Source organism: Amphibalanus amphitrite, unplaced genomic scaffold (assembly GCF_019059575.1).
Source record: "Amphibalanus amphitrite isolate SeventyFive unplaced genomic scaffold, NRLGWU_Aamphi_draft 000616F_arrow, whole genome shotgun sequence".
Taxonomy (NCBI): domain Eukaryota; kingdom Metazoa; phylum Arthropoda; class Thecostraca; order Balanomorpha; family Balanidae; genus Amphibalanus; species Amphibalanus amphitrite.
In genome coordinates, this window is record NW_024882110.1 from 1 (window position 1) to 117,471 (window position 117,471).

The following is a 117,471-nucleotide window of genomic DNA, read 5'->3' on the forward strand; positions in this document are numbered from 1 at the left end:
TCGGCGACCACTGCGGTTTCTTAGTTACGTAGTATGGGATGACTTGTGGACTGTGGTCAGGTGGCTAAGCACAACCAGTGCACTATTACTCCGTCCTATATTTCGTAGTAATATCTTCTCTAAGCAGCAAACAATGCTTTCTGGGGTTGAATGATATTTGTATGCACAACTCTTTAAAGTTTAACTCGCGCCCCATTGGGGTCTGCGTATAACGCGCCCTACGGGGGGGGGGGGCTCTTCATAGCCCCCCTCCTAACTACGGAACCACTTGGCCGATCGTCAAAATTCAAACGGCGTCTGATAGCCCCGGAAAAAAAAACTTTTCAAGAAACCTAATTTCATTGACCTTGAGGTCACTGATGGCGTCACAGGTCAGGTCAATGTACAAATTATCGATGCCTGGCTTGTTCACATTTTGGGCTCTGGTTGCAGCCGAAGGTACTGAAAGTTTGGCCTCGATACGTCAAGCAGTTTGGAAGTTATTGCAGAAAAACGAGAGGGGGGCTATGAATAGCCCCCCCCCCAGTGGGGCGCGGATTAACCCTCGCCGGCACAGGCCATTTTGCGTCCTTCGACGGCACAAGGGAGGGGATTGGTACGACCCCCCCCCCCTCGCGTTTGGCCCCTGATCGAGCTAGAGCTTCGGGGAAAAAAACGAGCGTGTTGCCCGTCACGAGAGGAAGCCGATGATACCAATTTTAAGGTCCTAGGTCATCGGGTGACCTTCAGGTTCCTGGACCTGACCAGGTCCAGGTCAGGTCAATGACCCGAAAACCGGGAAAATCGAGACCTGTTAGAAAGTCGTAAAGTGTGGCTGCTATGTGGTTTTCCGGGGTGCTGATCACGAATATCGTGTTAGTTTTGATCAGAGATGATGTTTTTAAGCATTTAGACCAGGTCGGGTCAGGTTAGGTCAGGTCAACCGGTAGGGGTTGTGACGGGTATTCGTAATACGTGTCAACCGCCTCTGGCAGCTTCGTAACATGTTACGAAGGCACCAAAACTACTTCGTAAATGTTCAAATGGTTTCTAAATTCGAATTCAGCTCCAAAAACTAGCCTAGAAACATGTAAAACTCGAAAAAGTGAACCAAGGTCACCCGAGGTCACCAAAGGTCAATGACCTGACCTGACCTTCAGGTGACCTTGACACCCACCCTAATGTATGGGAGTAACATCAAATCACATGTTTGAGCGTTTGGAACCACGAAAAGCTTGCAAACGCGCGGCTAATGCGAGCCGACATACGCCGAATCGCGATTTCGGCCAAACATGGTCACGGAAAAGAGGTCACAGGTCAAAGGTCATTGGAGTCAGGGTCATGAAATTTTCAGGGAATGTGTAAAATTGATCAATGCGAGGGTACTAAAAGTTTCGTCGCGATCGGCCGTTTTTTACGCGAGTTATTCGCGAAAACCCTTAGGGGGGGTTGCATCAACCCCCCCCCTGTGCCGGCGAGGGTTAAGCAGCAAGATTTTCGCAAATAATCGTGGCATTATTTATTGATCATGAATACCCATTATTCTTGTGGCCTCTTACTGGCAGATTTTGAGCTCGATCAATTATTCAAAAGGAAAGTTGGTATCCAAATTTCATTAGGCATGCGGTATTTATGGTGACCAGAAGCTTTATATTTCTGGTCATTTGGGTCATGACATGGCCTTAAAAACAAGGTCATATCTCCGAAATCAAAAGCCACAGAAATTTGAAATTTTCAGTGGACGCTGAGAAAGAATATAGAAGCACCTATACGAAACATCAGGCATCTACATAGCTTTAAAAATGTTTAGTGCAGAGCAGAACAACTACCTGGGGGTGGCAACACCCCCCCCCCCCATGTGCGGGCGAGAATGTTTTTTTATTTTTCAGTAACTTTTTTACTTTTTGAAAAACCCGAATACCTATTCATAAGGATAGTACATCCACCGATGAACTACTATAGAAAGTTGTAGCCTAATATCTTCAAAAATTGCTGAGCTATACGCATTGCATTCAAAATTTGAAACAAAAATATTTTTTATTCAAATTCATTTTTTCATTACGTTTTTGACTTCGTGCAGTAACTTAAATGGCCACATCGTGTTCCTGAGCTCAAACTACATTTGATAGACACCTGTTGCCTTGGAAAAAAAAATCATTTTCAAATTTTGACCTTTTTTGACCTAGGATGACCTGGCCTTGGCCTGAAAAGATCGAAGTACAAGTTTGGTACCCTCAGAGTATCTAAGTCATATATCAAGAAGAGCGTAAACCAAAAATGAGCCTGATCGGACTTGTTAGCCGGCGGCGTGAGCCTAAGTTGTGAACAACCAAAATGCTGATAGTTTTTACTTTAACCTGACCTGTGACGTCATTAGTGACCTCGAGGTTAATGAAATCAGGTTTCATTCGACAGTGTTCCAGGGCTATCAGACGCCGTTTGAATTTTGACGCTCGGCCCAGTAGTTTCGGAGATAGGGGGGGCTCTGAAGACCCTCCCCCCTCAGTCACTCGCGTTATTGAAGGTACCCCAGTCATGAGTGGGCTAAAAAGCTGTCAGCGGTGGTTGACACCTATACTAGTATACATAGCCGACGGGACGCCTGCTGTTGAGTGTTGACTAGGCCTGACCTGACCCCACCTACCTCAAAAGCAAATTTCCGACTTTGTTCTGACCGGATGGTGAAACAATGATCTGCAGGAATTTCCAATTGGGTATCATCGGCCTCCTTTCGGCTACCGGCAGCACGCTCTTTTTTCGCGAAGCTCTGGCTCGATTAGGGGCCGAACGGCTGGGGGTCCAATGCCACGGACCCTCAACCCCGTTACGTTAACTTCTGGCAAAACACCAGTACGGCCTATAGGGTTAGGTATTTTTGGATAAAAAAACGGTCATCTCTGGTCATACATAGTGTCAGCCTTGAATTAAATGAAGTCTACATGTTTTACCTTTTTCATTACACATAAAAGAAATCCAGCACATCCATTACCCTACCACTGACGGCTGATGAAAATATCATTCCCATATTTTTCGGGGGCAAAACAGGAAAGCTTCACATGCCATTCACATGCGGTTACAGAAACCTAATGTTACAAGTAGTGCCATCTATGAAGCACGCCATGTAGACTGCCTCTGGCATAAGCTCGCTGCCTCACGATGTCGCTGTCGCTGCTGTCTGGGAGTCTGTCGACCATAGAGCTGCCGAGCCGACGATGGTCGTCACTCAATTGAGCCGTTCTCAATGCGGTTATCTGGGTCACATTTGATACGATTTGGACAAATTAGGTCCATGACTCATTCTCAGTCATTTTCAGCATGAGCTGTACTAGCAGCTTATATAGTGCCTATATATTGTCGATGATGATGTCTTTGAACGAATGTATGTGGCTTATAATCACCCGCGCCCTGCTGGGGAGGGGGGATATTCTGCCGCATCCCCCCTCCTTGTCTAACTTCCAAATCGATGGCCGTAGAAAACGGGGAAGGCGACGAAAGTGATTCAGGCGCTTTAACTCCGTTCTTGCTTAGGTTTGCCAGACTATAGTCACTGCTTCTCGCAACGGCGCACGTGCTCGTTTTTCCGCAAGATTTATAATTCCACATTAAAGACATGCTTATGCCGTCACGCCGTGTCATATGGAGCGCTCTCTGTGGTCAGGAGTGTGCAAAGAAGGTGATGGATAAACATGTAATCATGCTGACACATTTAACCCTCGCCGGCCGAGAGGGGGGGGGGGGCGGGTGCCGCCCCCCCCCCATAGGTTTTTTCGCGATAGCTCCAAACACACTGGGATAGAGAGCTAAAACTTGGCATACCTGACCTTTGATTCAAGCCAGATCTTTTAACACCAACCGCATTTTCGGGTCAGGTCAGGTCACTGACCTATGACGTCATAAGTGAACCTCTGCACGGTCTTCAGATGTCACAACTTCGCAACGCCCTCACTGCCAGAGGAGATGTCACAGGGAAATGAAACTTGCAGGATCTAGTATCCATTATAAGTCTCACAACTTGTATATCTCGGATTTTTCCTAAAGGTCATATGAGGTCAGGTCATTTTCGTGACCTCACCATTATAAGTCAATGGGGAAAAATAAAACTGCCATTCTGGCGCCGGGAACGATGTCCAACTATCTCAAGCACACAGAATCGTGATTTGATGCAATCCTTGCAAGGTAAGATGCGTCACTTTTGTAATGTTGACCTTGCGTGACGTCATTTATGACGTCATCAAGGTCATATTAGTTTTTCGTCAATAGCTCTTAAGCAAATTAAGCTAGCGAGTCGGGAAAGCCACCAATGGACTCAGGAAGACCTGCCGAATCGAATGATATGCGACATGACCTCTTTCGACCAACTTCGTGACCTGGGGGTGCTGACCTGACCTTGACCTGAAGTCAACACCCTAAGTTGACCTGACCCGAACAAAAAGTACATCATTCGACGCGCCTGAGCGAGGCGAACGCGATGCTGCCAAAATCGCGGCTCTGAGACCGTTTTTTGCGAAGTTATTCACCAAAAACTGAACCGTACCTTAGAGCACTTACCTGACCTCAGAGGTCACCGGTTGACCTAGGACCTTAACCCGCGCACCGACGGGGGTCTGCGCCAACTTCGTACCGACGGGGGGTGGATGACCGCCCCCCCCCCCTGAGATCTCGAGAACGAAGCAAGATAGCGACAAGCGGTAAACGGCATCGGATACGCACGGACAAGGTCTACAATTTTTACAAAGGTAATTTTCAGGTCAGGTCAAAGATGACGTCACAGGGGTAAAAAAGTCAAAACGGCGGCGCTAGATATGGAGAGTTTTTCTCGAATAACTTTCGAACTAGTCAAGATAGGAACAAACTAAGGGCATCATCGTGATCCTCTTGTCAATCCGCATCGAATGATATATATGTTGAACTCGAAAGGTCAATGTCAAAGGTTGACCTCAGGTCACGTGACCTCGAGGTCATCATGTATATCATTCGATGCGCCTTGACGAGCTGAACACAATGAGACCATCTGCGTGGCTGTATCTTGTTCCTGTACGGAGTTATTGGCAAAAAAACCTTTGGTGACCTTTGATGACGTCACATGACCTTACAGCTGCCCAACAGCAAAACAGACCTCAAGGTAGTGAAGGTTGATCGTATATGAAGTCATGTTTGGTTTATGGGGCCATTCCGACCCGTTTTAGTGGTAAAACAGTGAGTTGATTTTTCCCCCTTTGACTTATAATGGGGAGGTCGAGATATTGACCTGACCTTAGGTCATCGATATCAAAATTCCGAGATATAGGCAAATTGTAGCTACTAATGACCTTATAACATCCTGCGACTTTCAAAGGCCTCCGACATCTACTGTAGCTCTGGCACGGTGACAAAGTTGCAAAAAAGTGACTTGAGGCTGGGTCATTCAAAGTGACCTGGTGACCTGACCTTAAAAGTTAGGAGATTCAAACCTGCACACCATGTGTAAAATTGATAAGAGAATAGCCGTACCAAATTTCGCGGCGCTAGCGCCGCGGTTTTCCCGCTATTCGCGAAAAAAACCTCAGAGGGGGCGGATATCCGCCCCCCCCGTCGGTGCGCGGGTTAAAATCGGGTATCAATCTCTGCGTCTCGTAATGGCGCACATGCTCGTTTTTTCCGCGACGCGCTAGCTCCACCAGGGGCGAAACGGCGAGGGGGGTCGTACCCCGCCCCCCCCCCTCGGCCGGCGCGTGTGTAGAAAACCAATAGGTCCGGCGAGGGTTAAGCTGTTAGAGCAGACGGTGTAATTGTAATTTCATTTGGAGCCATTTTTGCCTTAGTTGGTCAGAGGTCAGGTCAAGGGCAGGTCCAAGGTACAAAATGCAAGTTTCTATATTATCGGCTTCGAAGTGTACTGGGCGAAGAATGAACTAAGAATGATAATCCGAAGCATCCCGTAGCTCAGACGGTAGAGCGTTGGACTCCGCGTGGTGAGAGCACGCGTTCTCGGTTATAACAGTCCGGGTTCGAAGCGCGACGGGCGCTTGACGTTTATGGGCCTCCTGACAGGTATGGTTGCGGTTGGTGGCAGGCCATATACAGGCGAAGTCAGTGAGCGGACCGGCCGTGCGCGGCTATGTGCGCACGTTAAACTTTGGACTCTAAATTCTGTCATAGAACAGGAATTGCGCGATCGGAGGGTAGAGGGTAGGGTCAACGCAACAAGCTTCGCTTAGCGGGGCTCTGTCCATGTGAATCCTTCCAATCAAAAGGTTCGAACTAAAATTATAAAAAGTGTTTTTAGGCTACCAAGGCAAGATACGCCGCATAAAATGTTGTTCAAATGTCAAGGTCAAGGTCAGGTCACCAAAAACGAATTATAGAAAAGGGCATGTGCGGCACATGTTTTGTAGGTTATTTTATTCACAGAGCTCAATGGAACACACTCAGCGATATTGACCAAATTTAGATGAATTTTAGGTCGAGGTCAGGTCAAGGTCAGGTCAAGGTCAGGTTAAGAGAGTTCAAATTTTGAAGTTGATTGTTTAGACCTAAAAGGTCTAATCCGAAAAAAGGTCTGATGCAGTTTTTCACGACGAATCGAATGGTGCATTATTTGTCCAGTACTAGAACCAGTACTTCAAAAAAAGAAGAAAAAATAACATTTGATGTGTCTTGACGTCAAATAGATTTGAATAAATCCTATATTTTAACCGATTCTTTTAACCCGCGCCCCGTTGGGGTCTGCCAAGCAACGCGCCCCGCTGGGGGGCCAATTTGCCCCCCCCCCCCCCCTAAGATCTCGAGAACCACGCAACATAGCGAAAAACGGCAAACGGTGTTGGATAGCCCCAACAGGGAACTACCTTGTGACCAAATTTCATTGACCTAGGACAAACGGATGACGTCACAGGTCAGGTCAAGTGTCGAATTTTCACCGTTTACAGGCATTTCAAGAAATGCGTTGTAAAATCGAGTAAAATGCATTTCATTGAAAAATATTCGACGGGGAAATGTTCGTCAAACACATATTTTGCTATTTGAGGTCGTTGATACCAGGTTAGGTCACACAGGTCAGGTCACTGAGGGTCACAATATGAAAATATCATGTGATGCATGTTTTATGGTCCATTTTATATGCCAAATGCGATTATGTGGGTCAGGCAGCCTTTGGGGTCAGTTTTGATTATGTTCGGCTGAAGGTCAGGTCAAGGTCAGGTCAAGGTCAGGTCAAGGGCAGGTCAAGGACAGGTCAAATTAGGTCAAATTTCAAATTTGATATTTTTGCATAAAATGGGTTCGATTCGATGCAGCTCGTCACGGGGAGTTCAATGGTGGTCTTTGCTTTGCCCTACGTGGTCTAGAATTGCAAAAAAATGAGTTTAAAAAATTGACGTCATCAATATTCAACAGTTTTTTCGCTATAACTTAGCCAAAAAAGGAGGCATCGATCTAAAATTTGGTATGCATATAGAAGAGCGCAGGGACTATCAATTTATTCCGGTTTTTCGAAATTTGAAATTTTTTGGTGGATTTTTTGCGTTTTTCTAAAAAAAATGAATTTTCGGGGGTCAAAATCCCAGAATTGTGAAAATCCGAGATGTAAGTTTTGTAGCGCCGCCTTTTGTCTACATGACCATCTAAAGAACTTTGAAATTGCTTGGTAACTGTAGCTTTTGTGAGCTTTTCAAGATTTCATGTTTTTTACTCATTTTTTGCTGGAATAGGGTAAGGTGCCTAATTAGCGACCCCTTTAATTTGAACCGTCATTGCTCACGCTCTGTAGGTGCCACTGTGTTTCTGGCTTGATTTTCGGAGAGATCGTTCATTCTTCTATTAAAATATAGTCATTTTCTGCCCCAATATTCACTAACTTATTTGTAGTGAGCATTTTGGCAAACCATTGCAAAAAACGCTAATAGGGAACTCTTCCCGATTAGCGACCGGGGAGGGTCGCTAATAAGTCTATAGGTTTCCCCATATTAAATATGGCAAAAAATGCGACGCCTGAAAAAATGAAATATGATCTCAAAAAAGGTAACCTATACGCAAAGCACTCAATCACTCGAACAGGAACGTTTATCCAACACATTTACGTAAGTAAAAACTGATCACGTGATGCACCGAAGGCGAAAAGAAGGCGGAAACCCAAATTTTGCGGGCTATCTTGTATGATATTCGAGGTCCGCGCTGAATTCGGCACCCCTGCAGTCGGTGACGACATTTGGCATCCCCTGCCACACATTGCAAGCCTCAGCAACACCTCATTTTCATTTCTCTCTTTTCCCCTTTCTTTCCCTTCTTGAGCTATTTGCGACCATGTCAGGCGCAAATAGGAAATATGAGTTGCGACACATTTTTAACCGCCATGCTGTGCACAGTTGAGCGATTCACTATGGGAAAACGGCAATCAATTAACCCGCGCCGTGCTGGTGGCCTGAACTTTCCGCCGAGTGCTGGGGGGGGGGGGGGCGTTTTCACGCCCCCCCGTCTAACTCGGCTCCTGGGCCACGTAGCGACACGCGGTAAGCGGCAATCGAAAGAGCGTCAAAAATAAGGACGAAAACACTTCGGTCATTTTTTGGGTCAGGTCAAAGGTCAGGTCACCAGAGGTCACCAAAGGTAAAATGTTGACTATTTCAACATTTTGGAAACTGCCAACGGCTATCTCGGGAACCGATAGAGCTACAGCGCCGCGGAAAAGCGCATTCGATAGCCCTTTTACAGACCTTTCTGAGTAATGTTCTCAGATTTGACCTCAGGTCAACGGTTTAGCCTCCAGAGGGCAAAAACTCCAAAAATAGCCGTTTTTACGAAAAACGTTTTTTCGTCAATAACTTTTGACTCATAAGCGCCATGACATTACTTTTGCCAGCATCGTGTTCCTCTCGTCGAGACGCGTCGAATGAACTATTTGTTGACCTTGAAAGGTCATTTTGAAAATTTGACCTCAGGTCAAGGTCATGACCTGACCGAAAAGGGTCATGTTGCATATCAGTCGATCCGTATCGTCGAGCTGAACACATCTGACGTGTTTTCACCGCTCTAGCACGTCTCTATCAAAAGTTATAGCCAAAAAACTGCTGGCGACCGTTCATGACCTGAGATGACCTCAGGGGCACACAGAGGGGTCACAGGTGCATTTTTCCTATTCAGTGTGTCATGTTTACCTATGAACCGATGTTTGAGAGCGTTTTGAACGATATTCGTCCAAAAGAGGCGCATTTCAATTTTCTCCCATTGACTTATAATGGAGAGGTCGCAAAATTGACCTGACCTTAGGTCACAGATATCAAAAATCCGAGATATACATTTTATACATACTGTTACTCATATCAATCGCTGAAAGTTTCAAAGTGATCGTTCAGTCGGTGTAGCTATAGCGAGCCTTTGAACTTTTTCTGAGGTACGGTCACTTGACGTGACCTGGTGACCTGACCTTGAACGGCCTAGGTCTGAAATTTTCACAACATGTGCGGAAATGATGTAGGAACACGTGTACCAAAAACGGCGGCGCTGCGCGCCGCCGTTTTTGAGATATTCGCGAAAAACCTGAGGGGGGGGGGCGTAAAAACGCCCCCCCCCAGCACGGCGCGGGTTAAAAAAGGAATGTCGATTCAGAATAAAAAAGGTGCATCATCCTAATGTGCATCACTTTTCGTCAGAGAGGGCCCAAACACAGAAATTTTGGATAAGAAACTCGTCATTTTTATTTAAACTCGCCTGAAACGTCCCACTAGAAACATCGACGACCGGAAAATAATTTAATTTGATAACCAAAGTATGGCAGACCTTTTGACGATGTTTTTACCCCGTTTTCTCCTGCCAGTTTTTCTGTAGGGAGGTAGGTCGCAAATCGGAAAGGGTCGCTAATTAGGCACCTTACCCTATGACCTCAGTCTGACCTCAATAACTCCTGACGTTAGGTGAGCTAAGACTTAAAATTTTGAAAATTTTGTGTGAAAGTGTCAAATTAATGCCTGGGAAGGTACTGAAAATTTGGCGGCGCTGCCCGCCACCGTTTTCTTGCTATTCAGGAAAAACCACAGGGGGGGGGGCAAATTGCCCCCCCCCCCCCCCCCAGCGGGACGAGGGTTAAAAATTGGAAGGTTGGTGCACACAGAACAAGTCGTCGTTTGTGGGGTTAGATCGACTAGGCAGACTATACGAACGTTCCAGCCCACACAAAAGATGCTTGATGTGCCTTCGCTTTAGTTTTCTTTTTCACTTCGAACGTCTGTCACTTGTCACCACCAGCCAATGGACCGGGTGAAAACGTGTGTGAACGTGGAATTGTCCGGCTCATCTTGTATCGATGTGCTACGATCGGACCACTGCCGTCGCCCGGGTTCCACGTCTGCGATACAGTCACGGAACATGGTTGCTGTGCATTCTCGACATGCTGAATGCGACATTGATACCGCAATCAGCGCTACACCTCACATATTTTCTCAGGAAATGACATCGTGGAGCCAAGGATAAATGCGGACGTGTACTTGACATATTGAACGCAGCAAGCTAACGTATTCAAAGCGATATTCTAAATACTTTCTTGCGAAGCAGGATGGCTAGACTCAAGTGCTTTTCTTGATAAAACACTTAGCAAGTTTTCTATTCTTTAAGTGCGTCGTTTGAATGGACAGGACAGCATAAGCTCAACACTTAGGTACATGACGTGAGGAAGTTGTCAAAGTATCGCTTATTCACTATTCACGATCATTCCAGTCTGTCAGCAGTCGTCTACGGACGATACAACAGCGCGCCAACGCCTCCTTCCAATAGACAAAGTCAGGTCAAATGCACAGCGGTTCGTTTCAAGCCAGCTGCGCCTCCAGACGCTCCAGGTCCTGCAGTGTGTCTAGCCGCTGCTGCTGCCCAGTCTGCCGGTCACGCTGCTCCTGGTCCTGTCGCAGCCGGTCGAAGTAGTTGTAGCTCGTGAAGAAGTCCACAGAGGCGTAGTGCTGCTCCGACTGGTCGCAGGGCATGGCGGCCGGCGTCACGCGGCAGCTCAGAGTTCGCTGGTCGAACACCGTGCCGTTGTTGCAGAAAAAGCTGTTGGTAGGGAAAGACAAGCCGATTAGACTGAGCGTGGCCGACTCGGGCGGTGCTCGATGGTATGACCGCCTGCCGTGAACGAACGTCGAATAGCCACCAGGGTTTAACATCGGAACGGGGTTTAATGGCAATCTGGTAACTCTATTTGCTACACCATGACAGAATTATATGCACTATGCCATCAATGTTTTTGTGAATCATTTGTTGTGCCAGGTTCAAACGCATAACACTAGGGCTAGAGACAAATACACTTCACAACTCATTAATATACGAATAAGAATCGTACAAGAGCCGATAGGAAGACACGGCAGCTATTTTTAGTCAAGGACCAAAGCCGCTTATGTTCTCAACTCCACGCCTATCCACGGTTCTCCCGTGTTTGAAGGTCGCTCAACTGTGCTACAACTGTGTTATAACGGTTTAGACAGGAGTGTTTGGGGGGGGGGGCTCGGTTTGTTTAGGCCATCCTCCCACTTGCGTTTGATGGAGCCCACCTTTTTTTCTTTGTCTCACCTTTTGAGTGCATCGATCATCTCTGATCCTTGTCAACGGACATCCTGTGTTTGAGCATCAGCCTCATGCATTTGAGTGCTTCTCGCTCTGAGCATGAATCTCCAGTCACGTAAGTGTTTCCCACCATTGTTAGAGTGCTGTTCACCAGTACCCGAGTATCGACCTCAGTGTATTTATGGGTGCCGCTCACCTGTGTTTGAGCATCTGCTGGGCTCCGTTGGTCTGCAGAACCGGGGTGCAGATGTGGAACACCTGACAGCCAGTCTCCATGTCGGCGTAGTAGCCGTACGGCCGGCCGTCACAGCTGCAACACCGCAAACACGAGATCATGTCAGAGAAACTGACCAAAAGGGTGCGTAGAGCATTAGCTGACGTAATACCCGTAGTTGCCGTGTATTCAACCGCAAGAGCTGTGCTGTACTTGTGAAGTGAGGTCTGAATAGCCATCAATCAATTCAGTGAAACTTTGCAGGCTGCTATGCTACTAGCTCAGGGAGCCAACAATCGTTCCTCGTATTTCCTCTTGAGAATTCATGCCTATTTTAAAATAACCTGGCAAACTATTGCACATCTCTATGGCATTTATCTTTGAATATTTCATACACCTAAGATAAAACATCAATAAATGTCAATACACATATAGAGAACAAAATGGTTTATCGCTGGTCCGTTTGGGACTGCGCTACACCTAAATTTACCCTAGCGGATGCTATGTTTGAAGTGGTGTCCTACGATGAACCTGCCGAGCCAATGCCACAAGCCGATTCCAAGAAGTGTGGCGAGCGGGTGTCGTCGGTTGACACGCAGCCCCCCCCCCCCCCGAGTGTTATTTGATCACCGGCGGACGTACCGGTGACATAACTAGATCGACCTATAGCGGACGATTATACCGGGTGGCCCAGAAAAAACGTTCCGAACTTTGGAGGCCTATATATCAAATTCGAGTACAAATATCGAACCAAAATTTTCATCAAGTTTGCGTCATTTCTTTGCGCATTGGTATGCCAACTTATAACACTATACCATCATTTTCAAGCTGGCAATCTTGAGTTGAATTAAGCAAGACGTTTTTGCTTTTTTTTTGCCGATGTCAAACGATAGTGATGATTGGGTTAGACGTCCCATGGTATAAAAAAGAATAAAAAATAGAGCACGTGAATGAAACCAACACGTATGTTCTTATTTTAAATATTTTTGTCTCACTCATGTGCCAAATATTTAAATACTGAGCCAAAATGGTGTTCATGGATGCCATTGAACACCAAATCATGTTTCGAGCAGGAGTGGCACGGTGCATGGATTACTGCTGATTACCCTCCTTTCAGTAGATCAAACAGTAAATCGACCGGATAAGCAAAACAAACTAAAGCAGACTGGTTCCTGTGCCAGAAGACCACAGAATAGCTTATGAAAAGCAACATTGCCAGCAGATGACAAAAAAAAAAACTGGTTGAAAAACTACTTTTTCTGAGGAATGTCAGCCAGGAAAGCATTTGAGCCATAAGATGGTTGAAAACTGGAAACTTCTTCCGATGCCGCTGGCACAGAGCCATCGTGGTTGCCTGAGGGAATGTGTCATCCTGAGACCCGAACCATCCATGAGACTAGCTGCCAGTAGAAGTCATGGCTCTAGGCCGCGGTGCCGCGGGGTGAAAGTGACCCGTTCACTCACATTTTTTTTAGTAAACATCGGAGCAAAAAAGTATTTTTTACATGGCATGCTTGAAACACGAACCGTTTAAAAAGTAATTTACCGAACACCATGAAATTCACACCATTTACTGAAAATGTGTGCCGCATTGACTATTCGAAGTTTCAATGCTGTATCTTTATCACTTTCTGAGAAATACTGATTTAAAGTTGGGAACGTTTTTTCTGGGCCACCCGGTATAGTAGGCGTCGTCAGTCTGGCACGTTCCCCGCCCTCGGGTAGTTCCGCTTATTGGTGGGACTTGAGATGCTAATTGGATGCTAACTTCTTGGAATGTGATCACCAAGCCAATGCCGCTTAAAAAATGTAGCGAACACGCAGTGAGTAGTGCAATATCTGTGTGCATAAATGTTTTTAAATTAATTCGGGCACTGACCTGAACTGGGTGACGGACCGGTCGCCCACGACGGTCCCTCCTCCTGCCGGGAGGGTGCTCTGGAGGTCGCCGACGGTGTCCGAGCCAGCACCGCCTTCCAGGGGCTGCTGGAAGCTGTTGGTCGCTGGCTGTAGGTGCTGCCCCGAAGACTGCCGGTTCGATTTGTCGACCTGCGACGGTGGAGGACGGGGGATGTATGATTTCGTGGCAGTTTTCCTCGTGCGTAGCTCAGGGCGGAACGCGTCGCGACTGGGAGTGACAGGAGAGGGCGTCGAAGTGGTGGGTGAAGGAGAGGATTGGCGGCTGATGGCTTGATATCGTCGCCCTCGAATTTGCTCCGGACTTGGCTGAATAGCTTGGATGCGAGAGAAGCCTGGAGCGAGGATATCTTGTACTGCTGCACTTGGAACTTCAGCACTTGGCTGCTGTGAGACTGTATCTGGCTCGCTACCTGGCTTTGGCTTCCTGGGGAATGCTGCAGGCGCCTCAACCGTTCTTTGCAAATCGTCGCGAGGAAGATTATCGTCTGTTGTGCGCTCAGCGACTCCAAAAGGCTTTTGCGTAGTGGCCACAACTTTTGGCTCCTTTCTGGACACAGCAAACGCATCGGGAGAAACCTTTGTTATGGACGGAATGGTAACGGCCTTATCTGCAATTACAGATGGCAGCCTTTTTCGGATTACTTTACGAGAAAGCTTTGCTGGTCTTCGTCCTCGGCCGTTGCGATTCCTTTCCTTGGTAGCTGGCTGGGGTGTGGCTACTGCAACAGCTGGCCAAGAAGTGATGCTATCTTCTGGCTGAGCCTCTGCGGTAACTGCGGGACTCTCCGAGGTGGCAGCGGTCTGCAGTGACGCAGGCTTGGTATCTGGCGATGGTGATGGCGTAGCGCTAGCTGACGGCAGGGGCGCATCTGTAGTAGATGATACCTCGAATGGTGTCGTGGTGGTAGGCTGTTGGAACTCAGTGGAAGTCTCTGCTGGATCGGGGGCGACAGTTGCAGAGGTGATTTGGCGGGAGGTAATTGGCGTAACGACCTTGACAGCCTTCTGGCCTCCGCGACGCTTGATAACCCTTCTTCGAGTGACCTGCCGGAATGGAGACTTGTCGGACGAAGAGCCGATAGTATTAATTCCTCCGGGACCACCGCTTGCACCGCGAGCGCGAGCTATACGGGGTCTAACGTCCAGGGGCCTGACAGGTGAAGCACCATCCGAGCTGAAATCCACTAGTGTTGTTGCCTCTTCTGTCGGTCGTCTGCAAGCCTTTCCTCTCGCTTTACCGTTCGTTCTGGGGGAAGGAGGGCCCCCTGTTGACGAGCTGGTCACAACTTTCCTAGAAATACCAGGTGTGGACGATTTGTCCGGGTTTCTAACACGAACGCGTCTTCGGATAACTGTTGGGGAAGCTGCGGCTGCACCATTGTTCTGCTTGCTACCGGAACTGCCAGTCCGAGAATCGGCATCGCTCAAGACACGCCCTCGTCGACGAATTACTTTTCGCTTAAGGGGGATAACTGACGATGCGCCAGTGGATCCATCAGCACGTGCAACGCGAGGCCGTACGAGCAGCGGCTGCACAGAGGGCACTTCCGGTGAGGAGGCCACCAATGCTGAAACACTTCCCAGCGGACGCCTACCTCGCCGCTTTTGTGAAGGGGATGAAGTTGGGTGAGCAGCTGCCGAGTGATCTTTCCTTCCGCCTACTATCCTACGTCTTTTGATTGGCGTTTTGGAACTGTTGGGGGAGGAGCCATTAGGTGCCGTGGTTGAAGTGATAGCTGAAGATTTGTCTTTGGAACTGAGACTAGGTCCCCGCCTTCTAATGATCTGTCGGCTTCTTGATGAGGCGCCGGCTGGGCGTTTGGACTGGGAAGACGAGCTTGGCGCGTTCTTAGTTCTCTTGATCACTCGCCTCCTGACAGGGCCTTGGAGAGATGATTTAATCTTTTTACCGTCTGAAGCACTTGCTGTTACTGCTCTCTGCCTGGCCTTAGTGTTGGCTTTCGTATTATCTGGTGTCAGGGTCTCGACAGTTTGAACTTCATCGTTATCTTCTTTTTCTGCTGCCGAGACATGGCCAACGACACGCATCCGTTTTCTCATTATCTTTCTCCGATGCTGGTTACCGCCTGATGCAGACTCTGCTCCCTTCTCTTTTCTCTCAACACCGGCAGGTACCGCATCATGGTCCGCGGACGGCACAGGCAGGTACCCGAGCTTTTCAGAGGCCTCGATCTCAGGGAGCGAGCCGCCGTCTCCGGCAGCGCCTGGTGCCGTGGACGTGTTAGCCTCCTCCGGTGAGCCCTGGCCGCCTCCTGCGGTGGCCAGCAGCAGGAGGAGAACTGCTGTGAAGCAATGAAAAAGGACAATGTAGTGAGTGAAAGATAATTATTCGACCCATCCTGTTGTTTAATTTGAGCATTAATTAGACATGCTTAAAACATTTTCCCGAATTTTATGGGCAAATTGCATCGTTATTTTGCCTCGCGCTATGAATTGTAATTCACTTGTCAAACTAATTTTCTGTGTAGAGCGACCGTTTTATTCCTCAAGCTATTTACCAGTGCTCAAATAATGTCATGTGCCGGAGGACAAAGCAATGATGTGACCCGTTCCCTGTCTGAGATGATGAGGGCTGGAGAAACATCTTGTTGCCTTCTGACGCGATTGGCCCAGTAAGAGGTGCGACCAAGATTACTAGAACATAAGGTTGGACAAATTGTGACGTCACTGGTGCTTGGAATATTTTTTCTAGTATCCCACTAGACAGGCCTAGTTGAAACTAAATTTGAAGGGAGGGCAACCCATTGCCAAGCATCTGATTTTGTGAAAATAATTGTTGGAAATGTAAAGTAAGGCACCATGGACTTGTTTTCAATTTGGAACAGATGATATAAAAAGAAAATAAATGTTTTACGATACTACTATAAAATTTGGTACAAATTCATAGACGTATAAATAAACTGGACTGGCAATTCGAAGGGACCTCCCATGGAAGATAGTGGCGCCGACAAAGCGTCGTCAAAAATCTCTGCTGTGAAACGTTGTAAAGCAAATAAATTTGTAATTATTTTTACATGGATGATCGGATCGAGGTGATGGTGGTGCCGTTTGACGTGCCATTTCTGGAGGCAGGTGATGGTATAGGTCCCGGGTCACTCTCTGTCACGTGGCGCGTATGACTTGCCGACAAACACATTGAGAACAAAAACCTTTTATCGACGTTTTAAGCCAATCCGAGGGAGGTCCAGTTGCCAAATTTGTAGGTCACATGTCCCGGTACCAAACCACTGACATATGGAATAATCGGCACCGAGAGATACATATTGCACATGCTCGGGACGAAAAACATGTTTTGATGAGGCATTCTCCGACGTCCGAAAACTTTGACCTAAGCACCTAAAACTCGGCACAATGGCACAACATGGACAAACGCTTGAAGGCGTTGTACGAATAGGTGTGCTGAGGTACCGGTCCACATGCTTCGCACGTGGAAACCTTTTGATATTACACTTCGTGCTACGCATACGTGCGGAACGATGTATTTATATTTCCGAAGCTAAGCATCGTAGTGACACGTGCAAGGTGGCGTTGGAAAAGTTTCACCGAGGCGCATCAGAAGTATGCCCTGAAATTCCTAATTTGAGGCAACGTGGTCAAGGTCAGATAAAATTGACCGGAAAAGGTCAATTAAACCCTCGCCGTTTGGCCACTGATTGAGCTAGAGCTTCGCATAAAAGAGCGTGTTGCCCGTGACGAGAGCAAGCCGATGATACCCAATTTAAGGTCTAGCTCATTGGTTGACCTTCCAGGTCAGGTCAATGACCCAAAAGTCGGGAAAATCGGGACCTGTTAGAACGTCGTAAAGTGTGGTTGCTACGAGGTTTTTCGCGGTGCTGATCACGAATATCATGTTAGTTTTGATCACAGATGATGTCTTCATGCATTTAGGCCAGGTCAGGTCAGGTCAGGTGAAGGTCACCCAGCAGGGGTGGGGTCCAGCCGGGGATTCATTGTAGGTGTCAACCGCCACTGACAGCTTCGTAACATGTTACGAAGGCACCAAAACTACTTCGAAGCTGTTGAAAGAACTGCTAAATTCGAAATCAGCTCCAAAAACTAGCCTAGAAACATGTAAAACTCGAAAAAGTGAACCGAGGTCATCAAAGGTCAATAACCTGACCTGACCTTCAGGCGACTTTGACACCCAAAATAATGCATGGGACCAATATCATTTCACATGTTTAAATGTTTAAAACCACAAAAACACTGCAATCGCGCGGATACTATGCTGACATACGCAGAATCGCGATTCCGGCCAAACATGATCTCGAGGAATAGGTTACAACTTACAGGTCAAAGGTCAATTTGGTCAGGGTCATGATTTTTAGGGTAGATTTATAATTAATTTCCTCGAGGGTACTGAAGGTTTTGTCGCGATCGGCGACTTTTTTACGCGAGTTAGGTATTCGCGAAAAACGGAGGGCAGGGGGGTCCGGTCGACCCTCCCCCCTATAAGCGCGTGGGTTAAGAATTTGACCTCGGGTTAAGGTCACAGAAAAGGTCATGTTGGATGTCATTCGATTTGTATTGCTGAGCTGAACACACTAATGGTCATTTCAGCTCTCTAGCATATTTCTATCTAAAGTTATGTATTGTCAAAAAATGTTGGAGACGTTTCATGACCTGAAATGACCTCAGGGGCATAAACGGGTCATAGAAGCATTTTTCGGTTCAGTGTGTCATGCTCACCTGTGTTTCTTGACGTTTGAGGGTGTTTTAAGCCAAAAGAAAAACATTTCAACTTGTTCCCTTTGATTTACGTATAGGTAATGGAGAGGTCACAAAATTGACCTGACCTTAGGTCACTGATATCCAAATTCTGAGAGAAACAAATTGTTGGTACTGATTCCCCCATGCAATACCTATCCTGAGTTTCAAGCTGCTGGAATGTATAATGTAGGAATGACTGAATCACAAAGTTCTTAGATACATGGTCACTTCACTTTGCCTGGTAACCTGACCATAAGTGACCTGGGGTCAGACATTTTTGCACACGTTACGAATTTGATGTATCGTAAGCTTTACTAAGTATGGATTTAATCAGGATTTAATTATTATCACAAGTTATTTTTACAACATAACATAAATAGATTTCATTTCTTTGTTGTTGACGAAGTTAGCTGACGATCGTTTATTGAAGGTGCAACGTCTTCACTTTCGGTTGCTAGGGACGCTCGGTTGCTAGGAATGGCGTCATCAGTAGCAAAATGCCGATGCCAGATGAAGATTTGGTGGGGGCTGGGTGCGACTGTGACAATTATGTATGTGTAACAGTATATGCAACAATCCATGTCGACCTACAAAAAAGGCTGCTTACTCGTTCCAACCATGCTATTCTCTCGTCAAATCATCTGCTGTCATCTATGTCTGGAAGGTCAATTAATAATTATGCATCGGTTCACTTGATGGAGTTCTATAGCCTTGGATTGAGCTGTACAATCTGTTTATGTAAACACTGCCCAAGTAAATACTTCAATAATTCGATATGAAGCGTATGCTCAGGCATAATAGAGATCCTAACAATACACGATCATATAATTTATGATATCAATATTTAAAATATTTATGGGTCAGCTAAGTTACACTTATGATATTTACCAAGAAGTAGAAAAATGGGCCAAGAATAATCCGTAGATTAGCCTGTCATCTGCCAACGAGCATGTAGCCTACCAACAAGATTCCTCGCGTGCAGCGGTTTGCAATTGGCTCTTTATATTATCAGATTGATTAAGTCGGATTTAATCAACTGCAATGGCGATTTACGCTGAAATTTAACTACAACTTATTATTTCAGACCACAAAGGTTATCTGATGCTGTTATCTTGTCTCGTGTTTCCCAAAAGAGCTCTGCGGCGATGCTGAGCTCGTGCCACTCCGTCGGACGTTAAAACGGAGCTGGTCTATCATTAGCCTTGCACAATACTCGGCACAAGTTCATCGAGCCGGATCCATCATGCAGGCCGTGAGCCCATTCAATCCTTTCAGAGAACTAATCGCGCCCGATCCTGAGCGGACCCGCCGGAGTGCTACCTGGCACGGTGGTCCCGCTTACGGGAGCGGCTCGGTCTAGCCAGACCACCTCAGCGGCTTCGGAACACCTGGTCTCTGATCAGAGGGACGGGAGCCGAGCCATGCTTCCGTGGCCACACCGACATGGCCGTACAAACTCAGTGGTCTCCTAGCAGCCCGAGTGCGCCGCTTTGGGTGAGTCACTCTCCACGCGGGGTCAGTGGCCATTGAGACGGCGAGAAGCTTACTAAGGAACGAGAACCTTTCTTATGATGATGCACTTCTACTCACGTGCTCTTAGAGGAGCCATCTCCGGCCGATGCGTGCGCCGGGGAGCCCGCTGACCAACTGACCGTCCTGACCGGGAGGACGCACCAGGGCAATACGGTCACCCCTGGGCCGGGGAGGGGCTGCAGACCCGGCCCAGTGGAAGGTCGACCGGGTGCAGTGGGGTCCGGTGGACCGTCTGCAACCCCGGCGCGCTCCCACGGTTGACATCCTCCACATTCACCGGCACAGCTCGCGGTCACAGGCTCCCATGATGTGATGGGTGGTGGTGAAACTCTCCTGTACCCAGAGTGGTGACTTATTATGGTGCAGCTTGAGGATGTGGTTCCAGTGCGAAACAAATTCGGCCTCGGGTGTGGTAGCTAAAGAGGTAACTGAGATTTACATTCCTAAAATCGATCTAATTTTACCTGCAAGCTATCGAAATTTGCGGCATTGGTGGTCTCCGTCAAGTCCGATAACGACGGAAGAACGCAGCAAAAATTATTCGAGTCCAAGGCTACAAGGAACCTTTTTTCTTCGCACGGTGCAATACCTACAGTCGCACGAAACAGTTGTTTCTGGAAAAGCATCAATTTAGCTCATAAAATTGTTACAGTAGCTAACCGCTGCAATATATCTCAAACGCAAAGTGTCTACGTAAGACATTCATCAAGCGTCCAAACGTGCAGCTCGAGGTCAGTCTCCGCTCTCCAAACAGCGTGCTATGTTGGATACCGACGTGCATCACTAATTTACCACGCATTTCTTTATGTTTCTCCGGTGATTGGTTTAGCAGCCTGCCGTGCACTTTCACGCGAGCCTTGAGCCGGGCGTCAGTTCCCAGGGCGTGCGGTGCGACCCACGGCAGCGCCTTCCCACGCACGGACGGCACTGCGGTCCAGGGCGTTTTTACCAGACCATCTCCGAGCAAACACCGACAGAACTGGCCTCTCCCGCGGCGCAGTTTGCTGGCTACTTCTGATGGCACATCTCCGGATACATACCTGATGTTTTGTGTTGTTAAGAGCTATGTTGAAATTATGTTTTCATTTGCTCCCGAGGGAACCTTAGCATATATTATTTCGATACTTGATTTTTCTTTTTTTATAAAGGCTGCGTGTAAAATATTGCGTATAACAACTGCATAATGCATATAATTGTGCAAATTACGTTCTTTTATACGGATGACACTGTTGCCTGTAAACGCTTTACTTGAAAATAAAGCTCAGATGAACGTCTTACTTCTTGATATCCATTTTTCACTAGACGACAGTGCAATTTTAAAGACTAAAACCATGATGACTCATTCATACCAAGGTTATAGAGCGTAAAGATCAGAAATGACGTATCTCTAGTAGTGGTGTCAATCGGAACTTGAATCTTCGGAATTCCGATTTTGTCCAATGTCCAATTCGGAATTCGGTTGGACAATGGCCGCAGGCTTTGGACAACTTTGGACAATCGCTTGCTACACCTCAACATTTTTAAAAAGTAGTCATGTTTAACATTGATTGGCTATCAGAAAGCTCAGCTTTCGATATGATTAACACTTTTGAGCTTGTAGCGGTACATGAAAAGCAAATGAAATAACTGTGTTGAGTGTAAATTATTGCGTAGGTGTCGGACATCTTTGGACAAATGGCTAGCTTGGACATTTTTGGACGGACAATCGACGTAAGCATTGGACATTGGACGGACTTTGGACATACGTTTTCTGAAATTGACACCACTAATCTCTAGTAGATGCCCGTTTAGCGACTATATTCGTAAACTACGTAGATACTAGCATGTTTGCCATTTAGCAGCTCGTATGTTGAATTAACTGTTTTCGGACGTGAGCTGAGCTGGCCGCTCCTTTGGCGCTTATTTCCTCACTAACGCGCGCACATCCATCGCTGCGGCGCCGGTCGGGACCGGTAATAACTCGGCCCAGAGACGGATGGGCGATCGGTGCAGACTTGCGAGCCCCGTTCCAGCTCCGACGGCGCATCGAGTCGGTCCGACGGTGACCTGGGTAACGGCCGCTCCGGCCGCCCGACTCCATCAAACAGCAGGCCAGATCAGCAGTGGAGGACATTCCAAACTAAATACTTCCTGCTCGGGACCCCACCGCAGGCAGCCGTGGAAGTTAGTTCCAATGCGAGCACGTTCCTCCAGAGCCAGTGATCATTCCCTGGAGCTGGGTGGTCCGTCTCACTGGGCTACGGTACTATAGGTACAACGGGATGGCTTCGGCGGCTTCGTGTCACCATCCGAAGTCTGATCAGTGTAGCTCAAAACAATGCCATTTTCCAATGTCCTTCTATCATTCTCTCATCCAATAGCCTGAAATGGTCTCATTTGACCGTTTCAAACAGTTTCATTGAAACAAGCGACACAACCAAACAAAAAGTACACAAACTAAACAAATGATAAATGTTGTAAAGTATATACGTTTGCCTTACCGCCAGTCCATCCGTACACAATCGGTGTGCCACTGAGATAATCGCTCTGACTTCTGGCCAAACACTGCAACTTGGCTCCGACCACATATCTGATATAACAGGGGCGCAGTGGCACAAAAAGTGACTCATCCAGACAGGTGAAAGCCGCTTTTTGTTTTCGAATAGTTGTTTTCTTATGAAGACTGGTCTTAGTTGTCTTACTGCACTGACAATTGAAAAACATTACACAAAATTACAGAGCTTTTGGTATCATATATCTTGATCACTGCACGCGTAGCTTTGGAAGAATTAGCGAAGGCGATGCCCCCTCCGCAACGCCGCGCGTCTTAGCTCTTTTGGTTTACCAATCCTGCGCCGTTTTGCGAAAAACTGACAAAATCGGAAACATGCGGAAAAATTTAGCAATATGACCTCTATTGACCTAATCTGCGCCTGAGCAAACGTTTGAGCGTCATTCGCCTGTTTACGTTTGAAAGAACCTTTGGAAAGCAGACTAGCTATCGATTGTTCTTCCCGCATCTTTCTAGCTTTCGTAGTTTTTTTTAGATAATCGAGGGTGTGGCCGGATACCCCCTTCCCCAACGGCGAAGCTGGCTGCGACCCACCATGCAGGGTACGGGTGAAGGTGAGTACTGGCGGGCAATCACTAATGGAGCGAGACATAAGTGAAGACACTAAGCCAGCTGACGTCAGAACTACCAGACCCGCTGAAAATGGTCTGCTCTACTCATAAACCACCACACGTCAACAATGCGCAGAGGCACAACTTGAGTAGGTACACAATCATACGCGATGACACAAAAACAGTCGTACAGGACAACCACTACACTAAGAGCAACGTTCTGTCTCCATTTTCCATCACGGTGATATCTGCCCTTATTAGAGTCAAGAAATGTGAGTGGCATCCTTGGAATGGCTTGTTATGTGACTAAACAATTCAGTTCCAATGTAGCCAGTTAAATAGAAGAAGCCATCATGGGGAAAATGTCAAAGGTTTATCATTGTGAAGATTGCGGTCAGTGATCACATTCGAATTTCGAATGCATAGCGTCTATAGCTATGGTCAAACTGAATGCTAATCGTGAACAGTACCTGGAATTTACTGTCCTGGTCAATTATGAGCAGCCAGCCGGGGGTCAACACTCAGCCAAGTCTCACTAGTGGTATCAACTGTTTATGCTGGTATGTAGGGTCGGTCAAAGGTATATAATACCGCGCTGGGTCGGCCGTGGTCATTTGGAGTCGGTTGAGCTGCTCACCGATGCTGAGCTGCAGCAGCCAGCTCTATACCGAGCTCCGCGTCCGCTGAGCTCGGGCCGCCGACTCGTGCCGAGCTGCGCCAGCCGCGCCCGGGACCAGCTCTGCAGCCATGAGACCGGCCGGCCGCGCCGCCTCTCGATGGCGGCCAGTCGACAGACTGCCGACGGCACTGGCAATTAACTACACACCAAGATTTATACCAGCTTCTAGAAGATTCAATTCAGATGTGACCTATGGATTTGCAACACGCGAAAATGAATAGCTCATGTATTCAGCTCTGATCATGAAAGATTATTACATAAAGTAACTAAGTGTGAACGTATCGTGTCGTTGTTGCGCCGCTGTAAGTGGCATGCCAAACCATTGTAGGCATAATGAATCGAAGCATAGATGACCAGTTCTTCTATAACATTTCATCGGGTGCAACGAAGCATTGGTTTTCTTGATAATTAGATGATAAAAATTGGCTTTTAGGGGTAATGATAGACAGAATCGATGTCGATATCGATATCGACTCTTTTCCCCCAGACACGACCTCCACTGCATGAAGTGCTTGCATTTCCAACATCAATGCAAGTCGGTGTCAATTTGTCGTACTTACGCCTTCCATGCCCAGGTAAATGATCATTCCGATGGTACATCACCGCACTATTATGTTGAGACAGCCATTTGAGAAGCATCTCTTAATTTAATTAAAAAGAGTCGGTGCAGTTGGATGGGAAACAAATATGTAAGCTTTCGTTTATAATGGAGTGTGCATCAGAGGAAGCAGATTTGCACTCAAGTACGTATTGGGTACGTGGTCTGCAATTGTGGTTGATCAATTCATATCCAGCACAAGCCCGCGGACGTCTGTGGATGCCAGCTCTGTGCTGTCAGACCCCATACAGAGGGAGGGCCGGTGACTGGCCAATGAGTTTTCAAGCTCACCACAAGTGTGCCTCCAATGTGATTTGTCATAAAGTCGAACACAACACACCGGTTTATACTGTTCCATTACATGTAAAATCGCACAGTTCAGTCCAACTGACGATTGATATGCCTACCGACTATTACGGGTCCCATTGCACCCAGAATTCCCCGAGGAGTTGAATGCCGGCCGCCATTTTTGCACCTCGCACAGTGCAGTTCTGAGTGGCATTTCTCTCTCGTGCTGTGAGAAGTGGACACTTTTACGGCGCTGCATCCCCGACTGGGAATTTGGACACGATGGGCACCAAACATGCTGTTTAGTGTTTCCCTGTCTCCAACTTACGGTTCTTGGTTTCTCACAACACTCGCACTAACGGTTCGCCTCCGCGGTAACGTGGGCTACCTAGGTTCACCTCCTTAGAAGAAGAAAAACTTGTGCTACATGAGCATCATGCACATGCTTTAACCCGCACCCCGCTGGGGGGGGCAGAATCTGCCCCCCCCCCTCCCGTTTTTCGCCAATAACTTCTAAACGCGTTAAGCCAACGACGTCAAACTTTTAGTACCTTATCATACATCAATTTGACACGTTCCCTGAAAATTTGAGCGAAACCCGTCGGAAACTTTTTGAGAAATTGACGTTTTAGTGACGTCATGTTCGCCATTTTCGCCTCAAAAACGGAAAAATTTCAAATGCCGCTAACATCTTCATTTTTTAAAGGTAGTGTGCCACCTTCCAATGATTTCCCATTTTATTTTTCCTAGGATAAGAAACTTCTGTTTTTACCTAATATCGCAAAAAAAAATCAAAAATGGGCCTAAAATAGTGCTTTTTTCGCCTAAAAGTTTATCGGTTTTTCGATATCTATAACAACTGTAGTGGGCTGACCTGCAAACAGCAAACAAAAAATAATTCCAGGATATTGAACTATTTAAAGTGTCCGGATCCCAGCAGATCTGACTACGACAGCGTCGCCCGACCTCGACGTAGGCTGGTAAGCGAACCTCTAGTACGCATTCCCCGTCGCCAGAGGACACTGATGCAATTGCAGACCAGGGTCCTGTCTCACCGACGCTGCCAGCGCGCTGCCAGTGTATTTCACGAGCTGACGTCATACTTTGTGGTAGTGTTGGAGATGCGAGTTTGTTGATGTCTCCATGGAAACCCAATTTGACACGTATGCTGCCGCTGGCAGCGGCCGTGAAACCTAGGGCCCTGATGCATTGGGTGTTACGTAATCCTAGGCCAGAGGGCGCCATCAGGCATCCCGATGCTTAACTCAACTACAGACTTGAGCTTGAGATTCAGTAGTCAGTGGTGCATTGAATGAGCCACTTTTTTAACTGAGATTGCAAAATCCAATAAAAAAAATCGACGCAATCCGACGAAAAGAGCACGATACCGGGACAAGACTGTGTTGAAAGCTATTACAGAAAAAGTTAAACTCTGCAAAAATTACGCTTTAAGCCACTCCGCTTTCCGATCGGAGTCTCAAACATTGAAAGTAGCCGTTTTCACGACGGGCTATTTGACAAATCCACCAAATTTGGCCAAACGTGCACCAACTCTCTTTTTCAATAATTACCTTCATATGCACGTACCAAATGCGTAACAGATTGCCGTCGTGAAAACGGCTATTAACCCGCGCGGGGCTGGGGTCTCCAGCCGAACGCGCGGGGCTGGGGGGGGGGTAAATTTTACCCCCCTGTTATCTCCCGAACTAATGGTCCGATTTTGAAAATTCAAACGCCAATCGAAAGATCTCATCACGAACAACTAAAAACATGTACTTCATTTAAAGTTTGAGGTCAAGGTCAAGGTCAGGTCAAGGGTACAAATTGCAAGTTCCTACAGTATCGGCCTTGCACCGTAGTTGCCGAAGAATGGAGTCATGGACTGAGACTGATTGCCCAAAACGTGTTCTTAGGCTACCAAGACAATATTCGTTGCATACAATATCATTCAGAGGTCAAAGTCAAGGTCAGGTCAGGTCAGGTCAGGTCACCAAAAACAAAATATAGAAAAGGGCATGTGCGACACATGTTTTATGGGTCATTTTACGCATATAATTCAATAGGCACACTCAATAAAAGATATGGACCACCTCTGGATGAATTTCAGGTCGAGGTCAGGTCAAGGTCAGGTCAAGGGAGGTCAAATTTTGAAGTTGGTTGTTAAGGCCTAAAAAGGTGTCTATCTGATGCAGTTTTCACGGCGAGTCGAATGGTGCTATTTTTGTTTCTGTACGAGGTCTAGAACTTCCAAAAAAATCATTTTTTTTTACAAAAAATTGTGTCGTGACGTCATAAAATTTTGAATAACTCCCACATTTTTGAACCGATTCTTTTAAAACTTGGTATGTAGGTGCACATAGACCACTTCTCTGACATATATTCCGGCTTTTTCGATACACCCAAAATTTTGGATTTAATAATTATTTTTCCCAAAAAGTCAGTTTTTTTTAGAAAGAAAATGGGCCAAAATCCAAAATTTTCAAGAAACCGAGATGGCCATTTGATAGACAAAGTAGAATTACGTATAATATTTTTGTTACGTCTTGATTCCTTTAAAAATGAAGATGTTAGCGGCGTTTGAAATTTTGCCGTTTTTGAGGCGAAAATGGCGAACATGACGTCACTAAAACGTCAATTTCTCAAAAAAATTTCCAACAGATTTCGCTCAAATTTTCAGAGAACGTGTCAAATTGATGTAAGAAAAGGTACTGAAAGTTTGGCGGCGCTGCGCGCCGCCGTTTTTGAGATATTGCAAAAATTCGCGAGGGGGGTAAAATTTACCCCCCAGCCCCGCGCGTGTTAAAGGTCAAAACTGAGGACACGCCAGCAAAAGGGCTTCTTAAAAACTATAAAAATCGTTTTCACAGTTTTGTATGTCCAATTCAGTTAAGAGTCCGATTTTCAAAAAAGTGACGAAATCGACTGAATTTGACCTTTTATAACGACGACTCTTGTGATCTGACTTTCAACCTGGCCCAAAAATGACTGAGGTCCGAGGTGCTATATGTGGTCGCATATCAGAGCAAACATCAGTTGTTGTTTTTTTAGATCTTTGGTAGGCACGGTATAAGAAGGGTAATTGACAAATACGATACAACTTCAGACGGAGAACCCCTCCCTTTGAAAATTGGCTTCACTGTCGCCTTTTTCCACTGGGTTGGGTATTAAGAGCTTGGATAGTGGTTCGGTAATATAAGCAGCAGCCATTTCTATAAGACGTACAGTTCCTTTCGAACGCCGCATTTACTGTGCATGCTCGCATGTGTCGCTAGTCGCTACTTGGTTCAGGGACGGAATTTGACGGGGGTATTCAGACATTCCCCTCAGTAGGGTATGCGAATCCAGAAGCAGGGTGCGGGCCAGCATTATCGACCTCGCAAGTTTTGAAATTTGCCGGGGTAGAATAGACTGACTTCGAGCTGCGAGTCCCCGCTTCTTGACAGATTTGCAGTAGAAAGGAGCCATGCTGAACGATCTGCAAGAAGTGCAGAATGCAGATGCCACCATGCTTTCAGGCCAACAGTTTTGTGCATTCGACAAGACAATGAATACAGCACACTGTAAAGTAGGGCTGCCGAGTCGGAGTCGAAATCGGAAACGGAGTCGGAGTCGCCAAAAATACACCGACTCCGCAGACCTGCCAGGGCTGGGGAGTCGGAGTTGAAGCGAGAGTCAGTCGGAGTTGACAGTTATGCCCGGAGTCGGAGTCGAAATCTGAGTTATCGGGAAAACCCATTGACCCACAGCCCCGCTGTTAACCCGCGCGGGGCTGGGGGGGTAAATTTTACCCCCCTCGCGAATTTTTGCGATATCTCAAAAACGGCGGCGCGCAGCGCCGCCAAACTTTCAGTACCTTTTCTTACATCAATTTGACACGTTCCCTGAAAATTTGAGCGAAATCCGTCGGAAACTTTTTGAGAAATTGACGTTTTAGTGACGTCATGTTCGCCATTTTTGCCTCAAAAACGGCAAAAGTTCAAACGCCGCTAACATCTTCATTTTTAAAGGAATCAAGACGTAACAAAAAAAGGTTATACGTAATTTTACTTTGTCTATCAAATGGCTATCTCGGTTTTTTGAAAATTTTGGATCTTGGCCTAAATTTTTTCAAAAAAACTGACTTTATTGGGAAAATCATTATAAAATCCAAAATTTTGAGTCTATCGAAAAAACCGGAATATATGTCAGAGAAGTGGTCTATGTGCATCTACATGCCAAATTTTAGAAGAATCGGTTCAAAAATGTGGGAGTTATTCAAAATTTTATGACGTCACGACACACAAATTTTTTGAAAAATGACTTTTTTGAAAGTTCTAGACCTCGTACGGAAACGAAAATAGCACCATTCGATTCGCCGTGAAAAACTGCATCAGATAGACACCTTTTTAGGCCTTAACAACCAACTTCAAAATTTGACCTCACTTGACCTGACCTTGACCTGACCTCGACCTGAAATTCATCCAGAGGTGGTCCATATCACTTATTGAGTGTGCCTATTGAATTCTATGAGTAAAATGACCCATAAAACATGTGTCGCACATGCCCTTTTCTATATTTTGTTTTTTGGTGACCTGACCTGACCTGACCTGATCTTGACCTTGACCTCTGAATGATATTGTATGCAACGGATATTGTCTTGGTAGCCTAAGAACACGTTTTGGGCGATCAGTCTCAGTCCATGACTCCATTCTTCGGCAACTACGGTGCAAGGCCGATACTGTAGAAACTTGCAATTTGTACCCTTGACCTGACCTTGACCTTGACCTCAAACTTTAAATTAAGTACATGTTTTTAGTAGTTCGTGATGAGAGCTTTCGATTGGCGTTTGAATTTTCCAAATCGGACCATTAGTTCGGGAGATAACAGGGGGGGGGGGGGGTAAAATTTACCCCCCCCCCCCCAGCCCCGCGCGTTCGGCTGGAGACCCCAGCCCCGCGCGGGTTAAGTGAATATATTTCACACGTGTTCAATATGTCACGCACGCATCGTGACCGTACAGAATGATGTTCCACCCTTCACAAAAGAGCTTTAGACAGTAAGGCTTGGTGGTGCCGTTAATCACGCAAATAGGCGTGTCATCTTTGCGTGGGGTCACAGTAACAAGTTGTCATTTAACACATGTGATGCGGCACAGCCTACCATACCACCAACTAATTGCCTGTAAGAGATGGAACATCATCAGTTATAGTTAACTGTACACTGTACAGTCTCTCTTAAAAGTACCGCGCAAAGTGACGGTGGATCCATCAAGCCTGACCGAGGAAGGGCCTGCTAAATTTGAGTCACCGAAGCAATTGAAATCCTCGTCCATTCCCCAGGTCAATTGGTTCGGTGACTTTCAAACTATAGCAGGCCCTTCCTCGGTCAGGCTTGATGGTACATACCGACAATACAAAGGCATTAGGGAATTATATTGATCACGCCCGGCATGATCGAATCCCATGTCCACTGAACAATGTGAGTGTGCCCCTTGTGCAGCCAGGCCCAGCCCGCGCGGGTGATTGTCAGTCAGTTCGGTCGAACGGACACTGTTTGAGCCGCCATCTGTTCGGTAGTGTCGACCATTTCGCTGTACTTAGAGACTTGAGAACACAGTGCTGTCGGATAGATATCTATCGATCCCCAGTTTCCAGCTCCTGGCGACCACTGTGACGACCTCTGCGTCTTTCAGGCGAGTAGAGCACACCGTAGGGAGATGACAGCGCACAGTGTGTCCACCAGGTCAGAGCGTGGCCGTCCCTTCCTCTCCCTGTCTCGCTGAGGCCATTGGGGGCGGCTGAATAATGGCTATCGGCAGTGACGGAGCGACCGTGGCCGTGCGCGCTCAGCGACGGTGCGTGACAGCGGCTATGCGGCTTTAATGCCCACCGCACTGTCCAGAGCCGGTCAACAGGCTCGCATGCCCGACCGTCCCCCGCCCTGTCGATCGGAGCACGTCTGACCTTCCAGAAAATTCACCGGACCATTCACGACCCATGCATCTGTAATACGCGTGAATTGGTTACGTGACAGAATCGAGCACCAACTCTGAAATCGAGTAATCAGCTCTTATTCACGTTTTAGGCCTTCAGCAGTGCATTCTTGATTGGCCCTCTGCTCGTTTAGCGCAGCTCTAAACCATGGACCGCCAGTTCTCAAGCACTTTTACCCTAATGACCCATAGAGGCCCATTGTGCGCACTGCCCATCCTTGTCGCTTGGGCGACCTCGATTGCCAAGTAGCAGCTATAGTTACACGAAATGGCTCCGATTCACACCATTCCTGATTGGCCGGGAAACACGAAAATACTCCAGTTGTGTTCGGCATAATGTCTCCGGCAGCGTCATTGTAAAAGATAACTGCAAAAAAAGCAAATGATGCAATGTATAAGGCGCGGTATCCTGGTATATAGGGCAAAGGATGTGAATAAACGATAGCTATTCCGTAAAAACAAAACTTCAGCATGACGAGATACCAGTAGCTCGCCGCTCGCAGTGACCCGTAAGGGAGCCAATGTTACGACCTTGCTTTGAGTAGCAGCAGTTAGGACGACAGCCCTCAGGTCAATCGCTTTTGACGGGTGACGATTCACACCCGTCGATCTCTGGTCGATGGTCGCCATTTCGTCCAGATGCCTTATGCACGGGGCCGCCGCCGGTCCCGGCGCCCCCGGGCCCACTGCAGGTAAATCATGCACGCCCCGATGATGATGGGTGGAGCGGGGAGAGGGGGGAGGGGCGTCGGGGTCGGGGCGGGGCGGGGTCGCGCCACTGACCCCGGCCACTTGTGCCTGGGACGGCCGCAGCGTAGGAGGCCACCCGGGCGACTGACCTGCCCGAGCAGCCAGCAGAGAGGAGGGGACGCTCAGAGTCATGGAACAGGAGGCCAGCCTCGTCGACGTGGTCATGGGTGAGTGCTGCGTGCCGTTGGCGCTGTTGGTTGTCGATTTGTCACTGAATCAGATGAGTCAGCCAAGAGAGCCTCTTAGTAGGCATTAACTCTAACTCTACTTATTGTAGGTCATGACCAGTCACTTGATGACAAGTCTAGCAGTAGCACCCTAGCTTTGCTGGCTGGGCCACAACTGGCTACGTAAATCTGGGACCGTAACATCTGCTGACCTCTATAGGTCAAGTTCCATGCTGGGAGCGCCGTCGAATGGTTTGTATATACCACAATATTCTTTACTCCATGAGTTCTGTCTTGTGTGAGTTCCAAGTCGATCCGAGTTGTCACTTGTTTTGTTACTGAGCTGAGACCAGAATAAGGTCTATGTATAGTTATACCTACTATATCTGCAGGCTGCAAACGATGAATATAGGGCAACTTCAAAACGCTATTTGACCAATAAAATGCTGCAAGAGTAGGGGAGACCGGGGCAGCCTTAGATATTTTAAAGTGTAACCTTCATTAGCTGCTCTTTCATGGCCTTTAGCCTGCATTTTTTATTGATCTTGATTTTGTATTGGTAATAAATACAGTCTATGCATACATACATAGGTAACCAAAGTTGTGCATGTATTACATCACAATTATTCCTACCCGTACATCCAAAAATTGCTGTATAAATTTTCCGAAGTGACCATAATGACCTCAGGTCAACGCTTGACCTTAATGGTTTAAATTGTGAAAGCCGTTTAGTGTCATGCTCAGCACTCTGGCTTTGCTGAGTGGGGCACAATCTGCTGCGCAAGTCCCGTCATTTGTTAACCCTCTATTTCAAACTGATGGGAGTGCCGCCGAATGGTTGAGGGAACATATTTCTTACCCCAAGAGATCTGTGTCGTGCGAGTTTCACGGCCATCCGGGAAGTCTCGAAGTTGAGATGAATCTGCGGGCTGAATATGGGTTATATGTGGGCTCTATTGACGGAAATTATCTTACTCAGCCACATTAAGTATGGCCAATTGTAAGATGTATGAGAGCTTATGGAGGCAGAGCTGTTTTGCGTGAAACAGTACATTTGTTTAGAGCTGCCGGTGCTGAGCAATTATTCGCAGCCGGAGCCGGAATACATATTTCGCGAGGCGGGAGCCGGATAATCCCTGGAAGCCAGATTTTCAGGACACCGACCAATGACCATGTCCCACCCATTGTTTTCCATACTGAGCCGGCTGACTACCTGCAGCTAACACCAACGACCGTCTGGCATAGCCCGGATTTTTTTTCACCCCCCCCCCGCTCAACAACTTTTTTATCTGAGTCAATTTTGAGTCAACACACTTGACTCAACAAAAAAATTGAGTCAAGTTTGAGTCAACTCATATTTTCATTGAGCCGCTTGAGTCATGAGTCGAGTCAAGGGAAAAAATCAGCTCCTTGTTTGAGTCAGAGTTGTGTCAGGGCTTTCTGAAGTTGAATGATGAGTCTAGTCGGCAGATTTTTTTTTAGTCGAGCACAACCCTGATGTATACTATGTAGTGAGGTTATGTGCTTTGAAAACCATGTTTTGAAATATGAAGGAAAGTAAATAGTAATTCAGGATAGATGGAAAGAAAAGCCTAAGCAGTAAGCGGGAATGTCTTTTATGACATTTTTCCATTAACATAATTTTTATTAGAATTGGTAGAAATTTGCTCGTGCCTCGTCTTCACTCGATGATGACTCAGTAGGGGTAAGGAGAGGTAATTCCGTGAAATCCTTAACTTCGTGATTCGCAATTTCTCAGAAATCTGAAAACTTTCAGCGCTGTCAACCATCCCATCCTGTGGGGCTCGGGCAGTAGGCGGAGTGACTTTTTGATAAGCAGTTGTCCCTCCTCCGGTTTATATGTATAAACTAAAATGTATTTTTCAGGCTCAATTCCTCTTTTTTCTGGGTTGATTTAAACCAGCGTACCTTACTTATATTACCGAATTGATAAAAACTCAGCATATATCGGAGTTTTTATTTAATTTCAACGAAAGCTGAGTACTATATTACTATCCTTTTAACTGAGCGCGGCACAGAATTGCCGCGCCAGTATCGCCGATGAAGTGTTAAACCGAACACGAAACGTCCGATATATGCTGAGTTTTTATTTAATTTCAACGAAAGCTGAGTACTATATTACTATCCTTTTAACTGAGCGCGGCACAGAATTGCCGCGCCAGTATCGCCGATGAAGTGTTAAACCGAACACGAAACGTCCGATATATGCTGAGTTTTTATTTAATTTCAACGAAAGCTGAGTACTATATTACTATCCTTTTAACTGAGCGCGGCACAGAATTGCCGCGCCAGTATCGCCGATGAAGTGTTAAACCGAACACGAAACGTCCGATATATGCTGAGTTTTTATTTAATTTCAACGAAAGCTGAGTACTATATTACTATCCTTTTAACTGAGCGCGGCACAGAATTGCCGCGCCAGTATCGCCGATGAAGTGTTAAACCGAACACGAAACGTCCGATATATGCTGAGTTTTTATTTAATTTCAACGAAAGCTGAGTACTATATTACTATCCTTTTAACTGAGCGCGGCACAGAATTGCCGCGCCAGTATCGCCGATGAAGTGTTAAACCGAACACGAAACGTCCGATATATGCTGAGTTTTTATTTAATTTCAACGAAAGCTGAGTACTATATTACTATCCTTTTAACTGAGCGCGGCACAGAATTGCCGCGCCAGTATCGCCGATGAAGTGTTAAACCGAACACGAAACGTCCGATATATGCTGAGTTTTTATTTAATTTCAACGAAAGCTGAGTACTATATTACTATCCTTTTAACTGAGCGCGGCACAGAATTGCCGCGCCAGTATCGCCGATGAAGTGTTAAACCGAACACGAAACGTCCGATATATGCTGAGTTTTTATTTAATTTCAACGAAAGCTGAGTACTATATTACTATCCTTTTAACTGAGCGCGGCACAGAATTGCCGCGCCAGTATCGCCGATGAAGTGTTAAACCGAACACGAAACGTCCGATATATGCTGAGTTTTTATTTAATTTCAACGAAAGCTGAGTACTATATTACTATCCTTTTAACTGAGCGCGGCACAGAATTGCCGCGCCAGTATCGCCGATGAAGTGTTAAACCGAACACGAAACGTCCGATATATGCTGAGTTTTTATTTAATTTCAACGAAAGCTGAGTACTATATTACTATCCTTTTAACTGAGCGCGGCACAGAATTGCCGCGCCAGTATCGCCGATGAAGTGTTAAACCGAACACGAAACGTCCGATATATGCTGAGTTTTTATTTAATTTCAACGAAAGCTGAGTACTATATTACTATCCTTTTAACTGAGCGCGGCACAGAATTGCCGCGCCAGTATCGCCGATGAAGTGTTAAACCGAACACGAAACGTCCGATATATGCTGAGTTTTTATTTAATTTCAACGAAAGCTGAGTACTATATTACTATCCTTTTAACTGAGCGCGGCACAGAATTGCCGCGCCAGTATCGCCGATGAAGTGTTAAACCGAACACGAAACGTCCGATATATGCTGAGTTTTTATTTAATTTCAACGAAAGCTGAGTACTATATTACCGAATTGATGATTAAGAAGTGGTGCTTGGTTTGCTAGGTCTATGTATGTCATGTATGTCAGTGGATGACCTTTTTATCTCCCTTTCCCTGAACCTTTGTAATGCTGCCAAATGAAAAAATATTGTCCAGGTTCTCAACTTCGTGAACCCTAACTTCGTGATGAAAAAGTAAGGCAAGCATTTCCTGAAAAGACACCCAGGTTCTTTTTATCCTCTTCCCTAAAAGATATATAGTTTCCAACGTCAGGTATTTGCCTTTACGCAGATATTCGTCAGATATTTGCCTTTACGCTTCCCACTGCGATTTTAACCCTCGCCAGCACAGGGGGGTTGATGCAACCCCCCAAGGTTTTTCGCGAATAACTCGCGTAAAAAGCGGCCGATCGCAACGAAACGTTTAGTACCCTCGCATTGATGATCAGTTTTGCACCTACGTCCTACATTGAAAATTTCATGACCCTGACCCAAATGACCTTTGACCTGTGACCTCTTTTCCGTGACCATATTTGGCCGAAATCGCGATACGGCGTATGTCGGGTCGCATTAGCCGCGCGTTTGCAAGCTGTTCGTGGTTTCAAACGTTCAAACATGTGATTTGATGTTGCTCCCATGCATTAGGGTGGGTGTCAAGGTCACCTGAAGGTCAGGTCAGGTCATTGACCCTTGGTGACATCGGTTCACTTTTTTCGAGTTTTACATGTTTCCAGGCTAGTTTTTGCTGAATTCGAATTTAGCAACCGTTTGAACATTTACGAAGTAGTTTTGGTGCCTTCGTAACATGTTACGAAGCTGTCAGAGGCGGATGACAGGTACTACGATTACCCGTCACGACCCCTACCGGTTGACCTGACCTGACCTGACCTGACCCGACCTGGTCTAAACGCTTAACGACATCATCTGTGATCAAAACTAGCACGATATTCGTGATCAGCACCCCGGGAAACCCCTTAGCAGCCACGCTTTACGACTTTCTAACAGGTCCCGATATTCCCGATTTTTTGGGTAATTGACCTGACCTGGAAGGTCAACCGATGACCTAGGACCTTAAAATTGGGTATCATTGGCTTCCTCTCGTGACGGGCAACACGCTCGCTTTTCCGCGAAGCTCTAGCTCCATCAGGGGCCAAAGGCGAGGGGGGTCGTACCTTGTGCCGTCGAAGGACTCAAAATGGCCTGCGCCGGCGAGGGTTAAGCTTGGCCACGGGCAAGGAGGGAAACCATCAGTTATGACCTGAAGACAACATGCGAGATGCGCTGACATGTTGAAAGAGGCTAAATTCAGCAAAGGTTCTCGCTTTTACGGTATCTCAAGACAGACGCTTGCCTATTATCATCGAATCATAATTCTCGAAGTTATGACCCTACGTACGACGTTAGGAGCAAAAACGTCTTTTTTAACACGCGCACCGACAACTTCTGCGCCAACTTCGTACCGAGACGGGGGGGGGGCGGATGACCGCCCCCCACCCTGAGATCTCGAGAACGAAGCAAGATAGCGACAAGTGGTAAACGGCATCGGATACGCACGGTAAAGGTCTACAATTTTTACTTAGGTCATTTTCAGGTCAGGTCAAAGATGACGTCACAGGGGTCGAAAAAGTCAAAATGGCGGCGCTAGATATGGACAGATTTTCTCAAATAACTTTCGAATTAGTCAAGATAGGAACAAACTAAGGGCATCATCGTGATCCTCTCGTCAATCCGCTTGACCTCGAAAGATCAAAGTCAAAGGTTGACCTCAGGTCACGTGACTTCGAGGTCATCATGTATATCATTCGATGCGTCTTGACGAGCTGAACACAATGAGACCATCCGCGCGGCTGTATCTTGTTCCTGTACGGAGTTATTGACCAAAACCCTTTGGTGGCCGTTGATGACGTCACATGACCTTACAGCTACCCAACAGCAAAACAGACCTCAAGGTAGTGAAGGTTGATCGTATATGAAGTCATGTATGCCGTATGGTATATGGGGCCATTCCGACCCGTTTTAGTGGTAAAAACCTGACCTGGATTTTTTGATTTTTCCCCCATTGACTTGTAATGGGGAAGTCGCGAAATTGACCTGACCTTCGGTCACAGATATCAAAATTCCGAGATATACAAATTGTAGCTACTAATGACCTTATAACATCCTGTGACTTTCAAAGGCCTCCGACATCTACTGTAGCTCTGGCACGGTGACAAAGTTGCAAAAAAGTGACTTGAGGTTGGGTCATTCAAAGTGACCTGGTGACCTGACCTTAAAAGTTAGGAGGTTCAAACTTGCACACTATGTGTAAAATTGATGAGGAAATAGTCGTATCAAATTTCGCGGCGCGTAGCGCCGCGGTTTTCCCGCTATTTGCGAAAAACTTCAGTGGGGGCGGATATCTGCCCCCCGTTGGTGCGCGTGTTAAATGCAATTTGCTAAAAATCCACAGACGATAAAACGAACTAAGAAGGACCAAAGCGTGTGCAATGGAATGGTCGTGCTTGACATCCTTCAGCCTTTGCATACCAACGCAAAATGTTGGCTCTGAAGCAAGATTTGTATTTTTTCACGAAGTTACCTCGCCTTACCCTATTTGACAAGTAATGGTCAGCTCCATTAGCGTCTCCACGACTGACGGTGTCGGCCTCGGTCAACGAGAGCTCTAAAGGTAAATATTGGACGGCGCTGTCACAGCGGCGTTTCTCTAATGGGGGATTCTCGGGACTCGCCGGCCATCTGAGAACAGGTGCAGGTCACAGCGCTCAGACACGTCAGTCATAGCTCATATGGGCCATGGATAAGTAACCAATTTTGTTATCATTGCTGAGATCTCCATGCATCCTCAATGAAGACCCGTGTCCATTGGTAATGTGAAAGATATAATATCAAGATTAAATGATCACGCTAATCCGTTTCCTTACAACCCTCGCCTACATTCGCCTTTTACAGCGTCTAACGTATAGAGGGTAGGGGATCCGTAGGACCAACTCAACCACTTAAATTTTAATGTTCCATGTCATTGGTTGACCTTCCAGGTTAGGTCAATGACCCTAAAATCTGAAAATCGGGACCTGCTAGAAGTTCGTAAAGCGAGATTTTGGGGTTTTAACCCTATTGGTGGCAGGGGGGTTGTTTTTATCCACCCCTCAGGTTTTTCGGAAATATCTCCGAAACCGCTGAAGCTACGATGCTGAAATTTTCTGACTTTTCCTAAAACTAAATTGGGCACAGTCCCTCAAAATTTCAAGTTCATAACTTTACCAGGGGCGGCTCCAGAGCACTGGGAATTGGGGGGTCGTATTCGTGAAGCGAGTCATTTGGGCGAAGGTCACGATGCTGATGTATTATAACTGTATCAGGGGCGGATCCAGAAAATCTCCAAGGGAGGGGCCATTAGAAACCAGGAGGCCCCCCCATAATCCCACCTGTTGGAGGCCCCATCTTCCCACTTGTTGGCCCCCCCCCCAAAAAAAAACTGCGTCTATTGAGCTTATCTAGCTGTTCAGGCAACATCTCAACATCTGTGCAGGCTTGGAGGCCCTCTGTGCAGGTTAGGAGGCCCTGTAAAAGTGGTCATCTCTGTGAGTATAAGAGACCTCCAAGTTATGAAAAGCTTTACCAATCTTCTAACAAAGAAGTCTTCTCAGCTAGTCTTCTAAGAAATAACTAAGTGGGTAGGTTAAAAAAAACTCATCGGATTTCGGCCACTTTATTTTCAGGAGGCCCCTTTTTCAGCTTTTTAACTTTTTAACTTTTTATTTTATTTTTGAAAAAAATCGGCCAAGGGGGGGCCATGGCCCCCATGGCCCCCCCTTGTATCCGCGCCTGAACTGTATGCACCAGTTTTACGAACAGTGAATGAAAGGTATCATGTGATAACATATACAAAGTTATTGTGCATCCTCTTTTGACACGTTTTTGCTATAATAGGCGGATCCAGGCGTCCAAAAAGGGGGGGGTTATTTTTTACCTCCCAACATAGGTGCCCTGACACCGCCTATGCATGACCAATACAATTGTAGTCGTTCTCTCATAAGAAAATTGTAACATAACAAGACCATTACCACCCTTTTTAGAAACAGTACCAATAAAAACCTTATTTACTATACTTTTTGTGTACCCCCAATCTCAATGATCTGTATCCGCCTATGATTTTTGAAAATGCATATTTTTAGGATCCATGTGAATTCCTGGTTCATTCTCTATCGATCGGCAAAAGTTGCGTTAAGATTGGTTCAGGAACCTGGCCGTGATAAACAGTCTTATAAAATGTATCTGCAATTTGCCCGTTTTTACCCCCCTCTACCCCCTATTGACATTTTCTTAATTTTTTTTTAGAAATGTAGACCACGTTGAGCGAAGTCGAATGCCGTTTGAATTTTGAAAATCGGCACGTTAGATCCCGAGATATCAAGGGGAGGGGGTCGTAAACAGCCCCCCCCCTGCCACTAATAGGGGTAGCCAGGAGCCTGCCACTAATAGGGTTTTAACCGCATTTTTCCTATTACGAATTTCATGTTAGTTTTGATCACAGATGATGTGTTCATGCATTTCGGGTAGCTTGGGTCAGATCAGGTCAGGTCAACCAGTAGGCTTCCTGCCGGCTATCCATCATGGGTGTCAACCAATCACCACTGAGTGCTTTCTAACATGTTACATGGAGACCAAAACTACCTTTCAACTGTTCAAATGGGTGCTAAGTTCGAAATCACCTCCAAAACTACTCTAGAATTATCCCTCGCCCGCACATGCCATTTTTCCATCCTAGAACGCACATGGGGGTGGTGGTTGCCACCCCCCCACCCCGCGCCATTTCGTTCCTGTTGGAGATAGAGCTTAGCAGTAAGGACCAAAAAGATTCTTTGGGAAGAGATGAATTTGATGAATGAATGAATGAAGATGAATTTGAGCGAAATCCGTCGGAAAATTGTTGAGAAATAGTGACGTTTTAGTGACGTCGTGTTCGCCATTTTCGCTTCAAAAACGGCAAAATTTCAAACGCCGCTAACATCTTCATTTTTAAAGGGATCAAGACGTAACAAAAAAAGTTATACGTGATTCACTTTGTCTATCAAATGGCAATCTCGGTTTTTGAAAAATTTGGATTTAGGCCAATTTTTTCTTTAAAAAAACTAACTTTTTTGGGAAAATAATTATAAAATCCAAAATTTTGAGTGTATCGAAAAAAAACGGTACATATGTCAGAGACGTGGTCTATCTGCACCTACATACCAATTTTTAGAAGGATCGGTTCAAAAATGTGGGAGTTATTCAAAATTTTATGACGTCACGACACACAAAATTTTTGAAAAATGATTTTTTGAAGTTATAGACCTCGTACGGAAACAGAAATAGCACCATTCGATTTGCCGTGAAAAACTGCATCAGATAGACACCTTTTTAGACCTTAACAACAAACTTCAAAATTTGACCTCACTTGACCTGACCTTGACCTGACCTCGACCTTAAATCCATCCAGAGGTGGTTCATATCACTTATTGAGTGTGCCTATTGAATTCTATGAGTAAAATGACCCATCAAACATGTGTCGCACATGCCCTTTTCTATATTTTGTTTTTGGTGACCTGACCTGACCTTGACCTTGACCTTTGAATGACATTGTATGCAACGAATATTGTCTTGGTAGTCTAAGAACACGTTTTGGGCAATCAGTCTCAGTCCATTCTTCGGCAACTACGGTGCAAGGCCGATACTGTAGAAACTTGCATTTTGTACCCTTGACCTGACCTTGACCTGACCTCTGACCTACTTAAGCAAAAAATTTGGGCTCTTTAGATCCGCCTTGTTTAGAGCTTTCGATTGCCGTTTTCCCCGTCTTTCTACGACCATCGGTTCGGAAGTTAGACAGGGGGGGGCAGAATCTGCCCCCTGTATGGCTGTATGTATGGTATGTATGGCTGTATGGCGTATGGCTGAATAGCCCAGCGGGTCGCGGGTTAAGTCTCCCGTGGAGCTTGACCTTAGCTTTATTCGTCCTAGATTTATGCGTCGATTTGTCGAAATAGGCGAAGCTTGTCCTTTGTTTGCCTCTTGCGAGCTGACCCTTGGCATAAAAATTCATAGTTCAATCTTCTCATGGCTTTGGACGTCATTTCTAAGTCTGCCTACCGTTTGGGCCTTAGCGTCAAACGGGTCTGTGAAGCGAGGTAATACGTGGCCCATGAGCCGAGTTAAAACGGTAGTGTTCAGCCTCTTCGCAACAGGCAGGGCGTCGAAAATCGAAATCCATAAGACCAGTGGCGCACGGGTTGAATGATATCTGCAAGAGGTACTGATCATTTTCGATGCATCGGAATCAGGAATGCGAGGCTAAATGTACGTTCAGAAGTAGCATTGTAATATGTAAGTACATCTAAAAACAATAAAATAAATAAATAAATGAGAATTGCAAGGACATTGCTTGCGTGTCCAACAAAGCGACTGACGATCACGCGGAGAGCTGTCGGTGGGAGTGGCTTTACTCCTCAGTGGTTCGTGTCTTGATCTATTAGTGAATACCTCGCTTCCTCGTTACTCTTGGTGATTGCGCTTTGTGGTTAGTGAGCCGGCAGCTGTAAAACTGTTTAGCCTTGCGCTGCGCATAATATTTCTTTTTTATTGTTTGCTCCCTTCCGTTTAACAAAGTCATCCATCCAGTTCTTCGTTTCTATTTTGGCAAACTCCGTGAAGGGTGGGTTCGATGATAAATATAGCTGAAGACCATCAGCCTGGACCTGCGTTTGGGCTCTCAGTCACGCTCAGGCCTCCCACCCTGCCCTGACCCCGGACCCTGCGCGGCAATGTGCACATATTGACCGGTGTGGCGCGCTGCCGACCCACCCGCTGGCTGGGATGGCCGCGGAGACGCGCAGCAGGTGCAGGCCGCGTCGGCAGCGCGCGGTACCGCGAGCGGTACCGGGTCGGGCGGTCAGGGAACGCCGGCTGCCCCTGGGGAGGCCAGGCAGGGCTAAATAGACCCTGGAGGTGTCATCAGTCGATCGGACACCTTAGTTCGGAGTAACAGGTGGTCGTCATGCCCCGAACGAGCTTTCATCCTCGCCCTTCGCTCACAGCAGGTATGTCCGAGTTGACCACAGCTAAAGACGGCCATGATGAATGCTGTGAAGCTGAAAGTCAATTGTATAAATTTGCACCTATGTACCTGTAAAAGATGTCGTCTGCTCAGTTAGTTGAGTTTCCAGAGATAGAGACGCAGAGCGTGTAACTTTAATGTATATTGCAAGCTAATTAAGAAATGATTGGTGGTGCTTTTAATAATTTGTATCAGATATTCAATACTGAGCATGATGTAAACACTTGATACATATAGTAAGCCATTTTATGTTACATCAGCACATACATACCTAAGCAGCCGTAGGTACCTATACTGGTATTTTCATCGTTATCGTAACTTTCAGACTCAAGGTTCTAAGACAGTATGTCATCAGACCTAATAAGATATGTGATCGGGCCTAACCATACCAGTCCCCATGAACCCTACCTCTGTGATTTTCCTGTATGACAGGCCCTTGCATGTTTAGGGGGGTCGAATGAACCCCCCCCCCATGTTTTTTCGCGAATAACTCGCGCAAAAAGCGGCTGATCGCGACAAAACTTTCAGTACGTACCCTCGAGTTGATCAATTTTACACCTATTCTGAGATGTGTGAATATGTCATGCAAGACAGAGGAAATTTGTGAAAAAGTGCCCGCGCTATATTCGAACGAAACCGAAAAAACGTACTTGACTCGATAGGTAAAATGTGTCATATCACCCTTGAAAAAGTGAATAACACGAAACGTTGGGTGGTTTTGGTGTTTTTATCTTACATCATATACGAATTAATTTTCGAGATCACTTAACCCGCGCCCCACGGGGGGGGGGGGGCTATTCATAGCCCCCCTCCCGTTTTTCTGCAATAACTTCCAAACCGCTTGATGTATTGACGCCAAACTTTCAGTACCTTCGGCTGCATTAATTTGACACCTTGTGTCAAAATATGAACTTCGTAGCTACCATAGGTCAGCTGGAAATGACGTCAGAGTGACGTCATGTTCGGCCGATTTCGACGCAAAACATTGAACCACTGCAATCGCTCCCAAGAGCTCAGTTTTTAAGCTAGACCCAATTGTTTGGCATGAGAGGGCTCAGAAGAGACTGCGCTATCAAACTATTGTCTCGAATTTTCAATTTTTTTGAAAATTTTGAAAAAAATATAATAAAATTCAAAATTTATATTTTAATATTTTTTTCAAAAAGTTTTTGACTTTTCGAAAACAACCAGAATACATGTGATAGAACGCATGCTTATGACTTACTCTAGCAAGTTTTAGCTAAATATCTTCAAAAATGGCAAAGTTATACGCATTATTGCAAAAAAATCAAAATTATTAATTTTTCAAATCAATTTTTAGCACGTATTTGACATCGGACACCAATATAAATAGCACAGTCGTGTTCCTGAGCTCAAACTGCATCCAATAGACACCTTTTTTTGTTGGAAAAATTTAGTTTCAAAATTTGACCTTTTTTGCCTGAAAGTGAACTGACCTAAGCTAAATTCGACTCAAAATGACCTCGGATGACACAAACGAATTCGATATAATGGCCTAAATGGACGGTAAAACATGTGTCACGTGACCGACGCATGATATAATATTTCCGTGACCTGTGATGACCTGACCCTGACATGAAAATCAAAGTACAAGTTTGGTACCCTCAGGGTATCTAAAGCATCTGTTCACGAGTGTGTAAACCAAAAATGAGCCTGATCTGACTTGTAAGACGGCGGCCACACCCCAAAATGTGAACAAGCCAAAATGCTAATAATTTTTCTTTGAGCTGACCTGTGACGTCATCGGTGAACTCGAGGTCAATGAAATTAGGTTTCGTTCGACAGTTTTTTTTCCGGGACTATCAGACGCCGTTTGAATTTTGACGATCGGCCCAGTAGTTTCGGAGTTAGGAGGGGGCTATGAAGAGCCCCCCCCTCCCCCCAGTAAGGTGCGTTATACGCAGACCCCAGAGAGGCGCGCGTTAATTTGAAAGTTTTCTTAAATGTTTTTTTTTTCCCGTGTGAGCATTTCTAATTATCCACAGATGCTAGCGAATATGTAGATTTATGCAGAGACGACAGTAGACACGCTTGATTAAAATGCCGAGAGCAAGCAGGCGCCAGGCGCCAGCCAATATAGAGCAAAAAAGTAAATACAAAAACAACTATCTTGAACTATCATAGGGAAAAGACACTATCAACTTTAAAATATTTACGATTCACGGCAAAGCTAAAAATATGATCAAGTTCAAAGAGTGAGATCATTTATTTGCATATTCGTAACTAGCCTGATGTTATACCTATGTTTCTTCGTCTGTCAAAAGAAATCGTTTGAATAATGTACAGACAGCCTCGTGTGATAGTAATTCAAGAACTCGATAAAAGTGCCACTATGATATATAAGGTTGACTTCAACTGCGTCGTTTTAGATTACGACAAGTTTTATCTATGTTAATTCAATTCAATTTATATGCGCTTAGTTATATTTGCTAGCTGATAATTTTCATATTTTGTCATCTCTTTCATTGAGCCTTTTGTATGGCCTAAATAAATACACTGACTAGTTTTCATTCGAGAAAAAAATAACATACTTATACAGATGTCCCGTAGCTCAGTTGGTAGAGCATTGGACTCCCGGTAGTGAGAGCCCGGGTTCGAGACGCTCCGGCGCTCGATATTTGAGACTCCTGACGGGGATGGTCTGCGGTTGGTGGGAGCAGCCGCAGCCAGTTGAAGTCAGTTGAGTGGGACAGGCCGTGTCCGGCTTTGAAGGGCACGTTAAACTTTGGCATCTAAATTCTCCCGTTACCCGGAATTGCGCGATCGGACGGTAGGGGTCGGGGTCTACGCAACAAGCTCTGCTTAGCGTGGGCTCCGGCTCTGTCAATCCGTCCATTCAAACATTCGAGCTAAATTTATATAAAAAAAGATGCTTCAAAACGACTCTTAAGTGCCCTGCTTCATAACACGGGGTCGGCACGCGATAAATTCGATAACCATCAGAAGCTTATGGTGGTTATTATTGCGGTTTTTGCAGAGGTGGTAACGGGCTACGACATGGACAACATGACCAACAGCACGGCGGCGCCTCTACCGGAGGATCGGGCCGACATGAGCTGGGACGACGCCACCTGGATCATGACGGCCTCCTTCATCATCTTCACCATGCAGTCAGGTGGGCGACGGATCTGAGTCCTGAATACCCACATTTTACATACGTGTATGCAGTTGCAGTGTACGTGCTTAGATTACGTGTGCCACATTGTGTTGTTCAAGCACTGATACTTATGCATACGTGGCGTGCCTGAGGTAATGACGTTGCGGTACAAGCATGTTATGAAAACCGATTTCGTTGCAATTATGTCTGCAGTGCACCATATCTTGAGGCGACAACGGGTGATTGATGAGACCGGCTCGCGCAGCCTGGTGTCAGTCTGCGTTCAGTGCAATTCTGTCGCCATCCCCTGGTGCTGACGGAACGAACCGATACAAGGGCTGCTACAGAATTGTCTATTAACCTTTAATTTCCGGCATTCGTGTCGACTATTGGTATCGTAGATCGTGCTGGATCCTTTCAATTCAACAGGCTTGCAATTCATACGGCTATCGCATGACTGTGTTCGAAGCTCTTCGGCTGTTTTTTATTATGTCCTGGCACTCAGCGCCGTTCAATACATTCATAAACTGCACGGATACAACATAGCTCAGGCCGGTCGCGCAAAGCTCGGCTGCTGGGCTGACCTGCACTGCGCCTACCCCGTGCAGGGTTTGGCCTGCTCGAGTCCGGCTGCGTCTCGCTCAAGAACGAGGTGAACATCATGGTGAAGAATGCGGTGGACGTGATCCTGGGCGGCCTCTCCTACTGGGTGTTCGGCTACGGGCTCAGCTTCGGCACCGCCTACTCCAACATCTTCTTCGCCGCCGGCGACTTCGCCGTCTCAGCTCCGGAACAAGTTAGTAGTGTTATTTATTCTTTCTGTCGCTGCTTCGGATTTTAGTGGACTTCTCAAATGTTACACACACTCAACGAGCATCCACGGCATACATCCCCTAATTCTTCCAGTTCATTGTGTGCATTCGTCTGCTATCCAGTGGCGGCGGAACACCTTCAATTGGGGGGGGGGGGGGCACTGCAGACTTTTGGTCCCATTCTTCCCATGCAACGCCCATGGGGCTAATGTTAAAGGGACTATCCCACCTTTAACATGGGGTTTGAGTTGAGATAGCCAAGTTTGCGGCGAGGTTCAGAAACCACTATCTATCTAGGTTGCAACCCCCGCGGCCTCTTGGTGTTGAAGAAATTCGTTCCCTTCATTTGAAAATGGGCCTTGTACAAGGCCCTATCTTCAACATGGAGCGACCGTTAGTGTGACGTCACCTCGTTAAGTCAATCTGATTTAAATGGGTTTGTTCGTTGAAAAATCGCTTAAAACTTGGTCTGAACTTTGTTGTGGTGCCTACAGAGTAAAAAGAATCAGCTTTATGACAGTAATGTGGCCTGGGGAAGGAGGTAATTTTGGGCTGTGACGTCACATATTTGAAAGTTTGTGTTTGGAATATGGGAAGCCTAAGATGTTTAATGAAAAATAAATGCCAGAACCGTGTTCCTGGTCATCCAATCTATAAAGTCGGGCACAATTTAACTGGTTTTAACAACATTTTAGAAGGTGGGATAGTCCCTTTAAAATGTCGAAATCAAAGGGGGCACGGTGCCCCGGCGCCCTCTCCGTTCCGCCGCCTATGCTGCTATCAATCGAATATCCACAAGCTTTTTAGCTTACAAGCCACAAAGCATTTGCTGACCTCATCTGAGGTTTGTGGAATATTGTTAGCAATAGCTTTGTCAACCTTTTACCTCATGTCCTATGTTGCAGGACATGGGACCACTGTTCGCGACATACATTTTCCAACTGTCTTTTGCTACGACAGCGACGACCATCGTTTCCGGTGCCATCGCGGAGAGGTTCGTGCCTAAATCACAAAATACAGCGATGTCCATCCCCGCACTATTTGTAACTCAGTCACGGTACGCTTAACTTTTACCGTGTAAAGTCTGAATTATTTAACCAGTACCTATAACGCCTTTTGGGGCGACTAACGGAGCGAGCGAGAGGGTGAGCCTTGCACGTACGAAATTGCGAGGGGGTACCTCCAACTGACTTGTGCACGGCACCCTTCTAACCGGTCTCTAGCGATGTGCCAAATTTGGGCACAATCGGCCCAGCCGTTCTCGAGATCTGGAAGCGGCACCCTGCACGTGCGCACGTGCAAAATGGGTCCCAACTGACTTGTGCACGGCACCCTACTAACCGGTCCCTAACTGTGTACCAAATTTGAGCGCAATCGGTCGAGCCGTTCTCGAGATCTGGAAACGACCCCTGCACGTGCGCACGTGCAGCAGCGCCCCAACTCTGACACATGGATATGCAGTGCCTAGTGGGTGCCTACCTACATGCCAACTTTCAGCGCAATCGGCCAAGTAGTTACCGAGATATTGCAACAATTACAAAACGGACACCTCTTCGTTTTGCACGTGGCACGTGCATAAGGGGTCACCCACATGCATCAGGAATAGTCCAATACTTGGTAGAAGGAATGAAGCTACCCTACAAAAATTACCGCGTGTAAATCGGTCAAGTGGTTGCTGAGATATAAGCCTCGCAAAAGCGTGACCACGGCCGGCCGGCCCCGGCCGGCCGCTCATACTCAGAAATTTCCGAATCTAAGGAAAGACTACGCTCGCTTCGCTCGCTCCGTAATCAGCCTGAATAACAAAAGTTGATTTTCATGTTATATCAATATAACCATTGAATTAACATTGTCTTTGACGGACATCAGACTACTGTGCTTACTGCTAAGTGCTAACCCTCACCTAAAACGGGTTTTGATATCTTTACTGCTGTTAACCCTATCTAAAAACAGCTGATATTGATGGTTTCTGATGTAAAACTCGTACAACGGTTTTTGATATTTCTAATGCTGTTAACCCTCTCTGAGAAACAGCAGATACTGACGGTTTCTTCTGTAAAACTCGAGCAAAAAAAAAAGAGACCTTAGTTTCAAGACCTTATTTTCTCGTCTGTCCGGCATGTGAAAGAGAACTGTGTGGATGGTTTAGGGGAAGCCGGGGGAAGCCCGGCATAGTAAGCTCTTTTTCATTTTTATTACATACCATACGTGCTGTATAAAATGTTGATATCCTGTTAGCTAGCTAAGTTCATTGGCCGTGTTTTCCCAAAAATTCGGTTTCGTGGAATAAGTATAAGGTTGAGAAAATCGAGTTTTAAAAAAGTGTTGATTTTTCTGGGGTAAGCCCGGCATAGGGGTAACGCCGGCCACCTCCTCAGCGCCTTACAACGAGTTGATGAAACCATTATGTGTCTTCCAAATATTAACGGAAAGTGAAATATTAAGGTACTGATTAGCTCTGGACATCTTAGAGTTTATGTCACTACTGTTATTTTAGCTAGCGTCTACCACATTATACAGTACAGGTCGATGAAAATCGTGATGCAAAATTGACAAAAAATGTGTATTTCAAAGTTCATTAAAATTTGTTTTTCTTTTAACCTTAATGCATCATATTGCATATCATTCGACTCGGCTGATGAAGAAGAACACAACGACACCATTTTTGAAGCTCTAGCTTCATTGTCTGTCGTGTTATCTGCAAAAACGTAGTTTGACCCTAGTTGACCTTAAGTGACATGACTGGCTTTGTCTATGATAACATGTTTATTTTCGAAATTTTTCTTTGATCTAGGTGTAAACCAAACCTGCTCAGTACCTATTATCTCATGGAAAACAGTGGTTTAGTGGCATTGCTCTCGGTTGGGGGTAAGCTTGGCCACTCGCCCGGGGTTACCCCAATGTGCTAATTTTTATTTTAGAACAGCGATATTCGAAAAAAAATGTCATACTTAAGCCAGCCTGCCTCGTCACCCCTCACTACAAACACTTAAACGGTCCTTACATAACATTCGTATAAATATTAGTACTGTATGGTATAGCATTAACAGTGCAACATATCTCACTTTTTAGCTAAAAACCCTTAAAATATCATTTTTGCGCTATAACTTTAACATTATGCAATTTTTGTTAGCCTTAACTTGTTTGCTGGCGTTACCATAGCTGCCACGCTGAAAGGACAAACAGTTGAGCATTTTATTGTCAATAATTTAGCCGGAAACGGGGTGGCCGGGCTTCCCCCGCGCCCGGGCTTCCCCCGGCTTCCCTTATTTTTAGCGAACGGTTTGGTACAGTGCACCAATCCCTGTCAACAGGTAGTGAGCTGTGTGGCCTACGGCTATCACATTACATTTTGGCGTCTAGTATTGACAGAGCACGCATATTTTAGCAAAAGTGCTCCCAATTCTTACTACATGGCAGAGTCGTTAGTTGTGACAAGTGTTGGCAATTCAGAAAAGTGAGCACTTTAGGTCGGGAAACAAGCGATTCTAATGTGATAAGTGTGTAGGGACATTGAGACGCATTTTATTTCGTTATTGGACAGGGTCAGGAGTGGTAGCGGCATTCGGTGCGCCTCAGAATATTCTGTGATTAAATTCGCCGTGGTTATTTCTGAAGGTTAAACACAGTTACTTAAGTATCACGCATGCACAATCGGAAGAAAAGTAGAGTACGTAAGCCTAAAATCCATACCTACACGAAACATTCTCATCGGGCCCACACATAAAAACCCGTAAAAGTCTCAAAAGGAAGATATTTACATTAGTATGTGTGTTTCAAAGTCCGCTTATTTACACATGCTTCAATTACTTATGTAGTTTCTCTGGAAATGGCATTTATGCGTTAAAAAAAATACATAGGTGTAGATATATATGACGGTACTGTGTCTTGTTGAGTTCAAAGATAATTATAGTGGCGTATATTATAAGATTATATAGTTTATACAAAGATTATATAGTGCTACAGCTGTTACTCCGAATTATAATTTTTAAAAGGACATCTTAACACCATCTACTAAATAACTAGTAAATATGGTGGAATATGAATAGAAGATTAAACGAATACTTACGAATGTTATAACGAATGCTATACCACTCGGCTGCTTCGCAGCTGGAGCACTTTTCACGTGTCTTACGCTAGGGTAAACACCGTCAAAAAGAGCCTGTTCAATCGCATACCAATGCTCAGCAATATGTTTCTGGACGCAAACCGTGACGTCGATGTGTGGCAACATAGCCAGCTACAGTATAAGAAACGAGTAGCAGCGTATGTCCGCTCGAGGCAGCCATGTGCACCTTAGATAGAACGGGGAGATGTGAACTGTAGCATTTCCTCATACTTCTAACGAATCTAGGTCTGCTTGATATGTTCCATCCGTGTATGTGTGTGTATGCGTGCATGTATGTGTGTAATATGTAGGTATATTGGACTACGACCATCAATGGGTGCCCATGCCCGTGGATGTTAAAAAAAAAAAACAATAGTAACGAATGTCATTAGCCGTTTTCACGACGGCCATCTGGTACACATTTGGTGCACATCTGGAACAGACTAGGTGCAGAGTTGGTCAAATCAGGTTCAGTGTGTCTCTTAGCAGCTATCAGCTAGGGTTGCACTAATTGATTGCTTATATGCCTGCCTTGTCATATTATCAGAGAGCATCATCGATTAAAACACTGAAAAAAAAATCATAAAATGAAGATATTTGCTGTAAAAGAAATTTGGTGCAGACTATTTGGTCAAATCAGGTACATTCGCCGGATAGCCCGTCGTAAAAACGGCTAATATCTCTGAATATTATAATATCTCTGAATATGTTAGGCGTTATAGTTGCCTAACCGTACATACCTATAACGGCTGCGGCAGGTTCAATTTCATGGCCTACTGCATGTTCTCGTTCATCAACACGGTGGTGTACTGCATCCCGGCCGGCTGGCTGTGGGGAGAGCACGGCTTCCTCTACAAGATGGGCGCCATCGACATCGCCGGCTCGGCCGGGGTGCACCTGGTGGGCGGTGTCTCAGGTGAGGGCCCGCTATCACAGACACAACGACCCGACGGATCCGAGATTAGGTTTTGGAGTGAGATCCGCGCCCCGAGAGGTGATACTGACGACATAAGATAATAAGCCGTTGTAGCTCAGTTGGTAGAGCGTTGGACTCCCGGTGGTGAGAGCCCGGGTTCGAGTCGTTCCGGCGCTCGGTATTTGAGACTCCTGACGGGGATAGTCTGCGGTTGGTGGGAGCAGCTGCAGCCAGTTGAAGTCAGTTGAGTGGGACAGGCCGTGTCCGGCTTTGAAGGGCACGCTAAACTTTGGCATCTATAAATTCTCCCGTTACCCGATTGCGCGATCGGACGGAAGGGGTCGGGGTCTACGCAACAATCTCTGCTTAGCGTGGGTTCCGGCTCTGTCAATCCGTCAATTCAAACATTCGAGCTAAATTTATTTATGACAAAAAGATTGAAATAATGATGGAAAAGGATCCAAAAAGCTTTTATGATGTTTGGAATGATAGACATTTTTCGATGATACTACTTGTTGATAATAGTTCTTGAATCCTGATGATGAAATGTTGCACGCTTGTTTTTATGATGTTCATGTATGCAAATGCGGTTCGCATGCACCAGTTACAATAGTATTTAGCAGAAGCAAGAGCAGAAGCACCATATGTATGACAAACATGTGACACTGCTGTAATTCACACATCTACCTCTTCCAGCTATGTATGACTGGCAGGGTTGTGCTCGACTAAAAAAAATTTGCCGACTCGACTCATCATTCAACTTCAGAAAGCCCTGACTCAACTCTGACTCAAACAAGGAGCTGATTTTTTCCCTTGACTCGACTCATGACTCAAGCGGCTCAATGAAAATATGAGTAGACTCAAACTTGACTCAAATTTTTTGAGTCAAGTGAGTTGACTCAAAATTGACTCAGATAAAAAAGTTGTTGAGCGGGGGCAGGGGTGAAAAAAATCCGGCAGCAGGGCCAGGGCTAAGTTTATGCGGGGGCGGGGAATGAAAAGCTTGTTTCTAGAAAGTTGAGTCAGCTGACTCATGTTCCTAAATGTTTGACTCAACTCTATGTCAAAAGTTATTTTACTGACTCAACTCTGACTCAACTCAACGCATTTATATTTTTGTCCGACTCGATTCTGACTCAACTCAACAGCTCAACATTTTATCGGACTCGACTCAAATCTGACTCATTTGAGTCAGAGTTGAGTCAAATTTCTGACTCGACTCATGAGTCAAGCACAACCCTGATGACTGGTATATGACGACTTTTCCAGTTTCCCTGAGACGTGACGCTTCCAATTCCTGGGTGATGCCATCCCCAGTTCCTGTTGTCAGTTTCTGCAGTTACCGCTACGTCGGCGCCAATAGTTCCTGTTATGCCGACGCTCCCCGTCTCCGCGAACTGTCGCATCCAGTCTGTATTACGTCACCCCAGTGCCCTTGTGTGACCCTGTGTGACCCTGTGTGACCCGGCCCCGACTCCTCCCGCAGGTCTAGTGGCGTGCATCATGGTGGGTCCGCGGCTGGGCCGATACGACCATGGGCACGAGCCGTTCCCTATGGGCAGCCCCACCAACGCCATGCTCGGCATGTTCATGCTCTGGTGGGGCTGGCTGGGCTTCAACTGCGGCAGGTAACGGACTCGCTGGGGCTGGCCGGTGGGAGCCGCCGCCCGTCTGCCGGGGGCGGCACTGCAGCTCCATTTAGCGCTCCCCTCCAGCTGTCACACAAAGCCGCTAAGCAAACAGCGCTGCATTCGCCGCATTGCCGCGGCCACATGCTGACCAGAATCTGTTAAGCTTTAATGACGTCGCGAAAGTAATTTCACGCCTCGCCACGGCCGAATTTCCCTGGACCAGGCCGGTTAAATATTTGCCCGTTTCTCGCAAGTCGGTAGTGCAAGCCTTACGGAGGCAGTCTTAAAGAGAATATTGTTTAGTAGACTGGTTATAATGCTGTTGCATAACTTTGACGTTATTCTAGGAGCGCCGTGTAGTCATTGAACTTAGGTTTTGTCTTGATGGGCTTTCTTGTATGCCCATGTGTTGTCCGTCTGACTGACATCTGTCTTGCTGGACGTTCCATGTGCCTCTGTCCGTCTGTTTTTCTGTTCGTTTATTCGTCAGTCTGTCTGTCTGTCTGTCCTTTTGGGACTGTCCGTGTGTCCGTCTGTCCTGCTCACCGTCTGTCTTTATATCTGTTCTGCTATCTCATTTCCCGTCCTTCGTCAGCACGTTCGGCGTGCGCGGCCACAAGTGGAAGTACGCCGCCCGCTCGGCCGTCACCACCATCAACGCTTCACTGGGCGGCGGTCTGTTTGGCTGTGCCTTCAGCCTCATCACCACCAAGAAGCTGATGATCGGCGACCTCATCAACAGCGTGCTCGGAGGCCTGGTGGCCGTCACAGGTCAGTTGAACGCGCAGATGAACTAAATTTGTAGGTTTTCTGTTACAGATGAATCGAGTATATGTAAGTTGGATCCTGAAATTAGTGCCAGAAGTGTCCTGTTGAACTATGATGATCATTTTAGCAGCCACATTTCCCCCTGTTCGCTCTCACACCGCCCTCGGTCCCCGTCCGGCAGCGGGCTGCGCGCTGTACCACACCTGGGAGGCGGTGGTGGTCGGCATCGTGGGCGGCATGCTGGCCGTCGTCACCATGCCGCTGGTGGACCGCCTGAAGATCGACGACCCGGTGGGCGCCGTCTCGGTGCACGGCGTCGGCGGCCTCTGGGGCGTGCTCGCCATCGGCCTGTTCGTCGACGCCGACAGCCTCGAGAAGATCACCAACGGACGCGCCGGACTCTTCAAAGGTGCGGGCGACGCGGACGGGATGGGGTGCGATAAGGAAACAACTCTGTAGAGTGTAGACTATATAATTAAGCTCCTGTGTCTAAATCATTCGTGTTGTCAAGCGAGTGGAATCGCACTTTCCAACGCTTTCCATATTCGTATTCAAGGCATACTTCCTATCAGCTCGCTGTTATGAAACCATTGGCTGACCCGGAAAAGTATGATAATGCGTAACGCCAGGACTGGGGGAGGAAAGAGAAGAAATGATGCCAACCTCCAGGCGAGTGGTTCTCGTGTTGGCCTACCGTCCTTCCTCTGCAGTTAAGATTCTTTTATCAAATAGAAGTCCATGAGACGTGTGTTTCAATTGCCAAAAGTCTCCCTCTCTCTGATCTCTCAGCCACTCAGCGTGCCGCTGCTGTTTGCAGGCGGCGGTTGGCACCTGCTCGGTGTCCAGACACTGTGCTGTGTCTGCATCATCATCTGGTCGGCGGTCGTCACGTTCATCCTGCTCTTCCTCATCAACAAGGTGAAGCCGATCCGGATGAGCGCGCACGAGGAGCTGCTGGGCGCCGACCTGGTGGAGCACGGTATCCGGCACCAGGGCCTGGGCCTGTCGCGCACCGTGTCGGCGCTGCGCCGCCACTCGCAGATCGACCCCAAGCTGGTCACCGAGCTGCCGCCAGAGGTCGGCTCTAACCTCGGTGGGTGCAACCGCAAAAATAACAGAGGCTGACCCGGATATATATCGATGGGTGACCCACGGATATACCGGTGGCTGATCGCAAGAGGCTTCCACAGACGACTAGCTGATTCCCAGACAAGTTAACCATTCTTTGATAACTTCTTAGGGCCTGGATCAAACAGTTGTCTAGAATCCCAAGCGAATGCGATTTAGATCCCTGGTGTTGAGCATGCTGGCGATATCCTGAGTGAAGCATTTCCACGACTGTCTTGTTCCGAATCCGAATATGGTGCAGTCGGTGATCCAGTTGATAATATAAATAATAAGGGGTAGACGTCTCCCTCTCCAGTGTCATCGCCATTTTTGATGCATTGCTCCCAGTAGCACGGTATCATAGTTCGGACACGCATTATCAGCGATGTCAGTCAGGCAGCAGCGATGTCTGAGTTTTCTATTGACCACGACGTACATACATGCTTACGCATACCGGTAAGATTCATGCTCATTCGAATATCGAATTGGACGAGCCTAATATGGCTTGGATACGGCTGACCATAAAATACTGCAGTCATCCAAGTGCCGACGTAACTGGCGAGTGATTTCTGTGATCGATGCGACCCGCCATACGAACGGTCCATTAGTATCACGTAACAGGAGCGTGGAGTCCTCTGGGCGATATTTTTACAAATCAATGTCGTTTGACCCTCATGGAATCGATACCGGTGATGAACGGCGGGACTCGTAGACGCCTTATTTCCCCGGGGTTTCACAGAGTTTATCGCCAGATCGACAGCGCGTCAGAGCTCATTGGGAATGCCGATAGCGTACTCCAAGAGCCCGTTAACCGTTTATGGAACGTCGTAAATGAGGAGATAAAGCATTTCACTAATGATCTAATCTACGCACTCATAACAATAAATCTTGCGAAAATATCTACCTAAATATATGCGTTGTGATGCCTGAATCTGCCAGCGTACGAAGGGTGTCGGGGCTATCGTTCCTGGCAGCACCCTGTTAGTTGTGTTCCGTGGTTTAGTTTCCATCGCCTGACCTGTGGCGGGTCACCGTGTGACAGGTCACATGTCAATGCTGAAGAAGCTGCGCCAGCGGCTGTCGCAGAGCCAGCGGTCGGTGGTTGAGGTGACGCCCATTACGCCGGCACCTCGCAGCGCGTACGGAGCTCGAGACAGCTCGGCAGGTGGGAGACCGAGCGTGAGAGACAGAGTTTTCAGTTTACATCACCCGAATATGAGTTATTTCTGATTATCCGCACGGCCGGCCGGCCGTGCGGACGCTTTTGCGAGGCTTATATCTCAGCAACCACTTGACCGATTTACACGCGGTAATTTTTGTAGGGTAGCTTCATTCCTTCTACCAAGTATTGGACTATTCCCGATGCATGTGGGTGACCCCTTATGCACGTGCCACGTGCAAAACGAAGAGGTGTCAGTTTTGTAATTGTTGCAATATCTCGGTAACAACTTGGCCGATTGCGCTGAAAGTTGGCATGTAGGTAGGCACTCATTAGGTACTGCATATCCATGTGCCAGAGTTGGGGTGCTGCTGCACGTGCCCACGTGCAGGGGTCGTTTTCAGATCTCGAGAACGGCTGGACCGATGGTGCTCAAATTTGGTACACGGTTAGGGACCAGTTAGTAGGGTGCCGTGCACAAGTCAGTTGGGACCCATTTTGCACGTGCGCAGTGCAGGGTGCCGCTCCCAGATCTCGAGAAGGGCTGGGCCGATTGTGCTCAAATTTGGCACATCGCTAGAGACCGGTTAGTAGGGTGCCGTGCACAAGTCAGTTGGAGGTACCCCCTCGCAATTCCGCACGTGCAAGGCCCACCCTCTCGCTCGCTCCGTTAGTCGCCCCAAAAGGCGTTATACTGGTCTTTTCCCTTCATCACTTCTTCACAATGAAAACTTCGGATTATTATCCGAATTTACGTATGTACGTCTGCTATTTCAAATGCGTGTTCTAAAAACGTAAAAACGCTTCCTGCTCTCACAGGTTTGCCAACGAAGGAGCTGATCAACGAAACATCGCCGAAAGCTTCGAAAGAGCGGCCTAAGAAGAGCAGCGCAGTCGCTTGGATCAACTTTGACGAACACTTGGATGGCATGCAACCATAGTTTTAAAGACCGGTGCAATCAAATGTGGAGTGTAATAAATGTGGTGATCCAACGCTTTTAACATGTCCATTGTCCGTGTGGTCTCTGTCAGCCTGACTCTCTGTCTCTCTCCCTGTCTCCTTGTCTGTCTTGTCTCCGTGTGTGTCTGTGTGTCTGTCTGTCTGTCTCTCTCTCTCTCTCCCTCTCTCTCTCTCTCTCTCTCTCTCTCTCTCTCTCTCTCTTCTCTCTCTCTCTCTCTCTCTCTCTCTTTTCCTCTCTCTCTCTCTCCTCTCTCTCTCTCTTTCTCTCTCTCTCTCTCTCTCTCTCTCTCTCTCTCTCTCTCTCTCTCTCTCTCTCTCTCTCTCTCTCTCTCTCTCTCTCTCTCTCTCTCTCTTTTCCATTCCCTGTAATATGTTTCATTTATAGGGACTGAGAATATATGAACCGTACACTAGTGCGCACAATGGCGAAACATTATGTAACGTAACAGGCGATCAACTTCGTTGGTGAATGACCTCAAGTTCAACAGCCCGTATCTCAAGCTAGACAATTGTTATCATTTATTGCCCGTTTGTCATCTGGTTGTGAATCAATGTCTGTTATGGCAAGTCGGATCCAGGTCTGTCTCAGAAGTCCAGAAGCATTGAGCTGGAGTTGCACCTATAGACTTAACGAGTCACCTTAGGTTTAGATGTTGCAAGATTATATTTGCATGTTAAGGTGCGTACTGCGTACCTATTACATGAGGTGCAATAGATAGGACTGAGTATGGATTGTATAATGTGCGCTGTGCAGGTGTGGTATGCAGGCTGTTTACTGCATTTCCTTCATTGTACATACCGTCACACCATATTGCTGTCAGTGTGTACTCAGTGTCGTCAACCCGTCATTGGACAAATGATGAAGGTGACGACAACACGATACACACTGTCGACATATCGGCCACTATTTTTTTTCAGTGAAGATCTTTCAATAATTTATTGGTTTTGATATGATAAGCTGCATTCAAGGAGTTGGCTAACAAGTGACATGTCGTATGATATTTGCTTTATTTTGATTTTCGATAAATAAAGCCATTAAGTACCTACCTAACCCCAGTTTGAATATCGTGTCCAATTTACTAGCGGTCTGTTATGCTGGACAATGAAACTCCCAGTCCTACCACTTACATAGCTACATTTTATTTTTTATTATTCATTATTTTTAAGGATGTACTTATGATGTGGGTATCTTGGCCTCTGGCCTCTGGGTGACCGCCACGTTACGTGATAGGCATGTCAAATCTCCATTGCACAATGAACAATATAAGTTTTGTCTAATTTGTTTCACTACAATAAAATAACTCGGCAGTTTCTGGACCGATTGGGCTGAAATATGTAGTGCTCTCGACGGCCACTCACCCAGTGACTCAATGACATGGGCCGCAGTTAGGTTCCACTGCACGTGCGTATACTTGCGCGGACTGTTTGCTTGTGCATGACAACAACCAACAGCTCTTTGGTAAGGTTGTGCAAATTGTAGGTACTGCAGCTGTGTCCTTGCTATTCTTTCTGTAATTTAATTTAAGTTCGTCCCACATTATCCCGCGCCCCGTAGGTCTATTGGCGGACCCTATTACCCGTAGGGGGGGGGGGGGCGTTTTGGCCCCCCCTAAGATCTCGGAAATTTACCGGCCGATTTTCGAAATTCAAACGGCGTTCGATAGCCCCAGCGGGGAACTACCTTGTGACCAAATTTCATTGACCTAGGTCAAACCGATGACGTCACAGGTCTGGTCAAAGGTCGGATTTTCACCGTCCACAGGCATTTCAAGGAATGTGTTGTGACATCGAGTAAATTGGTAAGTTATTGAAAACAATCGATGGTACATTGTTCGCCAAAAACACATACTTTGCTAGCTGAGGTCACTGAAGTGATATCAGGTCAGGTCACAGAGATCAGGTCACTGGGATTCACAATAAGAAAGTATCGTGTGATGCATGTTTTATGGTCCATTTTACATGACAAATGCGATTATGTGGGTCAGACAACCTTTGGGGCCAGTTTGGGTTACGCTCTGGTGAAGGTCAGCTCAAGGTCAGGTCAAATTAGGTCAAATAAAGTTGATATTTTTGTATAAATGGGTATCGATTCGATGCAGCTCGTCACGGGGAGTCTAATGGTGTTCTTTGTTTTGCCCTACGTGGCCTAGAAGTGCCAAAAATTGAGTTTGAAAATTTGACGTCATCATTTTCCAACAGTTTTTTTTCGCTATAACTTGGCCAAAAAAAAAAGATATCGATCTGAAATTTGGTAGGGTAGTGTGGGGTAATTTGAACATATTTTTACGTCTTCTCCGTTGTACCAAATTCCAGCTCAACCCTGGATGAAGAAAAACTGTTTCAGTAGCGCATGTGTCACTTGCTTTCACCATGCAAGCCTCATTTTTGGACGAGCTGAGCATACCTTGAATAGCATAGCATCACTTCTCCACCAAGTCACGGTGTGTTCAAATTACCCCACCGTGGGGTAATTTGAACATACTGCCTTTACCTGCCATAATAACGATAGTCTCGCCAGCACCGATGTTGTTTGACCCATAAACGAATAGGCAGAGCAATTCTAAACATACCATCATTTGAAAAATCAACAACAACAAAAATAAGAGTTGCAGAGCATAAATATCTGCACGCTGCACACCGGTCAGTTGACAGAATTCGCCTCTCTTCAATTAACAGAAAGCCTATCATCTCCGTTCGATAAAAACTCTACCAAACCTTACTACATCGGTTATAGTGGTGCCAATCGGAGCCTGGACATTCGGAGTTTCGATTCTTTATAATGTCCAATTCGGAATTGATTGCACAAAGGTATAGTTTTCTGGACAACGTTGGACGATGGCCTGCCACATTTAAGCATTTTTATCAAGTAATCGTGCGTAGCATTGATTGGCGAATGGAAAGCTTGTTAAGCTCTCAATATAATGAACACTTTTCGGCTGGTAAAATTACGTGATAAGCAATATAAACGGACGCCATTTAATTGCGTCCCAGAAAAGCTATTTCTGGCACCTAAAAGCTGACTCGCCCCAAAATTGGTCCTCAGCACCTATTTGGTGGATACCAGCACCAATCATAGAAAATGACCTTAATTAGCTGTTTCTGGCACCTATTCATCGGTACGCCTTACTCTTTTTTCTGAATCTGGCACCTAAATGCTGAGCGTAGCACCAATCTAGTAGAAAAATGAACTACTGGCTGGTAGAATCATGTTGTTCTGGTATAATGACCCCTGGAGTCTAGCCTAAAGGTTGTCAGTGCAGCTACACTCTAAGACAGCCCCGTAGTGATCTCAGCATTGTATATGACGTTTAAGTAAGCAAATAATATTAATTTGTTTGAAAAAACAATGTCATTTAAATATTTAAAAGTATTTATTCGTAATGCTTAAAGGGAAACATTTTTGTGAGTAATTGTCTCGATTTTGACCATTAAAACGGGTATTGTATTTTTTGACGTCATCAAATAGCTCCAAAAAAGAAATGTAATGTTTTCATTCCGTTCAAGGCCGCTGAAGAAACGCGGGATCTTGCGTGGGACATTGTCCGTTGTTTGCCGCGCAGAGTTGTGCCGTGGTTGTGCCTTTTTCATCCGTTTCTTACGTATGGCATATGTGTGCATGAAGCTTTGATTTTGTTTTTGGTTATTGTGTGGCCGGTGAGTCAAACGCCCCTGTAGAAACCGCGGATGCTGCCTTTGATCGAGATGGAGTCAGACGATGATTGCAGAAAGCTAATAATATTGAAAAGAGGGCCGGTTGCGTGGCATGTCTGTTCAGAGTTGACATTTTGCTTTACTCCAGTTTATGACCTGAGAGCCTGGCTGGAAGTGACGGATCCAAACTTTTCACGTTAAAATGGCTGAGGGTGCAATAATCTCTTAGTCTCTACATAGCGGGCTGGTATAGGAGCGTCTTGCTACGCTGCACCATAGCTGGCTAGTGATTCTCTTTTGGCTAGAAATGGCATTAATCATTATCTCCACTGGCGAAAATGGCACTTGACATCACCGAATGCAACGTTCATGTTGTTAGGATACATAAAATCAGGAAGATTACGCGAATTAGGTAGGCAAACGTGGAATAAAATAGGTGCTGGATGTTTTGGTTTTGGTGCTGAATCAGCAAACAGCAAATACGGAGTTCAACTAGACGATCTGGCAACTTTAGGCTGTGTGGAAGCAATTAGGTGCCAGATTCAGATATTAGGGTCGAATAAGCATTTTGGGGCTGATCAGCAATTAGGTGCCAGAAACAGCTTTTTAGGGACCAGAAACAAATATTCCCCAATATAAACCAGTATAACGCCTTTTGGGGCGACTAACAGAGCGAGCGAGAGGGTGGGCCTTGCACGTGCGAAATTGCGAGGGGGTACCTCCAACTGACTTGTGCACGGCACCCTACTAACTGGTCTCTAGCGATGTGCCAAATTTGGGCACAATCGGCCCAGCCGTTCTCGAGATCTGGAAGCGGCACCCTGCACGTGCGCACGTGCAAGATGGGTCCCAACTGACTTGTGCACGGCACCCTACTAACCGGTCCCTAACCGTGTACCAAATTTGAGCGCAATCGGTCCAGCCGTTCCCGAGATCTAGAAACGACCCCTGCACGTGCGCACGTGCAGCAGCACCCCAACTCTGGCACATGTATATGCAGTGCCTAGTGGGTGCCTACCTACATGCCAACTTTCAGCGCAATCGGCCAAGTAGTTACCGAGATATTGCAACAATTACAAAAGTGACACCTCTTCGTTTTGCACGTGGCACGTGCATAAGGGGTCACCCACATGCATCGGGAATAGTCCAATACTTGGTAGAAGGAATGAAGCTACCCTACAAAAATTACCGCGTGTAAATCGGTCAAGTGGTTGCTGAGATATAAGCCTCGCAAAAGCGTGACCACGGGCCGGCCGGCCGCTCATACTCAGAAATTTCCGTTAATCTAAGGAAAGACTACGCTCGCTTCGCTCGCTCCGTAATGACGGTTTTGAGTGTTGATAGCCATGGGTGGAGAACCTGCCCCGGCCACCCCGGCCGTGGCCGGGGTAACTTTCAGCCGACCCCGGCGCGGCCGGGGTAACTTTTTCCACTTTTGTAAATCCTAAAAGCTGTCTCCATACGAAAAGAACTGCCATCTATAAAAGCGTCTCTCATTATTCTTATCTACCTTGAAAGGTTCTGGAAAATTTACTTTATTTTCATTTTTGGAGCTTCTAATGAAGTCTTTTCAACGCGGAGCCCGACATGTTTCATCAAACAGAAGTAAATCATATTTAAGGGCCGTTATTGTAAGATGGGACTGAAATAACATCACAAGACAGGACGAGGGTAATATCAGTGAGATAGAAGGACGAGCTGCTGGGGCTCAAGGCTCCCCCAACTTAACCCGCGCCAGGGTGGTGGCCCTATCGTAATACGTTGAGTCGAGAGGTGGGCTTTTCACGCTCCTTCTAACTCGGCTACTGGGCTACGAGGCGAGAAGCGGAACGACGTTTGAAAGAACGACTAACGTGACCAGAGAAATCTGGTCATGTTTTAGGCAAGCTCAATAATAAAATCACCATAGATCATCAAAAGCCAAATTTCTCTGATTTTAGCGTTCTCCGACAACTTTTCTCACAGTTCATGAACATAACGGAGCTTAAACACTGCAAACAAAACATTCGATTACTCGTTTAAGGATCGGTCGCGAATAATATTTCAGGTGCGAGCTCAAATCAATAAGAGGGTCAAAACGGTCAAATTTGACATTTTGTTTTGTGTGAGAAGGTTGCAACTTCCACGGAATAAGCTTTGCAAAGGGCATGCTGGCATTTTTAGCACGATCATCTAGCAAATTTGACCTGATGACCTGACTTAGCACTAGGTGACATGCTTCCGAAATTTTAAGGCGTGTTGCAAAATTGTTGTTACAATTACGAAATCTTCCGCACCTGCGTGCAGCAGTTTTCCCTAAAAACGTACAAACGGCAGACATCCATTATTATATGCCACAGAATAGGAGTTTGTTGATAACCGTTGACAAATATTTGAGCATCATCGTCTTTCTGACTCTCGGTCGCCGGCCGGGGTAACTTTTTCAAACGTTCTCCACCCGTGTTGATAGCTGCATAATTTTCGGACATATTTGGACAAATAGTTGACTTTAACATTTTTGGACGGAAAATCAACGAAAATGCCGGACATTAGACGGATATTAGACGTAAATTTTCTAAAACTGGCATCACTTATCTGCTACTGCTTTGGGTTGAAAATATTGGCAAAAGAAAACTGGGAGCGTTGTTTTTTCGGAGCTATCCCTGTCTTCATTGAAATTCTCACACTATGTTCAAATTACCCCACGCTAAAAGTGATTTTGCCATTTTTAAAAACAGGGTTCAAAAGCAAATTTCTTGGATAAAAGACACTGATTAGGTCATTGTACAACAAAAGCCGTTGCGTATTAGGCGCTAGCAATGCAAGATTTTGCGCTGCAATGAAGTTGCAATGACGTGTTGTTAGGCGTTTATCCTTGCGAAATTGATTTTTTACACTGTGCGTCAACATCTTCATTCCCTGAAACTTTAATCCCCGTTCATATGATAGCCCTTTTAGTGACGATACTTTCTCTCATTGGTCTTATTGTCATCCCACTTATGGATTTTCAGTAATTTTGTGTTATTCACACTATGTTCAAATTGCCCCACATGTTCAAATTACCCCACCGTACCCTACGTAGATAGAAGACGATAGGTACTATCATATATATTCCGGTTTTTCGAAACTCGAAAAACTGTTTGGATTTTTTGCTAATATATCCAAAAAATTACTTTTTTTGATTTTTGGGGGACAAAATTCAAAATTTTCAAAAATCCGAGATGGTAGTTTTGTAATCCTGTCAATTCTACACCTTTTGTGTCTTGATCATTTTTTCTGTATCGTCAAAGCTGTAGGCCTGACAGCTCTTCTCGCGAAGCTCTTTTTTTCGGTCGAAAATGGCAGAACATGACGTCATTCTGACGTCATTTGTGGCCAACCTATCATAGCCTATGGTCATTTTTTGGTCACAATGTGTAAAATTGATGCCCGGAGGAGTCCTGAAAGTTTGGTGGCGATATGTGCAGCCGTTTAGGAGATATCGAGGGAAAAGGACAGGGGGGCGTTTTGCCCCCCCCCCCCTACGGGGCGCGGGTTAAGCGATAACTTTAGCGCTAGGTAAGTATACATTTATGCACTCTAAAAGCATAAACACCGACTCGCTTTACGCTTCACGCTACCTCGCAGAGATGCGACCCGATAGTGACGAAAAGAGCCGGCGTGGGCAGTGGTGGATTACGTCACGCGTGCACATTTTGGGCCAAGAAGAGTTTTCGGGACGCCAAGCCAAGGCCCGTCGACACTTAAAATTGCATGCGTCCGTCGCTTGACGTAGGTACACAACTGATGACGTCCTATATTTGTGACGGAGGTAAAGCTCTGACGGTGCCGATAACGGTCTTATCGTTAGACTTGTGCCGACTTCATGTGACTAATGGAAAGTACACAGTACACACATACCCACTTCACGGCTACAACTATTATCAGGAAGGCGTCTCATCTCAGGGAACACTCTTGTCTGCTCCATGCTCTGCTGGACTCGCAATTATAAGCGATGAGAGTTCAGGGATGATCAGAGATATCAGGGACGAGAGTTCGTTCAAAGTTACGTGACTGACGAGGCATGCTTTTGATCATCTGTTAAATCATTACGTAGGTACCCGGAATGAATAAAGACGGGACTTGCGGAGGACGGAAGGCGGCCGCGAGGTTGTGTACGGAGAACCGATGAGAGTTCAGGAAAGAAGTCCTAGCTCATAGCTGCAGCGGCGGTGGGAGACGGACAAAGGGAGACGGGACGGGAAACATCGGGCACCATCCCGTGTGACAGGCCACCAAGCCACAGCGGCACGGTACGAGCCAGGCGCAATCGCTGAGTTGATTGTTTGAGCTCAGCGTTATAACGGCACTCATATCGTTCTGAAGGCCAACGGCCGAACTATTTTCCCGTGCACATACCATGGGAATATAAAATTACTCCGGTATTTACAAATCACTTCCTGAGGGCGCAGTGGAAACCATGGCATTGGAGGCGCGTGACGACTCAGGTGACATTCGTACTTTAGAAGCCCCTGTAACAGTGTTTACGGAATCGTCCATAGTGCTTTTGCGTTGCTCTTCTCCCAGCGAGAGGGAATATGTACCGTCATCTTTTGCTTTCAATGAGTCCCAATATCATTATGCGAGACAGTGGGAGTTCATTTTACGGAAAGTGGATTGGTAAACGCCGGTGGATACCAGAATTTCACATTTATGTTTAGCTAGCGGGCGCCAGAGGGTGGTCCGAGCGTAACACCCGCTGCAACATTGCAACATCGAGACGAGAGGGGGCGCTTCACGGCTTCACGCCCTCCGCCTCCTAGCTCGGCCCCTGGGTGACGTAGCGACAAACGGTGAGCGGCGTTCGAAAGATCATCATTAACGAAGAAAGTACTTGGCTTATTTAAGGTGAGCTCAAAAGTCAAGTTACTTGAGGTCACTGAGGGCAAATTTTCCTAACTGACGTTCTAAGAAAAAATCAGCAAGTAAGTAACTCATGAACTACAGAAGGCCGTGCCGGCGTTCTAAGCTTAAACAGTCTACACGAGTATCGAGGGCGGCGGCACTTCAGCGAACGGGCCCACTTGAGCGGATAGTGGGGACGGCGTCACATGCGAGCCACGATTGCGCACTGCGCACACACCGCCACTAGCCTCGCACCGCTGCGTGGGTGCCCCTCCCCCGATGCGCCGGCGGTACCGCCCGAGGAGGCGGGGGTGGGCGGTGACCCGGTCGGCCCGATAGCGGACGGAAGATAAAGGCGCGCTGCGGACGCCGGCCATCAGTCGCAGTGGTGACGAGGCAGTGCGCAGCCATGGCCGCCAAGGGAGCCGAGTACGACAACCCGATGCTGGAGGGCGGGATGGGCTCCTCGCAGGACTCGACCCGGCGGCCACAGCAGCAGCAGCAGCAGCAGCAGCAGCAGCAGCGCTACGATGTCGTGATCGGGGCAGAGAGCAGCGAGGCCTCGCTCGACTGTTTCTCAGTTCTGCTGATCGCGCTCTCCTATCTCCTCTTCATCATCACTTCACCCATCACCATCTGGACCTGCATCAAGATCGTCACCGAGTATGAGCGGGCAGTCATCTTCCGTCTGGGCCGGCTGCGCGGCGGCGGCGGCGCCGTCGGCCCCGGCTGGTTCTTCGTGCTGCCCTGCATCGACACCTACATGAAGGTGGACCTGCGCAGCGTCTCGTTTGACGTGCCGCCGCAGGAGATTCTCACCAAGGACTCGGTCACGGTCGCTGTCGACGCCGTCGTCTACTACCGCGTCTCGAGCCCGGCCGTGGCCGTCGCCAACGTCGAGGACTTCGCCCGCAACACGCGGCTGCTGGCCGCCACCACGCTGAGGAACGCTCTGGGCACGCGCACCCTGGCGGAGATCCTGTCTCAGCGCGAGGAGGTGTCCACCCACATGCAGGAGACCCTGGACGAGGCCACCGACCCGTGGGGCGTCAAGGTGGAGCGGGTCGAGATCAAGGACGTGCGCCTGCCGATGCAGCTGCAGCGCGCCATGGCTGCCGAGGCCGAGGCGGCCCGCGAGGCCAAGGCCAAGGTGATCGCCGCCGAGGGAGAGAACCGGGCGTCGCGCGCGCTGAAGGAGGCTGCAGACGTGATGGCCGACAGCCCGTGCGCGCTCCAGCTGCGCTACCTGCAGACGCTCAACACCATATCTGCCGAAAAGAACTCCACGATCGTGTTCCCGCTACCGATGGACATCATTGGGCCGATGCTGAACCGCTCCAGCTAGCTCCGAGAAGCGGATGGGGCGTCCAGAACACAGTTGACGGCTGGGTAGGAGCCGGGATGTCTGTCACTGTGCTTCCTCGCCACCACGGATCTGCCATGGCGCGGTTAGCTGCTGAAGCGTCTATCCAGACTCGGCGACACTGTGATGTTACTATGTGTGATAGAAACACTTGCATAATATCTCTCATTTCTCTGGCTCTTGAAGATGGTGCCAATCTCGATTACGCGAAACGCTTACATCAGTAACAATATGCTGTGTAGGTATTTCTACAATGTACATTGCACGGTCCAATATGTTAAATAACGTGATTTGATGTTGTTCAGCGAAGACACGTGGTCCTGTGTTGTTTTAAACAAATATAAGTCCACATCATTGACGAGCGTCTGTACCTATTTTTGTGCTGGTTCATCTTTGCCGGCCTGGTAGAGGAGAGTGGGAATCGGTAACGCCTACTGATGTTGCATTCCGTGCTAACGGTAAACCGTGGCTGGGATAGGCTACTGCACATCGATTTTCCATTTCGTGTTGAAATTTCAACATCAGGTCAGTAGCGGCGGAGCACCTTCAAAAGGGGAGGGGGGGGGGGGCACTGCCGACTTTTGGTCCCATTCTTTCCATGCAACGCCCGTAGGGCTAATGTTAAAATGCCAAAATCAAAGGGGGGCACGGTGCCCCGGTGCCCTCCCCGTTCCGCCGCCTATGCATCAGGTCATTATACATTTGGACAACTGGCCAAATTAACTAGTTTTGCATCCACAAATGGCGGCGGTTTTAGTTATCCTACGACTGAGAACATCGCAAAAAAATATTTCAAACTTTGTACCTTCATGCGTAGCTTGTACGAAGTCGTCACTGCAACCTACCCGCATGCCTCGGGTCTGGTTGTTTCTGTGTGACCTAAATAGGTTCGAGTTTCAAACTTTGATTGTTCTGCTTACAAACCAGGTTATAGAGCGCAATCTATCCTCGAGTTCCTTATGTAACAAGAACCGCGGCAGTACCGGTGACCTCGTGAAATGGAAGAGTCATCGGGTGCTTTTGAGGGTACGCCACCTACACGTTCTGGCACCTGAAGGCGCCACAGCGACATCTGTATGTCTGCCCACGGCAGGATCCACACGGAGCACACAATGACAGGAGACTGGTGACTAGGAACTGCGGGGTGTTCTGTCCCGAGAGCAAGGGGATTGAAATTGTCCTCGTAATATCTTTCTCTCAGACAGCGAGAAGTTTGATGAGCACAGCAACTGACTTTCATATGATGTATAGCAAGTCATGTATTGTCGCCAGCGCCTTGACAGACTGAAAAAGCCTGTCAAGTCAGAAAAATGGCTTAAGACGACAATTCAAAGATAAACGGCGTTTAAGAACCACTGCTTGACATATGCGTACTTGTAGAATGCATCACCTGTAAATCATCGTACTCTCTACCTGACTCACAGTGCGGGCCACGGCCATACTTCAAGAAGCTACGAGGGATAAAGGCAGCGTATAACTTCATAAAACAAGAGAAACACGACCATTCCCGAAAACAGTACCGCATTCATTCCCCACATCCCTCAAAACGGAATCGCAATGACTCTTTGAGACCAAATACTGATTCTCATTTGTCAACTGGTGCGTCAGTGATAGCTGAGGACACTGGAAATCAGTACAACAAAATCACAGCTGAACGAACGCCTATTCTGCACATCTCACAACACCAGAAGCAAATATACCTGACCCTCATGGACACAGTCACATTAGCATTGCACATGTGGCGTTCAATGCCACTCCTAATTCCTGGAGCTTGCAAGCGTGATCGGACTAAAACCTGCGCTCAACCAAGCCACAGTAATCGACACTGACTAAATTGCCCAACCAATAACAGGGGTGTCTACAGGCTGAGATGACTTATGAGAGATCAGTCATGTTCACCACCTGCCCACCCTGATCAGTCGAACAGTCACCTTTCAGCCCTGGTCAGACGCCGCAGGGGCCACATCACCCTGAGTCGTCACACTAACCTCCGAAGGCGCGCGAGACGGCCACGGCCAGCGCGGCGCCACACACCACGCCGACGGTGGCCAGCGCGGCCGAGGCGTGCATGAGCCGCCGCTCGACGCGCCGCTCGTGTTCCATGAGCAGCAGCTGGACCGACTCGGAGTCGGCGCCGCCGGCGGCCGCCTGCTGCCAGCCGGCGGTCAGCTCGCGCCGCAGGCCGGCCTGCTGCTGCTCCAGCCGCTCCAGCTGGGCGGACACCTCGGCGGCGAACCGCTCGCCGAGCTGCAGCGGCAGCCTGCCGGCGCTGCCGTCCGCGCCGTGACTGATGGCCGACAGCGGCAGAGAGCTGAACAGCGCCTGGCGGGGAGGGACGGTCAGCGGGAGCCAGGGGCGGCGGGGAGGATAAAAAACTCTGAACCGCAGCGAGAACAGCTGATTCAGAACATCGAGAGAGTGACAGCCACATCAGGGCAATGACGACAAACAAATCAGACGTTTACGAATAACATGTTTGAGAATCACGTCATAAAATAATTGTAACGCTCTGAACAGGAAGCGCGTTCAGAACGAGCATCCTCAAAGTCTATTCCAATGTAATTCACGATCAGCCGCTTACCTCGATGGAATGCATCGCCTTTTTGACCTCGTTCTGCTGGTGTTCCACCGACGAGGTCAGCACAGCCACATCCTCCTGCAGTTTGACGGGCACCTCGGCCGACGAGGAAGCTATGCTGCGCAGTTCGCGCATGCGCAGCCAGTTGTTAATGGACGTGCCGACGATGCCGATAAAGGCGCCGATTGCCGATCCGATGATGGACCAGTATTTGGTTTTCTCGGCCTGCGCGCGCTCCTTCTCGTGGGAGGTGCGCACTGCGTTGGAGAGGGCCGAGAACAGCTCCTGTTCAGCCTTCTCCAGCAGCTTGTACTCGCTGCTCAGACGGCTCTCCTCGCGGAGAACCCGGTGCTCCTGCAATCAGAGTCACAAGTTGAGCGATCTAATATATACCACGGTTGCATATTTCACTCCTTTGAATTGTTTGCAGTTCATCATGAGACAATGTGATAAAGGAAATAATCCATAGGTAGTTTCTTAGCATCTGGTACTTAACTTCATATTGCACAAACTGAATGACAGTTGTTACAACAAACCTCAGTGACAAGGGCCAAATATCGATCCTCTCCTCTGCTTGTTTTAGCTATTTCAGCATGTAGATCTTTGAGTTTTGCTTGAATGTGATTCATGTGAATCTGGTGCTCTCTTCTCTGTGCCTGAGCCCTGAGAAACAGTTCTTCTGCCTGAAATATATAAAATGATTATGATATTATGCACAAAAAAGTGATTATCCTGAGTTAATTGAGCAAGCAGAGTTGCATATGAAACGTGATAAGGTGACAACCATCAACACATCAACTGGTTAACTCAAAATACATACTAACTCTACAAAAGTAAAGCCTTTCAGTCAGTGATATGCTTCTTTTACCTACAACATTATTTCTTTCAAATACACATTATAGTAAAAACTTTTGCTCAAGCTCTTCTTTTAAAGCTTTGGAATAATAGCACATACCTCAATGACTCTATTCTGAGCAGCAGTTACTTCTGCAATTCCAATGTACTGTTCGTATGACTTCATTAGTGACCCAAATTTGTCCTTGAGGCCTTCCACATGGACTGAGCTTGAGCTCAGCCTGGAATGTGCTTTGCATAACGTAACCCCCTTCTGAAGATTGCTGCACGTATATCTTGTGAGGGTGCTTGAAATCATCTTCAACTGAAAATATCTTCTTTGAAATTATGTTCAACTTCTTTCCATTCCACACAACTTAGTCTGAAAATGAGAATACAAGAACAATAGGAATGGCACCCCTTATTACAATGTCCAAAAGAACCTACCTGGTTAGTGAATAAAATGTGTATTGTGTAATGACATGTTGAACACTTATAACACCATATGGCCTCTATGACCTCCCATATGACCTCTATGACTGCTAAGTGACCTCTTTGATGACCCCAAGCTGACCTAAATAAGGTACATTTTTAATGTATTTAATTTTCCCTTTCATGCCAAATAGCTTTAATTACAAAATGGACCCAAGTAAAAACGATTACCTGAATATTTCAGCACATCTCATGTTCATTGCACAAGCACAACTCTAATGAAGACATCGACCTGAAAGGCTAATTTAATTTTGCTCGATTATTTCCTGTGGCAAGTTTTAACAACAGATAAAATTAAGGCTGTCACATTTCAATTTTCTTAAGTTTCAAAGAGGTTTCATGAACCAGAAAAAAAATAACCAATGCATTATGGAGAAGCATATGAGTAGGGCTGGCAGTTAATATTTTACATCAGTGGTTATTTGTGGCATGGTCATGAAATTCAGGGGTGACTTTTCACCTCAGGCAAAGGTCCCCAGCCAGCAATTTTGCTGTTGATAAAATTAGCCTTGGGTCTGTTCCCATAGGTAATCTTAAAAACATCAATTGATGCTCGGTGATCTTCAAGGAGAACTGTTTAAGAGCAGCCATGAAAACATTTCTGCGAAGAAATCAGCTGTTTGCCAGTTGTAACAGTTGATGATTCATGGTGCACCAATCATAATTTTGAGACAAGCTTAGCTTTAAAAAACCTTGCATACATGCTAGAAATAAATATTTTAAAATACTTCAATCTTCTCAATGGTTACAATTATTTACATGCTGCCCAACCCAATAGGTACTTATCAATAAACTCATAGGTTTACATGCACCAATAATGTCTACACCAGAGCTTCATCCAAAAATTAACTTTTATTCAGGAATTACGATGGGGGAGGTGAGAGGAAGAGATAAGTGATCGCAAGATGTGAAATCAGGATGAGCTTAGAGGAAGAGGAGTTTCGATGAGTGATTGGAACAATTTTTAAACAAGAGGTGGTTAGAAGAGATTAGAGGAGGTTGGAGTGGTTGAAGCAACAACTGAAACAGACCTTTTGACAATTAAAAACAAAGATATATTAGACAGCCCTGATAATGGTGTGGTGAGGTAAAAGATGGCAGATTTAAGCTCTGATGACAGGATCAGGATGAGGAGTGACTGTATGCATCTTATTTTTCTCTCGCCTGAAAATTAAATATTTTGCAGCACAATCACAGTGCCATAATAACATCAATAATGTAAATGTGTTGCCTTAGTCTTATATCTTTCCAGCACATCTTATCTGAATCAGAATAAGAATACTAGACCTTACAAGATCTTGCATCTTGGAATCTTTAATCAAAGCAAGCAACCACACCTGGCAAAATAAAATTCTTGCATTTCATGGAGAAAATATCTAAAACGCAAATAGCTGTTGTTGTTTTGGGTAAGGGCACGTACAGTACACCGTAAATTAGCGAATGATTAGAGCTCTAAAGCCTTGGAATAATGCATAATGCAAATGCAAAGGGTTGTTGTTGAAGAGTTAGGGCGCGCAGCAGCTTACAAACAAGGCCGTATCTTACAAATGCAAAGGGAAAATACGGAAAATGCACTGAGGAAAATGGCACGAAAATGGTACGTCTCAGGTGCGTCATTTTTGGCTAAAAATACCTCTGATCTCGGTGCTTTGTTTAAATCAATTTTGATGACGTTTTAACTAGGTAATTTGAAAATTTGTTACAAACAAAAGTAGTAATCAAAAATTCACTCCTGTATGCCTTGTGTATTTTTAAAGTATTGATTACAAAAGAATAAAACTAAAAAATTGAAAAAGTAAGCTAACAACATTACATTAAGTCGTAAGAAAATACCTTGTGAATGGAATCTTTCATGTAGTTCGTCTACCCTACTTTGCGTTTGGTACTGTTGTGTCATGTGTGGCCTTGGAAATTCGCAGTCGTCGCCGGGTCGTCGTAGTGGTTGATTGTGTTTGGTGTTGTGTGTGTGTGCGCGCAGGCCGCACTGGCGTTTCCTTTCCAAGCTAACCATTTGCCATAACAGTGTTTTACTTCGCTGGGACCGTTTTGTGCGTTACTCTTTTGATTTGCAATCACACATCTCATCCCTCTGAAGATGGATCCAGAGGCGTTCCTAGATCTTGCGAATCAAGTTACCAAGCTTAACCCGTTCCCGTATTTCGACATTGCACACTGTGCAATCACCTGCTTCTATGTCAGGGAAGACATTGGATCAGGTGAGTCGATTGACAGTCGATGCCACGTCAGGGCACGGTGTCAGGGCTGAGGGCAACTAGGTTTGGATCAGTCTTCAATCGCGGTCACGGTGGCCGCCGCCGGTCTGCCGGTTACAGCCTTTGAGTTGGGTTTTCCTCAGCCTCAGCCTGGGGTGCTGAGGATCAGGAACTAGGAAGCAAGCCAAGAGAAGACTAAAGGTACCACTGATGCATGCTTTCACAAATAGGGCTCTCGTCCGATTTGTGAATTCTCAATTCTGCTGATAGCTGAAGTTGTGAGGCTGAGCCCCTGACCTGACGCACTGAAAAAAAATTTTACTCAGGCCAGGCATTACTCAGTAATAACTCATGAAGAAACTCAGTGAATACGATAGTGGTGCTCACTTATTGGCTGGTCTAACTCACATCACCAGGGTGACTTCGTTATGCGTGAGTTCTGAGTGCTTAGTTTCGTGAATTCGAACTGAGTCGGAAATGAGTTTTGCTTGGGCAAATCTAGTTTCCTGCGCAATGCATGAGTTCTCGCGAATTCACGTGCAGTTGTGCGTGAGGTACCCCCGGCTTGAAGATGCGCGCATGCGCGGCAGGGTGAGTTTCCTGCGTGATGCGTGAGTTCGCGTGATGAGTATTATAGCCGTTGCGTTCGAAAACCGCGGCGCGCGCTTCAGTCCGTTGTGGCGCGGTGACTCGCGTAGTTCACGTTGAATTGTTGGGCTCTCTCTATCGTCTGGAGGTTTCGAAAGATGCTCTCCAGAGATGGCGCTAGTAAATTTGGCTGACATGACGTCATGCTAAAAAGTGATGGATTTTGTGAGAGCAAATGTAATAAAAGTTGAAAATTTTGTACTTTTGCTTAATTAAGAAAAAATAAATATACAATTGTTCAAAACAGCGTTTTCCTCATTCATCCTTCATTGTTTTAAGAGGAATATAGACAGTTTAAATATTTTTTCTTGACCGCAATTCGCACACGCACTAAATTAAAAGCTGGAGTTTTGTGCGTTCGTAAATTGTGATTTGAGAAAATAAGTTGACAATTATCTTTTGCACTTTTGCTTTACAATCATTTTTCAATGCAGATGAATGCATAAATTATTCAAAAATAGGCATATCTTTGAAATATTATGATTTTCCACAAGCAAATTTTCCCAAAAACTTGAACTACTTACAACTGACGAACGCATCCAATAATCTGGATGTCTTAGGATGAGTTCGTCATTTTTTCCCAAGGAAATACGATACAGTTCAAGCTATTTTACCGATTTATTAGGGTACTTTTGCCAATGAATTAATAAATAAATGACAACAATTAATCTCATTATCAACCATACTCGGAAGCATTTTTTTCGCATAAGCGCGAACACATCCGCGCTTTCATGAAAAGTCACGCCTGTAGATGTCAGGACTGCTGCTTTATGTTTCGCAAGGTGGCGCAGCGCGCAGGGTACCGACTACCGAGGCTGAGGTCTCCAGACTCTCCACCACGATTTAACTTGGAAATGGCCGATGGGGAAGGTCTCACCCAAAAACGGACGCCCTTTTACACAGCTGCATAAAGAGAATGAATTATTGGCATAGCTGACCACACGTCCCCTCCCCCTCTCCGCCCCAGCTCAATAGGAAATATCGCCTATTTTCCTTAGTCAGTTATATTCTGACTAATTTCTCACTCTTCCCAGTAAACCTTAACATGCATGATGCAGATGTCCACTGCGTAAGTCGTGTGCTTCCGTATGTGTGCCAACTATATAGTGTTGCCTACACTCTACAGTACAGCCTACTGCTTCCCCATTGTCGTTATAATTGGTGATTCTCAGGTCAAAAGTTACACAGTGGTCTCAGAGAACAATCGTTTCAACAAATTAACGATTCAAACCATTGCATTCTACTTATATTCCGGTCAGTTCTGCTACTAAACGATTCCGGCAAAACACTCTTTAGGTTATGTATTAGCGAACCACCACACAAAATTCGCCCAATCAATGGTCAGTTATTACTGCTGGGCTGAACCGTCATACGCTATATAGCCTATTGCAGTCAATATTTTCAGAACGATACTGACTGACGAAACACAACGTATTCGCGGATTCGCACATACGTTGGCACCCAGGTGGCCTGTCAGCAGCCGCACAAATCCGCACAGCGCAGCCGGGATTTGACATTGAGATGGTACACCGTAAAGCATGCCTTTCCACACAGGCACAAGCACAGGGACACAAATTCTCAAAATCCAAACTTATTCCAATACTGGTCAATTGCGAATAGGCATAAAGTTTTGAGGTTTTCTCATGTTCATTCTTCTTTCACTAACACACGCGGCAGACTGCAGCAGCTGCAGAACATCTCACAGAGCTGCGCTGGATGCAGTCATGAGCTGGGACACGGTTTGTGACCAATGACCGATCGGGGGTGCCAGCCTCCTCCCGGCACGCGATGCACTGGCCGCCGCGCAGTCGATGTCGGGGCACCGCCGGCATTCGCCGACAGGGTTCCATCCGATTCGGTGTATTGGTGGCAGCCCGAACAGTGACCCACGCGAAGCTGGCGGACGTCGATGGCCGATGAGCGATGCCCTTCCGCGACCGGCGGTGGCAGTCGGTCCCACATCAAGAACAGATACCAGTCATGCGGTCAGTCGGCGACGGCGCTGTCGCGAGCCGATCTGATGGTCGCGCGGTGGGCGTCGCCGACGTCCACCGGGACCGTCGACTGGGGGAGCGCGGCCGCCTCTTGGCCGCCGCCTCTGGTCGGCGAGCTCGTTGCGCTGTGGGACGGCATCCACTGCAAGTCGTTCACTGTGAAGCGGTCGTTTGACCGGACCTGGCAGGCGGGGAAAGGGGGCCTCAGATGAAGTAAAACCATCCCTCAGGCCAGCTTGAACTGGCTCTCCACCTCACCATGTTAGATAAGCGGACACCCTCGTGATCATCGCAGCGATGATTGCCAATTGGTGTGTCATTATGGGAGAGGATGCCAGCCTCCTTTGCAAGATAGTCTGCCTTTAATATAGTGCAGCCCGACCCATTGCCTGTGGCGCAGACTGGGCTTGATAATGCAGTGCAGGACACACCAAACGTAAGCGGCCATCTGTACCCCCTGTGCAGTAGGGCTGACTCAAGAGCCCAGAGTTGCCCTCCCCCCACCATTCTGTGCACGTGATAACTGGATGGGACATGCCATGGTCAGCATCTGTTCAAAAGCTGCCCTAAGCATGTAAAGCTCCACTGGCATGCTCAAGCATGGTCACAGTCAGTTCTCACTTCTCAGTTGAACCTCCAATGGAAACCTATCACAAAGTAGAGATCAGGGCGCCTCTCACACTGCAGCACACTCAACGACTGAGGCACCATCTCATTCTCATCACTTGCAGGTGGTTCTTGCCAGGAGCAATGCCAGCCACGCACATCAGGTGATAACAGCAGTGTACAACTGCAATCTACAAGCATCCATGTTCTTTCTGGTTTTCTCCTGTTGAGATCCACTGCCATGCATGAACTTGATGGGCTTTTGTTGAGCTCCTCCCATGTGCAGACAGGTTTCTGCTGAAACAAAGCAAAGCAAATGTGATTAATAATGGCCCTGTTTCACCATCCAGACACTGTGTGCACTGGTAGCTACGGCATACCATAGCATCACTCAAATGACGTTGCATGTGATCTCTTAGTTTATGATCAATCGCGTTTGGAACAGAGTGAGAGGTTCTGAAAAACCGTACCAAGAACAGAGGTTTGAGTTCAAATACTGCTAGCATGCTGCTGGTGCTGGTACCGCAGCGTGCTAGCGTTCTGGGATGCTGTCATAGCTTAGCGTCACAGTGAAGTTTGTTGACACTGCCATGGAAACCCAATGCTCTGACACACGCAGCGCACTGCAGTGCTGAGCACTGCAGTGCGTGCTCTGCCGTGAAACACCACCCATGAACGTTGGTTGCATGACCAGGATGGAGCAGTGTGGCAGACAGTGATTTTAATTTTAATTGCACTTCCTAGAGATTAAAATGTTGTTGGTGAAATTGCTATTCATTATTCCTATAACCATTGTCTAAATTTCACATTTCAAGACAGCATCAGCATTGACATGTTATATAAAATAAGGTTTAGACTTCAGGTGGTCCCGGGTTCAGCTTAAGTAAAACAAGGGCAAAAAATTGTCAAAAAAAATATTTAAAAAAAATACCTGCCTTCATCAACACCTCATCTAATCTAACCTCATCCTCATCTAACAAGGCCCTAAAAGCAAAAACCGTTTGAATAACAATGTAATATTTTGCAACCGCTGCACCATTACTGTCACGTACGCTATCCCTAGATTGGTTGCTGGTAAGTAGTGGTTGTCGTCATCAACTCGTCATGCAGCAGCTGATTGGGATGGGCGGGGCCTATTTTTATCCAGGCGATAGAGAGAGCCAATTGTTGAGGCTATTGTGAAATTGTGCGGGAGAGTGCAGGAGCGGGGAAGGCGTGCAGCGAAGGATGGGACGGGTAAGTTATCTGTGAAGAGCTCGGTGATTGTCGATGAAGCTTTTATCAATCGCATGCGCCGCGGAGAACAGGGAGGTGAACGGATGGACCAGCAGACATTCCCCGCCGGCGTCAGGAGGTCGGTGCCAACCGTGAACGGCGGAGCAGATCGATCGAGAAACTGAGGGATACCTACCCGGCATAGTTCGAAAAAGAAGAGGTGAGTTATGTTATATTTAAATTTAACCCTTGCATGTGTGCGGCGTTTTCCAGCTTCTAATGTGTAGGGGGGGGGGGGTCGGTTGGACCCCCCTTGCCGTTTGGCCCCTGATCGAGCTAGAGCTTCGCGGATAAAACGAGCGTGTTGCCCGTGACGAGAGGAAGCCGATGATACCCAATTTTAAGGTCCTAGGTCATTGGTTGACCTTCCAGGTCAGGTCAATGACCCAAAGTCGGGAAAATCGGGACCTATTAGAAAGTCGTAAAATGTGGCTGCTAAGGGGTTTTTCGGGATACTGATCACGAATATCGTGTTAGTTTTGATCACAGATGATGTCTTTAAGCATTTAGACCAGGTCGGGTCAGGTCAGGTCAGGTCAATCAGTAGGCGTCGTGACGGGTATTCGTATTTCGTAGTACGTGTCAACCGCCTCTGACAGCTTCGTAACATGTTACGAAGGCACCAAAACTACTTCGTAAATGTTCAAATGGTTGTTAAATTCGAATTCAGCTCCAAAAACTAGCCTAGAAACATGTAAAACTCGAAAAAGTGAACCGAGGTCACCCGAGGTCACCAAAGGTCAATGACCTGACCTGACCTTCAGGTGACCTTGACACCCACCCTAATGCATGGGAGCAACATCAAATCACATGTTTGAACGTTTGAAACCACGAAAAGCTTGCAAACGCGCGGCTAATGCGAGCCGACGTACGCCGAATCGCGATTCCGGCCAAACATGGTCTCGGAAAAGAGGTCACAGGTCAAAGGTCATTTGGGTCAGGGTCATGAAAGTTTCAGGGTAGGTGTAAAATTGATCAATGCGATGTGCTGAAAGTTTCGTCGCGATCAGCCGCTTTTTACGCGAGTTATTCGCGAAAAACCATGGGGAAAGGGGGTCCATCCGACCCCCCCCTACACATGCGAGGGTTAAAAAAAAACATGTTTGTGGGATAATGTTGTCCTTATCCTAAAAGGACGTTCATTTGACCCTTTTTACTTCTTTAAACAAGAACTCCGTCACGACCCGATGTTTTTTTTGGGGGGGGGGCGAAGGTTGTTTGAAGTCGATTCTTTCCATGCAGCATCCATAGGCACAATGTTAAAAATGTAAAATATTGGGGGACACGTCCCCCGTACCCTTCCCCCCCCCCCCCCCGGTGGTGGAGCCCATGGTCTTAATTCCGCTCGCTGAACCGTTTAAGATTCTTTTGTCTCGTTTGTGCTTGTTATTTTTCCACTGTTATTATTTTTTCCGACTGTTTTTTTTTTAATGCCTACACACATATTTTCGTACACTATTCGATTTCAGCGAGCATTTTTAACCTTTCTTACATATTAATTATTAGATACCGCGGCGAGACTTGGCGTGACATACTTATTTCCATTACTGTTAAGTATAACACATTTTATGTGATTGTTTCAAGCTGATTTTAATATTGGACGCCCATGGAAGTGTTTTGCGAGTCTAAAACCCGACTGTTAAGGTGACCATCCGACCTTGACCCGCGCTGTGCTGGGTGGCGTTTTACGCCCCCCACCCCGCCCCCTCAGGTTTTTCGCGAATATCTAAGAACGGCGGCGCGCAGCGCCACCATTTTCGGCACACCTGCTCATACATTTGTTTCTGCATATGAAGAAATTTTAGACCCAGGTCGTTCAAGGTCAGGTCACGTCAAATGACTTAACATCGGAAAAAATTTCAATGGTCGCTGACGATCGCACCGTTCGCAACGTGCCATGGAAACCGTTCGATATTTTTGTCATTTTCGCTCAGGGAATTCACCGCTCGATTTCACACCAGTTTGAGGTAAAATGTCAAAAAAATATCGAACGGATTTCATTGTATAGCGTTTTTGATACTGTCCCATCACCATGTCTCAAGTATCAACCTTACGGCATGTATAAAATATATTTGCTAGTGCAATAAAACACCTCATATGTGTTCAGCTTGACGGTTTGGATCGACTGATATGCAACATGACCTGGTCAGGTCAACCTAAGGTCAAGTTTTAAATATGGCCTTTCAAGGTCTAATTATAGTTCATTCGTCCCGACGAGAGGAACACTATGCTAACGGCAAAATAAATGTCGTGACTCTTGAGTGGAAAGTATTACAGAAAACATTTTGGTAAAAACGGCTTTTTTAGAGTTCTTGCTCTCTGGAGGCTTAATTGTTGACCTGAGGTCAAATCTGAGATCAAACGCCAGCAAAAAAAAAGTCGAAAGGGCTTTTGACTGCATTTTTCCGCGGGCAGCTCTTTTGGTTCCGAGTTAAGCACCAGTTTTTCGAAAATATTGAAATAAGCAAAATTTGGCCTTTCCTGACCTCTGGTGACCTGGCACTTGACTTGACCTTAAAATTACCCAAGTATTTCCTTAAATATCTTTAATGCTTTTTCGAAAGCCGCTTACTGCGTGTCGCTACGTGGCCCAACCCCAACAGCCGAGTTAGAAGAGGGGACGTGAAGACGACCCCCTCCCCCCAGTACATCACGGTAAACTCAGAGCACCAGCACGGCGCGGTTTAACATTAATTTTGAGCTGAAGTAACTTGATAACTTTTGATATTTCAATCACCTTGCATGCCCTATAACTTCTGTTTCTCTTACTGGCAAAAGAAAATCTGACTTTTTTATTGTGTTTTCAGGGAACGGCCCATTGAGCCTCCTCTGCATCTTGGCGGAGAAGGCGTCAGTGGTGGCGTACACGGGTGACGAAAATTTGGATCACCCCTATCATAACAAGTCCGAAGAAAACGAACGGTGCCGCCTCATCGTGGAGCGAACGGAAGTCTTATGGGGATCCATGGTTTGGAAGGGAGTCTTTTGCTGTGGGCGACGGCGCACTTTGTGCTCAGTCAACAAACGGCGCACAAAGTGCGAAACACGCTGTGGTTTGTGTGTATCCATGTGCTCCACACACCATTCAATGCTGAGCGCCAGCCACCTGTAGCCGCGAAGACTGAGGTCGAGAAGCTGGCAAAAGAGTGAAGCTGAGCTGACGTGGAGTCGATCCCCCCCCCCCCCCCGACGCAGTTTGGCGTGTGTCAGAATTGAAATACAGCGCAATGCGACCGTTTCTACAAACATGTATTTCTTGTAAGGGCTGGGGCGAATAGTGTAAGACTAGACGTTGGTCGGGCATGGTATAATACAGATATGTATGCTGGTTTTGGGCAATGATTCGTTATATATTGGCCAATCCCAATATATAGACTAGCTGCCTGGTAGTGGCTGTTGTATCAGCATCATGCATGCATATTGCATAATGCTGATGCGGCAGCTGTTATCATGGGCGGCGAGCCTATACATTGGCTTGAGCCAATATAAAACGAATCAGATCAGCCGTTTCAGGCGGCGCCTGAGTAACACCCGAGTATCGTATGAGTTATCGACGTGAGTATGTCCTGAGTACAGCCCTAGTTTTCACTGAATAACCGATGAGTTCCAACTGAGTTATGGCCGTACTACCACCTGAGTTATACATTAGTACCAGCTGAGTTACATGTGAGTTACTTCCTAGTTTTTCATGAGTAATGACTTACTAATACCTGAGTTTGGCCTGAGTTGTCTGAGTAGGACATGAGTTACGCATGAGTACTTACTGTGTTTTATCTGAGTTTTACCATCGGACAAAATGGCAACTCACTTTGTTACTCACATGCTACTCACTTGCAATGAGTTTTGCCCGAGTTTTACCTGCGTTCCGCCCTGAGTTTTACCTGAGTACGCGGATTTAGAGTGAGTTTTACCATTGGACAAAATGGCAACTCAGTCATTACTCAGAAAAGTGAGTAAAAAAATTTTTCAGTGCGGTGTGCGACTATCCCGAAACGATCCTGAAAAGTCCCCCTGGCTGAAAAGGTGTTTGTACAGCCCACCGCCAAAGTAATGTGCGGTTTTGCCAATCTTGACCTCAACGGATGGCTTTGACTCGATTTTTTAATGCGGAGTGATCGAAAGAAAACGTCAATAGATAAAGTTCAAACTGCAAGGGTGACGATACATGTAAGCTACATTTAAAGTCTGGCTAATCATTCCCAAGCTTCAGAAGCAGAACATACCCATGACTGAAGCCGCACATTACTTCTGCTATGGACTGTACCTATGTGTCGTGTGATTTGGAGACCCGAAGTGGCCCTAGTGCGCTATTTCGGGAACATGTTTTTGGCTGGCTACCGAGAAGGCTCGACTGGAAGTACGAAAAGCGCTTTTCCCATTACAAAAACGTGACTCTGAAGCATGAAGCCTATCCCATTCGATGTGTCTCATTAATCGAGATTCTGACCCGGTAACCGCCTGTTTCCCATGCCTCCACTGTACCTGTATGCGGTCTCATCCCAACCCGGGTCACGATTCGCCATGGGTAGTCGGCCGAACCTGGTCCCCTCGCATCCGACCATGGACAAATCCCTAGCTACTGATACGGTGAATAGGTAATATATAAAGGTACTAGGTAGATATACAGGTGAATCCAGCCCGACCACCGGGGCCGGTCGAGTGTCCTGTGGAGAAGTCGGCGGCCCTGCTCCGGCGTCAGATCGTCACTATATACCCCTTTCTCTCTCCCTTGCCCTCTCCTGACTTCCGAGTCTCGACACGTGGCACGTCGTCGGTACAGTCGTTCATGCGGCTCGGGGCTTGACAGCCGGCGCCCATAGGCGGCGGAACGGGGAGGGCACCGGGGCACCGTGCCCCCCTTTGATTTGGCATTTTAACATTAGCCCTATGGGCGTTGCACGGAAAGAATGGGACTAAAAGTCGGCAGTGCCCCCCCCCCCCCCCGCCTTAATTGAAGGTGTTCCGCCGCTACTGCCGGCGCCCTACGATCCGAACTGGATGAACACGTTTTTACTTGTTATTAAATAAATGTACAAAGTAAACAATTTTAATCGAATGGACCATATGATCAAACAATCTGCAGTCAATAGGCCTGTTTCAGGTGTCGGGGACTGTCGCGTTATTTTGGGACGTTGTTGGTTATTGTCGGTTGGTGATTGGGTAGGCCGTGGAGGTTATCGTATCACATTGATCCACTATCCAGTATCGAGTGACCGTCGGCCGTTTGCGGTGCGCTGACGTCCGATGTCAATGTCGGCCGGCGCCGCACCGGCGACCCGCTCTCAGTGTGTCCCGCTTCCCGCTTCCCTGCGGTCGGCTGGCGTCGCCCCCGTCGCGGCCGTCGCGTCGGCACCGCCACCGGTGTACGGCCGGGCCGAGCCAAGAATACCGCCGGCGGCGGCGGTGGCAAATATAGCCGTCGGCCGCGGACGGTCGGCGGACGGTCGGACGCTGCACGGGCGCCGGGCCGACACCGCCGCCCCTGAGCCCGGCCAAACCCCCGGCTGGCGGGAGCCGCGCCCATCTGGCCGTTCACCGATGGCTCCCAGGGCGCTGACCTTTCCCAGATGGCCTACTGTTTGCTGTTGATTGCCGTAGTTTGGCTGAGAAGCGATATTTTCTGACTTTTTGAGACGTCTAAAATAAATGTCTAGCACTCCATGCGACCACTCACATGTCGACAGACCCGATATCGCTTGTTTTTCCTTGGAACCGTTTGTTTGTGCTGGAATATTGTAGCTTTCACATTTCAGCGACGTGACGTTTTTGCGTCAAACCTAAGGTTTCAGTATTTTTATGCGGTACGAAATGGCGTGAAATTATGTTCATATACCATATTGCTCACGGAGACCCACCTGCTGCATTTCCACCGTATATTCACAATTCTATGCGTGGCTTGGATTCATTTGAACATAAGTCTGATGATCGCATACATGTATGTTGTAGGCTATCTTACATATATTCATGCATGCACAATTGCACACATAGGTAAATAGGTACGTTCAGGAGCCTCGTTTTTAATCACTTGTTTCGGCTGAGAAATCCCATCTGAGCGCTACATTCGGCCGGTGCAGCTCGTAGAGCGGCGTGGTGGCCGGGGTAAAGGTTTCACTCAATCTCCCCGGGCAGTCGACTGCCGTGATCCGTGTGTGACACTACTCCGTGACTGGGAGCACGGCTCGCTGGGGGCCATTTCACAGCCCCCAGCGAGCCGTGAAATGGCTCGATGGGCAATGACAAACACTGCAAGTCGTTTTGTAGCATTGATAAGTAAGTAACCATATAAATAATGGCCTTTAAAAAATGTTCAAGCTCTGAAGTAATTGCTGTCACTGTTTGAATTTGAAAATTGCCTGTCATTTTGTGGCGTTTGTTCGCTGATGGCATGCTCAACGTCGGGCTGTCTTGTTGAAATGACAGGGAATGACTGCTGCCAGTTATTATGCCTTTTTACTTTATCTCGTCGTGAATAGTCGATCTTGAATGAAAGGTTTCACAATTTACCCACGCTGTACCAATTTACACAAAGGTTTACCAATTTACACGACCTTTGTCCCTTATGTATAGGCGCTTACCATGACGTAATATAGCTACCAGTAAAACGCCTTTTGGGCGAAGAACGAGCGAGCGAGATAGTGAGCCCTGCACGTGCGGAAGGGCTAGAGGGTACTTCCAACGGGCTTGTGCAAAACACCCTTCTAACCGGTCGCTAGCGGTGTGCCAAATTTGAACGCAATCGGCCCAGCCGTTCCTGAGATCTGGAAGCGGCATTCTGCACGTGCGCACGTGCAAACGGGGTCCAAAATGACTTTTGCACGGCACCCTACTAACCGGTCCCCAACCGTGTACCAAATTTGAGCGCAATCGGCCCAGCCGTTCTCGAGATCTGGAAACGCCCCCTGCACGTGCGCACGTGCAGTAGCACCCTGACCGCAACACATGGAACTGCATTGCCTGGTGGGTGCCTACCTGTATGCCAAGTTTCAGCGAAATCGCCCCAGTAATTACCGAGTTACTGAAATGGGAACAACTTTGGCACCTCTTTTTTGTATTTTGCACGTGCAGTGGGGGTCACTCACATAGATCAAGAGTATCCGACCTTTGGTAGAAGGGATGCAGCGACCCTATAAAAATTACCGCAAGACAATCGCTCGAGCCGCTGCTGAGATAAGGGCCTCTCAAAATTATTACTTTTGCAAAACTGTTTGAACACCCTTGACTTTTCACGTGGCACGTGCCACGACGGTCACTGAGATGTATCAAAAGTAGTCAATTACGGGGTAGAAGGGATGGGGCTACCCAGCAAAAAAGACCGCAGGCCAATCGGCCCAGCGGTTGCTGAGATATAAGCCTCTCAAAAGCGTTACAGGCCGGGCCGGGCCGGGCTGCTCATACTGAGATTTTCCGTTATATTGAAAAGACTTCGCTTCGCTCGCTGCGCTCGCTCGCTCGTAACCATTTTTGGCATTTCCTTTGTGATCTGGCCTTGCAGGTGTAAACGTTTTTTACTGTGTGACTCACAAAACATTTTTATATCGCCGGAGCTGTCGCGCCAGCGGTGACTCACAGGTCACCGATACACCTTTCCACTCCACAAATTTGTTGAGAATAATGCATGGGTGGAGCTTTTCCAGGAAAGTTGGTGGGGCAAAAAGTTGTCAAACCTACAATGCCCGTCGCCCGATTGTTAAGTTAGATAAAATACAATGATGAATCAATGCTTTTCATTACAGAGATAATATTTTCCATTACACAGACTTTTTCAAGCTCCTCATTGCGAAAAAACATTGTTTTGCTAAGCAGTAAAGCCCTGCAAATCGGCTTAAGTTGGTGGGGCAAAACTCTTATTGGTGGGGCAAAATGGCAAGTTGGTCGGGCAGCCGCCCCACCAAGTGAATAGGAAGCTCCGCCCCTGGAATAATGCCGTATAAATTTTGAAAGTCGGCCAGTAGCCTTTTGGGGGACTAGAACACAAAATGATCCATCAAGCTGTGTTGTGAGGAAAACTTGGGCGCGGGTTTTGATATGATGCTAATTTTGGCTTCCACGGTTTGGTACACCTATTATGACGCGTGTTAATGACGATGGCAAATTCCAAACAAGGACTTCGCAAGGAAAGTAGGCGCACCACCGACCGTTGTCCTCGTATAGGCACAATTGTCTCCTTGTCATTGTGTTTGACGTGACCGACCTTGTCTACCATTCCTGTGCCCTCGTCGTCGTCGTCATTCTTCCCTCCAGCCCCCTAGGGGCGTAGCCGATGAGGCTCAATTGGGCGCGGTAGCCGGCAGCCAAGGCCGCCACCGCGCCATCGTCCCTCGTCATAGACGCTTCCAGGCGTATATTGCCCAGGCGCCGCAGACGACGGCCTGCCAGCGCGCGCCGGGCATCGGAGCAGGACGTGTCGTGGAGTGTCCGCCTCTTCACGGCAGACGCGGCATCGGGCAGCAGGGCAACTCACGTCATTACACCGCGGGCAGTCGGCCTTGGGACGGCGGCCGATGCGGTGCAGGTACTGCGCCGAGCCACTCCAGTGTCCTGCTCGGAGCTGGTGAATGTCAACCGCGACGGCACGGTCGGCCTCCAGGACGGGGCCGGGACGGCGGTCGGCCCATATCGAACGATACCAGCCGTCCGGCCAGCTCCGCTGCCAGGCGCGCGCAGCGTCTCGTGCGACGGCCTTGCATATCGTGCCAACGTCGATTGGAGTGTCATGTTGGGGTAGAGCGCTGGCCTCGCGAGCGAGGGCGTCCGCTCGCTCATTGCCGGGGAACCCGCAGTGTGCGGGGACCCACTGCATGGTCACTGGCTGGCCCCCCTCGGTGCGCGGCCAGCAGTCTCCATATATCTGCGGCCAGCGGGGTCCTCTGGGCAGCCGGACCGCCTCGCAGGAGGGCCAGCGCCGCCATCGAGTCGGTACAAACGACAGCCGGGAGGGAGGTGTCACGGCCATCCGTGTTCAGAAGTTCCTCCAGCGCCGCTCTCAGGGCGAATAGCTCCGCTCGGGTGCTGGAACAGAGAGCGCCTGCCGCGACGCGCACCTCCCTGATGTCGCCGTTCGGGGGGGGATGATGGTGGCTCCTCTTCCTCCATTCAGCACCCCATCGGCGGCGGAGCCGTCTGACCATATCCAGATCGCCTCGGCCGGAAGCTCCGCCAGACGGCTCTCCGCCGCCTCCCGTCTTGTGTCCGGGTGGCGGTCACGGCGTCCCCCGGGACCCAACTCCAGGACGATGGTCACACCGGGGACATCGCGCCACGGCGGCCCAGCGGTCGCCAGCCGCGCCTCAAAGGTCAGCGGCGCACCGCCGCGGCAGACCCGTGCTAGGGCCTCGCGACCGTGGTCCCTCCATCCAGTCGTCGTCTTGAAGCGGCGCGGGGGAGTCGCTTCCTCCAGGGCTCGAAGAGGGTCATCCTCTGGCAGGGACATCGCCAGGCCCAGCAGCCTAGCTGCCACCACCGAGCGGCGCACACATGCGGCAGGCATGCCCGCCTCCGACAGCAGGGCGAAGGCGGGTGTTGAGGTGGGGCAGCCGGTTATCACCCGGGCCGCCGCCCGCAGCTCCCTGTCGATCAGCTCCAGGTGTGAGGCAGAGGCTGCAGGCATCCACGCCCCTGCCGCGTAGGGGAGAGTGGGGTAAGATGCCCAGGGTGGGAAAGACGCCCCACCCCCTCTAGCGGCGAAACAAAGAATCGAACCTGGAAATTAATGTTTTTAGCGTAAAGCGGAAGCCTGCCTTGTTAACTGCACAAAAATTTGCGAAGCTCAGTTGGGCAACGGCTGGCTGATGATTGCATGTTTTTTATTTGCTGCTTTCAAAAATATTTTGGTGTCAAAACATTGTAAATATCAAAGAAGGTAGATAATTTTTGCGTCCCTTGCTATAGTCGTGATACATTAGCATGCGTGTACTGTGTCCCAAACAGTTTGTTTCAGGGTGTAGTTTTATGGCTAACAAATTGTACTGATTAAATGTTACTTCGGTACCTTGGGGTAAGATGCCCCCTGTCCTGCTGGGGAAAGACGCCCCCCCCCCCTAAATCCGTAGGCTGTCCTTCAAGCAGCCCGTCAAATCATTTATTACATACTTGTGATGTAGATAAAAGCCGATCTGGGACTATTGAGAGTCCAGTACGGTCGGGTGCTCCCCATGCCGGTCTCTCGGCCCACACAGCGACTTTTGGGCGGCATCTGACTCTGAGCGCCCTCACGACGGCCTCTGTGGGCCCCATTATTGGCTCCAGGGCCCCTCACGACATCCTTTGAGGGCTCCCACGTTGGCTCCACGGGCCGCGCAGAGGTCTCCCCGGTGGGCTCGAGGGCCCTCAAGCATCATGAAGACCTATAAGAGCCCCACAGTGTTCTCCGAACGCCACCACGGAGGCTTGTTTGGCCGCGCTGGACTATGATGGCCCTAACGATGACCTCTGAAGCCCCTTACGACTACTTTTGAGGGCCCTTATGATGACGTTTGGTGTCTTCTGCAGGCTCGAAGGGACTACTGATTCGTTCAGGCGATTCACGTACCCATTTATGTCACTTATAGTGCATGGGGCATCTTTCCCAACGCCAGGGGGCGTCTTTCCCACCCTGTGTGGTAAGATGCCCCCTTTCACTTCTTCAGGAAAATGCTTAATAGCAAAAAAAGTTATCATATTTCAGGCACGAAAGTGTGATATTTTTAGAGAAAAATGCTGTCGGCTTCTGTTGAAACTCCAAGCTTTTGCTTTCCCATCGTCATTTTCGAATAATATATGACATAGCAAAACCCTGGGCATCTTTCCCCACTCTCCCCTACTCTAGGGCTCCCCGGATGTATCCGTTGGCCACCGACCTCAATTGACGTTCGCCCAGTCCCCAGCTCCTCCCGGTCATGCGTCGCAGCTGGGCGACACGGGGGCGGACCTTCTTGCGCAGCTCGGCACAGTGGGCGCCGAAGTGAAGGAGGCGGTCAAAGGTCACGCCCAGGAGTCTGAGGGAAGGGCCGGCAGTCACTACGGCGCCAGACACCTTGACGCTCATGTTCGACGCGTCGCGGGCCCATTGGGATAGGACGAGGGCCTGCGTTTTCTCGCCGGCGACCCGCATCTTCCATCTTGTTGCCCAGCTGGCGATGATGTTCGCAGCTCGCTGGGCTCGGTAGCCGGCCTCTTCGATAGCGGTGCCGCTGCTGAGCGTCGCTGTGTCGTCAGCATACATAAAGATGTCTGTGCCTGGCACGGTCTTGAGCGCCGTGATCTGGTCGCCCGACCACGGCGTGTAAAGCGTTGGGGCTAGGACACTGCCTTGCGGGTGTCCGGCCCGGAACGCCGAACGGGCACTCGCATCCTCGGGCGCCGTTGACCTCGACCGCAGCTCTCCTGTCCCGGAGGAACGCCCATATCCATGCGGACATGCACTTGGGCACCCCCAGGCGGAGAAGCTTGAGGCGGAGCATCTTGTGATCGATGACATCATACGCCCATGAGAAGTCGAAGGCGAGGAGTACGAACTTTTCCGCGGTCTTGCCCTCTTCCGGTCGTCCTCTCGGTTTCGGCTTGTTCCAGCCGTCTTGGACCCGCTGCACCAGTCTTGCCAGGTTCTCTTCAGCCGATCTGCCTCGCCGGAAGCCGACCTGTTCGGGCGGCACGAGCCCATCGCGCTCGACCAGATGGTTGAGGCGGGCGGCGACTAGGCGCTCGGCCAGTTTCGCCAGGTGGCTAGTGAGCGCAATCGGCCTATGGCTGGCGATCAGCTTTGAGTCCTTCCCAGCCTTGGGAACTGGGATGATTGTCGCCCGGCGCCACGCAGACGGCACCTGGCCTGTGGACCAGGACAGGTTCAGCAGTCGGAGGAGAGTGGTCTTGGCACCCGGGCCCAGGTGGCGCAGGTGCTCGGCGCAGATGTCGTCTGGACCCGGCGCCTTCCCACACTTCATGTTGCGCAGCTCCGTGTCCAATTCCTGAGGCGTAAACAAGGAACAGGCCTCGGAACGGGCATCGAAGTAGACGCAGGGCTCGGCGCGGAGCCCTGTCAGCTCGAACTTCGTCTTGCGGTCTTGGAGCTTATTCCGGACTTGGCGGCTGACACTGGCGTACTGTTAGACAAACGCCGCGGCCTTGGCCCGGTCCTCCACGGCACGTCGTCCGTGGTCCCCGAGCGCTTGGCCGGGCGGAGCTTGTTCCGCCCCCTCCATCTTCCGGAGAATTTTGTGAACTCTGCCGATGTTGGCAGGCCGGCTCAGCTCCTCGGTCGCGAAGTTCCTAAAAGAGCGCGCCTTCGCCTCCTCCTCGATCTTCGCTGCACGGCGCTTCCTGTGCCCTCGCTACCTAGACCGGCTCCTCCAAGTGGTCCTTATCACACTCTGCATACCCGCACTCTGTATCACACTCTGTATATCACACTCTGTATACCCGCCATCTTCATTATTACGGCATTTTTTTGCGGTGAGTACCTACTTTGCCGTCTTCTTAGAAAAAAGAAACTTGAGCAGCTTCTTTAAAAGTAGCTTTCATTAGATTGCACAGCGTGTTTGGAAGTAACTAAAACCGATGTTTTTTTATTTATTTATCGAACCTTTTAGGTTTTAGGAAGAATGTGGTTGAGCGTCGAATACTGCTTTCCGGATCACCAAGTGCTCTTGTTATCCTGCTAGTTCGCAAATGTGCTGTTGATTCTCTATACTAAAAATACTACTGGTGTGGTTCATTGGTACTAAAAAAAGGAATATTTAATACATTTTTAGCGGTGATAAAGTCGTAAGACGAAACCGGTCCACTATTGATGCAATCGACTGATTAACGGCAGGTATTCCTATGCTGCTCAACAAATGGAAATGCTTTTCCTTATTCGTTTGTCACTTCTGCCGAAAACTTTTTGTGCAAGCACTTAACACGCGTCCCGCTGGGCTATTCAGTCATATGCGCCCTGCTGGGGAGGGATATTCTGTGCCACCTGTCTAACTTCCGAACCGATGGTCGTAGAAAGACGGGAAAAACGGCAATCGAAAGCTCTCAACAAGGCGGATCTTAAGAGCCCAATTGTCTCCCCGTCCCCTAAGTAGGTCAAAGGTCAGGTCAAGGTCAGGTCAAGTGTACAAAATGCAAGCTTCTACGTTATCGGTTTTGGAGCTTAACTGGCGAAGAATGGATTGATACTGATTATCCAAAATGTGTTCTTTGGCTGCCAAGACAAGCTGCGTTGCATACAATGTCATGCAAAGGTTAAGGTCAAGGTCAGGTCACCAAAAACGAAGTAAAGAAAAGAGCATGTGCGAGTGCGACACATGTTTTATGGGTCATTTTATTCGTAAAATTCGATGGAGACACTCAATTAGTGACATGAGCCACATTTGGATGAATTTTAGGTCGAGGTCAGGTCAAATTCGGGTCAGGTGAGGTCAAATTTTGAAGTTGCTTATTAAGACCTTAAAGGTGTCTATCTGCTGCAGTTTTTTTAAGACAAATCGAATGGTGCTATTTTTGTTCCCGTACAAGGTCCAGAACATAAAATCATTTTCTGACGATTTTGTGTCGCGGCGTCATAAAGATTTGAATAGCTCCTACATTTTTTAACTGATTCTTTTAAAAATGGAATGTAGGTGCACAGAGACTAGCTCTCTAACATATTTTCCTTTTTTCGATAGACTGAACATTTTGGGTTTATAACGAATAACGATTCCCCCCCCCCCAAATCTGTTTTTTAACCATATTCAGGAAATTTAAAAACGAGATAGCCATTCGAAATACAAAGTAGGATCACGTACAAGCTTTTTTTGTTACGTCTTGATTCCTTGAAAAATGAAGACGTTAAACGCGTTTAAAGATTTGCAGTTTTGGAAGCAAAAATGACGTGACATGACGTCAATAAAACGTTTTCTTAAAAAACGGACAGCTTTGGCTTTAATTTTCAGTGAAGATGCCAGCTTGATGTATGATAAGGTAGATAAAGTTTGACGTCACTGGCATAATTAGCGAAAAACGGGAGGGGGCAGATTCTGACCCCCCCCCCCTCAGCGGGGCGTGGGTAAGTCTCGAAGCTCTCATAAACTTCGAACCCTCCCAGCTATGTGATGTTGCGTGAGCCCCTGCCGCTCCGTCTGTCCCTGCAGCTTCTCCCGTGTAGTACGAGCCGTGACCTCAGCTCAGTATCAGCTCTGTGCGACCCGCAGGGGCGCTGGCGTTCTCGCGGAAACACCCGCTGGCCACCTGGTTCTCCTCCATGTTCTCCATATTCGCCGGCGGTCTGCTGGCCAACTTCCTGCTGGGCGAGCCGGTGCTGGGCGCCGTGAAGAACAACAACCAACTGCTGCTAGCCACGGCTGTCTGGTTAGTGCGGTGGGGCGGACGGGGCGGGGCGGGGTGCATCGTCGGCTGACCCGGGGGCGGTGTGGCGTGGGGCTCGTAACTCTGGGGGTGTCTACTGGCCGGGACGCCGCGTCGGTTGTTGCTGGGGCGGGGCGGAACCAATAGCTCTGGTGGTGTCGCGACCCGATAGTGATTTTGGCACAGTTACATAAGACGAGCTGGCAATGGCAACTGGTACTCATCTAGACTTCACAGATTGCATACCACCACATCGCCATGGATAAATGCATCTAAATAAAGCTTAGCCGTCGGTCAAGCATGGTTCAGAGAATCGGTAATGTTTTTGCGTTTCTGTTTCAGGTACGTGATATTTTATTCTCCGTTTGACATCGGTTACAAGGTCGTCAAGTTTCTTCCTTTCAAGGTCGTTCTCTCCGCTATGAAAGAGGTGAGAATGACGGATGAGAGAAGGGGTTGCGAATGAATTGCTAGTGAAAAATATGCGTCAATCAGCAACGGTGGTTCATCACTATGTGACGCTCCTTCAACGCTATTGTATTGGCCAAACCAGCTGCCACATCTCTTTCCACTGTACACAACCTAATCGTTTTACTTCCTTTCCCCCGATAACAGATGTATGTAAGTACAGGTGTGCAGTATCGTCTACCTCCTCCTCTACGCAGGAGCACCAAAGGCCTTATGGGCACCAGTGTCACCCCACCCCCACCCCAAGGATATTACATCCGCCCCCTTTGACAGGTGTACCGGTGTAAGAAGGTGCACGACGGCGTCACCCACGCGGCCAAGCTGTTCCCCACGGGCTACCTCATCATGGTGCTGGTCGGCACAGTCAAGGGCAACGGCAGCGGCTTCGTCAAGATCATGGAGCGCCTGTTCCGTGGCGTGTGGACCCCCACCGCTATCGACATCATGGGACCCAGCTTGTGAGTGTCGGATCGTTGGTCTTCTGGTAAACTTGCAATGATCGCCCATTGAGCGACATGTGGCCGCCCGCTAACGGTTTGGTGCCTGTGACCTTTAGGTAGTCTGCAACCTTACAGTCGATGCCAGTTGCAGCCATATACAAAGTTGGTCTGTGCTGCTCTCCGACGGTAGTGTTTACCGTCAGTGTCGGTCGTATCGGTAGTTCGCCGCGGCCGGCAGGCCTGTGTCCGCGCTACCCAGCCCGTCTGGGTTTGTTAAACTGCAGACGAGTGGCGGGTCTGGGTCATGCCCGCCTCACCCAGCCGATCTGGGTTTGGGTTTGTTCCACTGGTCCACTCTCCAGTGTTGGTCGGTTTCACTGGTGTGGTGGGCCTGGTCTGGGTCTGGGCCCGCTCCACCCGGCCGCGATTCAGGTCCTGGGTCTACGTCCGCCCCACCCGGCCGGCGCGCGGTCCCGAGTCCCATGTAACTCAGCTATCAGCAGCTCCGCCGTGGGAGTGCGCCCGCGATACCGCGATACCGATACGTAGGGTGCGCCGCTGGATTTAATCCGACTGACTGCGTGAGATATCAAATATTTGTTCTTGCTTTACAGCCCGACCAAAGCCTCGATTGCGGCGGCCATTATATTCGTGCTTGATAAGAAGACGGACATCATCTCTGCCCCGCACGCGCTGGTCTACTTCGGAATCACCATCTTCTTCGTCTACTTCAAGGTTTGTATGGGGGCGACACGGGCATTCGTCATTGACTGCACCATAGTCTTACGAGTGAAAATGCCGCCCCGAGGGCGTATGCTCAGGCGGAGTGACTGCCCCACTGCGCTGCCGTTGCATGTGATATATCTGTTCCAATCGAACGTGATTTCGTTTATGTATACCGGGTGGCCCAGAAAAAACGTTCCCAACTTTAAATCAATATTTCTCAGAAAGTGATAAAGATACAACATTGAAACTTCGAATAGTCAATGCGGCACACATTTTCAGTAAATGGTGTGATTTTCATGGTGTTCGGTAAATAACTTTTTAAACGGTTCGTTTTCAAGCATGACATGTAAAAATTACTTTTTTGCTCCGATGCTTACTAAAAAATGTGAGTGAACGGATCACTTTCACCACGCGGCACCGCGGCCTAGAGCCATGACTTCTACTGGCAGCTAGTCTCATTGATGGTTCGGGTCTCAGGATGACACATTCCCTCAGGCAACCACGATGGCTCTGTGCCAGCGGCATCGGAAGAAGTTTCCAGTTTTCTAACCATCTTGTGACTCAAATGCTTTCCTGGCTGACATTCCTGGGAAAAGGTAGCTTTTCAACCAGTTTTTTTTTTTGTCATCTGCTGGCAATGTTGTTTTTCATAAGCTATTCTGTGATCTTCTGGCACAGGAACCAGTCTGCTTTAGTTTATTTTCCTTATCCGGTCGATTTACTGTTTGATCTACTGAAAGGAGGGTAATCAGCAGTAATCCATGCACCGTGCCACTTCTGCTCGAAACATGATTTGGTGTTGAAACGAATGACATCCATGAGCACCATTTTGGCTCAGTATTTGAATATTTGGCACATAAGTGAGACAAAAATATTTAAAATAACATACGTGTTGGTTTCATTCACGTGCTCTATTTTTTATTCTTTTTTATAACATGGGACGTCTAACCCAATCATCACTATCGTTTGACATCGGCAAAAAAAAAACAAAAACGTCTTGCTTAATTCAACTCAAGATTGCCAGCTTGAAAATGATGGTATAGTGTTATAATTTGGCATACCAATGCGCAAAGAAATGACGCATACTTGATGAAAATTTTGGCTCGTTATTTGTACTCGTATTTGATATATAGGCCTCCAAAGTTCGGAACGTTTTTTCTGGGCCACCCGGTATATTGCACGGCCTTATCGGTAACTGGTTCGCCCGCCTGTGGCCTGACTTGAGGGTTTGTCGACTCGTCACATTGTTAGCTCTGAGCTCAATGACCTGATGACCATTAGGCATGATCAGTCGCCTAATGGTCGCCACTTTGGTCTGATTGATGACATAATGACCCGCACCGTTATCTGACCGGTGACCGACCACTCACGTTCCCAGTGCCCCTCCCTGCGCCACTGACCCGCCCTCTCCTGTGCCGCCAGCTGTCCTCGATGCTGCTGGGCATCCACGATCCGTTCGTGCCGTTCGAGAACCTCTTCTGCGCCGTGTTCCTGGGCGGCGTCTGGGACTCCCTGCAGCGCGCCGTCTCCGGAGGAAAGGCGCCCGCCGGCGACCAGGCGCGAGCCGACGCCAAGCCGGAGGCCGCCAAAAAGAAGGACTGAGCCGGCTGAGAGCCGCCGGCCGCACTCGACAGCGGTGAGTAGTGAGTACCAGACCTACTGCACAGCCGACCGGTGGCGCTGCGGCGAGCGGGCCGGTGCCGACTGGGGAGGGGGCTGGAAATGGATTTGGATATGGGTTGGCTGGGGATAGGGGCTGCTTGGGAGAGCTACTGGGGGTAAGGCGTGGGGCAGGGGATGTCTTGCCGCTGTCACGGAGAGTCTTGCGCTAACAATCGCCATGGATCCGTATCGGTTCGAGACAGTGCAGCGTCCCGCTGCGCTCACAGTGCAGTGGTGCCACGGTTTGGGTTGTACCGTGTACCATTTATAGCACCTTGTGCCGCTTACCACTGATACGGCTCCGTAGTGCGGTGTCATCGGAATTTCCGATTTGATCAAAGATGGCTGCTGCACAGTGCACAGTGCTGCGCCTGTCGATAAAATATCGTCTGCCCAGAAACTAGCTGATAACGACCGAGACTTCTGAACAGTTCGCCATTGAGCAAGTGGCATTCATAGATAGCTTCGATGGTGGTCGACTGAGCCGATATGAGTGGGCTTGGCTCACATACCATTCAGTTGCAAGGCATCACTTGTCGAGATGCTTGTGTAGCGATTTAGTTAGGTACATACTTACGACAGGATGAATTATCCCATATTCAATTCTATCTGTATGACGGCTTGGCTTAAGCTTCTTTTAATCTAGCCTATAACCACTCAATATTGTTTCTTTCTGGTCGGGGCCAGCCCCAGCAGTCATCTCGTTCTTGAGGCCATGGCGGCGGCTCTGTTGTTTCAGGTGTTCTGTTGGTCACCAGCTTCTAGTTACAATCTCTGTCGCTCTGAGAACGATCAGAACACGTACAGCGGAATCCACCCGGACTCCCGGCTCTCTGGCTGGACTCCGACCGGTGTGTGTGCTGGTGGCTGGCGGTAACTCGGCCGGTCGGATGGGTGGACTCGTGGCTGACTGAGTCGACTCTCGGCCGGCCGCTGTCTCGAGTCTCAGCTGATTGTCCGAACCATCGACTGGCAGCTGTCCTGACACCGCGCCCCGTCCGACCGGTTCCCATCCCTCTCTCTCTCTCCCTCCGGCTGTTTTTCTCAGTAATGCTGCAGAACAGCAGCCATTGGTGTGGGAACCCAAATCGCAAGCAGTCAACGAAGACACTTTACGCAATGACGAAAACATTCATATGTCGCAAATGCAACTGCATGGGCTTTTACCAGTCGACAAGTCTGGCATAAGAATGCCAGGTAAATGCGTTTTTAACAATGCCCTGTTTCGATGTATGACATGTTTTCGTTGTTGCGTAATTTGCTTTTGGTCTTTTTACACCAGCCCCTTCTCCATGCGTCCTAGCCGCCGTCCTTGCCATCCCTCGCGCTTAGTCCCTCCCGCTCCCCCACGCCGACTTTGGTGATCATTTTTAGACTGATAATCTGTCCCACCCCTCCGCATTGTTAAGTTTTATGGCATGAAGGTGTGATTTTACGGCTCCTGTGATTTGTGGTGTTTTATGAACATTGGGTGATCCAATTTGACGTGACGATGTAACGATCAAGAGCTTCGAACGAGCTTGGCCGTCGCCTTGCCATCCTCGTGTGTTTGATTCTGGCTGACTCGGTCCGAGATTATCTGTGTGGTGTTCAGGTTCCCCGTGTGTTTTGTCTGCTTCGTGTATGCAACCCGACCGTTTGTACTGAAAGACAAGAGGAGCACGGCCCCGTCCCGTCGCTCTGACTCAGCCTTGTGGCGTCCTCTGTCTCGTCCCGCCCCGCTCAGGAACGGTGTAGATGTCGCCATCGTTCTGTGCGCCTGAGTGCAATAGATGCTCTGACGGGTCACCCTTGTGTGTGTTGGAGTCTGGACACAAACAGAAACAATGCGGACATTAATTATGGGTGGAAGGGATGGACGCGTCGGGAATTAGTGATTGCAAGCGATTGTGAGTTCTGACCCGCGAGAACTGCGATCTCGGTTGACCTGTGGCATTGTGTCACAGCCTATTATCACCCAAGTGTAGCATATAAACCTCGCCTTCAGCCAGGTTACTGATGTCGGTTCACCAGATCATACTATCTGCCCCTACCCGCCTAAAGTGTAGCTATGAAATCGGAACCGTGGATCTCAGTAACAGTTTGAAAATTACGAATGGAGCTTTATATAACATACATAAAAATATTTATATGTATATTTTATCGACTTTTTTCGTCTGACACGTGGCTGCCGTCGATGCTATTGCGTTCGGAAACGGTTTTGCTTGTTATCTGTACTTGGAAGTTAAGAACTCGCCTAATTTTCCAGGCATAATTGTACCACGTTACATATGTCAGCAAAGCGCTGCTTTTTCTGAATGAGAAAGTACTAAAGAGTATGACAGCTCCGGAGGTATATAATAACCGTGCCGACTTTAGTCTTAATCATGCAAGATCCAAACAATAGAATATCGTGAGGTACTGGCTTTTGTACGTGTGCAGACGACAAGTATACTGCTATTTTAAACGCTCTTGGGCGATGCTCCTATCTAAGCAGAGGTAGCGCTTCCCACCTTTTAAATAGCTGCACGAATGCACCGTTGGATAAATACGATCGCGGATGTCATTGGTCACGGATGGTGTACATGTATTGTCCTTTGCATGGTAACCACCGTGTAGCCTTTTCCAAGAAGCCAGTGCTGTGTTTTTTAACGATTCCTTGCGTCGGTTGAAAAATCGAACTGGTCGATAGATGCGCGGCAGATAGCCGAATCTGAAGGTATCCGGCTTAAGGTTGTAGTACTTTTCACCAGGAGTAATCCTTGACAAGCTGAACTATTTTCGTGGTGAAATGTGATCGCAACATGGCGCTCAAAGACCCGTATGCAAACCAATCCAATAGACTCCACCAGGTTAAATAGAAGTTTCCATGGTGAAAGTGTAAACCGGCGGGTATCTACGCTGACGCCGTGCCATGTATGCCAGCTACGCATCCTCCACTGTTTGATTAGCCCAAATTTCCATCCTGCTATAACCATGTCTCTGACGCAGCTGAGGGCGGCGCGGTATCGCACTTTCTCTGGTGTCGCCGCCGACCCTGGTGTGATGCAGTGGCGGCGGAAGGTATTCTAGGATAGGGGTGCAAACGATATTGAAGCGCCCCTTCCCGCTGGGCGCCCCTTACCATGCCGATGGGCGTCCCTGCACTGGAAAATCAGTTTCGCCCCGATACAGGCGCCCATAGAAGTTTGCAGAGTGCTATTCCTGGTCATAATCATCTCCCCAGTAAAAAAAAAAACGCAAAATACGCCCTAGCACTAGGGGTGTAACCGCCCATACGGACAGTGCAATTTTACAGGCCCCAATCTTGGACCTCCCTTAACATTCATATGTTGTAAACGGCAAACCGCCCCCGATAAATGTTACACAAACTAATTTCCTCTCGCATATCGGCCATCAGGCGCCCCTTTTTGTCGCATGGAGCAGCTGCAACGCTATAAGCCCTCATATGTTCGTGTTGGCGTTCGGAGGCTATCGCCTTCAAAGACGTCTCCATAAATGTTTCTTTTTCGTCCCACACACAGGCGCCCCTCTTTCGCATGCAGGCGCCCCTCTTCCGCATGGCGCGCTTCTCGAGTAGCTGCGCCCTCCTAGCCTTTATCGCCTGGCAAGATTATATTCGACAGGGTCGGCAGCATCTGCCTTTGTTTCAGATAAGGATGCCCTCCACTCTTCAGCATATCAAAAGATACTTTTCCCACGTCATTGCCACCCTCTTCGTGTCACAAGTGCCTTCATCAGTTGCGGTGTCGCCTCGCACTGCTCAGCTTTATGGCTGCCGCACATCCTTCCTGCCTCCTCTACAGATTTTCGAGGCGCCCCTTTCCATAGCTTTAGGGTGCAGCTGCCCCCCTTGCCCCCCTGCTTCCGCCGCCACTGGTGTGATGTTAGTTTGTCGCGGCGCGCCGTCTGCTGTAAGGTAATTTTACTAATCTCAGCCCGGTCCGCTCTGCCAGTCGTCTGTGCCAACAACGGCGCACACTGCTCAAATGTGGCGCCGTACTGCACGTGGAGCGGCCGTTAATTGCGTCATTCAGCTCCGGGAGTTGTTGTTGACACAGGTGAAGTTCCATGAGCCCCATCTGCCCAGGAGTGTGTGAAATGAGGAATGGGGGGGGGACGCGCTGGGGCGCTGTCGGTTTACAAGTCGTTTTCCGCGCTATCTACAGTGTCGGGCATCGCGCCAGCCGTTCTGGGGAAATTCTGAGCGAGTATCGCGTGTGTTTGCGATTCGCCATACCCCGCCCGGTAAAAATCGCCGGCCTGGTCAGGCGATGCAGCGATATGTGGTCCTCGGCCGATGGATTGCTGAGCTAGCAGCACCCAGGCCGCTGGCGGGCGACTAGCGCTACACAGGGCATTTCGCTCAATTCAGACATCATGTTCAGCTTTATACGTATATTGGAGAACAAATGAGTGCAAAGTACCAGCTGGTGAGACACGGTAATTGCTACAGCGGGAATGTTGTACAGAACTTGATTGCTCCTTTTAAAATCAATCGACATGTGCGGTCTTTACATTCGTTACTACCAACCTACCTGCTCTCCTGTTCTTGTGAGCTGCATACAAACCGACCCTTGTAACGCCTGGGCCAACCCAACAGGCACGTTCCGCGCCTCAGTTTCTCCTCAGTGATATTGATATGTTGATCAACCAGCACCGCTTCATAGCATATACGACTATGTCGCTCTTAGTGGTTATCTGATGTCCCCTGGCATTGCACATGTTTACACTGAAGCATGCCCACTTTATGGCCGAGACGTACCGCTATACACTAGTTAAATTACATATCCTTGTTTATCAAGTACCTACACTACACGCTATCTTTAACAAAAAGCGCATCTTTTTCAGCTTGTAACAATGAGTCGTTTCGTAGGGAGTGGAAGGCTTGAAAGGGCTGGAGGATATGTTCTTATCCTGAACCTCTACTTAGGTACCTATATGGGCATACACTCGTGGCATGCTGAAATTTATATGACTCTAAAACGTTAGACTCGTCATATCAACATTTGCAGGCTTTCAAATGTTCTGGCCGGCTCCTATACTCTATTAGGATGTTTACAGCTGATCGTTTAGATAAACTTCAAACTGTCGGTCTCAGACTTCCATTCGCCGTTCTCGACGCCAAAGGGCGGCAGCGCTCGCTCATTGATACCGCAAACAGTAGTCCACTCAGTGATGCGGTGGACAAAAGGCCTTTCTTAAACAGTAGAGCATTGTATGGTCACTTTTCGGATTATTCTCTGGGATAATAATATCTAACTCACAAGTCCATATATTTCGGATGATAAACTTCAAAGCATGGCATCCGAAATATATGGACTTGTGAGTTAGATATTATTATCCCAGAGAATAATCCGAAAAGTGACCATACATAACTAATTTCCTGGGAAAAAATGACTTTAAAACAACACAGTAGAGCATTCCTCGTACAATCCATTCAGTGATACGCCGAGCCGACTGGGTGGTCGGAGAACCACTCGAAGGCCCCGTGGTCGCCGGTACGCGCCCCGAAGGAGACGTCAGCTCTGACGGGGGAGTAGCGGTGCGGGCTGGGGTGCGGGCGCTCGAACCCGCTCGCCTTTTTCGCTTGGCGCAGTCCGGAGTAATGCCGGTATTCGGGCGAGGCGGGCCTATGCTGGACTTCGTGGTGTCCTGACTCGAACGTCGGGGAGTGAGGGCGCGGCGGGTAGGGCGCCCATAGTGGTGCGTACGGGGTCCACAGGGGAAATGAGGACACCTCGTTCAGGCGCTCCTCGTAGAAGCTGGTCGGTGGTTTAGCGGCTACCACGGCTCCCGGTTTGTAGAGGGATGGAGCGGCCACCTTGAGCGGCGGCCGGTGCGCTGTGACCGGGCGGGCCGGGGCGCGGGGACGGGGTAGGTAGGGCCGCCGGGGTGCCGGTCCCCTCTGAGTGTAGCCGGCCGGCTGGGGTCGGTCAGTGACCTCCTCCCGGGGGGCGGGGGGCGGCTCGGCCCCCTGCAGCGGCACCTCAGTCGGCTCAGCGGTCTCAGTGACGGCAGCAGGCCTCTCGGCCGGTGCCGCGGTAGTGCTCGTGACATCCTCGGCCGCCGCGCTCTGACGCGCCTCTCCGGACACGGGGCCGTACTCTGGGCTGCGGTACGGCTCCACGGGTACGGCCAGCGGCCCGTGGGAGTACGGCGGGTACGCCGGCAGGACGGGGCTCTGCTCGTCGGGCTCCAGCCGCCGGCCGAAGTCGCCGTCGTCGATGAGGAGCTCGTCGGTGGTCAGCTCGGCCTCCGTCTGTGTCTGGGTGTCGGGCTCGGACGGGTAGCGCGCGAGCTGGCGGTACAGCCGGCCGGCGCTGGCCGCCTCCGGGTCGGCCGTGAACAGGTGGCTCTTCTCCACCAGGCCGTCCAGGTCGGCCACATCCTGTCGGCGCAGCGCCGCCGCCGGTCTGAGCTGCCGGGCCCGGCGCGGGGTCCCCCGGGTACTGGGACCGACCGGCTCACCAGCGGAGAGGGCGGCGACGGCCACTGCCGCCATCACAGCCACCTGGTGAAACAAGGAAGGACACGGTGTTGGTATATGGACGCATTACATCACACAACCGCATTCACCACCCTATGGTGAGATGTTTCACTAGGGTGATTGAATCTGATGTAGTATCAGCACAGCCGACAGCCGTCAATTTCGATATTGATGCATCAACGAGCGTCATGCATGCAATTTGCAATGAACATCTCGATGATGCAATAGGTATGAGTTAAGTTGACCATCAATTTTTACTTACATCCCATACCGCTGGACACATAAGATAAGAATTCGCATGCTAAGATTAACTTTATAATGCAACGTTTTAACTTTACTTTCTTTGGAATTTTGAACCATAATACCAGGAGAGTTGATTACGTAAGACCTGACAGTCTCTCTCGGCCGAGGGAGCTGGTGTCACCCATACTTTTTTGGGGGGAGGGGTATTGCTCGGAACATAGTGAGCTGAAAGACGTTCTAGCCTAGACCTTAGCCGAGACCCATGGGCTTCCTGAACTGGTATGTATCCTTAAAAAAATGAGTCCCCAAAGCTGTGAATGACCTGTGTCGCAGCATCATTTCAGCAAGGATCAAGGCTATGTAAACCAGATAGAACGCTCCCGACGATATAGTGGGGACAAAAATGAATTTAGTAACCGTGACTCTGGGGGCCAAGCAAACTCAGGTACGCATATAATAACTCATTTTTCAACGAATTATTGCAGGAAAAAACTAAGACGTGTTGGACCAGTGCAAAAATGAATTGCAGCTTTCATAAACGATCCGAGATTTTATCAGACTTGCCTAAATAATATCAAAATCAAGTCCTAAACTGAACGGCCCGTGCTGCCGTTGGTTATCTCTAACGCTCTGGCCCCCAAAATCGTCACTGGCGTATCAGCCAATGAGCGTCAAGTATTGACTTACTGACACTGATTGGTGGGATTACTGCATTTGTTGTTTAGAATGCTCACGGTGCTGACAGCGCTAGCGCAAATGTCCCCACTTTTCGTAATGTTGAAAGGCCGGAGCGCACCCTCCTGGCGAGGGTGGTCGAGCAAAATAATTTTTTTAAGTGCGACGCCTGCGACGGACGTGCGCCATGTACCTCACGTCCCTGGCGCGTAATAGAAGGGAAACATGGCGGGCGCTCGCTCCTTTTTTCGTGAAAGTCCAACCCAATCAGCGGTGAAACGGCGAGGGGTGGGCACTTAAGCGATGGTCCGCGCCGCAGTGCCATCCTTTAAAAGCGTTTGGTGTTTTCATAACATAAACATCTCATTTTCTGAGAAATGACAACTAGGTAAAGGTACCTAGAACTTACTTCTAAGTATGCAAAGGAAATATTGCCAGCTTTGTGTTTTGCAGGTGTTTTGGAATTTGAAGTGACGCTCGAGTCTTTTTATGCCGTCTTTCTATTTCTTATTTTGATTTTGACGTTCAATTGTATAGAAATGACATGCAAAACCACGAAGTCATTTCGTGGCTTACTTACATAGACTCCCATACGTCCACACGAAATTGCATGAACAATATCGCCGGCTGTATCGAGGCGCCTGTCTACATAAGGTTCGTTTTTAATGCTTATGATGAAACAGGTCATGCAAAGGACATAGGTATTGAACAATGAACGCAACAGTAAGACACTATCCAATCATTAACTAATTTTCCTTTTCCTTATATTTGGTTAGAAATATGTGGTTTCTGCTTATTGAAAAAATTGCGAACTGCCCTTCAAATTAAAAAGCCAAGTGTGTGGGTATGTAGTTTATATGCGTTCCCAAGACGGTGAAGTTACAAATTCAGTCGATTGGTTATAAGTAACATCAAAGTCGTTTAAACGTCTTCAGCAGACAGATTCGATCGTTTATTCTCACTCGGAAAACTGCAGGAAATGTGTGGAAACTTGACACTCTTTACCCGGAAGTTATATTTGAAATAAATGTTCATAATGGCTGCTCGTAAAAACAGCCTTATTGAACTCTCGTTTGTATATAAATACACTCTATGATGCACAGGTATGCTTCCCAAAACGTTGACCATTCATATATTTCATTACGTCAATCTTTTCGACTGTTGGCAATCCAGCATGTCTCAATCCTTCCTGTCGCGTTTCTCTCAGTGTCGCTCTCGCTGTTCAGAGGCTCACGTCTGTCTCATCAGAGCTCGTTTGGTGCACCGTGAGGCAGTGTTCGATGAGTTACAGTCGCTGGAGTTACACCTGCAGGTGCCCGGGTTGGTCCCGTCGCCGGCCCGGGGCCTCTGGAGCCCACTGGAGCGAGACGGGCCGACAGGGAGGGGTCGCGGCCCGCCCCGGCCCGCCCCGCCCCAGCAGCGGTGAAACCGAACGGGCTCGTTATGAAGGCGGGCACACGGGAAAGTAGGGGCTATGAACTGACGAATGGCGAATGTACACTGCCAGATAAGCAGTGAAACTTTTTTTTTCAACTTACACATTACACAACCCTTCACAAAACGCATGTAATTACTTCGTGTGGCTAGCATCACATAAACTTCAGAAAGTAAAAGGGAGTAGTATTTCCGCTATCACGTAAACATGGCATGCTGGATTTTATGCAATCATTTGCAGTAGAGGCACCATTTAAGTCTGGGCTTCCTGTGTGCCTGCTTAAGCCTTAACATCCCAGAGGAGTTGGAGGCTCCTGTTGGGGTGCTCTTCGTTCTTAACCCGCGCCCCACTGGGGTTCTGTGTATAACACGCCCCACTGGGGGGGGGGGGGCTATTCATAGCCCCCCTCCCCTCCTAACTCCGAAACTACTGGGCCGATCGTCAAAATTAAAACGGCATCTGATAGTCCCGGATAAACTGTCGAGCGAAACCTAATTTCATTGACCTCGAGGTCAATGATGACGTCACAGGTCAGGTCAAAGTAAACATTATCGACATTTGGCTTGTTCACTTTTTGGGCTCTGGCTGCCGTCTTACAAGTCAAGCTGATTTTTGGTTTACACACTCGTAAAAAGATGCTTTAGATATCCTGAGGGTACGAAATTTGTACTTTGATTTTCAGGTTAGGGTCAGGTCATCATAGGTCACGGAAATCTTATGTCATAAGTCGGTCACGTGACATATGTTTTATGGTCCATTTAGGCCATAGATTTTGAATTCGGTGTCGCATGTGTCATTTGAGGTCATTTTCATCTGAATATAGCTGAGGTCAGGTCACTTTCAGGTCAAAAAAGGTCAAATTTCAGAGTTGAAATTTTTCAACAAAAAACATGTCTATCGGATGCAGTTTGAGCTCAGGAACACGATGGTGCTATTTATATTGGTGTACAATGTCAAATTCGTACAGAAAAATTGATTAGAAAAATTTGAAATTGTAAAATTTTTGCTATAGGTGATGCGTATAACTTGGCCATTTTTGAAGATATCTGGCTGAAACTTGCTAGAGTAAGTCATAAGCATGTGATCGATCATATATATTCCGTTTTTTCGAAAAGTCAAAACGTGTTTCAAAAAAAGATAAAAATAGTTATCATTGAGATATAATAGCCTTTGCTCATATTAACCCTCGCCCGTAAACGGCGATCTGCCACCTTCGCCCATGCAGGGGGGGGGGGTTGGTGCGACCCCCCCCCTTGGCGTTTGAAAACGGAGCGTCGTAGAGCTTAGCGGAAAAAACCAACGGATTGCTCTCGCCGAGATCTCGCGATTGGTGGTATATTTTTTGGTCCTAGGTCAACATTTGACCTACTTTTGACCGGTCTAAGGTCAAATTTTCGGAAAAATAGACTTTTTTCAACTTTCCGCGGCGATTGCGGCAAAACGCTGGGAGATATCGACTTGAAACCTTCACTATCGTGTTCCTTGATCAATTCTCTATCGTTTGGTATGTATTTCGTATCCCTAGCTCTAAAAATGGCGCGTTGGGAGCGCCGGAAGTCGGCAAGGTCACAGTCGGCGGCAAAAATTCGAAAAATCAAAATTTAAATTTTGAAATCTGATTGTATTTTTGGATTTGGAAGGTCCATTTGCTCCCTATAGAAGCTAATATTGCTGCATATTCCCATTGAGGTGACAAGAATTAGCAAAATAGTGGTTCGGGCGCTTTTCAAAAATAGTACCGGACGCTGTTCCTCTTGTGACGTCATAGCTCCGTGACCTGACCTGAGCCGGTCAAGTTTCTTATACCATATGATAGCCAATACTTGCCCCAACATGCATGGGAAGTTTCATCACGATCCATCAACCGATGTCCGTACCACCGGCAGGAAACCTCGGGCGTTGGCACTCAGTTTGTGAAAATCCGGCCGGAGGCTGTTCCCTTTGTGACGTCATAACTCCGTGACCTGACATGACCCGGTCAAATTTTTTTTATCAAAAGATGCGCAAGGTTTGCCCCATAAGGTACCCAAAATTTGGCGGCGCTGCGCGCCGCCGTTTTTGCACTATTTCCGAAAAACCTCAGGGGGGGTTGCACCAACCCCCCCCTACATGGGCGAGGGTTAAGTTCCAAATGGTAAATGAAATGCAAAATTCTTTGAAAAATACCTTTATTTCGTCCATTGGACTTCTTCAGGGTCACAATCATCAAACAATGCTCAGCACAACACTCCACCAAATATGTTCAAAAAGATAAAATGCAAATTTTGAATTTTAATAAATATAATTTTCGAAATTTTAAAAATTTTGAAAATTTGAGATGGTTGTTTCATAGCCCAGTCCATTCTGAGTCCTCTCATGCAAAGAAATTGGAGCTAGCTCAAAAACTGAGCTCTTGGGAGCGATTCCCGTGGTTCAATGTTTTGCGTCGAAATCGGCCGGACATGACGTCACTCTGACGTCATTTACGGCCGATCTATGATAGATACGAGGTTAAAATTGTTACACAAGGTGTCACATTGATGCAGCCGAAGGTATTGAAAGTTTGGCGGCGATACGTCAAGCGGTTTAGAAGTTATTGCAGAAAACGGGAGGGGGCTATGAATAGCCCCCCCCCCTCCCCCAGTGGGGCGCGGGTTAAGGCAGTCAGCCTATCGCCATGTAAGGCAAAAGCTAGGTAACAATAACCTATGAATCTGTCAAAATATGTGAATTACCACATATGATTCCATGTTTGATAGATATTATATAGGCATGCATAATGCATGATAACGTGGAGAACATATAGAAACTACCCATTAGAACACTTGCGATTAAAATGCGACGAGACCGTCATCTTGAGCCTTGTGGGCATCTATGAAAGGGCCTCGGGCTGATTACTTCTCAGTTCTCTTCACAAAACGCTACCCAAACCTTGCAAACATGTGCAGCTAGCTTTTTGCTGGGTCCAAGCTACTGTGTTCTGGTTAGTGCTCGTTGCACGTTGTACCCGCCTGGCGCAGTGCAGGGGTATAGGGAGCAGCCACGGGCGGCGCGGCGCGCGACCTCGCTGCTGCCGGACCGGTGGCCTCGGCAGGCGACAGGTACCGACCCGGAGCTACTGGCCGTGACGTCCGACACGAAACCCATCGCGGAAAGGACCGACCGCTGACTGGTAGCCGCACCGATAGTGGTCTCAGGTAGTACTGCGTCGTTACATGTGCCCTCTAAGTATACGATCTGTCTCGTAAAAAAAAGAGAACAACGAGCATTTAGATAGGTACTTAATCGTTTATAGCAAAAAAAGGGGAGTGAGTCGTCCGCGAGCCAATCTCTGTTGACCCTACTCGCTGGAAACTCTTTTCACATTTTATTCTTATTTTCATACAGTTTTTTGTTGGTGCTTGCCTTGGATCTCCCAATGATCTGATATTGACAGCACTACCAAGATAGTGTACAATTGTATACCAATCGTAACTGATTATTACGATTGGATCATATTTTGATCCTAAATTATATACCTATGTCTTGTTGAGAGTTTTCCATTGCTGTTCCCCGTCTTCTTTCTATGACCATCCGTTAGGAAGCTAGACAGGCGGGGGGGGGGGCAGAATCTGCCCCCCCCGCGAAGGCGCATGTGGCTGAATAGCTCAGCGGAGCTTGAGAAGTCATCTGACCTGTTGACCACCTCTCTGGATCTGCAAATGTGTGTGCTGCAGTGTGTATCCGCCTTACAACTCACGTGCACTAAGGTAATTGTGGATATAAGGTGCCACCAATATGAAAATGATTACATCATAGGCCATAATGTACATCAGAATAGCACCCAATAGGAAGAAGGAAAATCCTCACATATGTATGCAATGAATTGATCAGCACCGTTATCGACAATTTTCCTCACCATTACAGTTACAGTGACATTGCCATAGACCGGCAGTAGCTATGTGATAAGGAGTCAATAATGATTTCAACTTCCTTAAAAGGCGAGCAGCGAAATAACTTTTCCTTGTAGGACACGCGCCTCTCCATTACACGAAAATTGTATGTATTGGGCATACAATTTTCGTATAATGGAATATAGTTACAGAATAGCATTTGAGGACAACCCCCTTTTATGAGGTATTGTATTTCGTATGCAGAGATATAACCGTATATCCGTATATAGAGATGTAGTTATATATGGTTTTGCGTGGTATTCTCACCGTGAGAAGCATGGACGGCATGCCCGCTGCGCGCCTCGGGGTCGGCCGTGTGCTGTGCGGGAGCGAGGCGGGGCGCTCTGGTTCGTGAGTATCGCACCTCGCGCGCCGACCCGTGACCTGTCAGTCTGACTCCTCCCCAGTCGCCGGCACCACTGGCTGCTCTGTGGTGCGCCGGGCCCTCTCCGACACCTACCCCGCTCACCTGTAGTGACTTTCTCTGGCGAAGTCAGTGGAGCGTGGCGGGGCATCCGACGGGTCGGGGCGTGAGAGCGCTCTCGGCGGAGGACAGGGCCGGCGGCCACCTGGTCCTGCCGCTGCACCTGCAGGACGCGTCAGTGGGCGCACCGCCAGCGGCCGTGGTTCCGGAGAGCTGGGGTGACGGCTCATTTGACCCGGCCCGCCGCCCTCTCCGTGCTGTGACAGAGACTGTCTATCGGTCGCAGCTCATCCCTCGGCGGTGGGCGCCAGGAGCGGCACAGCGTGATCATGAGGCGGCCCCGGTAATAGGCACGATGAGAGGAAGTGGCCGCCCGATCCGTCCTGCCCCGTGCGTGTGAAAGGTGATTCAGTGCCGTCAGTCAGACGTGAATGGCATGAATAGCAGCCGTTTGGACAAATGGGCGACAGTAGATGTCAACAGCATTTAACAGATGTCTATTTTAGTCCAGTGTTACATCAGATGTCGAATGACAAAGGAGGTCACTTATTTATCATGTAAGCCATTTAACAGTTGAAGCAGGATAATTCAGCTGTGGAGGGAGATAACAGGCAATGATTTGCTTCAATACCTATGCGTTTACATCTCAGCTCTGTCACGAAGTCTGGCTGGTCAATACAGGCTTCAATTACCAGTTCCAGTTACAAGCGTAATCATCGCAAGAACTAAGAAGGATAATGCTTTAGTTGCTAGTGTAGACTTAGAGTACTTTTAAAGTGGTTGGTTATATGGGTAGTCGTGAGTTATGACGTTCAGAGCCTGTTGCAGATGCCACCACGAGTTTCTAGCTGTTTAAAAGATCACTCACATAGCACTACCTACTACTTCACTAGCTTCTTTCCTTCAATCGATATTTTTGGAAAACAGTGTGGCATATTCTCAGACATTCTGTACATTTTTACCTCTCCGATTTCTACTTAACCAAAAGCAAGAGTCAGGGGCGGATCCAGGAAAACTCCAAGGGGAGGGTCATGAATCGAAGTGGTGCCCCTACCTATACCCAAAATTAAAAACTCAACGGATTTCGTCCACTTCATTTTGGTGGTGCCCCCATTTTCAGTTTTTTATTTTTATTTTTTATTTTTAGTCAGTATCTTACCTCTTAGCCACAACCACATTTACCAATTGTAAGCAAGTATATATGAATGTGCTATGTGTATATGTTGTGGACGCTGAGTAATGAGTACTTACCAGGAACGTTATCAGGTAAGCAAATCGTTGTCAGTCCGACGAACTTGACCCTGGCGTCTAAAGGGTCTGTCCTTGACACTTCAGGCTTGTCAGGGGCACCAAAGTCCTTACAGGGACAGCACAAACCTGTCAGGGGCACCTACGGCCTTGTAGGGGCGCCACAGGCCCGCCAGGGGCACCACAGGCCTGCCAGGAAGCAGGGGCACCACAGGTCTAGCAAGTATACACGACAGGCCTGTCAGGGGCACAACGGGCCTGTTGGGCCCATGAGCACCCCTAGGGGCAGGGGCACCACAGTCCTTCCAGGGGCACCGCAGGCCTGTGAGGGGCACCAGCGGCCTAGCAGGGGCACCAGTCAACACAGGCCTGCCAGGGGCACCACAGACCTGCCAGGGGCACCAGAGGCCTGCCAGGAGCACCACCGACCTCGCAGGGGTAACTTGGGCCTGTCAGGGCCCAGGGGCACCACGGGCCTGTCGAGAGGCACTTCAGGCTTTTCAGGGGCACCATAGTCCTCTCAGGGCGCAGGGGTAGCAGGGGCACCAGAGGCCTGCCAGGGGCACTACAGGCCTAGCAAGGGCACCACTGGTCTATCAGGGGCACCACGAGCCTGTCATAGCCAGACATCTCAGGCTTGTCAAGGCCCAGCGGCACCACAGGTCTGTGAGGGGCACCAGCGACCTAGCAGGGGCACCAGTCAACACAGGTCTGCCAGGGGCGCCACAGACCTGCCAGGGGCACCACAGACCTGCCAGGGGCACCAGAGGCCTGCCAGGGGCACCACCGGCCTCGCAGGGGCACCTTGGGCCTGTCAGGGGCACGACGGGCCTGCCGAGGGGCACTTCAGACTTTTCAGGGGCACCAGTCCTCTCCGGGCGCAGTGGCACCAGAGGCCTGCCAGGGGCACCAGCGGCCTAGCAAGGGCACCAGAGGCCTGCCAGGGGCACCACAGGCCTAACAAGGGCACCACGGGCCTGTCAGGGGCACCTCAGGCTTGTCAGGGCCCAGGGACACCACAGTCCTTCCAAGGGCACCGCAAGCCTGTCAGGGGCACCAGAGGCCTGCCAGGGGCACCACAGGCCTAGCAAGGGCACCTCTGGCCTGTCAGGGGCACCTCAGGCTTGTCAGGGCCCAGGGGCACCACAGTCCTTCCAGGGGCATTACAAGCCTGTCAGGGGCACCAGAGGCCTAGCAAGGGCACCACAGGCCTGCCATGGACACCACAGGCCTGCCAGGGGCACCACCGGCCTTGCAGGGGCGCCTCAGGCCTGTCAGGGGCACAACGTGCCTGCCGGGGACACTTCAGGCTTGTCAGGGGCGTTACAGTCCTGTCAGGGCCCAGGGGCACCAGGCCCGTGGTGTCCCTGCTAGGCCTGTGGTGCCCCTGTCAGGACTGTGATACCCCTGATAGGCCGGTGGTGCCCCTGGAAGGTCTTTGGGCCCCCGGGCCTCAAGGGGGGGGGGGGGCCATGACCCATGTGACCCCCCCCCCCTTGGATCCGCCCCTGGCAAGAGTCATCAAGTAGCATACGTGGCCTCCTTTGCAGTTGACAAGAAAGCGGCTCGCACGCCAGTTGGGTAAACACATTGCATGTCTATGGCGATAGAAAATGGATGCCGCTGTTTCAATGGTATAAAGCGAGGCATTGTTTTGCCGGTCCTCCTCGATTGTAACAGAACCCCTCTGCACAGCTGCACGCCTGGTCACCTTCATGGCAGCCCAAAACTGCACATCCGGCAAATGGCGGGCTCGCAGTGACACGACTGATAGCCTTGTATTGTTGCCAGAGTCCCGTAACACTGCAGCCCTACCCAGGCCTTACCGGGGGCGGACTGGCAAAAACGATATGCCAAACTCAGCATAGAAAGTGCAAGCTCGTCAATAGGTTATGGCTCAATCAGAGCAAGCCGAATAAAAAACACTCTTGACTATTCTTGCCGACAATAGGCTGTCCATGACGGCTTCGGGTTTTCAACACATGATGCTATGTAGGTATGCCTAGTACCTACATTATATATTTTCCAATAGAGCATGAAAATGGCAATGCTTGCTAAGCAAGGAAATGGATTGAAAAAAAAAATTAAGTGATTTATTAATCGAGAAATGAAGCTAGGTGAGTAAAAATTCAAGCTATGCAGTGGCGAAGGAGGGGCAGACTCTTCCCGTCGATGAGGGATAAAAGGGGGCGGAGCTGGGGAGTGGCATACCTGGGCTGCGTGGCGCTACGATGCATTGACAATATGACGCACGCTCCCATTTTTTTCGCAATACCCAATGATGCATTGTTATCATGAATAACGCAATGAAGATTTTTATAAGTCTGCGACTTTTTCATTTAAGATTAATCTATTATTTATGTTGCGCGTGAAAAGCGCATGGCTTTCCCTGCGATGAGCGTTCGATTCAATGCGTTCAGTTTATTTTTAAATCGGTGTAAAGAAAACTTGAAACGTAAATTGATGCGATGTTATGTTAAATGGGAGATATGTGTGATAGCTACGGACGTAACCGCTAACATGCTGCTTTGAAGGGCGACAGTCGCCCTTCTAATGCGGTGTCAGTTTCTGTTTTTGCCGTCGGACAGTGTGTCCTGACACGGGCGGCCGAGGTAACGTTTGTGAAGGATGACCGCTTATGGTGCGCGGTTCCCGAGACTCGTGCAGTACACAGGTAAAGCACGCCGGTGATCTGGCACGCGACCGTCCAGCAGCGCGTCAGGCGGTGGTCGCCTCCAGTTTCTTTTGGGCAGCTCACCACACCTCAGATCTCGAGAAGTGCAGTTACAAGTTGATAAGTACTGTTTATTTATTTATTTATTTGACATCGTAGGCTCATTCCACAAAAATGGCTATTCTTGAACCAGGGTCGCAATATAAAATGATGGGTGTCGTGGGAAAAACATATGCACGCACGCACACAGACAGACATTCATTCGCAGTCACTCTCTCACAAACGTGTCGTCATGAAGTATTGCTAACGGTCGGCCGCCTGTTGTCGCAATAAGTGCCGGCGCAACTCTGCCTTGAACGCGCGCAGGTTCAGGTCACACATCGCCGGTGGTAGGCTATTAAAAGCTGTCACGGCGGTAAAGAGGAATCGTCTCCTCCCGGACTCCGATTTGATTCTGGGCACATGTAGCATATCTATCTGTCTTGTGGCTCGCTGATGTACGTCACGTCTACGCACTATTCTACTCGCGATTGACTCGGGCTGCGCAGTGACCAGCATACGTTTCAATAGGGTCAGCACATGGTATAAGTACATGTTACGCGCGGACAGCCATCCCAGGTCACGCAGGACGTCACTAACATGATCAAACTTCCGACGCCCCGATATCACACGGGCTGAGAAATTCAGCAGCTTTTGCAGACGTGCGAGCTGAGTGGTATTGCAGGAGCCGTACACACTGATACAATAGCGGATGAGCGAAATGACTAGACTTTGGACTAGGGTGGTGAGCGTCGAATGCGGTAAAATATGTCTAGAGTGACTCAATCCGATTAAAATACCTGTGCAGCGCCGGACGACATCATCGGTATGGGCGGCAAACGACATACATTGGTCAAATACGACACCCAGATTCCGCACCGCGGGAGAGCCGGAGACAGTGGCGCCCATAAAGTTGATGCTGACTGTTGGAAGCTGCCGGAGATTTTGACGAGTGCCGAGAACAATGAGCTGAGTTTTCTGAGCGTTGATTTTCATACCATTTTTGCCAAACCAGTTCGAGAGCAGTGACAAATTTCGTTCCATGGATCCGATCAGGGCGCCAATGTCTCCGGGCCCCCCGCCCACGAGAACCTGAGTGTCGTCCGCGTACTGCACGATGCTCGCGTCATCAACGAATAGCGACATATCATTAGCATAGATGCTGTACAAGAGCGGTCCGAGCGATGTCCCCTGATAGGTGCCGATGGGATTCGGCAGCGCCGCCGACAGAGTTCGAGAGCCAGAGTGGCTCTCAGCTACCACCTGCTGCTGGTGGTCGGCCAAATAACTCTCAAACCAGCGCGTGTCGACATTGTACAGTTCGAGTTTACGTAAAAGTCCGGCGTGCGGTACGACGTCAAAGCATTTGGACAGATCTAAAAGACACAATAGTGTGATTTCCTTACGGTCCATAGCCTCAAACACTCGGTCTGTAACATCTAAAAGTGCGGTGTCGGTAGAATGGTTCGTCCTAAAACCGTGCTGACTAGACGAGAATAAATGATGACAGGTGAAATAGGTAAAAAGCTGCTCGTAAACGACGCGTTCAGTGATTTTGGCGATGGTGGGAAGGATTGATATGGGGCGGAAGTTGGTTACGTCTGTGGATTTGGGTGATTTCTGGATGGGATGGATCAAGGCTAATTTCCATGAGCTAGGGACGCTGTGACTGGTGATGCTGGAGTTGACGATGTGGGTGATGACGGGATAGATGGAGCCAAAACACTGTTTGATAAAACGCATACATAGTCCGTCAGCGCCACACGATGTACTGCTGGCCATCCTACCAACGACACGCGACAGTTGTTCCGGTGTAACGGGTGCCACCTGGAAACGGCCGGTGGAAACGCGCGGCAGCCGCACCGCCAGCTCGGGCCCCGCGGAGTCCACCTGTCGGGCCGTGGCGGTCCCAATACTGGCGAAGTACTGGTTCACTGCGTCCGTGTCTGCGTCCGGTGAAGGTTTGGTCGTCCGCTTCCCCGCGATGACCGGCCGGACACTGCGCCACAAGGAACTCGGCCCGCTCTCCCGCACGCGCCGGTCGATCTCCTCTCGCGTGTCACGGCGGACGGCCGACCTAACCTGCCGGTTCAGTTCCTTATACAAGGCACGATCTGAGGCACGTAGCGCCGCCCGCCGCCGGGCCATTAGGTCCTTTGTGGCTTCCGTCACTGGGGGCGCCGTCGGGTTACGCACTCGGAACCGTCTGGCCGGGACCAGACTGTTTGTGTTTGATAACGGAAACCATGACAATTCGGCGGTGGCATAGACCAGCATACTAGTTACGTCCTTTTGTATAAAAAACGAAGTTATCACAGTCTTGTAGGGCAAGATATCAGTGGGTCGCGTCCTCTGAGCATGCTTCATAATATTGTAGTTTTTTTTTTTTTGCTGAACGGTGACACGACCAGCTGAAATATGACAATTATTAGAAATGACTGTCATTTTTCATCTTAGGAATGATTGTCATAGGAATGAGCATGTAACGTAACAAAAAAGGCATTCCCATTTTTCTCTGAACCAATAATTGCGTGTGATGCTGTTTATGGAGACGGTTATACTCCCACATTGCCTGACCGGAGTGTTCACGACCGAGATGATCGTTATCAAAAGCATTCTCACCACCGACTGCAGAGCTGAGCCCCCGGGATGGAGAGGGCGTTTCGTAAGGGCTCTCTTCTCCGGACCTCCCATCACGCCGGCTCGTCTTCAGACTCCGACACGCTCGGCTGAGCGTGACAGCACACCGCTCTGCACAGTTTTGTTACGTCACCGGCCGGCGCGGCGAATTGCAAACACGGCAGGGCGCCACAACTGTCTCTACTCTCCGTCTCTGTCTCAGTTTCACGGCTCTTGCGAAAAGGTGCTAATGATCGATCTTGGTTTCATCTTACTGCAATTGGCATTGGTTTTAGCCACAACTTTGCGATCTGCCATGGTAAGATCGTCTTCCTTATCAGAAGTTTCAAACACCTGCTTACTCGGTGCCGCAGTAAAGGCTCGCCGATTTCGGCGCGCCGTTTGGGCTGTGACTAAGGACATAGCTATGCAATATGCATAGATATAGCATGCCATGACATGGCGTGACTTCTTGGTGGGGTGGGGGGGGATGGGAGGGAATGTAATTTGGGAAGTCTGTAGGAGACACTGCTAAATTTTTACACGGCATAATGAGGGAGTTTCCATTATATACAATGAGCAGAGGAGAAAATTCGCTTCGTATTCCATCATCAGACACAATGCTGTCTGTCGCGGCGTTCAGAACGTTTTGTCACGCGGCACCGGACACTCCGCTGCGGATGATATCTTCTCTGTTGCATTCCCCTACTGCATGAGTTTTATAGCCGTGACTCTGTCGTAAACGTCGTAAGTGACAAGATCGCAGATGGTCGAACAGCACACAGACAGTTGGGCAACACGCTGTTCGAACTGACCATCGTTTTAGTCCACGTGTCGAGTGTTATTCAACAACAAACGCTATCGATAACAATGGTCGGTTTCCGAAGCTGACCCTCCCGTACAGGCCCTGAGACTGGCCGCGGCGCGTACCGCCGCTCCGGGCAGCCGCTGGTCAAACATTGGTCACGGCTGAGTGACTCCCGGGTCAGAGAGCCGGCTACTCTCTCCTCAGTCACTTCCGACAGCGTAAATATATTCCAGGTGGGCACCCATATCCATATGCTACTCTGGTAGAGCTTATTACTGGTGCAATTCCGTGCAACCAATCACAAGATGCAAATGAAGAGTAGGTACCTCAAATCATCTGAACGGAATCCATTCACAGAGAGCTGAAATGGTGTAACTTGTACAAAGCATTGTAATGTTCCACAGCATGCCACATTCGCGCGCGCGCGTCTCTCTCTCTCTCTCTCTCTCTCTCTCTCTCTCTCTCTCTCTCTCTCTCTCTCTCTCTCTCTCTCTCTCTCTCTCTCTCTCTCTCTCTCTCTCTCTCTCTCTCTCTCTCTTCCTCTCTCTTTTTCTGCCACACTATTTTCGATGTGGAATGTTTGTAGCTATATCCAGGGAGTTATTGATAAATAATCTACCAAAGATTAACCACAAAATTTACCAGGCCCAAAACCTCTCAGTGCAGATGCTTAACCCGCGCCCCAGTGGCGGTCTCAGCGAACTTCGCCCTAGTGGGGGGGGGGGGGCATATGTTACCACCCACCTCTACCTAACTCAAAAACTAAGAGGGCTAGAAAGACGCGGTAAAAAGCAGTCGATAGCTCTCGATGCGTACGTTTGAAAGTATTTCGTCATTTTTCATCTTAGAACAATATTGGGGTCACCAGAGGTCATCAAAGGTCAAAATTTGCGAATTGTCGTTATATTTTTCAGAAAACATGCCATTATCTCAGGAACTATGATGGCTAGAAAAACGCATGAAAAAGCAATCGATAGCTTTTGAACTCTTCTTTTGATAAGGTCGTCATCAAAAATGACCTCAGGTCAACGGTTTAGCCTCCAGAGGGCAAAAACTAAAAAAAATAGCTGTTTTTACGAAAAGTGTTTTTCGACAATAACGTTTGACTTAAAAAAGCTAGGACATTTCTATTGCCAGAATCGTGTTCCTCTCGCCGAGACGCGTCGAATGAACCATAGTTTGACCTTAACCCGCGCCCCACTGGGGTCTGTGTATAACACGCCCTACTGGGGGGGGGGGGGCTATTCATAGCCCCCCCCCTCCTAACTCCGAAACTATTGGACCGATCGTCAAAATTCAAACGGTGTCTGATAGCCCCGGAAAAACTGTCGAGCGAAACCTAATTTCATTGACCTCGACGTCACTGATGACGTCACAGGTCAGGTCAAAGTAAAAATTATTAGCATTTTGGCTTGTTCACATTTTGGGCTCTGACCGCCGTCTTACAAGTCAGATCAGGCTCATTTTTGGTACACACACTCTTAAACAGATGCTCTAGATACCCTGAGGGTACCAAGCTTTTACTTTGATTTTCAGGTCAAGGTCAGGTCATCACAGGTCACGAAAATATTTTAGCATGCGTCGGTCACGTGACACATGTTTTATGGTCCATTTAGGCCATAGATTTCGAATTTGATGTCGTCTGTGTCATTCGAGGTCATTTTGAGTCGAATTTAGCTTAGGTCAGGTCACTTTCAGGTCAAAAAAGGTCAAATTTTGAAGTTAAAATTTTTCAACAAAAAAAGGTGTCTATTGGATGCAGTTTGAGCTCCGGAACACGATGGTGCCATTTATATTGGTGTACGATGTCAAAAACGTACTGAAAAATTGATTTGAAAAATTAATAATTGTGAATTTTTTGCAATAATGCGTATAACTTGGCCATTTTTGAAGATATTTAGCTAAAACTTGCTAGAGTTAGTCATAATCATGCGTTATATCACATATATTCCGGTTTTACGAAAAGTCAAAAGCTTTTTGAAAAAAAATATAAAAATACAAATTTTGAATATTATTATATAAAATTTTCGAAATTTTCAAAATTTTGAAAATTCGAGATAGCAGTTTGATAGCGCGGTCAATTCTGAGTCCTTTCATGCAAAGAAATTGGATCTAGCTTAAAAACTGAGCTCTTGG

The 117,471-nt window shown here is 48.1% G+C and overlaps 6 protein-coding genes across 12 annotated transcripts; 3 read left to right on the top strand and 3 right to left on the bottom strand.

Annotated features, from left to right (window-relative positions):
* Positions 1-10,313: 10,313 nt before the first annotated feature.
* Positions 10,314-19,976, bottom strand: LOC122363324 (flocculation protein FLO11-like). Its single transcript, XM_043332451.1, has 4 exons — positions 19,958-19,976; positions 13,596-15,939; positions 11,699-11,812; positions 10,314-10,992 (listed from the first exon to the last, which is right to left on the bottom strand). Exons 1-4 carry the CDS (start codon positions 19,974-19,976, stop codon positions 10,755-10,757), a joined length of 2,715 nt encoding a protein of 904 aa, XP_043188386.1. The 3' UTR covers positions 10,314-10,754.
* An 11,358-nt stretch (positions 19,977-31,334) lies between these two features.
* On the top strand, positions 31,335-56,843 carry LOC122363330 (putative ammonium transporter 3). The gene is made up of 11 exons (XM_043332459.1): positions 31,335-31,455; positions 45,092-45,229; positions 45,820-46,007; positions 46,929-47,017; positions 50,890-51,047; positions 52,534-52,675; positions 53,274-53,449; positions 53,628-53,855; positions 54,264-54,539; positions 55,596-55,718; positions 56,532-56,843. Exons 1-11 carry the CDS (start codon positions 31,419-31,421, stop codon positions 56,651-56,653), a joined length of 1,677 nt encoding a protein of 558 aa, XP_043188394.1. The 5' UTR covers positions 31,335-31,418; the 3' UTR covers positions 56,654-56,843.
* An 8,598-nt stretch (positions 56,844-65,441) lies between these two features.
* Positions 65,442-66,914, top strand: LOC122363331 (band 7 protein AGAP004871-like). The gene has a single exon (XM_043332460.1). The coding sequence runs from the start codon at positions 65,597-65,599 to the stop codon at positions 66,530-66,532; it is 936 nt and encodes a 311-aa protein (XP_043188395.1). The 5' UTR covers positions 65,442-65,596; the 3' UTR covers positions 66,533-66,914.
* Positions 66,915-67,780: 866 nt separating this feature from the next.
* On the bottom strand, positions 67,781-73,376 carry LOC122363332 (mitochondrial potassium channel-like). Of its 7 annotated transcripts, XM_043332466.1 has the most exons (6): positions 73,076-73,376; positions 70,084-70,344; positions 69,665-69,811; positions 69,132-69,482; positions 68,730-68,872; positions 67,781-68,688 (listed from the first exon to the last, which is right to left on the bottom strand). In XM_043332466.1, exons 2-6 carry the CDS (start codon positions 70,279-70,281, stop codon positions 68,529-68,531), a joined length of 999 nt encoding a protein of 332 aa, XP_043188401.1. In that variant the 5' UTR covers positions 70,282-70,344; positions 73,076-73,376; the 3' UTR covers positions 67,781-68,528. The 7 variants fall into 7 exon arrangements, with proteins under 7 accessions (XP_043188401.1, XP_043188396.1, XP_043188402.1 ...); XM_043332461.1 differs by having other exon boundaries at positions 67,781-68,872; XM_043332467.1 differs by lacking the exon at positions 73,076-73,376 and adding an exon at positions 72,000-72,025 and having other exon boundaries at positions 67,781-68,872.
* Positions 72,330-96,578, top strand: LOC122363333 (trimeric intracellular cation channel type 1B.1-like). Its single transcript, XM_043332469.1, has 7 exons — positions 72,330-72,670; positions 91,341-91,497; positions 91,837-91,924; positions 92,236-92,420; positions 93,017-93,137; positions 94,551-94,764; positions 95,530-96,578. The coding sequence occupies exons 1-6, from the start codon at positions 72,550-72,552 to the stop codon at positions 94,728-94,730; spliced, it is 852 nt and encodes a 283-aa protein (XP_043188404.1). The 5' UTR covers positions 72,330-72,549; the 3' UTR covers positions 94,731-94,764; positions 95,530-96,578.
* Positions 96,579-100,165: 3,587 nt separating this feature from the next.
* LOC122363334 (extensin-like) lies at positions 100,166-107,934 on the bottom strand. The gene is made up of 2 exons (XM_043332470.1): positions 107,791-107,934; positions 100,166-101,283 (listed from the first exon to the last, which is right to left on the bottom strand). Exons 1-2 carry the CDS (start codon positions 107,809-107,811, stop codon positions 100,210-100,212), a joined length of 1,095 nt encoding a protein of 364 aa, XP_043188405.1. The 5' UTR covers positions 107,812-107,934; the 3' UTR covers positions 100,166-100,209.
* Positions 107,935-117,471: the final 9,537 nt, after the last annotated feature.

Excerpts from the sequence above, each read along its gene's own strand:
- LOC122363324 (XM_043332451.1), bottom strand. Across the intron at positions 11,813-13,595 it reads CGGTCCGTCACCCAGTTCAG|CTGTGACGGCCGGCCGTACG; the intron begins GTCAGTGCCCGA and ends GCGGTGTTGCAG. Across the intron at positions 10,993-11,698 it reads CAGCAGATGCTCAAACACAG|CTTTTTCTGCAACAACGGCA; the intron begins GTGAGCGGCACC and ends CCCTACCAACAG.
- LOC122363330 (XM_043332459.1), top strand. The coding sequence starts at position 31,419 with ATGGAACAGGAGGCCAGCCTCGTCGACGTGGTCATGG. Across the intron at positions 45,230-45,819 it reads CATCTTCACCATGCAGTCAG|GGTTTGGCCTGCTCGAGTCC; the intron begins GTGGGCGACGGA and ends TACCCCGTGCAG. Across the intron at positions 46,008-46,928 it reads CCGTCTCAGCTCCGGAACAA|GACATGGGACCACTGTTCGC; the intron begins GTTAGTAGTGTT and ends CCTATGTTGCAG.
- LOC122363331 (XM_043332460.1), top strand. The coding sequence starts at position 65,597 with ATGGCCGCCAAGGGAGCCGAGTACGACAACCCGATGCTGGAGGGCGGG.
- LOC122363332 (XM_043332461.1), bottom strand. The coding sequence starts at position 70,281 with ATGATTTCAAGCACCCTCACAAGATATACGTGCAGCAATCTTCAGAAG. Across the intron at positions 69,812-70,083 it reads CTCAGAATAGAGTCATTGAG|GCAGAAGAACTGTTTCTCAG; the intron begins GTATGTGCTATT and ends TATATATTTCAG. Across the intron at positions 68,873-69,131 it reads AGGCGATGCATTCCATCGAG|GCGCTGTTCAGCTCTCTGCC; the intron begins GTAAGCGGCTGA and ends CCTCCCCGCCAG.
- LOC122363333 (XM_043332469.1), top strand. The coding sequence starts at position 72,550 with ATGGATCCAGAGGCGTTCCTAGATCTTGCGAATCAAGTTACCAAGCTT. Across the intron at positions 72,671-91,340 it reads CAGGGAAGACATTGGATCAG|GGGCGCTGGCGTTCTCGCGG; the intron begins GTGAGTCGATTG and ends TGCGACCCGCAG. Across the intron at positions 93,138-94,550 it reads TCTTCTTCGTCTACTTCAAG|CTGTCCTCGATGCTGCTGGG; the intron begins GTTTGTATGGGG and ends CTGTGCCGCCAG.
- LOC122363334 (XM_043332470.1), bottom strand. The coding sequence starts at position 107,811 with ATGCCGTCCATGCTTCTCACG. Across the intron at positions 101,284-107,790 it reads TGCCGTCCATGCTTCTCACG|GTGGCTGTGATGGCGGCAGT; the intron begins GTGAGAATACCA and ends TTGTTTCACCAG.